The sequence below is a fragment of the Setaria viridis genome, chromosome 1 (assembly GCF_005286985.2).
Source record: "Setaria viridis chromosome 1, Setaria_viridis_v4.0, whole genome shotgun sequence".
NCBI classification, from domain to species: Eukaryota; Viridiplantae; Streptophyta; class Magnoliopsida; order Poales; family Poaceae; genus Setaria; species Setaria viridis.
The window spans coordinates 27,378,018-27,504,143 of NC_048263.2; the positions used below are offsets into that span (position 1 = coordinate 27,378,018).

General features: G+C 46.3%; 11 protein-coding genes, 1 non-coding gene and 2 pseudogenes across 22 annotated transcripts; 8 read left to right on the plus strand and 6 right to left on the minus strand.

The window, feature by feature from the left end:
• Positions 1 to 11,205: 11,205 nt before the first annotated feature.
• On the plus strand, positions 11,206 to 15,061 carry LOC117863747 (MLO-like protein 1). Of its 2 annotated transcripts, XM_034747610.2 has the most exons (14): positions 11,206 to 11,462; positions 11,562 to 11,619; positions 11,758 to 11,990; positions 12,332 to 12,448; positions 12,531 to 12,585; positions 12,695 to 12,786; positions 12,887 to 12,961; positions 13,057 to 13,145; positions 13,243 to 13,292; positions 13,475 to 13,515; positions 13,705 to 13,914; positions 14,149 to 14,216; positions 14,299 to 14,359; positions 14,633 to 15,061. In XM_034747610.2, the coding sequence occupies exons 1-14, from the start codon at positions 11,316 to 11,318 to the stop codon at positions 14,828 to 14,830; spliced, it is 1,494 nt and encodes a 497-aa protein (XP_034603501.1). In that variant the 5' UTR covers positions 11,206 to 11,315; the 3' UTR covers positions 14,831 to 15,061. The 2 variants fall into 2 exon arrangements, with proteins under 2 accessions (XP_034603501.1, XP_072149610.1); XM_072293509.1 differs by lacking the exon at positions 11,206 to 11,462 and having other exon boundaries at positions 11,585 to 11,631.
• A 26,037-nt stretch (positions 15,062 to 41,098) lies between these two features.
• LOC117857918 (ankyrin repeat protein SKIP35) lies at positions 41,099 to 45,717 on the plus strand. Of its 2 annotated transcripts, none has more exons than XM_034740835.2 (4): positions 41,099 to 41,254; positions 41,517 to 42,180; positions 42,274 to 42,709; positions 44,268 to 45,717. In XM_034740835.2, exons 2-4 carry the CDS (start codon positions 41,663 to 41,665, stop codon positions 45,060 to 45,062), a joined length of 1,749 nt encoding a protein of 582 aa, XP_034596726.1. In that variant the 5' UTR covers positions 41,099 to 41,254; positions 41,517 to 41,662; the 3' UTR covers positions 45,063 to 45,717. The 2 variants fall into 2 exon arrangements, with proteins under 2 accessions (XP_034596726.1, XP_034596737.1); XM_034740846.2 differs by lacking the exon at positions 41,099 to 41,254 and adding an exon at positions 41,261 to 41,437.
• A 580-nt stretch (positions 45,718 to 46,297) lies between these two features.
• Positions 46,298 to 53,020, minus strand: LOC140222687 (uncharacterized). Of its 5 annotated transcripts, none has more exons than XM_072293518.1 (2): positions 50,120 to 53,020; positions 46,298 to 46,914 (listed from the first exon to the last, which is right to left on the minus strand). In XM_072293518.1, the coding sequence occupies exon 2, from the start codon at positions 46,830 to 46,832 to the stop codon at positions 46,521 to 46,523; it is 312 nt and encodes a 103-aa protein (XP_072149619.1). In that variant the 5' UTR covers positions 46,833 to 46,914; positions 50,120 to 53,020; the 3' UTR covers positions 46,298 to 46,520. The 5 variants fall into 5 exon arrangements, with proteins under 5 accessions (XP_072149619.1, XP_072149617.1, XP_072149618.1 ...); XM_072293516.1 differs by having other exon boundaries at positions 46,298 to 46,925; XM_072293517.1 differs by having other exon boundaries at positions 50,115 to 53,020.
• LOC117855360 (putative pentatricopeptide repeat-containing protein At3g25060, mitochondrial) lies at positions 52,980 to 54,860 on the plus strand (annotated as a pseudogene).
• A 4,006-nt stretch (positions 54,861 to 58,866) lies between these two features.
• On the minus strand, positions 58,867 to 65,472 carry LOC117857900 (calmodulin-binding protein 60 D). 3 transcript variants are annotated; one of them, XM_034740822.2, is made up of 9 exons: positions 65,272 to 65,472; positions 65,000 to 65,182; positions 63,852 to 63,927; positions 63,698 to 63,756; positions 63,067 to 63,560; positions 62,794 to 62,954; positions 62,512 to 62,715; positions 61,902 to 62,136; positions 58,867 to 59,765 (listed from the first exon to the last, which is right to left on the minus strand). In XM_034740822.2, exons 2-9 carry the CDS (start codon positions 65,113 to 65,115, stop codon positions 59,164 to 59,166), a joined length of 1,947 nt encoding a protein of 648 aa, XP_034596713.1. In that variant the 5' UTR covers positions 65,116 to 65,182; positions 65,272 to 65,472; the 3' UTR covers positions 58,867 to 59,163. The 3 variants fall into 3 exon arrangements, with proteins under 3 accessions (XP_034596713.1, XP_034596697.1, XP_034596706.1); XM_034740806.2 differs by having other exon boundaries at positions 58,867 to 59,768; XM_034740815.2 differs by having other exon boundaries at positions 58,867 to 59,768; positions 65,307 to 65,469.
• Positions 65,473 to 68,459: 2,987 nt separating this feature from the next.
• Positions 68,460 to 72,215, minus strand: LOC117857930 (DNA repair protein XRCC3 homolog). The gene is made up of 3 exons (XM_034740858.2): positions 71,255 to 72,215; positions 68,919 to 70,446; positions 68,460 to 68,825 (listed from the first exon to the last, which is right to left on the minus strand). The coding sequence occupies exons 1-2, from the start codon at positions 72,121 to 72,123 to the stop codon at positions 70,422 to 70,424; spliced, it is 894 nt and encodes a 297-aa protein (XP_034596749.2). The 5' UTR covers positions 72,124 to 72,215; the 3' UTR covers positions 68,460 to 68,825; positions 68,919 to 70,421.
• Positions 72,216 to 80,630: 8,415 nt separating this feature from the next.
• Positions 80,631 to 81,418, minus strand: LOC140221656 (uncharacterized; annotated as a pseudogene).
• Positions 81,419 to 83,678, minus strand: LOC117834506 (F-box/LRR-repeat protein At5g02910). Its single transcript, XR_011897221.1, has 3 exons — positions 83,424 to 83,678; positions 82,847 to 82,953; positions 81,419 to 82,298 (listed from the first exon to the last, which is right to left on the minus strand). It is a non-coding gene; the product is annotated as an F-box/LRR-repeat protein At5g02910 (transcript).
• A 2,800-nt stretch (positions 83,679 to 86,478) lies between these two features.
• LOC117863689 (E3 ubiquitin-protein ligase EL5) lies at positions 86,479 to 88,056 on the plus strand. The gene has a single exon (XM_034747502.2). It carries the CDS (start codon positions 86,879 to 86,881, stop codon positions 87,815 to 87,817), a length of 939 nt encoding a protein of 312 aa, XP_034603393.1. The 5' UTR covers positions 86,479 to 86,878; the 3' UTR covers positions 87,818 to 88,056.
• Positions 88,057 to 89,081: 1,025 nt separating this feature from the next.
• On the plus strand, positions 89,082 to 90,526 carry LOC117862663 (E3 ubiquitin-protein ligase EL5). Its single transcript, XM_034746166.2, has one exon. It carries the CDS (start codon positions 89,360 to 89,362, stop codon positions 90,356 to 90,358), a length of 999 nt encoding a protein of 332 aa, XP_034602057.1. The 5' UTR covers positions 89,082 to 89,359; the 3' UTR covers positions 90,359 to 90,526.
• A 2,803-nt stretch (positions 90,527 to 93,329) lies between these two features.
• Positions 93,330 to 94,669, plus strand: LOC140221443 (E3 ubiquitin-protein ligase EL5-like). The gene has a single exon (XM_072291066.1). It carries the CDS (start codon positions 93,373 to 93,375, stop codon positions 93,952 to 93,954), a length of 582 nt encoding a protein of 193 aa, XP_072147167.1. The 5' UTR covers positions 93,330 to 93,372; the 3' UTR covers positions 93,955 to 94,669.
• A 4,564-nt stretch (positions 94,670 to 99,233) lies between these two features.
• On the plus strand, positions 99,234 to 101,339 carry LOC117861614 (monooxygenase 1). The gene is made up of 5 exons (XM_034745190.2): positions 99,234 to 99,424; positions 99,566 to 99,712; positions 99,812 to 99,868; positions 100,137 to 100,302; positions 100,450 to 101,339. Exons 1-5 carry the CDS (start codon positions 99,306 to 99,308, stop codon positions 101,233 to 101,235), a joined length of 1,275 nt encoding a protein of 424 aa, XP_034601081.1. The 5' UTR covers positions 99,234 to 99,305; the 3' UTR covers positions 101,236 to 101,339.
• A 642-nt stretch (positions 101,340 to 101,981) lies between these two features.
• LOC117858009 (CDT1-like protein a, chloroplastic) lies at positions 101,982 to 104,751 on the plus strand. Its single transcript, XM_034740963.2, has 7 exons — positions 101,982 to 102,460; positions 102,622 to 102,741; positions 102,832 to 103,066; positions 103,165 to 103,788; positions 103,877 to 104,078; positions 104,169 to 104,259; positions 104,433 to 104,751. The coding sequence occupies exons 1-7, from the start codon at positions 102,063 to 102,065 to the stop codon at positions 104,488 to 104,490; spliced, it is 1,728 nt and encodes a 575-aa protein (XP_034596854.1). The 5' UTR covers positions 101,982 to 102,062; the 3' UTR covers positions 104,491 to 104,751.
• Positions 104,752 to 105,868: 1,117 nt separating this feature from the next.
• On the minus strand, positions 105,869 to 113,628 carry LOC117858015 (uncharacterized). 3 transcript variants are annotated; one of them, XM_034740992.2, is made up of 9 exons: positions 113,450 to 113,628; positions 112,870 to 113,314; positions 112,579 to 112,651; positions 112,366 to 112,441; positions 111,938 to 112,021; positions 108,793 to 108,914; positions 107,691 to 107,934; positions 107,114 to 107,177; positions 105,869 to 106,751 (listed from the first exon to the last, which is right to left on the minus strand). In XM_034740992.2, the coding sequence occupies exons 2-9, from the start codon at positions 113,264 to 113,266 to the stop codon at positions 106,201 to 106,203; spliced, it is 1,611 nt and encodes a 536-aa protein (XP_034596883.1). In that variant the 5' UTR covers positions 113,267 to 113,314; positions 113,450 to 113,628; the 3' UTR covers positions 105,869 to 106,200. The 3 variants fall into 3 exon arrangements, with proteins under 3 accessions (XP_034596883.1, XP_034596868.1, XP_034596876.1); XM_034740977.2 differs by having other exon boundaries at positions 112,579 to 112,654; XM_034740985.2 differs by having other exon boundaries at positions 112,579 to 112,654; positions 112,870 to 113,329.
• Positions 113,629 to 126,126: the final 12,498 nt, after the last annotated feature.

Below are 126,126 nucleotides of genomic sequence, written 5' to 3' on the forward strand. Positions count from 1 at the left end.
TCCCGTCTGCGAAGTGCTGCGGTATAAGATCAGATGAGATGATCCTGGTGATGTCAAGGGGCAGTCTCCCAAGAAGAGATTTCCCGCGAAGGTGATGTGGTATTTCCCTATAATACCACGCTTGAAGCGCTTATTCAGGAATAAGATGAATGCTAAGTTGATGCGATGGCACAAAGAAGAATGTATGGAAGATGAGATGCTGAGACACCCCGCAGATGGGGCCTAGTGGAGATCAATTGATAGAGTATTCCCGGACTTTGAAAGTGAAGCAAGGAACATAAGGTTTGGTTTAAGTACTGATGGATTCAATCCATTCGGTGAGTTGAGTAGTGGCCATAGTACTTGGCCTGTGACCCTGTGTATGTTCAACCTTCCTCCTTGGCTGTGCATGAAACGGAAGTTCATTATGATGCCGGTGCTTATCCAAGGCCCAAAACAACTCGGCAATGACATTGACGTGTACCTAAGACCGTTGGTTGATGACCTTTTACAGCTCTAGAAGGAAGAAGGTGTACGTGTGTGGGATGAGGATAGACAAGAGATCTTTAATCTATGAGCATTGTTGTTCATAATCGTCAATGATTGGCATGCACTGAGTAACCTTTCGGGACAGACAAATAAGGGATATCGGGCATGCACCCACTGTTTAGACGACACAGACAGCATGTATTTGAAGCACTGTAAGAAGGTCGTCTATATGGGTCATCGTCGATTTCTCCCTGCTCACCACCAGCTGAGAAAGAGCAGGATGCATTTCAAAGGGGCGCCAGACCATCATAAAAACCTGCACACCGTAATGGAAAGCGTGTCTTCGAGATGATGAAGGATGTAAATGTAGTCTTTGGAAAGGGTCTTGGTTGTCAACCTGTTCCGAACGACGATAACGGACATGCACCCATGTGGAATAAAAGGTCAATATTTTGGGAGCTACCTTATTGGGAAATCCTAGAGGTTCGCAACGCAATAGACGTGATGCACCTGACGAAGAATCTTTGCGTGAACGTGCTAGGCTTCATAAGTGTTTATGGGACCTCGAAAGATACATTGGAAGCACGACAGGACCTGAAAGTCATGGGGCAACGAGATAACCTACATCCGGAAAAGAGAGATAATGGACAACACTACTTACGTCCTGCCAGTTACACTCTCAGCAAGGAAGAGAAGGATAGCATGTTTGAATGCTTGAATAGTATGAAGCTCCCGTCTGGGTACTCCTCGAATCTAAAGGTAATAATAAATATGAAACAAAAGAAGTTTACAAATCTCAAGGCCCATGACTACCACATGTTGATGACCTAGTTGCTTCCGGTTGCACTGAGGGGAGTTCTACCAGAAAATGTCCGGTTGTCGCTTGTAAAGCTATGCGCATTTCTCAATGCGATTTCGCAGAAGGCAATCGATCCATCCAAACTATCAAAGCTACAGAACGATGTGGTGTAATATCTTATCAGTTTTGAGTTATTATTTCCACCATCCTTCTTCAATATTATGACCCACTTACTGGTTCACCTAGTAAAAGAGATTGATATTCTCGGATCTGTATACCTGCACAATATGTGGCCTTTCGAGAGGTTCATGGCATTCCTAAAAAACTATGTTCTTAATCGTGCCCATCTAGAAGGAAGCATCGCCAAAGGATACGGAACAGAGGAGGTGATCGAGTTTTGTGTTGATTTTATTGATTCAATTGACTCGATTGGGGTTCCAACTTCACGCCACGAGGGGAGGCTCTGGGGAATGGGCACCCTTGTGTTGATTTGTTCGATAAGGCACACTACACTGTTCTACAACAGTCATCCTTTGTGTCTCCGTATATCGAACAGCACAGGCAGATGGTAGTTTCCAAAAACCCGACCAAATCCGATGCTTGGCTTACCCATCATCACATGAAAACTTTTCCCTCCTAGTTGCGCCAACAACTTATGGGTAACTCTGAGATTCACCCACAGCTTGCTTGGTTAGTCAGGGGACCTACTAGCACAATCGTGAAATTCCAAGGCTATGAGATAAATGGTTATACATTTTACTCGAGAGTCCAGAACCAGAAAAGTACGAACTAGAATAGTGGTGTCCACATAGATGCCATAGATAGAAATAATAGCAAGGAGTCGTATTATGGTTTTAAACAGAAGATATGGGAACTCGAATACGGACCGTTATACATCCCTCTATTTCTTTGCAATTGGGTGAACCTAACTATCGTAACCAAAGATCAGTACGGAATGACAATAGTAGATCTGAGCAAGACTGGATACAGTGATGACCCATTCGTACTTGCCAATGATGTGCATCAGGTGTTCTATGTGAAGGATATGTGTAGCAAACCCAAGAGAAATCCAGAAGAGACATGGGAGCCAAAGTGCCACATCATTCTTCCAAGTAAAAGAAAAATCGTGGGAATCAAGGATAAAACAGACCAATCAGATGATTATGATCAGTTTGATGGCATGCCTCCATTCGCAGTTGAAGTTGATCCAAGCATCCTGCTATCCAAAGAAGAGGCTCTGTACTTACGCCGCGATCATGATCAAGGAACTTTCGTGAAGAAGAAATTTTACAACGTTGTATTGTAGTACGCTAAATTTACATGACCTTTGTGTAGTACTTGATACAATTTTTAATTTACCCTATGTATGATTTCATGTGTTCTTAAATTTGTTAGGTGAAGATTTATTAGATAAACATGAACAATGTTAACCACATACATACATGGATTTTTTTGCACGTTGAAATTATTTAATGGAATAATTTCTTGATCACAGCGATGCAGTAAAATAAATATTTTAGAGGTTAAATGATCTGGTATAGAATTAATGACTAAATCACACTTATTGTCAATATACTTGCTAATTAAATATATTTTTGCATGTACAAAATATGTGAATTTTTTTGTTTTTGCATCCTGAAATGCAGTGAAAACATAAATAAAATCCTTTTCCAAAAAATAGGCGGGAGATGAAAGTGTGGGAAAATGACCTTTTATCCCGGGTGCCAATTGAAACCGGGACAAAAGGCCTCCCTTTTATCCCGGTTGACAACTGCAACCGGGATAAAAGGGTAGTTTTCGATTCCTGCCGGAGACATACCCTTTTATCCTGGTTACAGTTAGCACCCGGGATAAAAGGGTAGGTTTCCACTCCCGCCAGGTGGACGTACCCTTTTGTCCCGGATCCCATCACCAACCGGGTTACCAACCGGGTTTATCCCGGTTGGTGATGGGACCCGGGACAAAAGGGCCTTTAGTCCCGGGTGCCATTATGAACCGAGATAAAAGGGGGGGATAAAAGGCACTGTAGCCTCTTCTACCCCCCACGCCAGTTACACTTAGCCAAAATTTTGCCAAGATCCCGCGCTCCTGCTCCGTCGCCGCCCGTCCGCCTCCCTCGCCGGCCGCCGTCGTCGTCGTCCCCCATTGCCCCGGCCATCGTCGTTCCGCCGCCCGACCGCCTCGCCCGCGCCCGGACCGCCTCCTCCTCCATTACCCCAGCCCGCCTCGATTCTACTCTGTCGCGCCCCCTTACCTCGTCGCCGCCAGCCGCCTCCATCGCGGGGCCTCATCGCCGCCTCCGTCCTCGTCGCCGCCTCTGTCGCGCGCGCCGCCTCGTCGCCCCTCGTCGCCGGCTGCCTCCGCCCGGCGTTTGCTTTGCTCTGTCCTTGCCTCCGCCGTCCCGCCGCCCCGGCCACCTCATCGCCCCGGCCACCTCGTCGACCGCGCGAGGTCCGCCGGCACTGGCGCCGGGAACGTACCGCTCTTGCTGATGCAAGCCCACCGGCTTGCGTCAGCAAGGGCCTTTTTGATTTTTTAGTTAGAAAATAAATAGAAATGAGTAGTAATTAGTTAGAAAATCAATAGATATTTGTATATGAGTTAGAAAATCAAATTAGTGGAAATTAATAGTAATTAGTAGTAATTAATTAGTCCCGGGTTACGAAGGGCTCCGCCTAGGTTAGAAATTAATCGTTGCCACGGCCACCTCGCTCCGTTCCTGCCTCCGCCGTCCCACCGCCCCGGCCGCCACCGTCCCGCCGCCCCGGCCACCTCGTCGCCCAACCTAGGCACTGTCGACCGCGCAAGGTCCGCCGGCACTGGCGCCGGGAACAAATTAGTTATAAAATCAATAGATATTTGTATATTAGTTAGAAAATCAAATTAGTAGGAATTAGTAGTAATTAGTAGTAATTTGCTTGAAATTCCAATAAATATGTATAAATTAGTAGAAATTTGGTAGAAATTCGTACAAAGTACTACTAATTTGTTGAAATTTGTATAAACATTCCGGACTTTGTGGGATTCATGTTATTGCAAAATTAGTAGGAATTATTACTAATTTGCTAGAAATTCCAATAAATATGTATAAATTAGTTGAAATTTGGTAGAAATTCGTACAAAGTACTACTAATTTGTTGAAATTTGTATAAACATTCCGGACTTTGTGGGATTCATGTTATTTTATGATTTCATGTATATACCCTTATGTATATATAACTAAGGCGATTTCTATGACTGTCATGTATGATTCCATGTATGTTTCAATCAATAGTTGAAATGGCAGACGACGAGACCGCAAGGTATCTCATGGAGCAGATAATCGCTGGTGATGGTAGTGGCGACAACCTTCCACTATCGTACACCGATGGGAATGAAGAGCATGAGCCCCAGCAACACTTTGCCGTGGCGGAAGGTTCCGGCGAGGTATATATATAAATTGTATTGTTTCATGCCACCGTTACTACTATGTACTAATTAACGAATCTTGAACTGTTAGCCCTCTGGATCGACGCAAGGGCAGAAGACCCGAGGTCGTACAAAGGTGATGGAAGGGAGGTTTGTCATCACGGAAGTGACAAAAGAGGGCAGGCCGGTTGCTCCCGAGAAAGTAGCAAAGAAGTACGTGAGTCCGATCGGGGCAATCGTCCGGGACAACATGCCTATCAGCATCGGAGAATGGAAGGGCAGAAGCACTAATCCGTATGCCCTCCCGGAGACAGAAAAGAATATGTTGTGGGAAGATGTCAAGAGACATTTCACATTCCCCGAAGGATATATTGAAAAGTATGTGAAAGCGTGGACGCTGAAGAAGATGGCTACACAATTCCAAACATTCAAGAAGATGCTGGATGCCAACTACATTAAGAAGGGCCGAACTCCAGACTTCAATGCGTGGCCAAAGTTGAGGGACCACTTGGAGACATTTGTTGAATATAAGAGGAGTGAAGACGGTGTGAAAAAGATCCTGACCAACACTACAAATGCTGGTCATAAGGGCTACCATCATCATCTAGGGACAGGTGGTTATGGCACAGCAATTTCCAAATGGAGGAAGATGGAATAAGATCTGATCGAATGGGGAATCGTACCTACAACTATTGAATGGTCTGAACGATCAAAAAATTGGTATTACGCTCATGGAGGCTCCCTGAGCCAAGAGGATGGGACGTTGATTTTCATTGACACAATACGTGAGAAGGCCGAATGTCTTATGAAGAACATTGAAGATTCTAAGGCTGGGAGGTTGAAGGTGGACCGAGAGAATGATGAGCTCACATTGGCCCTCGGTAATCCCGAGCACCCAGGATGTTGCTGAGGGTTCGGGGTCATTCCGTGGAAGTTTGCTTTCTGAGGCGACAGCGCATCGTACAGAAGCCGCAAGCGAAGAAAGGAACAGATCGAGGAGAGCTAGCGGCAGATGCTAGAATCCAAAGTGCAGGCACAAGAAGAAAGAATGTTGGAGGAAATCAATCGTCGAGTGACCCACGTAGTTGCAGAGTTGGCCCAATCTGGAGCATTGTCGAATTCAAACTACGCCAGCCCTTCTCAACGCCTCTTGAGCAGTTGTGCTTCTACAGGGATCCCCGATGCGCAGACGCCCAGGTTACCCGTGGAGGAGCAACGGTTCCCCGTGGATGCCATCATGCAACGCACCACATGTGAGCTGCATGCACCGGTCGGCAACCTCACTATTAAGGTGTACTTATACATAATATTTATGCAATCTTGTCAATTGATCCACGCCTCATGATCGGAGTTTAATAACTTGTTTACCTCTGCTATATGTACATGTAGTGTACAGGAGTGCATTAGCAACCCTGGCGGGGTAGAGCAGTCATGACATGGCGATTCCACCTGGCTACGCCAGTGTCCGCGTAGAGCAAATTATTGATAGCCAATATGAAGGCCTAGAGCTCGACCTCCCGGGAGGCGACGGGGAAAGAACACTGGCATATGCGCTTCATGGGATCATTCTATGGTGAAAACGCTACATTATCATTCCCGGCACGGAGCCATCTCCTCAGAGCTCAAGACCGCTCCCCGTAGATCCCCAGCAGTGACCTTCTCTTGACAGCTCAAGACCGTCATCTCCTGCACAACCTGCTCCAGGACCGTCGCTTCCTGCTATATCAAGGTCTCCATCTCCACCACATCCTGGTGGTGAGAGCGACAACGACAATAACAACACCCCTCCCCGATCACCATCGCCGGGACCAAGAGCAGACCCCATGAAGGAACCTGCAGCACCACTAAAGAAGTCACGAGCACCGCCTCCCAAGCAAAGACAGAGAAAGAAGAAAACAAAGGAGCCTGAATTAACTCGTAAGGAACGCTGGGAGGCAATGACTCATGCGGAACAGTAGGCAGAAATCCAACGAGAGGCCAGTGAGTGGTTCAAGAAACAAGCCGAAGAAAAAAAAGCAAGGGAGATGGAGCCACCACCAGTAAATCGAAGAGATTTAAACTTTTTTATCAGGATGGAAGAAGGAGCCAAGAAAAGGATACCACTCTTATCAAACTATGAACGAACTTTAGTAAAGGCTGATGAAAAGGACAAAAGGAAAGGAAAGTCATCTTCCAGTAGTGTTGTCCCCGACCTCGGGCATTTATCAAAAAAATACGCTCAAAGGGTAGGAGCAATGCCCTTGGATCAACAAGCAGAAGTATTGAAATTCATGCAAGAAACAAGTCTGGGACTTGATGAATGTTTAGGGCAAGTTGAGACGCCAACTGCACCACCCCCTGAGCCGAGATGGCCTTATGAGCTAGGCAAACCTCTTGTAAGGCCTTCGTTGGTACGGAAGCTATCAACAAAGATGTACGAATTCCATCAATGGTACATGATAGCATCCGCCGACTCGAGGGAGATGTTCGATCTTAAGGTAAAACCAATAGATTTTTACGGCGAAGGTGAGAAAGTGCTGTGGCTAGACTTCAAGGATATATACAAAGTGTACCATCATGATACCCTGGACGTCTCTCTGATCAGCGCTTGGGTTCTGTAAGTGTCCGTTTATCTCTACATGTAAATTTTGGCGTGCGTCACCGTACTAACTTCATCTTCCATTTTATGTAGGATGCTAATTCAGATGTGCCAACGAGAGGCGTACCTACATATAGGCTTCATGGATCCATCTGTAGTTAACCAAAAACAGATACAATTATCGTCGGAAAAAACCTTGGTGGAAGTATACAATTTCCTAGACAAACAAACATTCAAGGATTTCATACTACTTCCATACAACTTCAAGTAAGTGTGTGTATACCATCTACTTTCGTTATCTTTTTCCTTACCTGATTAATGTTAGTTAGCTCTAATATGCATGAACATTTTACGTACGTAGCTTCCACTGGATCCTTATTATAATTGAGCCTGAAAGAAGCAACGTCACTGTCTTCGATTCGTTGAGGAAAGATCCGATGGAGTATCAAGACATGCAAGACATGCTAGGCTTGTAATAATTCTGGACCTTTATCTCTATGCAAAAGTTTGTTTCCTAAATTTTATCCCTATTACACTATATCATTCATTATTCTAATCCGCAGCGCATGGAAACAATTCATAAGGACACACAAAGGTCCATTCAAAGAAAAACTTACATGGAACACAGACTTCCCGGTACATATGAAGTCTGCACATTTATTACATTGTATAACACGAATATTTCATAACTTATTTTTTTCCGCACTGAAGTACTTAAGACAGGAACCCAAGGGAGCACTACATCTGTGAGCACATGCACAGTTTTATGAGACCCAAGGGACTAAAGATGACGCCGCACAACTTTAAAGTACGTAAAATAAAACTATTACTAGTTAATTATTTTCTAGCTCCTTATATTTATTTGTTCGTGTAACATTCACAAATTTCCAAATTATAGATGTTAAATATTCAACAAGGACTCTTGAAGGAAGAAAGAGTAGCGGCAATATGTGAAGGTCTCATTGGATTTCTAATGGACGAGGTGGTAAATCCAAAAGGAGAATTTTATTACGATGGACGACAATTAGACGCTCCGAGCAGCAACACCTCGAGGGGAAGATTGTAGATATATAGTTTGATTTATTTGTATATATAATACGCGCTAATTATGATCGATTTGTACTAGTTGAATTGTGTATATATATATAGTAATTGTATAATTACAAATTTCATTCGTTTAAATACTAGTTGATTTCATTCTAAAAAAATCTCAACTACTAAAGGTTAACAAAAGGGCCGCGGTACTACATACATGATGCATGAAAATTTCAGGCGCCACGCAGGGTGCCATGCACAAAACATTTAATCCCGGTTGGGAAATCTAACCGGGACTAAAGGGTAAGCCTTTACTCCCGGTTGCTTTTACCAACCAGGACTAAAGGGACACCCTTTACTCCCGGTTGCTTTTACCAACCGGAAGTAAAGGGCATGTCCCGCGCCTGGCGTGGCAGGCCCTTTAGTCCCGTTTGGTGACACCAATCGGGACTAAAGGGTGACCTTTACTCCCGGTTGAAAGGTCCAGAACTAAAGACCCCTCTTTTTATCCCTGATGGATTTTCGGGAGATATGCACCCTACCAACCGGGACTAAAGGCCAATTCTCTACTAGTGAAATTATACCCACCCAGGGATAGAGTTTCTGCGGCAGTGCTCATCACACGACAAAAGAGGAAGTTACGAAGACAGAGCCTGGACCTGGAGCCATATGCTGCAACCCGCCAAACTTAAGAAGGTAAAGAGCAGTACGTACGTGAGCAGCAGTGCAACACGGCACGACGACGCGGCTGCTCGTTCCAATTCCAACAACGGAGTCGGTCTCTGTTCGATCACTCCCGCGCCCGCAGTCCGCACGCGTGGAAACGAACGTGGAATGGACGAGATGAACCACCAGTCCACAGCAGGCACTGCACCACCACCCACCCACCCACCAAGGTACGTGCAGAACGTGTATTTGGAGGACGCTGCTGCCCACTTGACTGCTTGGAGGCATCGAGATCTCTCTGACCAGTAGCAGCCGTTCACTTCATCATACACATGCATGGCTATCGTCACCAAAAGTCCAAAGTAGGGGCCGGGTATCCCATCTTCTCTCATCCAATCCGCTCTCGTCACGGCCGCCGCGCCTCGCCAAGTCACTGGCCACCACCAACTCCGCGCCCTTGCCATGATCGTCGTTGTACCTCTCTTTAATTCAAAAAAAAAGAAGCTTTTTCCGATGTAAGTTTAGGACGTCCATTCCAAAAACCGACTACATCCACCAGACTACCCGTCATCTTAGTTGCATAGCTAGAATTGTAACTTTTTTTGTTAGACGAATGGATTATATATCTATTAAAAACCGGACAAAGTATTAGTGGCTCCGGTTCCGCCGTAGCGTTCAAATTAACTGGCCACTAGCTGTTTTAATTATTTCACATTATGCAACCACCTATTGTACGTGCAGTCAAGTCAAATCCACTCTTCACATTCTTAAACTAACCTCCAGTAGCTGGTCAATAATGTTTGCTATGCTACTTGCGCGGGAAGGAACAACCCCGCCCTCAGCTCGTCACGGGCCGGGTGACCACTCCCTCCATCATCTGTGTAATAATCTGTCTCCATCTGCAAAACCAACACATGCTTGCAGTGGTTGATGGCCAGCTCGCGATCGATCGGTGGATCTACGGTCTTAGTTTTTCCCATGCATGTTCGGGTAACGGCGCACAAGGCCCAGTTGCCAATTTGCCATGATGCCTGCCCTGTAGTCGTCGTCCTTTTTTTTCTTTTCTATTTTTGCGAAAGTCCTTTCTGCGTGTTGAGAGCTGAAGGCGACCGGATCGTAGTTTATCATCAGCCACGTCTACGGTTTGCGTTAGTCAGTCCACATAAGTTACTTCATCAGATAGACCTGAAGGCACCTTGCATACCTGTTGCCCCTCCATCTATGCCATCGCATTGACCTGGAAGATGTAACTGAAACAATAACTCATTTCTTTTTTTATTACTTGCATTGACCTGCTAATTAGTGAAATAAGCTAGCAAGGCATGCATACGTAAACATGTACTACCTTCGTTCCAAAATGTAGATCCTTTTAATTTTTCTAGGTACATAGATATCTAGATGCATAATAATATCTATACACTAAAAAAATCAAAACGACGTATAATATAGAACGGAGGTTGTATTACCAAAATGATTCGTTCGTTCAGGCAGTTAAGCTCTGAGCATGCGGTTCGGACTTCTGACAGGGACGGCGCTATCCCGATCCATGACGGGCCGGGGACGTCGTTGCTTGGTTTCCTTGGCACGCGTACGCAGGTCAGGCTCCTAGTCTCCGTCCATGCCTCCAACGGATTGATCCGACGCATCCCATCTGATCCCACTGCGAAACAAACGGAAGCCTCCAACGACCGGAAGCCTGATCGATATGGTTCTTCTTCCCTGACACCCGCAGCGCTGGCTTGACTCAGTCGGTCAGTCCATGTCCATTTTCGCGGCGTCCTTTTCGTCCAGGTTACCTGCATCCAAAAGGAAACACCTCACATCGGTTTCATGGGGCTTCTTCTGCGGAGAAAAAAGAAGTGCAGAAAATCTCACGGATGAACTGGCGAGGAGTCCAGTTCTAAGGTCACCGGCCACAGCACACGGTTACAGGATAATGCAGTCTGCAGAGCATAGACACCAATCATACATGGATAGGTCATAGGTGGAGTAGGTGTGGCCGTGGCCGTTGTGCACACACCGTTTACTGGCGACCGATCTTGTCAAAACAAAAGAACAAACCGCACGTTCCCATCGGGAAGGCCTCGAGGATACTTCATGCTATTTTGTTTTTTTTTTCTCACAACCTGACCGTGTCTTTCTTTCCAACTAAAAAAATCCCAAGTCAACATGGAAGACTTAGCTACTTTCTCGATGAACGAAAAACATGGAATTGAAGACGTAATTAACCCTGCTGCTAATGGTATCGTGGTTGCCACTTCTATATAAGGATGGCGCCAACTTTTTGACATACGACGAGAGGTTAGGGACAACAGGGACGGAGCGGGTTCGAGTTGAAGAAGAAGCTAGCTGTTGCCGGCCATGGCCGGAGGAGGAGGAGCCAAAGGCGCCGCCGGCGGGTCGGAGATCACGCTGGAGCACACGCCCACATGGATCGTCGCGTCCGTCTGCTCCGTCATCGTCGTCATCTCCCTGCTCTTCGAGCGCCTGCTCCACCGCCTCGGCAAGGTATATTTCTACCGTCCGATTAACAAGCACTCCTACAGTAGTGTATATATTCTCCATGAACAACAGTTCTAATGTGTATCCTCTGAATTGCAAGAACAGAGGCTGTCGAAAAGCCATCGGAAGCCGATGTACGAGGCCCTCCTCAAGGTCAAAGATGGTTAGTTGGCAGGCAAAATTCTTCTCTCCATCTCTGCGGCACCTCCAAAAAAAAAAAAACTTTTCCTCCGTTGCCTCAAGAACGTGCGTCCACTTCTAGCGGCCGGTTTCCTGCTGACTGATCGTTGTGGTGGTGCAGAGCTGATGCTGCTGGGGTTCATATCCCTGATGCTCAACGTGGTCCAGGGCCCCATGCAGAAGATATGCGTCCGGAGGAGCGTCATGCACCACCTCCTGCCCTGCCCGCTGCCGCCGTCGAAGCTCGCCAAGACCACCGCGCACTACGGCGCCACCGTGTTCACCGGTGTCCTGGGCAGCACCAGGAGGCTCCTCGCAGGTGGCGGCAAGAACAGTGACTACTGCCTGAACAAGGTACGTGCGTGTCCGCTTTGCTTCGCCGGACGGGATTCCCGTGACAACTGACAACAACCGACGTTTAACGGAACAGCGATTTAGAACGCCTTGACCAGCTTCGGTTTCGCCACGTGTGATACTCCTCGGTCCCTTCAGAAAAATAAAAGTCATCTTCTGCAATTAAATATTGAGTATTTTGATTCTGTTTTATCTGAGTACACGACGTTTCCAAGTAATGTTTTTTTTTTTCTTGCGGCTATTGTTTTGTTAAGGAGAACATGTTGCCATGTTCCTATCACTACTGCCTTTCATCTTTCGTGGACAGCTCACTCACTCCTCTGTTGTCATATATTCTACAGGGCAAAGTTCCAATCCTCTCTACTGAAGCCATTCATCAGCTACATATATTTATCTTTGTCCTAGCAGTCACGCACGTGGTTCTCAGTGCTGTTACAGTTATTCTTGGAGCCGCCCAGGTATTTAAACGTGCAACTTTGTGTTCAGCATGAGTTATCACACTCTTTTTTTTTTCTAAATAACTTGTTCATTACCGTCTAGACAAGAAAATGGAAATACTGGGAGGAGAAGATCCAAGAAAATGGCGATGATAGTGGTATGATACACGTACCTCCTAGTCTAGCAAGTAATTAACTACGCAGTTTCGTTGTTGAAGCAGTGATAAACCGCATGCTCATTATGTGTCATTGGGTCAAAATTTGTAGGTCCTCAAATGATCAAACATGTGCAGGAATTCAAATTTATCCAATCTCACTTCAAAGGTCATGGAAAAAGATGGGGGATTTTCGGTTGGCTGGTATGTTACTTCCCATGTGTTATTTTTTAATGTTAGCGCATAATGTATGATGTTAACACACCCACTGAATACAACCAATACTAATTACCCTTTACTTCAGCGCTCGTTCTTCAAACAATTCTATGGGTCAATCACTGAGGAGGACTACACAACCCTGCGACTTGGTTTCGTCATGGTAGTCACAAATACACTCTCTGCTGCTTTTTTTTGTCATAATATGCCATATTATATAGAAAAGATGTTTATATTTACATGCTTGCTTTTTTCTAGAAACATTGTAGGGGGCATCCAAAATTCAATTTTTACAATTATATGCATAGAGCACTGGATGGTGATTTCAAGAAAGTTGTTGGCATAAGGTAAGCTACCCGGCCAACATGTATATTAGCTTTCATATAGTCTATTAACACTAAATATGATGAATGCTGAGCTAATGCACATATTCTTTTGTTGCAGTTGGTACCTTTGGGCTTTGCTTATGATATTCTTGCTATTGAATGTTCATGGTAAAACTTATATGCATAAATGAGTATTACTTCTTATTCTTTATAGCTAAATAAGATACAGCACTTTGCAATGCTGTTTTCATACTTATTATTTTATCACATACAATTATTGAACCTATATTAAAAAAATTTATGCCTTATGTGAAAAAACTAACGCTACTCTTTTGTTGTTGTGGTCATAGGATGGTATGTCTACATATGGTTATCGGTAGTCCCTTTCCTTGTAAGTAAACAACTATATTGTAATTGTAAATATATATATATTCAAATACATTAATATATGCAAATTCTAATTGTTGGACCTAATAATAGTCTAGAAGCACTAATCATGCACCTTATGCTTGTTCATAGTAAAATGATTGCTTCATAGTAAGATAGATCTAACATGTTTGATGCATCTTCTTCGTTACAGGCACTACTTGTGGTTGGAAGTAAGTTGGAGCATATTATCACTGAATTGGCTCTCGAGGTTGCCCAAAAGCATACGGCAATAGAAGGGGACCTAGTTGTATCTCCCTCAGATGAATTATTTTGGTTTCATCGGCCTAAACTAGTCCTTCTGTTGATCCATATCATCTTGTTCCAAAATGCATTTGAGATTGCATTTTTCTTTTGGTTGTTGGTAAGATCAATAAACTCATACCCTTGATATATATATATCCTACCAAGCATCAAGTATTGGTTATAGGATAAAATTGCAATCACATGATGGATCATTCTTTTATAGAATTTAACATTGAAATTATCATGAATAGCTGATGCAATATTTGAACATATATAGAGAGCATCATACCAAACATGATTGTCTTGATTTATGTGAAATCGGAACTATTTTAACACTCAACAAACTTTGCAGGTAATATACGGGTTTAAATCATGCATTATGGGAAAACCAGCGTATGTTATTACTCGACTTGTGATAAGGTATCTTATAAAAACATGTCTATTAACAACTTTTTAACTTGTAGCAAAACATGAACTCATATTACTTTTATTGTTATTTCAGTGTCATCAGCCAACTCCTATGTGGTTATAGCACTCTACCGCTCTATGCTATCATCTCGCAGGTACGTTGACTAAATTTATTTGGGTGTTTAAAATGTTCTCATATTATTTGCGATGCACTTGTTGTTCCTTTGTTTTTGTTTTAGTGAATTGACCACTTTGGATAACACTTACTTTTGTTAAATAAAACATTAACATGGTTATAAAGTGATATTATATCCTCTTATCAATGCCATACATGCATATTTGACTACTGGTACAATATTGGATTGTTAATGTTCTCTAACTAATCCTATCTAGTATTGATGATGATTTTCTATTTTTTATTGATGAAGATGGGAAGTTCATTCAAGAAAGCCATGTTCGATGAAAATATATCTGAAGGCCTCACTAATTGGGCTCAAAATGCTAGGCAACGGAAAAGAATGCCAGCAACAAATGTAGGTGATAGTTCACCAGATGGTGAGGGAATTCAAATGGTGAATGCACGAAGAGTTTCAGCAATGGAGGAAGGGACTGCTAGGCTGGTCTAAGTGAATGGATGATTGCACTTGCTAATGTATATTTCATAGATAATTGGAATCATATTTTTAGATTTGTTGATAAGTTTATTGCGAATCACTTGGAAATTTTGATTTTTTTAGTAATATAGCTAAAGTGCTACCATGTTATAATTCCATTTGGGTGTTTTTCCACCCGACCCATGAGGTGGGAGTCTATTGTAGAAAGGAAAAGGAATGAAAATGCATGAAATTGAAATGCTATATTGTCTCCTTTCCTATTCAATTTGCACCTCCAACCAACTAGAGTAAGGATAGACTTACCTACCATAATCAATATTTACGGCTTCTCCTATGGTGTTGGATCTCATGATGTAGTACCCTCATTTTCTCTCATGTCAAATTATAAACAACATGATTTTCATCGCCCTAGTCTCTATTATAAGCTCTATGCTGCTTGTAGGTGATGTTAGTATTGGAGGGTAAGATCATTTTCTTACAGAAATTGCTGATAGGCAAGGCTCCAAAATTCTAGTAGTATATTTGAAATTTTTATGCATGTATAAAGTGTGTCATGGTAGAGAAGTCCATAAAAAGACAAGGAAGGAGTGTAGAGGTGGGTTACAAGACTTTGAATCAACATAGACATGAGGTATGTTGAATGAAAAATAATAAAGAGTGTTTGATGACACAATAAAGTCAAGCGGGCCAGGATGATGGAGCTCTTTGAATGGATGTGTTAATAAAGATTCATTTTGATGATACATCCTGTTGACGCTTGTTATGGACACACTTTTAGTTCTATTTAACTAGTGTTTTCATGCTTAATCTTATACTAACCCGTCATTGGCACATGAAATAACCCCATTATTGCATGTGTTGTATTTTGGAGTATATTGCATTATGACATGAAATATGACATAATCAAGGGGGTTTGCATAAAGAGCTTAATGGATATTTGGATATGGGTCGTCGAGGGAAGCCAGCACGAGGAAGGAGAGGACTAGAGGGGCCAGGAAGGGCCCAGGCCAATGGCCAATTCCAGGGCCCGGTCGACCTCCCGTTTCTTCAGCGTGAAGTCTACGATGATGTCTAGGGTTTTTTCACCGACATTGACCCAGAGCCGCCGCCTATGGGAGACTATATAAATACCCCCTCATGAACTTCAAGGAAAAGAGAAGGGGGGAGAGAGGAGAAAGAACCATGTAAACACCATCCACCGCTGCCACAAGGAGGAAAAACGGAGAGAAGATTGGATCTATAAGAATCCACACGAAGCAAAGCACCAGAGGAGGAAGGAACCTCCCAAGCCGATCGGCTTGGAGAAAGCACCACGTAAACACCATCCACCGCTGCCACAAGGAGGAAAAATGGAGAGAAGATGGATCTATAAGAATCCACGTGAAGCAAAGCACCAGAGGAGGAAGGAACCTCCCAAGCCGATCGGCTTGAAGGTGCCCAGACCGATCGGCTTGGGGCTTTTCTGCCCCCGTTCGTCGTTGTCTTCGGTCCAGTTGATCTATAGGGCGATCTTTACCTAGAATTCTATCAACATGTGTAAGATCATGGGGTAAAATCTCTGTTTGTCCTTGGGGTTGTATGGAGATCTTGATTTGTAATCGCTAAACCTCTTATTTAAGATCTGTTTGTTATTTATCATATCTTGATGATGCTCCTTGATGTAATGGTTGGCCAGTGCTATTTTGGGTTACTTATTTGCTTACATAGAATGATCATCAAGTTGTGCTCTTATCGTTCAATATTTGAGTACCCTCGTGTAGTGAGAACGTGCGAGAGGGAAAGTATTGCGTATAGTTCACATCCACTCACAATAACATTTAGATCCAGTACTTTCATGCATGGTGATTACATCTACAAGTGATCTTAGATCCCTAGGATTAGCATTTTATCAATCTTATTTGCATTCATACTCTCTATCTGCTTTAATCTAAGTCACTAGTTCTTTTGTTAGATCAATCTTAGCATATACAAAGAACCTTTAGTTACATAGATTAGTGCTTAGTTAAGCGAGCAAATTCACTTGTTCCACAAATTGATAAACCTTGGGGGATTACTCTAAGGGAAGAGCTACAACTGATCCGTACGCTTGCGGTTCATAAATTGACGTATTAACTACTGTCAACAAGCTTTTATGGCACCGTTGCCGTGGAACAAGTCTGTTTTGCTACGTTTAACTTTGTATTAATTTTTTGTTAACCTCTAACATCCAATTTTTTCTCTAGAAAAGAAAACCTTGGTTTTTTTTTGTGTCTCGATGGCTCTATTCAATCACTACAAGGAGGAAGGAGAAAAGTCTCTAAGGGACTATGCAATTCCATTAACCGATCAATTCAACATGCAGAAATCCGACTCAGTGCTTGCAGCCAAGGAGTACATCTTGGATAAAGGAATAATTGACATGGCTGGAAGTATCCCTTTCCAAGTAGTGGAGACTGATAATCCATATAGACACATTGAGTGATTCACGATGCTATGCAACATGCTACAACAAGAAGGAATTCTGTCAGCTTGGTTCAGGTGGAATCTATTCCCGTTTTCACTTGCATGTGAAGCGAGACGATGGTATGCAGAAGCTTCTTTCGACGTGAAGGGGAATTGGAAGACACTAATGATAAAGTTTTGTGGGAGATTTTTCTTTATCATCAAACTTCAGAACCTTCAGAAGGAAGTGATCATGTTTGTGCAAGGAGAAGATGAAGGAATAGATCAAGCTTGGGACAGATTCAACAGACTACTCGAACAAGGACCTAAGCTTGGACTTTCAGGTGATGTGTTGTTGCATATATTTTATTTTTCACTAATCCAAAAATGTCGGGAGTTTGTTCAAATGTGTGCAGAGGAGACCTTATGGAAAAGACACTCAGGGAAGCTGCTCAACTTCTACAGAAAATTAGCAGAGGAGCAGCCGTAAACAAAGAATGTGATAACTATCAATCTAGGGCACGAGAGCAAGGAAATTAAGGACATATACTTGCTGGAATTTTTAGAAAAGAACTCCAGAAGAATGAGAAGGAAGAACATGTGGTGCAAAAAGAAAAAGACCAGCACACATAAAGGAGGAACCTACCTGGTGCATCAAAGATGACAAACCAGAAACATCAGAAGCTCGAAGCTTGGCGAATGCAAAACCCCTGCGGGAGTTTGAACAAATGGATTGGATTCCTATCGATTTCAGCGAGATATTTGATAAACATAGGTTATATCCAAATCAAAAGGGGTCAACCAGCGCCATAGAGATGGATTTTCCACCAGAGACACACACTAGGTATGTGCTTGACAAGGAAACAGCTGGAGAAGTCATTCAAAAACTTTTCAGCGAAGAAGAAGTAGACCCAGAATACATTGTTGAAGTAAAGAGAGTCATGGGAGTAAAACCTGAAGCATCACCTTTCACCAACCCAGCGCAGATATACGCAATTGGGATCAATCAAGATGAGGGAGCACATTTGCCTACACCACATATCGACTGCATGATCAATGGGAATATTATCGACAAAGCACTCTGTGATATTGGAGCACATGTAAGCGTCATGTCTTCGAAACTTTATGATAAACTTTTCAGTAAGACTTTGCAACTTGCTCCAACACCAATTAAATTGATCATGGGAGATAGTAGAATAACCAAACCTTTGGGTGTGCTTAGAGATCTAAAAGTTGATATCTCAAATAAATCTATACCAACTAATTTCTTTGTTATTGATGCTTGCTATGATAAACATGATGATATAATCCTTGGTAGACCTTTTCTTAAATTGGTACATGCTGTGCTTGATGCAGGAGAAGGCAAAGTAACAATTAATCTTGATGGTGCCAAATATACTTATGATTTTCTGCCTGCATCTCAGAAAAATTTGCATCTATCTCCTGATAACGAGGAGGTAGAAAGTGTATGCTTTGCTGAAATTTTAGGGATCCTTTATTAAGAGCAATGGAAAATAATGAGGATGGCCAAGATAACGAATTGAGACAAGCAACTGAAGCATTGTCACCTCAATATGGAACTCTGGAGGAGGGAAATTTGAAGATATTGGAGAATTGATGCAACAAGAACCGGAAGCACCAGATGTTGAGCAGAAGCCGTTGACGGGGATAGATCCCCAGTACCCACAAGGAAAAAGTCGGACTCTTACTAGGATTCCCCTATAATCTGACTAGGACTCCTACCGAGTACTCCTACTAGGACTCCTCCTTGTAATCCGACTAGTTCTCCTGCCCCCTGGAGTATATAAAGGAGGGCAGGGGTACCTAGATCGGCAACTCACCTAAGCTCACAAACAAGTGCAACTCGACACAAGTTCAATACAATCAACACACAGGATGTAGGGTATTACGCGATCTAGCGGCTCGAACCTGTCTAAATCGTGTTCCTTGCATCACCATCGACTCCTTGATTCTCAACGACACCCACCGCACAAAAGACCACCTTGGGTACTCCATAGGCGGGTTGCCGGTCTAAAACACCGATAGCTGGCGTGCCAGGTAGGGGAAGTCGCCGAGTTTCTCCACGTGAGATCAATGGCACCAGTCATTATCAAGCCAGCGTTCGCTTTTCAAAGTAGGCCAACCTTCATCTTCGGCTCCTGGCTTTGTATTGCTGACAGTGTTGGATCCTTTCAACGCTGCATCATCAACAACCAGGAGAAGAAGCATCTCGACGAAAACTCCCTTCGACAAGAAGTAGAAGATCTCGTCAAGAAAATCAACAATTTCGATCTGATCAAACACCTGTGGCGGATCCACTTCGGATTAGCTTGATTAAACATGATTAAGCCGCCTAATACGCGACCCTCATGCTTTAGCCAAGTTAACACGAAGCGCCGTCGGATTTCATCCGATTTAACCACTTGAACGGGACCGAGTTAGCAAACTCACACAAAGGTGAGCGGTTCCAGAGAATACAACAAGTCCACTGATTTAACAATTTGACCATTTGGTTTGACCAATAAAACAAACATCAGAGTTTTTACAAGGTTCAAAAGAAAAACAACAGAAGGCAAAACAGCAAGCGGAAGCTACTTCGTCGGGGTCGGACATCCCTGGTGAGGCCAGCCGGGACATCAGTGATCCCTCTCCTCGTCGTCCGAGGAGGGATCCCACTCAACCGTCCAACCCGGAGGGAGTTAGGGCGGCCAAGTGCCAACAGAGGAGGACTCAGGAGCGGCAACTTCACCTGAAAAAAAAAAGAAGAGCCACAACAAGGCTAAGCTACTAAGCTTAACAAGACTTAACCGACAGGGAGTACGCTACTCCACCACTTCTAGACATGCAAGGCCCTTTGGCTGAGGGGTTTGTTTGCCAAAAGCACTAGGTGTATCCCTACTTTCAAGTTTTAGCTCAGGTTCTAAGTTCGTTAATCCGGTCTAAGTTAGCAACTCATTCTAAGCAAACATGGAATCAAACAGAAGGTATATAAATATCATCAAAACCATGTCATCATCAGATTCCTTTCTTACTCAGGGTAGCATAGCGATCAAGCAGTCTCAAACTGTGAGAGGCAGACGAATCGATTCGAGTTCTTTAACCATGCATGGCGAACCTAATCTCACGACATCCGCGCACCACAAGGGTCGCTTCCTGTGTCGGCCGTCCCCATCAATTCCCAGGCACGTGTCAGGTCCAAACTTCCCTTGGCATGCAATGCTCCACAGTCCTGGCCTCTACCGTACTGTGACCGCACTTGCACCCACATGATGCACCATGGGAACCTCGTTCCAGGGACAGCATGGGTATAAGCCACGCCCTAGTTCAATCAGGTACTAGGCTTCCCATACTAGGTATGAGATTAGTACTTTCAAACACTTGATCACGAACACCACCACTGTCGGGCCTTAGCAAGTTCACAGACAGACGGGGCGATCAGCCAACCACCAAAGAGTTACCCAAAACCCTGCCCCGTCCATCGTCCTTATAGTTGCAACAGAAGAGGAACAACCAACTCCTACAACTCGCGAGTGACAGGAAATCACTCGGCTTTTACCGTTTCCTATTTAAGCAAAGCATCTACTCGGTCCAACAGCTAGTGTTCAGATCAAGGGATCTAAGTCATGCATCTACGGTTCCAAACAACTCATATACGTAAATGCACAAGCATGATAAAGAAGGCATGCGCAAGTTTGGGAAAACACAGGGGGATTCATGCATCCGTGGCTTGCCTTTGAACGAGGGGAAAGGGAAGGGGTCTTCCGCTGGGGCGGCTTCGGCTTCTGGAGACAGGAGCTCTTCTGCAGCTTCGTCTTCTAGCGCCGGGTACAACTCGTAGAAGCCGTCGGCGAGACGCAGCTCTACACGAATGCAATGCATGGGTTAGCATTTAGACAGTTAATTCAGCAGCAACATTTGCAAGTTTGAGCCCAGAAACTTGCGGCAAGTTACGGAAAGGTGGGGAGGTTCGCTTGAGTTGGTGGAGATCAAGATATGAGGGTCGGACGGGAAGGAACTTATGATCAGACCCTTCATCTAGAGGAATAGATGTGCTGGGGGTCCTTAGACTTAATGCAGAGAAGTCCCCAAGTCTTTACACCTATACCCTCGGGTCTAGGAAAAGGACACAGCCGAGCCCTCGGGCGAGGCGGAGAAAGGGTCGGCGAAACAGATAGGGTCGGGCGAGACTGAACAGGGGTCGGGCGAATAGGAGGGGTCGGACAAGGCGGACCAAGGGTCGGCAGCTTACCTTCGTCTTACAGGTGAAGCTCGGGGTCGTGAAGAAGCATACTTGGGCGGAAGGACTAAGGCTTTGGACAGCGGCGAGGTTCGGCGGGGTTCCGGCGGCGGCGGTGCTTCTTGTGGAACACAAGCAAGCTCTTGCGCGGCACGGAGGAGCAAGCGGCTAGGTGGATTGGGGATGGTGGTGTGGAGCGGAGAGGAGGGTTCCTCCGGGACTTAGGCTATAGCGCTTAAGCACGAACAGAGAGCAAGGCGGGAGGGCAGCGATGGCGAGGGGAACTCCGGCGGAGTTCTGACATTCCCTTTTATAGCTGCGCGGAAGAGAGAAGGTGGGAGCGGCATGAAGGCCGGGAAGAACGATGGAGTGCTCTGCCGGGGCGGCGATTGAGCAACGAGGGCGGTGGAGCAGGACTTCGGGGATGACACCGGCGGTCATTGGGCACCAGAGACGGGGCGGCGCAGGCGCGGTTTTGCCGGTGGTTGAGATTTGGCGGAGGCGGGCGTCGTCGTGCGGTGGATCTGATGGAAGTGACCGGGGAAACGGCGCTAGAAACGAGGGCGCACAGGTGAGAAGACAGGCGGCTGCGGTCGCGCGGGTGAGCGCGGAGCAACAGATTGTCGGGGGTGGAGCTCTGACAGGGCGGAAAAGGAGCTGTCGCGGCCGTGGTCTGGGTTGGCGGAGGAGGAATCGTCGCATAGCGCGAACCGGGGCGGCACGACTGTGGAGGAGCGACGGAAAAGATGGGCGGCATCGGGCTCTGCAGCCAGGGTCTGGCGAGGTGATGATGGGCGCGGGCAGCAAGGTGCTGCAGAAAGGGTAGCAGTGGAGCTTCCGCTGCGATTGGGGAAGGGGGCGCGAGAATCCATCCGGTCGCGGACGGCGACGGGGCGGAGCGGCGGGTGTCGGAGGAAACGAGCCACGCGGCGGAGAAACTCTGAAGCGGGCATGCAACTCGAGTGCGTCTGTCGCGGGAGATCTGGGGAAAGATCTTTGTGGGTCCACCGGTCAGTTTCGGTTGGTCCACAGCTCAGATTGAGAGAGGGACTGCTAGGAGGACTTAGAAGGATCCGGTGGGTGAGTTGGGGTCGGCGGGGTCGGGATCGGACTGGAGGTTGAGCACTTAGACTTGGCAAAGCTGAGACAGGGGATTAGGGACTCAGATTAAGATTAACTCATGCGATTTGGGGTCGGTCGTCACAACACCGAGTTCGATTACAACTCGGACTCGACCACGGCTCGGATTAGTCTGCGTGAGCTGGCAATCAGCGCAAACCGACTACAACTCCAAGTCATGTTCCATTCGGACTCCGCAATGCAACTGCGGTCTATCAAGCAATCCTTACTCGAGTCCAATTCAGACTAGAGTCAGTTGACAACTCGGAGACAACTATTCGGCGACAACTTCGACTAATCGTCTCGACTAGTTACTAGTCGAAGACGACTACGACTACGTCGCGACGCTCGCCGACGACTACTTCGACAGGCGACTCGCCGGCGACTACTTCGACTACTCGTCTCGACTAGAAAACTAGTCGGGGCAGACTTTGCACCGTCGACAATTAGTCGGAATTAACTCCAACTAGCCAGCTTCACCAGCAACTATCGCGGCTTGGTCAACAACAACTTCGACTCCCTATGTCAACTAGAAAACTAGTCGAGGGCGGGTCTCGCACCCTCGACAACTAGTTGGAATCAGCTCCAGCTAGTTGGCTTCATCGACAATCGACACGGCTTCATCGACAATCATCCACAAATCAATCTAAGTCACTTTTCTAATTATTTTATGGCTTATTTTCCGCATGCGCGCAACACGTGCTACTCACCGGAAACTCTCGCGCACAACACGCGCTCTACTCGCCGGAGGTCAGCAAACTCTTGCGCAATCGCGCAATCTCTTTCTTGTCGTAGCAGCGACTACTCTCACTTTTGTCTTCTCTTAAGGTCACTACTCTTCTTGAGCAGAACACGCCTTAACTCGTGAAAGCCTCAGGCGCATCTGTCACGCATAAGCCCATACGCGTATACGAGACAAAGGTCTCACACACGTAGTGGCAACGGCTACCCAGAGACTGAGAGCCTAAGCATAACAGGCTAACTACTCAGGAAGAGTATGACCGAAATAAGAACTTGACTTGAAACTTTCATATTGATCACTGAACAAATTTCAATAGCTTCAATATTCTGCAAATATGCTACATAATGTATGCATCTTTTCTTTCAGATCAAACTTCGGCGACGACGCTCCAGTATGCTCAATGTACCTCCAAAGGCACAGCTAGTTCCCGAACTCAGGGGCTAAGCGCCAATCACTACTCAGAATATCTCCAATGGCTCAGCTAGTGTGGCGTCCCGCCCCCCGGGGCCGGGTCCGCTTACACCTAGGAGCTCTCTAGGATATCAAGAATTCCCTCACAGACCAACACAAGTCTTTTCTGCGCACTTTGTCCTCACTCGTGCGCACCTGGGAAGAACTTCCCGATCGGTCACCCATCCTGAAATTGCTCTGGGCCAAGCACGCTTAACCCCAGAGATTCTGCAAATATGCTACATAATGTATGCATCTTTTCTTTCAGATCAAACTTCGGCGACGACGCTCCAGTATGCTCAATGTACCTCCAAAGGCACAGCTAGTTTCCGAACTCGGGGGCTAAGCGCCAATCACTACTCAGAATATCTCCAATGGCTCAGCTAGTGTGGCGTCCCGACCCCCGGGGCCGGGCCCGCTTACACCTAGCAGCTCTCTAGGATATCAAGAATTTCCTCACAGACTAACACAAGTCTTTTCTGCGCACTTTGTCCTCACTCGTGCGCACCTGGGAAGAACTTCCCGATCGGTCACCCATCCCGAAATTGCTCTGGGCCAAGCACGCTTAACCCCGGAGTTCTTTGAGGATGAGCTTCCAGAAAAGAAGTTGCAACTTGTTGGTATGAGTATTCTATCAATCCTATTAAGCCTTGGGCCAGGATGTCACAGCTAGCTTCCAGGCTCGGGGACTAAGTGCCAACAAGTACTCAATGTGGTTCCTACGGCTCACCTGGTGCATATGCTTGGGGGCTGGACGCCGTGACACTACTCAGATGATGACCTGAGTGAAGATTCAAGATCCTTGAGTTGATTACTCAATCAATTCAAGGCTCGGGGGCTGATAAGCTACACCCAAGATTTCTTTCAAGCTGAAAGAAGAAGATTCAAGATTTTGACCCTTAGCCTGATTCTTCGATATATGAAGACTACAATATCAAGATGATCAAAGGCTTTGAGCACACCATAGCCTCATGGCAGCTTTGAGAAACTTTGAAGATTCAGACGAAGTACTCGAAGAGCACCAAGACTACTCGCCGAATATCTTAAGACTACTCGAAGACTGCTGCATTCGACTATGAAGCGCTCGGGGCCTTGACGGGGATAGAACCTTAGTACCCGTAAGGAAGGAACAAGTCGGACTTCTACTAGGATTCCCCTATAATCCGACTAGGAATCATACCGAGTACTCCTACTATGACTCCTCTTTGTAATCCGATTAGTTCTTCTGCCTCCTGGAGTATATAAAGGAGGGCAGGGGTACCTAGATCGGCAGCTCACCTAAGCTCACAAACAAGTGCAACTCGACACAAGTTCAATACAATCAACACACAGGACGTAGGGTATTACCCGATCTAGTAGCCCGAACCTATCTAAATCGTGTTCCTTGCATCACCATCGACTCCTTGATTTCGACGACACCCATCGTACAAAAGACCATCTTGGGTACTCCCTAGGCGGGTTGCCGATCTAAAACACCGACAGCCGTTACCCAAGGGATTAAAATATGAATATTTGGAGAATAACAAGACGTATCTAGTCATTGTTAGCGATGAGTTAACCAAAGAAGAAACTGAGAAGTTGCTGAATTTATTGAGAAGACATCAAAAGGTGATTGGGTATATGATCAAAGACTTAAAAGGAATTAGTCCAACCTTCTACACTCATCGGATACAGTTAGAAGATCAATATAAGCCAGTTTTGGAGGGCTAGAGAAGACTAAGCCATGCTATGCGCGATGTAGTAAAGAACAAGGTGATTAAATTGCTTAATACTGGGATCATTTATCCAGTAACACATAGTGAATGGATGAGCCCAGTGCATTGCGTACCAAAGAAAGGAGGACTTACTGTCATGACAAATGAGAAAAATGAGCTGATCCCTTATAAGACTGTCGGATTTATAAGCCCAGCAGTCCACTAGGGGGTTACCCAAGTGGTTGATTTGTAGGTGAGGGTGATTGTGAAATCAAGAACTCGAAGGTGATCGTGAGAACACAAAGAGACATAAGAGTTTTAGATAGGGTCGGGCCTCCAGAGAGTAATACCCTATGTCCTGTATGCTGGTTTGTATTGCTTTGCGCTGGCGCGTGAAGAAGTTTTTGAATACCCTCGAGGGGTGTCCTTGGCTGCCTTATATAGGCTAATGACCTAAGGTTACAAGTCAGTTTGAATCTAATCTACTCGGTAGTTACATGGAAAGTTATCCGAGTCGGATTACAATATGTGTTCCGCAATATCCGAGTAGATTTGGTTTGTCTTGTTGCCTTGATGTGTACTTCAAGTAACTTCATGTCCTTGTCCCGCACACCCTGGTTGGGTGGGCCCACTTGTCAGGTCCGGCTAGTATCCTGGTCGGTAGGGACCCATGGGGTACCCATATTCCTTAAGCCCCCCAAGCGATGTGTAGGCGAACAAGAACTTTGAGGTCATCATAGCAAAGCTTGAGATGAAGTCAGCTGAAGCTGCGATGGCGTCATGGTGATGAAGAGGTTGCGCAGTGCTCAAAAAAGAATAAAATCCGAGCGAACGCAGAGCCATACGCGCAGAGTGAAGTTGAGTGCTAAGTTGATGGATTGTTGGGAATCCAGCAGGTCGAAGTGAAGAATATGGAGGGCGTCGCAAGACGCACTCCATAGGAGTAGCCCCCGAGCATTGAAACGATTAGTATAATCGGTCCAATGGTCAAACAAGAAAAAATTGATCCCAGAAGCATGTTCTAGTGCCTGAGCACAAGGATAGGCGAAGCCACGGAGCCATGCCGACCCAAAATACGTGGCCAGCCCCCGAGTACGAGGACTGGCAGAGCCACAGAGGCACGCCAACCTGAAATAGGCGCCCAGCCCCCGAGTACGAGGACTGGCGGAGCCACGGAGGCACGCCGAGTCGCATCCCGCCCTGAGCTAGAGAGGTCGGCCGGGCGACGAGAGGCAGGTCGAGTCATCTGCGGCACCCAACCCCCAAGTTTGGGAGCCGGATGAGTCGCTGAAGCACATTCAGTTGCCTCCCGCCTCGAGCTAGAGAGGTCGGTCGTGCGACGGGAGGCACGCTGAGTCGTCTGTGGCACCCAGCCCCTAAGCCTGGGAGCCAGACAAGTCGCGGAACCATGTCAAGTCACCTCCCGCCTCGAGCCAAAGAGGTCGGCCGGGTGACGGGAGGCACGCCGAGTCGTCTGGGGCGCCCAGCCCCCGAGCCTGTCAGCCGGACGAGTCGTGGAAGCACGTCGAGGCACCTCCCACCCCGAGCTAGAGAGCACGGCCAGGCGACGGGAGGCATGTCGAGTTATATCCAGCGTCCAGCCCCCGAGCCTGGGAGCTGGACGAGTCGTGAAAACACATCGATTTGCCTCCCGCCCCGAGCCAAAGAGGTCAACCGCGTGACGGGAGGCACACCGAGTCATCTGCAGCACCCAGCCCCCAAGCCTGGGAGCCGGATGACTCTTGAACGCACATCGAGTTGCATCCCGCCTCAAGCCAAAGAGGTCGACTAGGCGAGGGGAGGCACGCCGAGTCATCTACGGCACCCAGCCCTCGAGCCTGGGAGCCGGACGAGTCATAGAAGTACGCCGAGTCACCTCCCGCCCCGAGCCAAAGAGGTTGGTCGGGCAACGGGAGGCATGCCGAGTCGTCTGGGTGCCCAACCTCTGAGCCTGGGAGCCGGACGAGTCGTAGAAGTACTCTGAGTCACCTCCGGCCTCGAGCCAAAGAGGTCGGCCGTGCGGCAAGAGGCACACTGAGTAATTTTTAAGCTATAAAAGGATAATACAGACATCATGTAGCATAGTGTAGATCATTTAATAATTGAACAACTCAGAAGTTTAATTCGTTGTAGAAGTAAATTCTTGCACATCCTGCTCTTGTAGGTCGTGTAATTTTTCCAGGTAGTTAGCCTGTTACGTTTAAGCACCTAGCCCTGCTGACCACTACTCATGAAGAGTACGGCTTATCTCAAGCTATAGCGCTGGGGCTAACCCAATGCTTGCATATAGGAGACGCATAGGATGAGTCAAGGTTTCACGGATTAAGGCGTGTGCTACCCGAGTACTTTAGCAACCGTTAAGAGAAGACATACAAGACATGAAGGAGATCTCAATGCAGTCGGAACTGTGCGAAAAAGCGCCAGCATGAGCTGGGCACCCGTGGGGTGTAACCCCCGACCGCCTGTTTAGTGGACAAACCAAGCTGTATAAGCAGTTGAGGTGCGACCAAGGTGGTTGGGGAAAGTCACAGAGACACAGAGGAGCCGAGGCGGTTGGCGAAAGTCACGGAGACATGGAGGAGCCGAGGCGTATGTAGGTATACTAAAGCCATAAAATATTTAATTGTAAATAAGGCTTAGTTTGATGTGTGGTCGAGTCAGAGTGGCCATCATAATTTTCATTGATTGCGGGCTTGAACGTGGTCGGCCAGTCAACAGCCCTGAGGTCAGTTGTTGATCCGCTTCTCGATTTGGGTGTTGGCGACATGGAGTCGCACTTGGATCCGTCGGATTTGGATTGAATCTAGGAGATTTTCCAGGTCGGCGAAGGCAGCTCCCAGGTTGGCCTGGGGTGTAGCGAAGACGTTATGGCCGGCCTGCTCGAGGTCGACTAGTAGATTACGGGCGCGTACAGGGCGCCTGCGTCTGTCCCGAGTGCTGCCTTGGTCGGCATTGTCGCGGTTGTTGTGTGGTTGTTGGCGCTCGTCACCAACTGCATCTGCGTTAGCAACATGTTGCTGCTGGGTGTTGGCTTACTCCTATTGGCGCCGTGCTGCGCGGTTCTGATTCCTGGCATTACGGCCTTCTTTTTGAGATTCCGTTTCGCCATCATGGGGTGGCTCATCAACGGAGACCATGAAAGCTTCATGATCGGGCATTTAGGAGTTGCTCTCAACATCGCTTCCATATGGATTTGGCATCAGGACGATACGGGGCACCTGAAATTCACCGCAGTCCGGAAACTGGGCGGGTTCGGGTGGGTCTCCAGATTGGATCTGGAAAACCTAGTTGAGCTTGGCAGAGTACTCGGCGACCGAGTTCCGTAAACTGAAGAAGACGCGAGATGGACCCTACGCCGACCTTGATGAATGTAGTGCCACCTCAGACAGATCTATGCACTCAGCAATAGTGCTGTTGATGCGATCTAGCCCCATGATCAGGTCGGAAGGCATGGGTGGATGGGCGACGGCAATAAGATCTCGAACCCTCTCGGAGGGAGAGAGTTCGCCGACTTGCTGAGCGAGCAGCATGATGATCCTTGAGTGGAGAACTTGTCCTACCGGGGCAGATCCGACGGAAGCTGAGCTAGTGGTGGACGCCGAGTCCATGGAAGATGTTGAGTCAATGAAAGAAGCGGTTAGATCGGAATTCGCCAGCATGGTCCCGAAGCGAATCTGGATCGGGTTGGCGAGGAGGTCCTTCATACTCTCAGGAAAAATAACGTCAGGACGGGATGCCATCAAGGTCGCCTGGGAGGATCTCACAATCACCCCTACCTGACGAGCCAGCTGTCAGATTTATAAGCTTGGCAGTCCACCAGGGGGTTACCCAAGTGGTTGATTTGTAGGTGAGGGCAATTGTGAAACCAAGATCTCAAAGGTGATCGTGAGAACACGAAGGGACACGAGAGTTTTAGACAGGTTTGGGCCTCTGGAGAGTAATACCCTACATCCTGTATGTTGGTTTGTATTGCTTTGCGCTAGTGCATGAAGAAGTTTTTGGATACTCTCGAGGGGTGCCCTTGGCCGCCTTATATAAGCTGACGACCTAGGGTTACAAGTCGGTTTGAATCTAATCTACTCAATAGTTACATGGAAAGTAATCTGAGCCGATCTACAATATGCGTTCCACAATATCCGAGCAGATTTGGTCTGTCTTGTTGCCTTGACATGTACTCAAAGTAACTTCATGTCCTTAGCCCGCACAACCTAGTCGGGCGTGCCCACCTGTTAGGTCCGACCAGTAACCTAGTTGGTAGGGACCCATGGGGTACCCATATCCCTCAAGGACGATGATCGGGTGGAGGATGTGTGTCGACTACCGGAAGTTAAATAAGGCAACTAGAAGGATCACTTCCCTTTGCCTTTTATTGATGAAATGCTCGAAAGGTTAGCAAAGCATTGTCACTTTTTCTATCTTGATGGATATTCCGGGTTCTTTCAAGTTCCTATACACCCAGATGATTAGCATCAGACCACGTTCACTTGTCCATATGGAACTTTCGCTTATAGAAGGGTGCCTTTCGGATTGTGCAACGCACCTGCATGTTTTCAACGTTGCATGATGGATATATTTTTGGATTTCATTGAAGATATTATGGAGGTATTTATGATGATTTTTCAGTTCACGGTACAAGTTTCGACAACTATCTGGAAAATCTTATTAAAGTTCTTAAGCGATGTGGAGAAGTTGATCTAGTCCTAAACTGGGAGAAGTGCCACTTGATGGTGAAACAAGGAATAGTACTTGAGCATGTCACATCAGAAAGAGGAATAGAAGTTGATAAATCAAACATCAAAACTGTGGAAAAGTTGCCTCCGCCGACAGATATTAAGTCATTGAGAAGCTTTCCCGGATACGCTGGATTTTACAGGAGATTCATTAAGGATTTTTCAAAGATCACCAAACCATTGACACAGCTCCTGCAAAAAGATGTGAATTTCAAGTTTGATGAAGACTGCCTCCAAGCTTTCAGAACTTTAAAATAATCGCTCATCAGTGCACCCACTATTCAACCTCCAGATTGGAATCTACCTTTCGAAATAATGTGCGATGCAAGTGATTATGCTATTGGGGAAATCCTTGCAAAGAAAATAAGGGAAGGTACATGCAATTTACTATGCTAACAAGACTTTAAATGAGGCTCAAATAAATTATGCAACTATGGAGAACGAATTGCTTGCGGTAGTATTTGCTTTTGAAAAATTCAGATCTTATATTGTGAACTTCAAGGTGATTGTGTACACCGACCACGCTGCAATTCAATATCTTTGGTCCAAGAAAGATGCTAAACCACGTCTGATTCGCTGAATATTGCTGCTGCAAGAATTTGATGTGGAGATCAGAGATAAAAAGGGATCAGAAAATATGGTGGCTGACCATTTGTCGAGAATGTATCAATAAGATGATGGAAAAGAGCCTATTGAAGATCGAATGAGGGATGATCATCTATATAGAATCCTTGACAAAGATACTTGGATAATGACATTATTAGAGCAATAAAAGGAGCTCCCTTCAATCACTTACATAGGAATCAAACGAGAAAAGTGGTTGCTAAAAGTAAGAAATACTATTGGTCTGCACCTTACCTATATAGATATGGAGCAGATGGAATATTAAGAAGATGCATCCCAAGGGAAGAAAGGGAATCGATACTTCGAAAATGTCATTCATCAGAATATGTAGGACATTATGGACACTTCAGAACTCAAGCAAAAGTCTAGGCAAGCGGATTTTATTGGCCAGAGATGCATGAAGATGCAAAGAGATTCGTTGCTACTTACTCGGAATGCCACAGAATAGGAATTATTTCAGCTAGAAATTCTATGTCGTTGAACTACAACTTGCAGGTGGAATTATTTGACGTTTGGGGTATGGATTTCATGGGACCATTCTTAAACTCACATGGATTTGAGCACATCTTGGTCATGGTTGATTACGTATCTAAATGGGTAGAAGCTATTCCATGTCGGAAGGTGTCAACAGAAGAATCAATTCACATGATCAAGACTACAATATTTCCCAGATATGGAGTGCGAAGAATTTTGATCAGCGATAGAGGATTACATTTAACAGGAAAAGATTTTAGCAAATGTCTATCAAAATTGGGGATTGAACATAGAGTATATACAGCCTATCATCCTCAAACGAATGGACAAGCAGAAACTTCTAATAAACAGCTGAAGGATATCCTGAAGAAGACGATGATCAAAGGATGGAAGGATTGGTCAAAGAAGTTAGATGAAGCATTATGGGCATACAGGATAGCTCACAAAACACCTATACGTATGACCCCGTATCAATTCATCTATGGAAAAACATGCCACCTTCTTGTCAAACTCGAACAAAAGCTTATTAGGCTATAAAGGAGATGAATCTTGATGTTGATGCTGCAAGGGTAAAAAGAAGAATTTCATATCAGTGAATTAGAAGAGATGAGGCTTAAAGATTACCACAGTGCAAGCATTTATAAGGAAAGGATAAAGAGGTGGTTCGATAAAAGGCTTCACAAGAAAAAATTCAAAGAAGGAGACAAAGTGCTACTGTTCAACTCTAGGTTCAAACTCTTCGGTAAAGAAAAATTGATCAGCAAGTGGGACGGACCATACGTGGTTCATTCTGTATCATCGACCAGAGTAGTAACGATTATGGACATCAAAGGAGATCAATATGTTGTGAATGGACAGCGACTAAAGGTATTCTTGGAACCTGACATCATGCCTATCACTTATATTGATGTTTACACCATAGAGGAAGAACGGCCACGTCAAACCTGAAGACACTAAAATAGGTACCTTGTACATACTCTATCTTACATTCTATTATTTTCTTTTGAATTTTTATATGGGACTCGAAAAATTAGATATATTTTTAGACGTACGCGCTGCCACGAAAAAGCGGAGGGCAGAGGAGCCAAAAACCCCCTGGGCCAATCGGCCTGGGAGGTTTTGCCTCCGATTCGGTTTCCCCTTTCCCATCGTTGGTAATGACAGAATATGGAAGTAAATTTTTGTGGGAAAGAGTGAGGAAGTTTTTTGGAAATGTGTGGATACTTGGCCAAGACTTCAAGAGTATATAATGAGGACAATTGGAGCTCAAGTTTCGCATCTATACAAGCAATTAAGATCTACCCAAACCAGAAAAAAGTGTAATGACGACATCCAGGAGCTCAGGAGACAAGAGGGGGTAGCAATTGGTGAAGGAGGAGGCCAAGCCGATCGGCCTGACCTCCCCAGGCCGATCGGCGCCACCCCCTCCCTTGGCCGCCGCCTTCGCCCTTCACATGAAAGCTAAGAGGTGCGAGTTGGGTCCCAAAACTCCGTCAAGGACTACTCATAACACTCGCATTAGCATTGGAGGCAAGACGCCGTCTAGAAAGCTCGCGGATCACAAGTTCATCGTCCTCTCGAGTGATGACGAGGTGACGATGAAGAAGAAGGAGGCTATCATCGCTCCCATAACGCGTTCAGTAAGGCTCCTCGGGATCAAGCGCAAGAGCTATGTGGAGAAGACACACGAGTACTCGCTGGCTGACTATAGAGCTGATAGCGACTGGGAGGACGATAGGAGCCCCGGATCGTGGGGTGTTGCAGGCCATGACGACGAAGAAGATGCCAACACGTACTGGGATTGGGCTGATGAGATGAAGAAAAGGAAGGAGGAAGAGGAACGCCGTCAAGACAAGGGCAAAGAGAAGGATCTAGAAGACGACGGGCTAGAATCGGAGGAGCATGATCGTACGTGTTGTACCGCTTGTAGGAACAAAATCTACTACCTCGTCGATGCTGTTGATGACATCATGGAGGCCTTGCAAGCTCTGGATCAGAAGGTTGAAGACAGTGATTGCTGTCAAGAGGATGACTTCAAGTTCATGTAGAGAAATGTGAGGAAACTCTTCAGGATGTGCAACAATATGAGAAAGAACAAAGCTAATGGCGAAGGAAGCAGCAACCATCCCATGTGCAAGCAGTGTGGGCAGTGTTACTAGTGCGTTTACGAGCATCTCTCCCTTTGTACTTCATTCGGTTACGACGAGGACGTCGTAGATTTTAAGCGTTTGGGGGGGGGAAGGGGGGAGATCGCCGCTCATAAGGAGTTTTTGGATCTAGTTTGGTTGAGTCGAGTCGTGTGAGAATCTAAATTAGTGTTTTTTTATTTCAATCAAAAGTAGAAAAAGTAGTAGTCTTCTTAAGCTTCTGGGAAGACTTAGACCTATATCGATACTTTAGCATCTTTGTGAGAAGAAGCGTGAATGAAATCGAGGGTCATGCGAGTGTTTTTAGTGTCTACCTTTGCTTGCTTATCTTTTATTTTATCTTTACAACTTTGGATCATGAGCATTGTCTTGAATTCTTAATTTTAGTTGTGGTGTTTAGTAATTGATTTGTTTATGCAATACCCATGCTTTATGATGATCAAGTGCTTCAGTTTTGATTATGCTTTATGAGTAAGGCTTAATTAGAGGTGATCTAAAATTTTATTGCTTATCTAAAACCTCTGCAAAAACAAGATTGATTAAGTTCTTTAACCAGGTTGAGAGTTATTATTTATCCTAGCCAATGCCCAAAAAGATTTATTCATACCACCATAAGCAGATTTGACGCTTTGAATTGAGTTACGATCGCTCTCTCTTGGTTTGCTTTAATTTTGAGCATTGATCATATCTTTTTACCATTTCTAATTTCTAGCCTCCTCAATATTCAGTAATGAGAGTTTTTTACTATAACAATCATATTTTCTACTGAATTCCTAAACCCGAACCAAATATTTCTTGATTTTATTACCTATTCCTTGAACACAACCCAATATTTGAAATTCTGTTCTGTTTCTGGTCGAGCTTTATGAAAAGTAAGGAAAGGTACAAGAAAAGGAAGTTTCACTAGAAAGTTGAGCCAGAGTGGAGGAAAAGAGAGGCCAGGCCGATTGGCCTGGTCCCCTCTGGGTCGATCAGCCTGGGGTCTCCTTGCCTCGGTTTGCGCGCAGCAAATTCCTGGAAGGCCTCTGGAAGGATCTAAAACTAATTTTTATGGTGTGGTGTTTAGAGGAGGTTCGGAGAAGAGATTAAGAATAAAAAACGAAAGAAAGAAAAGTATTGAGAAAGAGAAAAGGAAATAATAGAAGAAAAAGAAAAAATAAATAAAGGAGGAGTTTTTACTGTCATGAAGATCAACAGAGGTGCAAAGAAAATATGAACTTGTTTATGGAACAGATTTTCATTTCAACCATGTGCAATCCGACGACGAGGATATTGCTTGTGCCTCAGAGTCACTATTTTATTTACCTTTGCACATGTCCACCATTCTATATCTTCTCATCCTTAAAAACCTCACATTATGTAGATATTCTTATGATCAATGGCTCGGAAGCTAGGCAGCCGCTAGAGAGTTTTCTTAATTCGATGATATAAGTGTTGATTCTAGCTAGCCTTACCCAAGCTCCACCATATAATTGAGTGATTTTTGAGAGATGAGAGCTTGCAAATAGGATAGCCACCATTCATTTGAGCGACATGTAAGCACCTGGAAAAGAATTCTTATTTCAATTTTGTTGCAGAGAGATTGTTTTATGATGAAAGAAAAACCCTCCGACGAAAGCCAGAAAGTAAGTGTAGTTGATTCTTGAAGTTACTTGGTCTTAATAATAGTCGTGGGGAATCTTTGCTTAGGTAAAGCTTTGAACACCCATAATTTAATTATCTTTGTTGCTCCTATGATCTTTTGTTTGAAGGCTAGGTACTTGACTCGCTTGCTCAGGTTTAGTTCAAGATCTTTGTTCAACCCTGCTAGAGAAGTTTATAGTCACCTAACTTGCTCGAGGACGAGCAAGAGCTAAGAGTGGGGGGATTGTTGACGCTTGTTATTGATACACTTTTAGTGCTTTTAACTAGTGTTTTTATGCTTAATCTTATACTAACCCGCCACTTGGCACCTGAAATAACCCCATTATTGCATATGTGTTGTATTTTGGAGTATATTGCATTATGACAGGAAATACGACATAATCAAGGGGGTTTGCATAAAGAACTTAATGGATATTTGGACATGGGTCGTCGAGGGAAGCTAGCACGAGGAAGAAGAGGATCAGAAGGGCCAGGAAGGGCTCAGGACGATCGGCCTGGGACCCTTTGGGCCGATCAGCCTGGCCCATTCCAAGGCTCGACCGACCTCCCATTTCTTCAGCGTGAAGTCTACGATAATGTCTAGGGTTTTTTCACCGATATTGACCCGAAGCCGCCCCCTATGGGAGACTATAAATACCCCCTCATGAACTTTAAGGAAGAGAGAAGGGGAGAGAGAGAGGAGAAAGCACCACGTAAGCACTATCCACCACCGCCACAAGGAGGAAAAACGGAGAGAAGATTGGATCTACGAGAAGCCACGCGAAGTGGAGCACCAAAGGGGGAAGGAACCTCCCAAGCCGAGCCCAGCTCGATCGGCCTAGGGCTTTTGTACCCCCATTTGTTGTCGTCTTCGGTCCAATTGATCTACAGGGCGATCTTTACCTAGAATTCTATCAACACGTGTGTGGCGGAACACCTCGGATTAACTTAGCTAAAGCACAGTTAAGTCACCTAACACGCGAATCTCATGCTTTAATCAAGTTAACTCGACGATCCGTCGGATTTCATCCGATAAAACCACTTAAACAGGACCAAGTTAGCATAGCTCACACGAAGGTGAGTGGTTCCAGAGAATACAACAGATCAAATAATTAGTCCAACGATTCATTACACACTAGTTCGAAATCAGAGTTTTACAAGGTTCAAAAGCAACGCAAAGATAAAATAGCGGAAGCTAGCGGCGGGGTCGGATGTCCCTGATGAGGCCGATCAGGACATCAATGATCCCGCTCCTCGCCGTCTGAGGAGGGATCTCACTCGACCGTCCACCCAGGTTGAAACTGGGGCGGCCAAGTGCCAGCAGCAACAAACCCAGAAGCTTCAACTTCATCTGAAAAAGATGCCACAAGCAAGGCTGAGCTACTAAGCTCAACAAGACTTAACCGACTAGTGGGGAAAACTACTCCACCAACATCTAGACATGCAAGGCTCTTTGGATGAGGGGTTTGTTCTGCCAAAAGCGACTACAGTAGGTCCTTACTTCCAATGTTTTAGCTCAGATTCTAAGTTCATTAACCAGTCTACATTGGCAACTTATGCTAAACAAACATAGTTTCCAACAACAATGTGTAGAACAAGCATCGAGTTCATATCATCATCATGTTCCATCTTTACTCAGTGTAGCATAGCGATCAAGCAGTCTCAAACTGTGAGAGGTAGACGAATCGATTCGAGTCCTTAACCATGCATGGAGAACCTAACCTCACGACATCCACGCACCACCGAGGGTCGCTTCCTGTGTCGGCCGTCCCCATCAATTCCCTGACCCGTGTCAGGCCCACCTCTCTTGGTGCAAGGTTCCACAGACCCGGTCTCTGCCGTTCCGTGACCACACTTGCCACCACATGCGGACGCAGGGGAAACTCTGTTCCAGAGACAGTGGATCGAACCGCTCATGTCCAGGTTCAATCAGGTACTAGGCTTCCCCATCCCATAATGGGTATGAGATTAGTACTTTCAAACACTTGATCATGAACACCACCACTGTCGGACCTAAACAGATTCAAATAAACAGACGGGACGATCCACCGACCACCAACGAGTTTACCAGGCCTTGCCCCGTCCACCGTCCTTATAGTTGTAACCAGAAGGAGAACAACCAACTCCTATAACTCGCGAGTGACAGGAAATCACTCGACTTCTACCGAGCCTTATTAAGCATTGCAACTACTCGGACTCAACAGACTAGTGTTCAGATCCAGGGAACTAAGTCATGCATCTATGGTTTCAAACAACTCCTATAACGTAAATGCACATACATACAAAGGAAGGCATGTGCAAGTTTAGAAAGTTGGTTCATGCTCTGGGGCTTGCCTTCGAGCGGGGTGGAGGCAAACTGGTCCTCTGCGGGTTCTGCTTCAGCTCCTGCGGTCGGCGGCTCAATTACTGCTCCGTCTTCTGGCGCCGGATGCAGTTCGTATGTGCTGTCGGCGAGATTTAGCTCTACACGGAATGCAATGCAGGGTTAGACATTTAGACGGTTATTTCAACAACACTTGCATGTTCTAGCTCAGACAATGGTAGCCAAGCTACAGGAAAGGTGGGGGAGTCCAACTTCAGTTGGTGGAGAACAGGACAAAAGGGTCGGATTGGGAGAAACTTATGATCTGACCCTTAGGCCTAAGGAATAACTGTACCGGGGTCCTCAGACTTAACACAGAGAAGTCCCCAAAATTTTACGCAGATACCCTCAGGTCAAAGAAAAAGATATAGCTGAGTCCTCGGGCGAGGTGGACAAGGGTCGGCGAAACAGACAAGGTCGGGCGAGACGGAAAAAGAGGTCGGGTGAACCGGGAAGGGGTTAGCAGGTTACCTTTAGGCCTACTGGTGAAGTCTTGGGGTCGGGAAGGAACAGACTTAGGCGGAAGGGCTAAGGCGCTAAGGCTTGGGCGGCGGCGAGGTTCGACGGTGTTCCAGCGGCGGCGGTGCTTCTTGTGGACAACAAGCAAGCTCTAGCACCGTGCGGAGGAAACAGGCGGCTGGCGAGTTGGGAGAAGCGGGTTTGAGCGGAAAGGGAAACTTTCTCAAGAGCTCAAGTGGCAATTCTCAAGTGCAAGCAGAGTATGGTGCGGCGAAACAGCAATGTCAAAGGAAACTCCGGTAGGGGCTCTGGTACTCCCTTTTATAGCTGCGCGGAAGAGAGAGAGTTTGAGCGACGTGAAGATCGGGTTGAAAAGGATGGAGTGCTCTGCCTTGGCGGCGATTGGGCGGCGCCTCCATTGGCTGGCGAAGCAGAGCTTTGGGGATAGAGCCTTTGGTCATTGGGTACTGGGGACAAAGCCGGCGCGGTTTTACCAGGATTAAGAGTTGGCGAGGGCGAGCAGGGTCTGATCGCGTCAAGCGGCGGATTGTGGGCGGCGACTTGACTGGCGTGTGACAGGAAGGAAGGCACTGCAAGCGAGGTCGCAGCAGGCGAGGTGACAGGGCGAGCGGCGGCACGAGCGAGCGCAGAACAGCGGCTTGCCGGGGCGCGTTACTAGCGAGGCGGAAAAAGGAGCTATCTCTCCCGGAGCCGTGGTTGGCGAGGGCGGTATCGTCGTGGAGCGCGCGCGTGGGCGGCGCGACTGTGGAGGAGACGGAAAAGCCGGAAGGCATCGGGACACGCGGCCGGGGATCCAAGCGAGGTGATGGGTGCGGGATGCGAGGCGGTCTGGCACGGCAGCGGCAAAACCTCTTTCACGGTGGCGACAGGGCGCCTTGGCACGGCCGGCGAGGGTGCGAGCGAGACGAGGCGAGGCAGAAAGGGCTGCAGGGCTTCCGCGCGTGATTGGGAAGGGGCGCACTGATCTTTCTTGTCGCGGCCGGCGACTGGGTGAGGCGGCGCTCGTTAGGGAGGTCGAGCCACGCGGCGGAGAGGCTCTGAAGCGGGGCGCACGCTGGCTCTGGCGTGTTTGACTCTAGAGATCCGTGGGATCCGGTTTTGGGTCCACCACTCAGTCTCTGGTTCTCCCATAGCTCTAAGATTTTGGAGGGACACAGCTCTTTGGGACTTAGAGAGAACCGGCGGTTTGTTGGGTCAGTGCGATTTTGTTGGGTTTTTAGGGGTCAGACCGATGGAAACTGCAGATTTGAGATTAGTCTTGAGATTAACTCGGCTGATTAACCAAGGTCGTTACAAAGTGTAAGATCATAGGGTAAAGTCTCTATTTGTCCTCGAGGTTGTATGAAGATCTTGATTTGTAATCACTGAACCTCTTGTTTAAGATCTGTTTGTTATTTATCATATCTTGATGATGCTCGTTCATGTAATGGCTAGTCAGCGTTACTTTGGGTTGCTTATTTGCTTACCTAGAATGATCATCAAGCCGTGTTCTTATCGTTCAATATTTGAATACCCTCATGCAATGACAATGTGTGAGAGGGAAAGTGTTGGGTATGGTTCACATCCACTCACAATAACGCTTAGATCCAGTACTTTCATGCATGGTGATTACATCTACAAGTGATCCTAGATCCCTAGGACAAGCGTTTTATCTATCTTGTTTACATTCATACTCTCTATCTGCTTTAATCTAAGTCACTAGTTCTTTTGTTAGATCAATCTTATCATATACAAAGAATCTTCGGTTACATAGATTAGTGCTTAAACCTTGGGGGATTACTCTAAGGAAAGAGCTACAACTGATCCGTACGCTTGTGATTCATAAATTCACGTGTTAACTGCCGTCAACGCATCCACACCAGACATCTGAAAGTTACAAAGATTATGTGGGGACTTTTGGCAACCTTCTTATGTATTGATACATATCAGACAAAGTCCAAAACTGAGAAATAAGTGGGGAAATAGCTTCGGTGCAGGCACCCCCACTGTCATGTGCTTCGGAATGTAGTTTATTTTTTTATTATATGTTAGTCTTAGTTTATCAATGTTGTCATCTATTGTAGAAGAGTACATGTTCTTTCCACTTTTGCATGGTTAATCTTACCTCTATGACTTTTGATCTTAGATAATTATTAAAAGATTGCTTCGGTGTAATCCCTCCAACATTTTTAATGTATGTTGATGTAGTTTAGGATTGGGGAATACTAAAACATACCTGAGCATGTCTAAGCCTCCTTGCTCTTAGTTTTTCTCTTCTTATTATTAATCAAGACAATTCTTGTATCCGCCTCCAGTAAGGTTTCCGGTGAGATTAGAGTAGGCGTAAGAGGTTCGGGCTTTGGATTTAGAGGGTTTAGGCTCATGTGATCTCTCCATTGCTGGGTTTAGAGGGAAGGTCGTTAGCGATAGGCAAGCCTGGCAGTGGTGGCGATTGTGGGAACGAGGAGGCAAGGCGGCGGTGGCACCGCCAGCTGGGGCAGTGGAAGATGGTGGTTGGGCAGGGCTCAAGCGAGGGCTCAGATGGGAGCCAAGGTGGTGGTGGAGAGGGGGTGATGGGTGATGGCGGAGGGAGGTGAGCTCGAGGAAGATGAAGTTGTCAGGAGGAGGAAGAGAAAGTGTAGTCTCTGCGATCGGAATTTGAGCACATAAAAATTCGGGTGCTAGAGCTTGTAAGAACGCTCGGATGCCGTACAGGCAGCCCCTTTGTCTACATGTTGACAAATGACAAATACTTAACTTTTCAAATTAAATAAAACTAATTGTACACAACCAACTTATAGGAGCATATATATGCAAAACGGAACATATAAACATATTAAATGACATGCTTGCAAACTTTAGTGAATTTTAGAACGATTTGCTATTTCTTAGGAAGGTTAAACGAGGGCAGTCAGCACGAAACTTCCAAAGCTGTGCATGTTAACCATTTTCAAAAAGTAAATAACACAAATTAGATAACACCAACGGTTGATGCGGGTTTGGTGATTTGTAATATTACAAATTTAATTCGACAAGGACATATGAATAACCTCTATGCTAATGAGGAAAAAGAATTAACACCCACGTGAACTAGACAAATTATTTTTAGTGCACGTTTACAGTTTAATGCACACGCCGGACTTTGTTTATTTAACATGAAATTCGTGGCCTCCAACATGAACCTGAACGTTTGTCTCTTTCTCCCATCAAAATCACAGCGGAAAAAGAAAACAAATACTAAAAGGGTACTGTCCCCGTCTCCTTCCGCCTTTTGCTTTCACATGTTTGATTCCCCTTCTCCTTCATATTTCCTCGCTATACTCTCGCATGGTCTTCGATCTTGCCAAGTTCCAGGTTCGATCCCGCTGCCCCCAGAAGTTTCGTAGTAATCAGTTCTTGCATCCGTACTTAGACAGCTTGAACTTCTTGACCTCTTGGCTGAAAATTCCCCAACTTATTTCTTCGAATTTTTCTGTGTGGATTTCTTGCCTCAACTTGATCTTAGTAGTTTGTAGGGTTCTCTTATGCCTAAGAATCGTATGTTCTGGATCTTTCTATTCCTCTCAAATCCTTGCTTGCGATTAAGGGTTGGCTAATTTCTAATCGTCGTTTGCAGATCGGCGCGGTTTTGGTTGCGGAGGCGTGATCTTTCTTGTTGATTAGGGTTGCCTGTATTTCTATGGTCAGGGGGTCGCCGAATTTAGGAGGGAATAGAATGGCGTGAGTCGGTGATTGGATTAGTCTGTATCCTTCTTGCATCAAATGGTAGAGCAAGGCAAACCACGAGGCACTCCGGCGAAGGCGAAGAAATCGCCTCTCGTGGAGGCTGACGAGATTGGCCAGGCGAGCGAGGTGGTGCTTGCAAGAGAATCACCACTGGCGCCCAAGAACGACCAAGGATGCGGCGTCAGCCATAGTGATGGGGACGATGAAACGCAGGAATCAGATGGGTGCGTGCAAAATGGATGGGTCGACTTTGGGCATTCGCTGCAGCTGCTGCTGTTCTCGCGGCAGTGGGATCTCGCTGAGAGTCTTGTTGCTCTAGCAGATCAGCAGTCACTGCTGGATTATGGCCTGTCAGTTGCCCTTGATGCCATATGGTTCTTGCGGACGAAGCGGGACCTTGAGGGGATCAATGGTCTGATAGCGAAGATTGTGGCCTCGGGAGCAAAGGATTTTGCAAGAGCAATCCTCAGGACGTCACTGCTTGCATCTTGTGTTGCAGCTTGCCAAAGCAAGGCTATCTCTGTGGGTGATAGCAAGGAGATCGTCGCCGATAGGTGATTCTCACCTTATACATATAAATGTTTCTTTCAGAAAGGTCTGCTTAATACATTATTGGTGATGCTATTTCTTTTGGTTTCGAAATTTAGATTGCATGACCGTCTGCGGGATTGTCCTGGTGCCGACCATCTGAAAATTGAGGCAGGTGTCAAAGTTCAGAAGTTTATGGAATGGGCTTTGCAGTGTATTCATATGCATCATTGTTCTGAAGAGACACAAAGGTACAGATGGAACAGCAACACTCTCCAAGAGGTACAGCTCCATTTGTCAGCATTTAGAGCCTTCTTGGACATAGCTGGTGACAATCTCAGTGGCAAGATTTTCACCGAGGCATTTGATGCGGCCTGCTTCCCCCTTACACTCTTCTCAAGTTTATTCGAACCTGGATGGTCTTCTGGGAGTTCAGCAGTCTCGATTAAGGGCCTTTTATCATTGCTGGTTGAAGGGGGCGCGGACAATGTAAATCAGTGTTTCCTGGAAGCAGCACGTTTTGGAAGTACTGAGCTTGTACGCATTCTGCTGGAGGTAATTTTGGTTCTCATTAATCTTGATATAGGAGTTAATCAATGTGTTTAGCAAAACACTAAATGAGCATTTCAGTACTGTTTTGTTTTGCTTTTTTCTAGAAGAGATCTATTGTGTAAGTCATTAGCAAGATATTAAATCCAGAGCTCTAGATTATTTTCCTGGTTTTACTTATGTTCCCAGTACTAGAGAGGCAAGTTTTGTGATGGCATCTAGGAAAATCCAATGCTTTGAATGGGCAAACAGTTATGGATGTATTTACCTTTTATTTTTGAGCCGTAAAATATTGGAACCAGTTCCAGTTGCAGTTCAAGATGGTATTCCAGCTTATAGTCTTATTCGATAATTAGAGCACTCTATTGTAACTCGTCCTACATCCGGGTCTGCCAAAATTTAGACTGGCTGGTCAACATTGTGTATATTTGGCTTGTGTCCTTAATTTGGGTGTGCAACTAAAACTTAGTCAATGGTAGTCCATTCTTGGTAGTCCATTCTCCTTCTGAAATTATAGCCAAGTTAGAGCAAACAAATTTATGGTTAAATTCTGTATGTCCTCTGGTTTGTTTTTGTCGGGCAAGTAAGATCACAAACTAAACACGCAATTTTCAAATTAGAGCGTCCTGTTCTGGCAAGACCTTCAGTTTATTCCCACTCAAGAAATTAAATAGTTTGGTTTACTGTTCTATACTCTTAAGAAGCAATCATTGTAATATTATAGTTATGTAACTACCATTTTCTTCCTGTTGAAGCTTTTGAGCTTTTAACTATTTATCTTCATTCGAGAGCATGTCCTTAGAGTACTTCAACTAGCTGAGGCATTTTGTGCTTTTCAATGGAACATGATTGGGCCTATGTCTATGTGTATTTTGAATAAAATGTAGATTGCTCCTGAAGTATACTTTGATCTTGCGATTTTGTAGCTGTGAATTAATTCTACAATTTGGCCAGAAAAAGTTTAGCGGTAATGTGAGGCCCTTCCTGTTTAGGTTCTGTTTCCTTATGCTGTCGAATGGAATGAAAACCAGTTTTTCTTTTGAAACAGTCTTGTCACATTATCCTAAAAATGCTGAGCAATGGTATTGGCTTCTAAACTATCATTTTCCTTTTAACTAAAGATATAATATTGTAGTAACTACCATTTTCTTTATGTCGAAGATTTTGGGCTTCTAACTACTTTCTACACTAGAGCATGTTCTCAATGCTCTTCAACTACATGAAGTGTTTTGTCCTTTTCCATGGAATGGGATTGGACCTTTGTTCATAAATATTGATTTACTGAAGAAGTATAGTTTTGCCTTGAAATTTTGTAGCATTTGCATCATTATAGAGGATTTAGCCTGAAAAAGGTTTACGGTGATGTGAGGTCCTTCCTGTTAGATTTTATATTTCCTTGTATATACAGGATGGGATGGAAACCGCTTTTTCTTTATGTGAAAAAAAAAACTGTTGTATTATCCTAGAATTGTCAAACAACTGTACCCTTAAACATCTTTGTAAAGTACATCTGAGTTAGTACACCATGACAATTGACAACCGTAACATGTGTCCCTTTATGCAGATTGGGTATCAGAATAGCTTGGCTGTGGACATTGATATGGCTCTAGTTTATGCTTCTCATTACTGCAAGTTGGACACAATGGCATGCTTGGTTGACGAAGGGAACGCATCCTCTTTCCTTGGTCCTATGATAAAAGCTGCTGAGCGTGGGTGCTTGCAGGTCGTCCACTGGTTTGTCAGTCGAGGTGTTTCTGAGATTGAGACGTGCCTTGCCCTCACAACCGCTGCCTCCAGCGGCCATTTCGTGGTGGCCTCCTACCTACTTGAACAGATCCCCCAGCAGGTCCTCGAAGCTCTCAGCACACAGATCCTGAAAGCTGCTCGTGGCCAGGGCAGCAGGTCACTTGACGGTGTCGCCTTCCTCCTGAGATCCAACTTCCTAAAAGATGCCGCCGCGACATACGAGGCGGCAGACCTCATCGCGAGGGGGGCCACCAATGGCGAGCCCCCAGACCTGGTCGCCTTCCTGAAAGAGCACTGGTCCCAGGCTGCCTTCGCCGAAGGGGTGAGCGCCGGCGAGGCGCATTTCGTGAATGTCATGAGGGTTCTCAGGAGAGGCGCATCCCCCATCTGCCTTGACAACCTCCCATCACAGATGGTACTCGGCATCGCCTACCTGCCGCTGTACCAGGCGTGTGTGAGCGAGTCAGGTGGGCAGCTGCTGCCTCAGAGACTGAGGGGTGAGCTGGTGGAGGCGATGAGCCGGCTCGGAGAGCCGATTGGTGCTGAGAGCCAGGGGAAGGATCTGGTAATGGCTCTGGAACGCCACATGCCGTCTTTCTTGGTTGGATCTTGAGAGGTTTCCCAAGTGTAAATAAGCTATTATAAGCATTGCATGGTTCCTAGGTGGTGTAAGAGTGTGCGAAGCAGTGTGTAGCTGCCAAACTCCCAGTCTTCCAGTGGACTGGAGGTAGCAATAGTTTTGGTGCGTCACAGGCCTGATGATCGTGTACAGAATTTTGTTGTCTTCTGTTTCAGAAAGAAGAGAAGCTGCCTCTTGATTGCTGTTGAAAAACTCCGATTCTGTTGTCGTTCTTGTTGCCATCATAACATAAGCTCTCAGTGGACTCTTCAGTAAGGCTGCGAAATTTGGTGGGTGGAACAGGTGATCGTGCCAGGTGGTGGCTGTGAGGTGATCCGCCGTGGGACACATCAAATGGCGGGGCATTTGGTCTGACGTATTAGCAAATGTGGAGAGCCTGAAGTTTCTTGCAAAAGTTTACAGGGAAATTTTCTACAACTCAACTTTGCAGCGCAGTTCTGTAAGATGCAATGCAACACGCAGAAGGGCAGCAACCGGCGAGGCATTCCGTACACGGTTGATGCCTTGATGGCAAGTATGAGATGATGTACAAAAGTAAGCCAGAGTTACTATTTTGAGTATTTTCTCCCAGAAAAATGTGTTATTAAATTTACAAGGAGCTCTCATAATGCAAAATCAATATTTTTTACACAGGTGATTCTCTACTTATGTACGTCTTTGTTTTTAATACTCTTTATCTTATGGTGATTTTGCCAATTACTTTCTGTAATTTTATATTACATTCTGCGGGAGCATATTGTAGCAACCATAAGCACTGTACCTACACCAATTTTCCTACAATAATTCAAGTAGTAGTGTAATTATAAGAATGAGAAACATTTAGATTGATCCACCAACTAAAGTTTGTTTGGCTAGCTAAATTTAGCCAATATGGATCCAAACAGAGCAGCTAAAGCACTCCTAGCTAATGGGAAATCAACTATTCATTTAGTTTGAATCACCGGCTAAACTTGTTTAAAGACGGAATTACCCCTCCACCTTTCTATAAAATCCCCTAGCTACAATTAATGAAGAGTAGAATGATCAATTGTTTTCAACCACCAGGACTGAGCTAGAGGAAAACACTCCCAGCTAAATTCTAGTTTTTTAATCTTTAGCTAGCTAATAAAAATCTTTACTAATTAGGTAGCTAAACTTTAGTTGGGTGGAATCCAAACCGAACCTTATAATTGAATCTAGTATTTAGTTAAAATATATCTCCGCAGTACTAATAATTATAACAATAATCACATTCGAAAAGCAAGGTGTCAAGTAAAAAAATAAAACAAAATGCCAGACAACACAGAGGGAAGCTATATACAATTATACAATACAAACATAAAGAAGAGAAAACAAAAGAACATCCCTCTATATGCGCTTGAAATTGATCCAGCACTCGAATCAAAACCTCTGTCCCCTCAAAACTTTGTAATTCACATCAATCCACAAAGATTACAAGTAAGACGCCGGGTCAGCAACTTCGTTCCGGCCGCCGGCCGCCGGCGTGAGCGCCATGGCAAGCAGCACCGCCATCAGCGCCACCGGCACGAGCAGCACCACCAGCGGCGGCGGCGGGAGCGGCGGCAGGACGAGCGGGAGCACCAGCAGCAGCACGGTGATGAGCGCGAGCAGGAGGCACGACTCCACGGAGAAGTACTTGGCGCAGAAGCCCCTCGGCGTGCTTGGGTCATGGTACTTGCGCCGGCCGTCGACGTCGAGGTGAGCCGTCCTCCCGCCTCCCGGTGATGTCAGCGACGATGGCATTCACGTGCGCCGCGCCGCTCGCGAGGAGCGATGATGGCGGTGGTTTGCCCCCCTCGGACCTGTCGGTTCGTCCTCCGGAACACTGCTTTTAAGCTCATGATCATAACGACGAAAAAGAGGTAGTAGGTTAATTTCTTGTCTTACCTTAGTTGGCAAAGATGTTTATACTTAGTTGGCGTTTTTCCTGTATTGAGCACGTTGTGCTATATGGCCTTTGTTTGGACATATATACTCATCTCTCCTAAATATTGGAGTGCAAAACAAACTGATTTTCCCCTTAATCTCTCCCAATATGTATGGATTGGAGGGGATTACTTATGTTTCTAAACAAAGTCTAAAAGTTAGGTTCCTTACTTCCTTATTACCTTATGTTTCTTTGCAAAAGTATTGGAGCCGGCATGGACCGCCAGTTGACTCATGTTGCCTACAAATTTCTACATAAAAAATTAAATAAAAAAATTGACTAGAAAGTTGTAGCTCTTGTCAAAACCTACAAATTTTATGTAAAGTTTGTCTACATTCAAAGTCCCTATCAAAAAAATACAAATTTTTGAAGATGAAATTCAAATTACGAACATGTAAAAGTATCGGTGCTCATATATAGGAGCCGACACGTATACACGTACCTATGGATAACACTTGGTAGACTTAACGATGCTTCTATTATGAGCCAGGAAGGATGACTAGCTGTGCTGGCTCCAATTTTGCTGAGCCGACATAGATAAGAGTTTCTGCAGTATTACGTGTATTAACTTCGTCAGTCTTAAGATTTTCTCGGAGGAGTAGTTCCTTTTATTAATCTTGACATACTCCTTCCGTTCCAAATTGTAAGTCGTTTTAGTATTTTTAGGTTCATAGATATTATTATGCATCTGGATATAGTGTATGTTTAGGTGCATAATAATATGTATAAATCTAGAAAAATCAAAACGACCTATAATTTGAAACGGAGGGAGTACTAAAGAGTAGGGTGTGTGTACATGTTATAGGGATAAGAATACATGTGTTTACGTGTCTTGGCATTGTTAAAACACCAAGCTAAGTATGAGCAAAATGGCCCGTAAGCCATTATCTGTGATTCTTGTGATTGAAAGATAATAATGCTATTAGGACTAATGTATTTCTCAAAAATAAATATTTATAGGGCTTCGTAGGTTCCAAAGATACAACACAAAAGACCCACAAAATCATAATGAAGAGAGAAATGAACTGGATTTGTTGTCCCATACTATTTATATTTTGGTTTGATCAAATGGGATTGATTTATGGATAATCTTGTAGTGTGTTTCACAATATTTCTGTATATTCTTAGGATCAACAAAATCGGAGGCAAGAGTAGAAAGTTATGCCAAAATACAAAAAGTGGCCATCTCTCGGAAGATTTGATGGAACAGTCAAGAAGTTTCAAAGAAACTTCCAAGCATCAAAAAATGCATATATTTTGGTCTGATCAAATGGTATGGATTTTTGGACAATCTTGAGAGCATTTCACAAGCTTCCTTTAGAGTCTAAGATTATTAAAACTATATCATGGAGTAAAAAGTTATGTTCAAATTAGAAAAGTGGCTATTAGAATATCCATCCGAAAGTAGCATAGGAAGATCTGATGTGTTTACTAAATTCCACTGGTAGGAAGATCCTAGAGGAGCGTCAAAAGATCCGACGACTCAAAAAATATACTCGTTGGAGTTTTGACCGTACAACACGAATGACCAGAGACAAGTTGAAGTGTAAAAGAAAAGAGCAAGGTCCTATGCTCACTGCATTTCCTAGCCCTTGGAGCAATTGTTCTTTTGGGCCTCTACTCGTCCATTTAGAGTTGGTGGAGTCTAAAGAAAATCCACACACATTGAGAATCTTGAAAAGTTAGCTTGGTACTGATTCAAGGTTCTTTATATGAGTAAGCATACACAGTTAACAGTTTATTCATCTAACACATATTAAAAGCTAGTTTATGAGTTTATGTTAACGTAGTTCATAATGATAATCTAAGCTACTCCCTGCATTTATGCACAGTCAATATATTTTAGTTTTGACCGTTAGTGTCTATTTGTGTATTTTAAATTAACAAGAATGGTGTGATTAGTTTCGTCTCAAATAGTAGTTTGACAATAGTAATTGTCTTTGCTATATTTTGAATGCGTTCGATATTATTAATTTATGGTTAATTAAAGTATTGTCCCGGTGACTATTTGAAGACCGGAGGGAAGCAACTTTGAGCTTTCGTACTACTATGGAGACCCATTAGTGTTGAAATTCCTGATGTACACAAGCACATATATTAATATATTCATGAGGGTACTAACTTTCAGCGATTTAAGCTCTAGGCGTGTGATGGGGTATATACTGAAAAGAAATATTTGAAGTGTTGAAATCATGATGCACACATGTATATTAATATATTCATGAGAGTACTGACTTTCAGCGATTTAATTGTAGGCGTGTGATGGGATATACTCCTTTCGTCCCAAATTACTATTCATTTTGAGTTTTGAGTTTTCTAGATACATATCTGCATCTAAAATTCTATATGTATGCTATGTCTTATGCATCTAGAAAAACCAAAACGAATAGTAATTTGGGACGGAGAGAATATTAAAAAAGAAATATTCAAGCGCACCTGAAGTGGTATGCCTGCAGTGTAATCGTAAAAACAGTAGCCATCCTTAGTTGACGGCGACCAAACAGGAGAATTTTAAAAGCATTCTAACTAGCTGCTCCCTCCGTTTTAAATTGTAAGTCATTCCAACTTTATTGAAGAGTCAAACCATTTTATGTTTGATCAAAATTATAGAGAGGATCACAAAGATTTATGACACCGAATAGATATACTATGAAAAAATATTTAATGAAGAAACTAAAGTTACTTATTTGGTATCATGAATGTCAGTATTTTATTATATTTTATTATATAAATTTACTCAGACTTGATATGCTTTGATTTTCAAAAAAATTAGAATAAATTACAATTTGAAACGGAGGGAGTGGTAATTATTAACCCGTGATCGAATGGATAAAAAAGCGTAGCTTCTTCGTTCTTCTCCGTACATGCGTCTACAGAGCGAGATCAGCAAACAGACTAACAGTAGACAGAGGCGCGCGGTGCCCCAACGCACACGATCCTTATGGGTCGTCGACCGATTCATCAGTTCGTTTCACTTCACATGCATGCATCTCATCTCAGCATCTGCATGTCGTCCGTGCAATGAAGGAAGAGGACGAAAGAAGAAACTCGTATGAATGGAGCACGACGACCATGTGCAAAAAGCTAAGCATGCGTACCTCACCTGCAGCTGCCGGTGAGACAGACCGACGCGCATCTTTTCAGGTCACACATGCAGCCGCCGCCGACGTTATCAACCAGCGATCATCATCCTGTCGGTTGGTCGGCCGGCCGGGCCAGGTCAGTGTTCTTCGGATTCGGAGTGAGAGAGAGAGAGAGAGAGATGTGAGGAGGGAGGAACAGATAGAGCTTGCTTGCTCGCAGGTGCAGGGCTTGGCTGGCTATATGCCTATATAGTCGAGAGTGAGTGATGAGCTGGAGAGACCGGCCGGCCGGCAGTAGAGAGAGGATCAGAGGAAGTGGCCAGGCAGCAGCCAGGTTGTGGGAAGAATCTGGGTACACTGCATCCAGCCCAGCAAATACACTACCCAGGTTATCGTAGTCTCCCACGCAAAGGCTGAGGTGACGGCGATGAGCGAGTTTTATATTGTGAGACAGCATCTTTTGGGGGAAAAATGGGGCGGAGAGTGCATGCGCATGCACTCGGCCGGTTCCTCTCCCCTGGCCACCCCCTTCGTATCGTATTATTACCTCTACGCTGGACTTAAAAGGCCTTTTGTTTAAGCTTTATAGTAGCCTCAGGTTATAAAAACTCAGAAACTCAAACAAACAGCAATCTCTTACCATTTTCGAGAAGTTAGAAAGTCAGAAAAGCTGAGTTTATATGAAAAACTCAATCTTATGAGCTTTTTAGTTATAAAGCTAACTAAAAAACTAAACACATCTTCTAAAAAGCTAGTGTTGCATTATTTTTTCAAAACTAAAAAGTAAGCAGCAGCTTTTCAGAAAAGTTTAAATATTGCAGCTCAAACAAACAAACAAACAGGTCCCTTTCGGTCCTTGTTGTTAATCCGATGCACTTTTTCCATTTTATATTCATGATGAAAATGAAAATGTAATCTCTCCCTGCCAGCTCCGCGCCTCAAGGAAGTCTTGTGATTTGACCCTTTCTAGGAATATTTTCTTTAAAATAGACCCTTTGAAAACCATTCATTATTCATGAAAGATTTGTTTCTTTTTTTCATAGTTGTACTACGTTCCTTCAATTTATCCTAAATGTCATATGGTGTATTTAAGAATAAAGGGAGTACAATCTCACATTCCCTTAACACAACAGACGGCAGCGTACACTGTTTGTTTTCCTAGGGTTCAGTTCGTAAAACAGTATTTTAGAAAGGGCCCAAACCTAGATTTCACCTATTCACTGTCACTAACACACGTACAGCCAGCGCTGGCTCGGCCACCCATTTGTTTATCCCGCCTTCTTTGTCTCATTGTGTCCCAGTTCATGCATGTCGCACCGGAAATGTTGGGCCTCTTGATGCTGTCCTTGTAGATGCTAATTAAGATTATAGTGCTCGCGTGTCCGGGCCTACCGTGGGAGAATTTGCAAGTGCATGCTTGATTCCGACCTTGTCTTGTCTTGACCAGGACCAACGGGACCGCCATTGCCGCTGCCAGCCACTCGCAGCTCTGTCGCTGCGGTCGCGCCTCCACCCGCGCCTCCACGAGCACGGAGAGAGAAGGGATAGAGGAGAGGAAGAAACGGTTTTACCCATTAGCACTTCTCCTTAAAATTGTGAGAGTGGATCCACGTGGGGTGAGGGCCTGCTCGTGGCGGTGGCCAATCGGGGAGCGAGGAGGTGGCGGCCTTGCGCTTGATTCAAGCGGTGGGAGGGTGATGTTCTGCAGTGGAGCGAAGGCGTGGAGAGGATGTGCCTACGAAGCTCTCGGTTGCGCCGTGGTGGCGTGGCCGCCGGCGGCCTGCACTGCTGCTACCAGCGACACTTGGTGGCGTAGCTGCTTGTGGCTGCACGGGTGCGCGTCAGCGACATCGTGGGTGTGGTTGACTGCGATGCCCCCCTCTCTTCTCCGGGCTGCTTCATTGCGGGGTCGGGTTAGTGTGGCAGTGGGCGAAAGCCTTGCGACGGTGACGCCTTTGGGCGCCACGCCCCTCCTCGAAGGCGTCAGCATGATGCCTACTCTCCCCCTGGTGGGATGTCCTCGTGGCGAAAGCTATGCTCCAGTCGTAGCAGAGATGACGACGTCTAAGGATGTCGTTTCTCTCGTTGGAGACATCGCTTCGGAGGATCCCTTAGCGGCGGCGACTGATGTCTGCTTTTTTGGAGTGGCCATTGGTTAGTTGGCGGTGGTGTGGGCGGCCTTGCGGCGGTCAATGGTGGCTATTCGTGAGTTGGCTTCGGGGCTTGCAACGGGCTACGACGGCTAATCTTGCTTGGCAAGGTTAGGCCGGTGCAGAACAACGTCTTGAGATGGTGCAAGCAGCTACGATGGTGCAATGGCTACACGATTTGCAGTGGTTCGTGGCGACCAACCCTGCATGGGAGCAGTTGGCTCGGTGCAAAACGTCATCAATTACGATGGCGCAAGTGGTGACCTTGCGGGTCCTTAGCTTCGTAAGGTGGTCAGCGCTGCTCCTTTGGGGGTGTTGGTGGGCCGGGGGTGGTGGTAGGGCCGTTGCCATGGTGGCCAGTGTTGAGGAGATGCCACGTAGTGAGAGCAGTTATGCGGCTCGTGTCGATATCCCAATCCTATCAGGTAGAGTGTATTTGAGATGAGTTGAGCTCAGCACATGTTGATGTCACAATCCAACCGACCGATGTGTTGTTGAGTTGAGTTGAGATTCATAGAGTGGTGCGGCATGCGTTGATGACCCAATCCAACCTGCTGGTGTCTGTGTTATTTTTTCCCATCTATTGTTTCACTCAAGCTTCATCTTCTTTTTAATATAATCGGCAGCTCTCCTACGGTTGTTTAAAAAAAAAAGATTCCCCTGTAGACGCGTAAAGGGGAAAGTCTTCTTTTTTTCCGCAGTCACGAGGATGCCAGCAATAAGAGTTTTATCTAGGAATGTTGTTGCAAAGACCAATAAGTTTGCGATGCTTAAGCTGGGCAGGAGGCTATCTGGATTTATTGCTGGTGCGAATTCTGGATATGGTAGGCCATGCAATGTTGATAAGTTCGCTGTGTTGTTCCAAAACTGCGCAGATGTGAGGTCTCTCAAGAAGCTCCATGCTCGCGTTCTGACGCTAGGACTTGGCAGGGATGTTATTCTTGGCCCTGAAATTCTGATTTGCTACGCCAGTCTAGGTGTCCTGCCCAAGACAGGGCTTTGCTTCCAAGGCTTTCTAAATGATGATCTTGCCCAGTCGAATTCGGCCATGGTTGACATTTTTAGAGCTGGTAATCCAGAGGAGGCTATTCTTTTGTACAGGGGATTGAAGTTGCACCAGATTGGCTTGGATGAGAAAACTGTTACTTCTGGCTTGAAGAGATGCACTGAGCTCCGAAATTTGTTATTGGGCAAAGGAATGCATGCCGACTCACTGAAGCTTGGCCTCAGTAGGTATAATTTTGTTGGTTCTTCTCTTGGCAGGCTATACTCTAAGTTTGCCAGGATGGATGATCCGGAGAAGGCGTTTGAAGAGATTCTGGAAGGATATTGTTTCTTACACCTCAATGATCACTGGTTATTCTGAAAATATGGATTCTACTTCGTGGAATGCATTTGGAATTGCCAGAGACATGCTGCGGAGCAACCTGGAAGTAAACCGTGTGACTCTGGTTAGCTTACTGCAAGTTGCTGGTAATTTTGGAGCAATTAGAGAAGGCAAATCGGTACATTGCTATTCCACAAGGAGAGGAATTGGTGTCTCAGATGAAGTTCTAGAGACCAGCCTTGTTCACATGTACAGTCGATGTGGAGCTTACCAATTAGCATCTGCTGTCTTGAAGAATTCGATGCAATCTGTGGCTTCCTGGAATGCAATGCTTGCCGGTCTTGCTAGAACTGGACAGAGTGGAAGTGCAATCCACCATTTCTCTGTCATGCTACACGAGCATAAGGTAATTCCAGATTCTGTAACCTATGCAAATGTAATTTCTGCTTGTGCTAAGCTACACGATTCTGGCTGTGCTGCTAGTGTTCATGCCTACCTAATTAGAAGATCTATCCCTCTAGATGTAGTTTTGGCCACAGCTCTTATCGAGGTGTACTTCAAATGCACTAGAATTATGAGATCCAGGCGTCTCTTTGATCAAATGATGGCTAAAGATGTCATCTCCTATAACGCTATGATCTATGGTTATCTCCAAAGTGGCATGGCCAATGAAGCCATTGCATTACTCAAAGAGATGATGACCAAATTAGACCGGAGCACTGCCGCTAATGGAGTAGAAAGTGCGCCGGCGGGGAAGGGGAGGAGGCAGCTCGCAGCAAGGCGGAGGAAACCCTACCTGCACGTTGTTGTCCTTCCAGAAGGCGGGGTCCTCCTGGAGCTCGAACCGCGCGGGGGAGGGGGCGACTCTCCCGCCGCCGAGCTCGTCGTCGACGCCGTCCGACGGCATCGCGGGTGCAGCGGAGGCAGAGGAGGACTTCCGCGGCTGGGTGGGGCGGAAGCAGAGGCGGAGGCGGTGGCAGATCGGAGATGCGGTGGTGGAGGGGGGCTCTTGGTTTGAAATGGGAGCGGAGACGTTGGCCAATTTTGAATTTGGGGTCGCGTCCAGCGTCCAAACAGCAGCGCGAGGGGCGATGAGGCCGTCAGCTGTGGGCTGTGGCGGACTGGCGGCCTTGAAGTCCAAAGCAATACAATTGCTGCAGCCTGTCCAGATCGGTAGACTTTGAATGGAATACGTAAATGAATTTATTTTAAAAAATCGAAATATGGAGCACGTGTTCATCTTCTTGAAATATTTTGCCGGTGTGTTCATGAAAGATTCATTAATAATACTACCAAACAAACGTGCCCCACTGCTACCATTTAAGATTCATCACTCGCCTCGGCACTTTGAAGCAAATGGAGTTCAAACAAAGTTTTGAATCTCTAAAATTAAATCAAATAAGAAAAAGCAACTCCTAATCTCTATCCTTGCCCAGAGCCGAATCTCTCAGGCCTCAGCCCACCTCCTCTGTACGAGGGAGGCCCAGCGCATCGCGGCTCGGCGGCTCGCTGCCTGCTGGGCGCCTGGGCGTTCGTCTCTCTCTTTCCCCCGTTCCCCTCTCTCTTCTCACTTGGTCTTCTCTTCCTTTTCCTGGCGGCGACGACTGGGCGAGCAGCGGCGCCCCCTCGCGACGTCTTCACCGGGCCCTTTGCCGGTGACGAGCACCACCAGGTATGCCCATCCCTTCTCTTCCCTTCCTTCTGCGCGAAACGGAGCACCCCCAACCCTAAATTATGCTATTCGTAGTGTCTAAATGGAAAAGGGAGCTTTATATACATATATGCTAAAGTATTTACATACTTTATGCTAAAGTATGCTAAAGTATTTACATACATAGAACAACTTTATATATGTTGATAGTAACAGAATCATGGAAATATTCCATATAATAGATTACTCAATGCAAACACATCTGCTAGATGTTTGATATTAACAGAATCATGGAAATATTCCATATAATAGATTACTCAATGCAAACAAATCTGGCAGATGCCACATACCCTTCTTCAGCACACCAATCACCATTTCAACATCTGGCAGATGTGTTTGCATTGAGTAATTCTATTAGATGGAATATTTCCATGATTCTGTTACTATCAACACATATAAAGTTGTTTTATGTATGTAAAATACTTTTTTGCTGTACAAATTAGCAGTGTTAATTTGCCATCAACATGCAATGTACTCCTATATGTAAACCCAAACTCTGTTAATTTTCAGATAATGCTATAGATTATACTGAACTGTCCAGAGAAACAAAACAAACTGAAAAAGAAGAATCTTATGACACAGTTATGACCTAAGTGTGGAGTACTGGATTAAACGAAGATCAAACTAAGCTAAGGCACACTGGATATCTTTAGGCACGAGCTGCGAGAAGGGTGTCTTTCAAATTGGGAAGACCATGGGTCATCAAAACACGAAAATGCCCAGTCTCAGGATTCTGTGCTGTCACAGCTAAAAGTATGAACCAGGTACTTAGCTGCAGATCCTTGACTGCTTGCTCCAGTGATGACACTTTATGCCGCCTAGAACATTTTAGCACACCAATGCAGAATATCCCATACATATTCAAAGCTTTCTAGTCAAAAGAGATTTGGGATAATGCAATAAAAGAAAGCAATGTTGTTTCCTTGCACAACATAAACAAAGCTGGAGCAATTGGAGAATGCGGCCACCAATCACCACCTTCGCAGGTTTGTCAATTTGGGTGATTATCAACAAATTGTGGATCGAGATGCATCTATCTTGGAGGAAAAAAGACGTGAGCCATTGCAGACAGCACCACGAGGAACCCGCTATATTGTTATGGATTACCGATGCTTACTGATGCTTACTTTCATCCATCAAATGACAGAAATTGGCTCCAACAGTACACAAATCTATTGCATCCATTAAGGCATTTACAACGTAAGAAATTGGGGTATACACGGACTGACCTTGTAGGCATTTCCTCGAGCAGCTACTGAGCGTCGCCCATGCCGACGGCCGCTGCAGCTGCTGGGGTGGTAACCAGCACGCTATGCTGCATGGGAACCTGCACAGGGGCGCAGCACCGGCGCCAGTAGCTCCTCCACGAGCAGCTAGCTGGGCTAGGATGCTGTAAGACGGTCACTTCGGTGCCCGCAGGGACAGCAGCAGCGCTTCCACGAGCTGTGAGAAGTGGTGCTCGAGGTCGAGGAGCAGAGGGCGCTGGATGAAGGGGTGCCGTCCTTGGCGGCGTTAGAGAGGAGCCTAGGAAGCAGGATAAGAGAGCAGCAGCTTCTGGAGGACGCGTTGCCGTCCCCGTTCGACGGCGGCGGGAGCGCGGGGGCATCGGCGGCGGCGCGTGTTCGCTCTCTGCTCGTGGGAAGCTGAGGTGGCGGCGTGCGATGTCAGGCACCGTTGCTCCGCCACGGCCGCTACCTCCACCCTAGCGGCTAAGGGTTTGGGGAGGGGCAGCAGATGGTACGTAGAGTGGTGACAGCAAGATTACGGCGACACCAGGAGGAGAGGAAGGAGGACGGGAGATGTAGAGGGGGAGAGAGCGCCCGCGCTCGGGCGGCGGCGGCATTACCGCCGGCAGGGTGTAGGGGAGGAGAGAAAGAGAGAGAAGAAGGAGGGGGGGGGAATGGGCGGTGCTGGCGCTCGGAGCCCAGGAGCATGCCGCCCCCTAGAGGGAGGCAGTAATGGCGGCAGCTGGAGGCGGCGGGGAGGAGGGGAAGATAGAGAGGGAGAAAGAGGAATGGGAGGGGGCGGCGGCTCGGGGCCGGCCGCGCGTCGCGAGCATTGAGCGGCAGGGGGTTTTTCATAAATGTAGCGGCGGGCGGTTTTCTGCAAAATTGACACGATTTCCGAATTTTCTTTCTTCGAGTTGAAATATTTTGGACATCAGAGGGTGTTCCATAAAAATTGAACGCGGATACTGTAGGAGGGCCTCTGGACTTGAAGCCGATAAACGAAACATTGGAGGGCTTTTCTGCAAAATTCCAGGCTCGCGAAACTCGAGTGCCGTGGCCCAGTCCGGGGGCGCGGTAGGACCCCCGGAACAAGGGGATCTTGATAGACGAAGACGACCCTGAGCCGGAAATTCACGCTATAGCTTTGCCGAGCAAACTGACATCACTACATTAGGCGAGGACTTCTCTAGCTCATCCGCCTTCACAGGTCACAGCCAAGGTTTTGTCCTTGCTGCCTTGCGTATTAAGGTTAGGCATGGCAAAAAGGTATTGCCCGTAATTACCTTGTAAAGTTATTAATTTTTGTTTGACCAAGCGAGGACGAAGAGATCCATTTGGTTGGAAAGACTATGAATCCTTTCTCTAAAGAGAAAGCCCATGAATCCCAATAATGACAAAAGATATGTATTAAACGTCAATAATAACCCTCAAGTCAAAGTCCCAAAGACCAAGCGGAGGTTCCCTAATTCTTGAAGACTATAAAAATATTTTCAACTTCAGCAATATCCATCATGGATAGGACCATAGGAATAGAGAGAGGGTGGAGGAAGGAATTTAGAGGCATGCAGGGAGCTTAATAGAGGACCGGCTAGAGTGCATTTTTTGACTTGGGTCCTCTCAACTTAGGTAGAGAGGGTCTATTGAAGTTGCTCTTATATGTCTTTTTTCGAAATACACTGAAAGATTAGAGCCGTTTAAATTTTAAAATAAATCCGTGAGCACTTGCACTGAGTCGAAATTTCAAACTCACTCGGCTTGGATGGAAAGAACATTGACATAAAGAACATTTACGTAGTATGTCTTACCAATAACGTACACCGTTATAGTATTGCCTAATCAAAATATGTAGTTTTGCATTGTTTTTCCTTTTATTCTTGGCAAAAATTTGTTTTTTCAATTAGTAATACTGCTAAAATATAAATATGTATGCTAAAAAGCACACAAAATTTAATTAATATGGTAAAGAAAATATATATAGAAAAGCAAAGGATTGTAAATAGCCATAGCGTTAATTATGTTGCGCAAGATATCCACAAGAAATAAAGAAAAGAAAAGGAGAAGATAATAACGCGAAAGGTAAACGGATGGTTACGGAGGAATCTCATCCAGACTACGTGGTTCCGGAGCCAGGTGCTGGTCAGTTTGACTTTAAGCTGGGTACGGTGTATTTTAGACATTCGTTGGCATCAAAATGGAAGACCTCTACTCTAGACAAAAACAACCTGAAGCGCTGCTGCTACCAACCCTCCTTTTAAACCACATATTATCCGCGCACCGGAGTGCATAGCCCCGGCGCCCCGCAAATAGCGTTGGATTTTGCGTGGCCTGTGTTTAACCGAGGAACAAAGGATGCCCAAGTGCCAATGTTTAATGCCTGTTTGAATTCTGTAACAAATAAATGTACAGAGTTCAGGTTAAGGTTCATAACAGGGCTAGCATCACACTAAACAAACAAGGCATACAAAATGGTAGGAAGAGCTATACAAAAGGAAAATGGAAAAAAGAGTTATGTCCGTAATTAAGCTCAGGTCCAGAACTGTCCTCCTAAGGGGCATAGCTGAGCCCATCCGGATCCACAAACGTCGTCGACGAAACCTTGGTACAAGAATAGCTGGAGAGCGCATGCTTCGAGCTGACAATGCTTTCTCTAGTCTTCTAGCTCAACAAGCTGAGCTCTTCTCTCAGCCGCCTTCTTCCTGACGAAGATGCCCCACCGCATGGCAGCCTTGATCTTGAGCCACCCAACGACAGCTTTCCCAGGCGTGCGGGTGCGGTCATCCTCGAAGTTCAAGTTCGGGGAAGGTGCAGGCATGTAAGAAGGGAAGTTGAAGCCATCTTCAGTCAGGTTGGTTCCTGCACCACCCATGCTCAGAATCCGCAACATTTGCTGCATCTCTTCATTTTCTAGTATCTCATGGCTCCTCATCCTGATCTCCTCCATCAAGTAGTCATCAACCCCGCCACGATTCTCCTGCGGTTGCGACCATTCATCAAAAGGATTCATCCCTGTCGGCTGCATGGACTGCCCGAGTGCTGGGAATTCAAAACTTTGTTCCTGTTGCTGCGGAGGTCCCAATGCTAGCATATTGGACCCTCTTGAAGCTTGAGCCTGAAGGGATGAACCGTTAAACTGGCTTTCAGGCGACAGTGCACTCCTGTCAAATTGCATGGTGATGTTTGCGGGAATGTTCTGAGTGTTGGATGCGTATCTTGCTGACTGGTTTCCATTGTATGCACTTCTAGTCCCATCTGCTGAACAGGAAAAGTAATTCAGTGATGTCAAGCGCACACATGATAAATTGATTGAATTCACATAACTATCATGCAGACTGCACATCCATATGACCATATTCCATGGTCATAAGCAGTATCATGTTTTTTTACGCAACCAGCAATTGTTGGCTTAGTATTGTAAATTTTGATATAAAGCAATAGCTACAGTATGGTGCATCATTAGTGCAATTCCTTAGTAATGCCCTGAATCCCTGATTCTAGCATCAAGCATAACTGAACAAACCTACTTTACAGGTTATTGTTATGATCTGGCATATACAGAAGCAAATCCTTATTATGCTATCTGGACAGATGACAGTGACAAAAAAATGAAGAGAAGCAAACCAATGGTTATGTGTGATGCAATGAAATAAGACATCAGAAAACTTCATCATCATGTTTGGAAGAAGTACACATTACCCCCCTGATCTCTACCCAATGTCTAAAATTCAACCAAACTTATGAAACCGTCTAAATGACACCCTCAAACTTCTCAAACAGGACATCGGACCCCCTCGACCATATACCAGTCTGGTTTTGCCCCATGCTGTCATCCACATGGGCTAGCTCCATCCTAGTCAGAGAGCGGCCGTGCCCCCATCTCTCTTTGTCGGTGTTCTTTCTCTCCCCCTCCCTCTCATCAAATCGAGTCGGAAGCCACAGCGGGCGCGTCCTCTTGGCTAGGCTTTGCGGAAGGAGATAGCAAGCGCGAGGAGCAGAAGCTCATCCCAATCAAGCTCGTCGTCGACCCGTGCCACAGAGATGAGGGGATCTGTCCCCTGTTCCCTACAGGGAGGGGCCCGTCCATCTTCTGCAAGTGCAGGCAAAAGGCACCGAGATGAATTTCTTGGAGCGATTTGAACGCTGGGAGGAGGTATTACACATGCATGAGACGGCAGGATAGTTTTTGATCCATCTTGGTGTTGATTTGTTTGATTTGTCACCAGATGGGCAGGCTGATTTGGTCAGATTGTGCAGATTTGTCACCAGGTGGTTTGACGACACCCATCACACCTTTTCTGAGGCAATGATCGATCGATTTGAGGGAAGGTCTGGAGTCTGAATCGATTAATTAACTGAATCGCATGCACTAGGTCAAACAACATGGGAGCCATCATGAACACCACCGCCTCCGACTCCGAGGTCGCCGCAACGTGCAGCCCGTACTCACTGTCCATCAGGAACGAGCTGATCTCCTTCAGGCGCGACGTGCAGGCGGCGTTCCTCGGCGTCTGGGACCAGAGGACCGCGGCGGCGGCGGTAACACCACCATCGAGAGAATCCTTGCCAGCTGAGTCACCACCTGCTCCATCTCGCCGCCCAGGCCAGGAAGCTGCTGTCACCCAGGTACTGCAACGGCCTGAGCTGCTGCCAGGGACCCATCACCATCGACAACACGCCGACGCAGCCAACGACAGAGACAGAGATAAAATGAGGGGGCTGACTGAAGGGGCCATGCCGACGTGGATGGAAGCTGCTGTTGCCCAGGTACTGCAACAGCCTGAGCTGCTGCCAGGGACCCATCACCATCGACAACACGCCGACGCAGCCAGCGACAGAGACAGAGATAAAATGAGGGGGCTGACTGAAGGGGCCATGCCGACGTGGATGGAGTGTCGGCTGACGTGGATGCCAACGTGGATCAAAACCGGCCTGGAGTGGGCTCGGGGGGTTTGCATACCTGGTTTGCACAGTTTGGGGGCGTCGGTTAGACGGATTCGTAGTTCGGGGTTGAATTCTAGACTCATGGAAGAGATAAGGGGGGTAATATGGACTTCCATCATGTTTTCACATTAATGTGGGGTCGGCAAGGATGAGTAAATGGGCATAGACTGAAATCACTAAGCATGTCATGAGAAATGATAATAGAAGGGCATAGGGCAATACTGTATAGTTCAATCGCAAAGATCAACAAGTTGGGAAATTCCATCCAATGTGTTACTAGCATGTGGCCACCAGCATAACATGTCATCCTCGTACTGCATATTATTTCAATTTATGCCCTTCACACTAGTTCCATGCTAGTTTTACTTAAAAATTTGTGTCCACTAAAGCACAGCTAAAACAAAAATGGTAAACAGGAAGGCTCAATAGGAGATCAGCATATGTCACCTTCATTTGTAGTACCCGCCGAGGAAGGTTGTCCAGATTTTGTTGGCAGGGGCAATTGTTTCTGTGAACTGGCCAAACCATATGAAGCAGGATTGCTTGTTGAAGCAGCTGCAGTGTCACTTCTTGTTGTGATAGATTTCTTTTTCTGCTTGAAGCTCAAGAGTGCCTTGCCATCATATTCTACAGCATGCATCCAGTCCTCATATGCTTTCTTTACCAATGCGTCAGCATAGACCTGCAGTTTAAGATGAGCAAGGTCATAATTTGTTATGTAGACCACACCTTGGATAGAGGATTTGAATCCAAATCCTTAGGGTTAGCTAATAAATCGTAAAAACTCTCAAAGTCAGCCCTCTCATCAAACACCCACTTAATGTTCATGACTTCCAGGTCTTGACTTTGCATGATACATTCAGTTTAGTGTAGTGATGATTTGTTAAATGTGTAGCAACTTCCAAAGTTACTCTTCAGACAAAAATTTGATTCTTTGCCCACTGGCATCCTCTGCTGGTTTAGCAAAACACCAAACTGATGAAACTAATACGTGATGGTTTTCCACTGAAGGCCTTGTAGCTGGCAGGGTCAAAGAGATAGAGAAAAGAACACTAACCTTCTGGTTGTCTGTCAGATTTTCAGCTGAAATGAACTGATCATCAGCAATCAAACCAGTAAACTCATAGATATTATTGAATATTGCACCAACGCTTCTTGTGTCACTAGCATAATATACATAATGCTTTCCACTTAAGACACAAGTCTTTGCATGCTCAACAAGGCTCTCCCACATCTTATTTGACATGCCACTGCCCAGAATCTACAAAGAACAAGGGATGTTAAATTATTAGCAAACACCATAAATCTAGTAAGTAGTAACAGGAATCATAGAACTTACACTACGTAATCTCTGCTGATCCCTAACAAGAAGCCGGAGAAAATCTTCAACTGTATAGATCCCACTAGCGTTTAACTTCTTGTGGAATGCACCATCCTTGCCAATCTTTTCCAATCTCCAAACATCATCCTTCAGCGCAGGTGGGTAGTGCTTTTTGTACACTAATAAATACAAAATCAGCATGCTTGGCAACTGATGCTAATTCTAAAAAAAACACATAATGCATATATCATCTAATGCTACGAGTAAATCAAGAATGTGCGCCACACGTACATTCTCCTCTGTGATCCTTAACAGGGAAAGCTTCTGTCTTGGCCTCTCGGACACGAATACCTTCACAAAAGCCAGGAGCAATCCTCAGCCCAAGTCTGAATTTCCTGCTTCGTATCCAGCTGGAGTTATCAGTGAAGGTAAGCTCCCCTATGGTTCCAACACCTTCTTTAAGAGTCACTTGCAGGTCACCTGTCAAAAGAGGCCTCTTCCCTTCACGCTCCTTGACAATATTACTTTCAAACTCTTCTTCTGTCCAATCCTCATCTTCCTCTTTATTAAAGTCCCCCTCAAGCACAATGATATCCAGTTTTGCAAACGACTCAGGTCCTGAAGTAACAACACATCCAGTGTTTGCATCCAGCAGCACAACATGTATAGCTGCTCCCTGCTCACCTTCAACTTTTCCACCAGTAAAGATTGGAAGAGACAACTGACTTCTGAACTGAAGCTGAAGATTTCTTCCATCAGGGCCTTCAATTCTTTTGGGGGAGGATCTGTTTTAATTGGTATTAATGTCACATCTCAAAAAGCTTTTTATGTGGCCAAATCACATTTGCAACAATAAATCTCAAATTCAAGCATCCCCCAAGCGTCATCGGTGAAGACTGACGAGTAAATTGATTTTTTTTACCTTCCATGAATTCTAGCAGGGGCCAATTTGGCTAAAGCACGCTCTACTTCTTCGCTCACCTGGTACCAGAAAAGTATGGATCAGATGTATAAATATAAGAATTTACATAATTACATATAGAGTAAAGAGTAAGTCCAGCAGCAATTTAACTCACAACTCTTCGGAGAATGGGCTCGAGCGACGAACAAAGCTTCTGCAGACTGTCCATCTTGAGAGCTTCCACAATGACACTGAAAAACAAATCATTAGTTGAGCAACAAATCTATTTGTAATTTGAAGGCAATAGAGGAAAACAGCTGCAACTTATATACTAAATTCAATCAAAATTACTTGTGAATTACCAGCATCTCATTTTACTATAAGATCATTGCATCTAATATATTAGCAAACCCTAATTGTGCACCCACCTTTCCCACCATAAACAGGATAGTACACTAATATATTACTGACAACAACAACAAATCTTTTTATTCCCAAGAAAGTTGGGGTAGGCTAGAAATGAAACCCAGCACTAGGCATCAAAACAAACAAAGAAACAAATAAAAGGGTGAAAAAAAAGGAGAGGAAAAAGGAATTAGTAACGGTAATTAAAGTAGTAGCCGTTATAATAAGAGTGGACTGAGCCTAGGTGATAGTTCGGGCATGTTGATTGCTAATTATAACTCAACCTGTATTCACTACTGAATCAGGAGAAAATGTTTCAAGAACAGCATGGCAGAAATACAAGCTAATATTGAACTTCAGTTTCTGTATCCACTGGATCAAACACTTTCTACAGCGTAACACTTTGCTATCTTTGCTATCGGCAAGTTGGTACTCTGAGGTGGCCTGGCAGCCAAAAGAGCAAACGCTGGGAACTGCCAGAAAAAAAAAACATCACGTTTACATGGACCACAGTGCATTTAAGGTTCATAATTATCCACTCAAGCCACTTCCTTATTTTGCAATAGTTTTTACCTTATCTCTGAACAAAAGATAGTTCCCACATGTAACCGAACCATCCACCAGTTCAAGCTCAGTTTGACAGTTAACCAAATCGACAAAAAAAACTAATTAGGGGAACTTCCTGCACTCATTTGTACTGATTCTAAGCTTAACAGCAACAGCAACAGCAACAGCAACACTAGTAACATCCACTAGACCACTACTACTTCCCCACCGATCATCTCAATCGAATCAAACTAAGCTAAGGTTTCAAATTTCACCCAACCACAAAGCGGCCGACAACCTAGCCACGCAACCGAAACCCTAACCAATCACAAACCCACGGAGCAGAATCAAAAACATTTTACGCGCGCTCACCTCGCGAGGGCGGGGACGCGGGGCCGCTTGGGCGCATGGTCGTCGTCGTCGCCGCCGCCGGTGGGGTCGAGCCCGCGCTTGGACCCCGAGCGCTGCAGCCGTCCCGGCCGCTGCATCGCGGCGGGACCCTAACCCTAGCCTCCCCCCGTGCCCTCCACAGCCGCCGCCGGGCGCCCGTCAGATCTGCGCCCATCACAAACCCAGGTTAAGAAGAAAAAAAAAAAAAATCCCCAAAATAGCTACGGAAGCCGGACTGAAGCGGCCGCGGGTACCGAATCGAAGCCGCCGGCGAACCAGGACAGCAAACCTGCGGCCGAATCGCGAGAGCTGGTCCGCGGCGGGGAGATCTGCGCCGCGCGCGCGTGCTCTCTGATGAGTGTGGCGGAGCGGTAGGGTGGGAGCGCCGGTGTGCGTGCGTGGCGTGGGTGCTGTGCTTGTGCTCGCTCGCTCTCTCTCTCTCTCTCTCTCTCTCTCTCGCTAGCCTCCGCCTTTCTTTACGGCTCAAATGTGTTTGTTTACTTGCCGTGCTTCGCCTACCTGGCCGCAAGCCGCTCCGGCACGGCTCTCACTCGCTGACTCCCCGGGCCCACGGGATCGGACGTCCAGCCCCCCGGGACAATGACAAGCGGGTCCCGGGAGTTGTGCGTCCATCGGTCAGTGGGTGAGTAGGGTAGTGGGGGTTGACGAGGTGGTGGGGTGAGTGGCGACGGTGGCGGCTACGGGAAAAGATGGCCGGACCAGATGATAGGATATTTCTTGCCCAATTGGGCGTTGTGCACTGCCGCTCATTATTGTACAGTCCACTGACTGCTGGGCCACAGTTTGCCCGGGCCGACCTGTCGGTGAGGATTTGCCAGGGGTGAGGCAGCGTGAATGACAGGTGGGCCTCGGAAACGGCGTCCCACCAATCAGTGGACTGGGTTCTCCTGGTTCAAGAGAGTTCGTGGTTGGTGAAGAAACACACACGCAGGTGGGGACGCCCCGACACTGTACCTAGTCAAGGATGCGGGGATCTTCTGTGGCGATGGGATCCCGATCTTATCACCCTGTGGCCACTCCGGCCTGCCGTCAAAGGCACAGGGTGAAGTGGGAAGAGAGTGCGCTACTGTGCTTGGACGGATCAATTGTACCCGGCAAAAAGTTACGTACTCCATCCGTATAGGACAGCTCTACGCCAAATCCATCGAAGCAGCCTGTTGATGTCTACTCCCCCCGTCCTATAAGTGTTCGTTTAGAAACTTCTAGACACACTAGTAGTTGTGACAAAGTGATCATACTACGTCTAATTACTCATATTAGTTGTGGTTGAAAGTTGTACAGTCTGTTTGGTTTTATGGATCTTGAATAAATGCACATGCATTGGAACCAAAGAAAAAGCATCAATTGATTATTTCATTGGCTCTATGCCTTCTCAATACATTTTCTTTATTGGTGTGAGTGTTGATTTAATTAGATGAGTCTCACTAGGAGGTAAATGAATACTCTTTATGGGACAAAATTTGAAGGCTAAACGAACATTCTTTGTGGGATGGAGGGAGTAAGGATTAGTGCATGATTTCAACCGCCATCTCCTCCGGCTCCGGTGGTGAAAAGGTTTGAGGAGTGATATGATTTTTTGTTGTGGAGGGTTTGAATGGAAGACACCATATGAGCATGTCTCTCCTGATTGGGAGATGGTGGTGGCAGATTTGTCATCGGTAAACCGCCAAAGAGCATATTGGAGTGGAAGTGAAGCGGTGGCAGAGGAGGAGGTAAGTGGTTGTGTCGCCAGCATCAGTGTAGGTAATCGTGAGGGAGGTGCGCGAGAGATTTAACGAAAATGGGGTGGTGGGGAATGGGACGACAGCTAGGTTAGAGATGAGAGATTAGGGCCAGGATGGCTATGCGTTTATATACATGAGTAGGGAGAGGATGATCATCGGATGAAGATTTCAAGGGGAGAGAACAAAGTAGGGTTTGAGACAGTAACGGACAAGATTGAAGAGAAGTTCAGCCATTGGATGAAGATTCAATGAGAAGGGAGGGTGGCTAAAAATAAAAAGAAAAGGCTTTTAGACCTTTTTATTAGTTTAATGCTTAAAGCAATGTTTAAGACATCAACAGTTTATTATTCGTGTTAATGTTGTTTGTAATTTTTTAAAGAAGAAATGCATATCGTAAAGCTATGTTTACAAACCATATTGCAAATGCCAACATCTTGAACCCGTAAATTTTGCAATAACTTGAGCAACAACCTAATAATTTCTAGAAAAAAAATGATGGTTATGCTACGCACTTCCTAAATTTTAAGCCAATAAAATTTTGTCAAGAGATTGGCAAAAGTGGGATTAGGGATTAAGATTCAGAAGGTTGGTAGGATTTATAGGGTGCTCTTGGAAAGGTAGATCGAGGTAACTCATATAGGAAGCGTCTAGACGAGGGTGACAACATCCTATGTTTCCGTGGCAGTAGCCACCAACCCACCATCAACAGGTCTAGCGCCATGAGCATGTTGAAGAAGTGATGAGGTTGACGGAGAGGGGGCATGGGTGAGATCATCGCTGCTTCATACGATTAGAGAGAAAGACAACACGTCAAAGGAATAAAATGTTAACCATGTGCGGAAAAAAAGAAAACAATAGCGCAAAATTCTAGAAGCCTCGACTTTATAAACAATTAAATTGTTAAATGTGGTTACTGATGCATTCCATGAAAAGAATACACCAAAGGAGCATTGTTTCTCTGATAGGTAATAAACAGGAGAATGGATACGTGATGAACCCATGTACCTTAACAACCACAACCTTATGCTCTACTTCTAGGCTACAATGTGTCCTTGAGATGAACCATTAGACTTTGCATGCCACAGATAGCAGCACAAGTCGTTCCAGTGCAATGGGAAAGTGAAGCATGCAGAAATTATAGAGATGAACTTTATAAACAGCTTTACTATAAATGGGAAAATCTGCTAACTTGTGTAGCTAAGAATACACGAATAACCTTCATTGACCCTATAATCCATTATAAGAGTATTCAAATAGCTTCATAAACTGATAGCTGACGATAAAAGGACATGATTTGTTTGTGTTTTAGGTGCAGATCGCATCGCAACTATGACAACCTATAATTTTGTTCAAAGGGTATCCAAAGCATGGACAGTGTTTGATCGTATTCGTTGAACCTGCTATCACCAGAAGCAGGCTGCAAACTTGGTGATCTTGTCCACTTCAATTTGTGTGAAATGTTGGATCCACCACAAGGCATCATGGATCATAACCACTGCAGGCATTGTTAAATACTCCCTCCGTTTCATAATGTAAGTCGTTTTGACTTTTCTAGGTACATAGATTTTGCTATGTATTTAGACATAACTCTATATATAGATGCATAGTAAAAACTATGTATCTAGAAAAACCAAAACGACCTACATTTTGGAACGGAGGGAGTAGATGTGAAGCCTGCAAAGATTCAGACCATGATAGGAAGGAAACGGCATACAGATTAGAAAGGGGATAGCATGTTGTAACTTCAAAGACAAGTCGATTATCCAATTTGTTAATGTCCATTGCAAGCATACTTCCTGTTGAAGAACTCTGTGGATCATTGTGCTAGATAATGTTGAATCACCTAATCCTTGCAGTACTTGGCCTCTCGATTCCTCTTCCCAAAGTGATGCTGGAGCTTATGTGTATTCTGGTGGCCACCTAAGGCCTGAGCACTCTGGAACTTCTGAGGACAGCAGCTGCAAGAAAATATTGTTGGAAGCCTTGGAGGATATGACTGATGGAGCGTCAAGTTTAAATTGAGTCCATCCTTATCCATCTGCATATCCATGGACTCGGTGCGCCTAGAAATGATATGAAAAAATGATCAGAAAGTGGTTGCTCCCCCTAGACTTAAAAGGCTATATGCAGAAGTGCTGGCTTGAACGGAACATTACTTAACATATTTGCAGATTCATGGCTAGAGATGCATGAGATGATTTGCTGGTGCTCTTTGTAGGCACTTTTGTCTGTGCTCAGCACCTCTGTTCCTTGATTTGCTCTGCTTGCCATATATGGAGACCAGGCCAAGTTAAACACAATGCACTAACCTGAAATTTATTGCAAGTCCTTGAAGGCTTAACATGGCTGTCTTATAAGACAGCTATGGAAGCTTACAAATTGCATGGTCCTATCCATTAGTTATCTTGTTATGATCAACCAACTAAAGCAGGTTTGAAGTAGAAAGCTGCATAACTTAAATCATGCAACAGTGATGGTTGCCGGTAGACCATCCACTTCTGTGAATTAGTTGCTTGGCTCCATCCACTTAGTGCTGAAGAGTTTGATCGAACAAGGGAATTTTGCAAACTGGTTGCTTGGCTATTCAACAATACAATAAACTTACAGTAACCAAGAACCTTGAGCACAAGACTGAAATTTACCTTTTCCAGCCTGATTAACCCAGCATGCTAAGCTAAAGGAGTCACTTTATTGGTTTTGTTACACCAACCTCAAGTGGCGAACTGCCGAGCCACATTTTATTGAACCGAAGTACCAAATATTACTAGTCAGTAGTCACCACGGACCAGCTGTTGAGTAAAAGTAAAAAAGGGACATACTAAGAAAGTTAACTACCAACATTACTACCAACAGGTATCTTCCTAGTCACCACGGCCCCAGCCTTAGACTGCCTACCTAGACAGCCTTGAGCAAAGGACATTTGGTTAAAAAATTTTGCTGTGCGCAATAGCAGTGGAGCTCTATTGTGATGAAGTTAAGATAACAGAAGGTAGCAATCCACTGAATTGCCTTCAGAACTGTATGAGACATCTCACCTGTCCAAGTCAATGGACTGATTGCAGATATTTCCGCTGATCTGATTTAGGAAGGAAACATGAACATTTTTACATTTCAGCGTTGTGCTGGAAGCTCCAACAGTGGAGTTTATGACAGTTTAGTTACTCCTGTTTTCCGAAACAGGATACCTTCCATGACAGAATTATACTTCCAAGTGTGTTAAAGCATGTTTCGTGAGAAGGTCTTCTCTTACCAAAATGCCCGGGGGACTGTCTTACCCCTCGCAGGTCGAGGGTTTTTTTTTTGGTTAAAGCATGTTTCAGTTACAAAATAATGTCAGAAAGATCAATTGTATACAAATTAAAGTAAAATGTACAGAACATTTGAACTGTAACCTTTTTTTGAGATGTTGAACTGAAATGTTAGGTACAACCAGTGATGATCAGCTATTCATTTTTTTTTACTTTTCAGTTCTCCCTTAACTAGTTAACTGTGCATTAACATTAATCGGATTTGTTATTAAATTTTTCTCAAAGCAGTAATAGGGAAATTTTAATTTATATGGACAAGCTGTGGATCATTACGCAAACCTCAATTGTACTTCAGGATGTCTGTCATGTACCACCAACAAAAACATATGTTGATCGTGGATCTGATAAACTCTACCATTGCTGCAGCAAAATGCCTCTGTGTAGAAATGTAGAATCATTACTGTTTTTAGAAGTGTGCTTCACCTTATCGGACTAAGTGATATTCAATAACCAAACCTGGTGCTACTTTCTAAAGACCAGCGTCAATTATTCTATTTGGTGCATTCTTTGGATCTTCACATGGTGTCTCATTATTTTGGTGAGCATGTAAATTTTGATGAGCCTTTATCACCGTAATGCGTGAATTCAAGCATACCATCATCTTTCCAGGTACAGTCATTTAAATTTGATAAATGCAAGCCACAAATGCTTCAACTGAAGATAGTCCACATGTTCTGATGGTATAATACTGTTGGTAGCATCATAAGCACCCCATTCACTATTGAAGTCTAACACTAGTAATTGATTTGATAGTACTACAGTGTACTGTATCAGCAACAGATCAGCAATAGGCTCCACACACATTACATGCCAAATGGATCATTAATAAAATTTGGAAATTGTCACTAAAGACAATAAATTACATCAGTACATACATGATACATATATTGCTAGCTCGCTTCAGTCTAGAAGCATTCAAGAAGACAAGAACCTAGTTGGTCCTGATTCCAGACTTCAAAACTAGCAATGATGTTTTTTTAGGACACTGGTTGTTGAATTCCAGAGAGTTCAACAAGCTGCACTTTGTGTTGCCACAAAATTAAAATTTACATGGTTTTCTGTCTATTGCATAATTCAAGTAAAATCGCTAGATCTTTTACACCGTGTGCAAATCCAACCACCCATAGGCACATTTCATCGAACAAGTAATGGCCACACAATTATCCGAGAAGAGGAGCGCCTACCTCTCCGCCTGCTCGACGCCAAACACGCCGTCCCTCCGTATCACAAACTCGCACGCCCGCTCCGGCAGGTGCGGCGCGAACGCCACCTTCATCCGCCTCATCGCGATCCCGCTGGCGCCGTCCACTTCCCGCGTCAGGAACAGTCGCGTGTTGACGCAGTTGGCCCACGCAATCCCGAGCGCGGGGCTCACCCGGCGCCCCGACGACCACGCCACGGTGTTCCCCGCGTCGCCCTCCACCACGTCCACCACCTGGTTGGTCACCACCACCACGCACTGGTGCCTGTAGGCCAGCTCCTTGAGCGTCGCGGATATCTGGAAGAAGAGCGCGGACCGGCGCTTGAGGTCGGCGGGGGAGGCGTCGAAGTCGGCGCGGAAGAGGGAGGCGATGGAATCGAGGAGGATGAGGCGGATGGGGAGCCGGTGCGGGGAGCGGCCGGGGTGGGCGAGCAGGCGCTTGGCGCGGGAGAGGAGGGAGAGGAGGTCGGTGGGGGAGTGCGCGGCGGCGACGAGTACGTGGTCGAGGATATCGGGGCGGGATTTGGGGGCGAGGCGGCGGAGGCGGTGAAGGGGGAAGGGGAGGTCGGAGTGGAGGAAGAGGGCGGAGGCGGAGAGCGGAGACTGCGGGGCGAGGAGGGCGAGCTGGAGGCACAGCTGGGTCTTGCCTGAGGCGGACTCTCCGGCTATCTCGGTGACGGAGGCGGCCGGGAGGCCGCCGGAGAGGAGGCGGTCGAGGATGGGGCAGCCGAGGGAGAGCTTGGCGGCTCGGCAGGAAGGGAGGAGGAGAAGCGGATTCTCCGGGCGGGGCTCGCGCTGGCTGTAGGAGGAAGAGGAGGCGGCAGCAGGGGGCTTCGGCGCCGGCGGCCGCATCGCCGCCGAGCTCGCCGCCAAGGGAAATCTGGTTTTGAACGGTCGCGGATAGTTTCCCGCTGGGAGGGGAGAAACTTTTGGGGACTTCTTGGGCTGATATTTGTGCGGTGGAATTGCGAGGTTGGGCCTAGCCGGTTAGCCCAGTTGTCTTGGTTCAAAAAATCTCCTCTTTCTACTTTTTTTTTTGTCAACTCTGTTTTCTCTTGGGAAAATCTATACTGTGCAAAATTGTTGAAATTCCGTTTCTATATTTAATGTTTCAAAACATTTTCCCAAAATCTATTGATTTTTGGAAATTTTCAAGTCCATTTTAAAAACTACACTACAATGTGCTTTGTGTTCTATCGATGAGTGGAAAAAAAGTTTACAATAATAGTTCACTACTAAAAATTTATAATCAGGAATGAAAAAACATAGCGTTCAGTTGAAAAAACATAGCTTACACTATCAACAAATGCGTTCAGTTGAAATTACAACACGACCTCCGTACTAATACGGCTTGGTCGTATACTCGTATTGGAGATGCAGGCTAATTTCGTCGCAGTTAGAAAGCAGGGTGAAGATTTGAGTAAACAAAAAAAATGCGGGTGGAGCTTTCCCTATTGTTGTTTTTCCATGGTCAAAGCTGCTTATGATGAGGAGAAAACACGTCTACAGGTTGGGGAGGATTGTTGCACTAGCTAAAGTTATTCACAAGTTATTTAAAAAAAGTTATTCACAAAGAAAAAAAAAGCGTATATGATCAACGATTTAATGTTGCAAATTAAGCAAAAAAAATGCCAGTCACGAAGAAACCGAATTGGAGATGGCATCAATTTTCCGTGTTCCTTTGTGGTTCGGATTGGAGGCTCCGACTGTCCGACGGCGCTGGCGTTGGCTCTGGCGAAAGTCCGGCGCGATGCGCACGCCTATAGACAGTCTCCTAACTGGACCTCTGTTTCACAGCTGTAACCAAATCGTAATTTATCTGATCAAGTCTATTCACATTTGCTATATTAGAACATACACAAGATTGATTCTACTAGATTTATCATGAAAAACAATTTGATAGCATATAACTCTTTTTATTTGAGATAATAATGCATTCATAGATACTGGTTGTCTAGGTATCATACAGAAAAATTTAAGCCACTCAGGGTGAAATTCCCTAGATGCATCTGGGGCTAGAAACTCCAAATGTTGAGGCTACCTGCGCCGTTGCACAGGTAACTTTGGTATAACAAATTTGCAAGGCTCCACTGCCTTGAATTCAACCATGTCGTGATGTCGATAACTTTTGGCGTGATGTATGTTTCTGCAGCCTCGAGTACTCTGGAAAAACCGAGTGGTGTACACTGTGAGACGCTTGAGTGATGTTGCAGACTCAAGGATGTGACATGCTAGCTCAACCAGAGTCCTTTCAGATGTGAAATTGATGATGTTGACTTGCTTAACTTTGTCGTAAGGGCGCTCTCGTATCTTTCTCAAACCTGAGGGATCTACGAAAATCGACTTAATGATTTCACCGCAGTTACTAAATTTTTCTGTTGGGAGAATAGCTACTTACAACTAGGATGAAAACCTCCAAGGATGGAGAAGCATCAAGAAAGGAAACTAGAGAAAAATAGTCAAGGTCACGTCCCAAGACCAATACCCAAAAACTTAAGGTGGAGGAATTTATGTCGAGAGATCGAAGATTTGGCATGCTGGACGGAAGTTCGGTACGACCATAGAAGGAGCTGTTCTACCCGCAAAAAGAAAAGAAAAAAGAAAAAAGGAGCTGTACGGGCAGGAGCAGTCTATTCGCAATGTTTCTCCAAGTGAGACTTGCACATGGAGTGACCCTCACGCAAAAACTGGAGAGATTTGGAGCTTTACACTCTCTATCATTTGCAGCCTGGTGCAGGCTGACAAGTGACAACTTCAGGAATCTGAGAAGCTCCAAACATGGCATCTTCAGGCAAACTAAACCACAACACCACAGAGAAGGAAGCACAAGCGATCTAGTAAGTCACTTCATAAGAGGATCGATACTGGGCGATCTAAGACACATGACAGGGAGTTACCTGCAGGTGGGTTAAATCTTCAGCAGTTGGAAGTTGGAACAACACAGATCTACTAATCCAGTATGACTGCCAGATGCTGCATAATTTCTGCGGTCAAAAAAAAAATCCAATACAGTTCATAGGCTCAAAAAATGGGGGGGAAAAAACAGTTCATAGAACTCTTGGTTAGCTAGGGTAGGCCCACTGATACGTGCGGTTCAAGAAGGCTGTATTTGCAAGTGGCAGCACGAGCCTTGCATCATCAAAATTTTATGCCATACCTCCGGAAGGTCCAACTGAGCGTTGATATTTTGTGCAAGGATAGCTTTTTTTTTTAACGAATCCGTATTAGTGGAACGAAAAGTAGCTGGGTTGCAGGCATAACGTACTTTCAAACTGAAAAGTGGAACGATCTTGGCATCTTGCCATTGCTATCCACCAAAATAAAGAACAGTCGGACTCCGAAGTCTGCAAGTCGAAGCCGGCCAGAGGAAACGTCGTAACTCCGACTCTGATAATTAATCCCTACGAATTAGCCTCAACTAATTAAAACTAGCACGGGATCGGAAACAGACTCTGTTAATCCATGTCTAATTGCACAAATAAGTACACCACGCCTCCACCGTGCAATCATTGCCGTCGACGCACCTAGCCAACCCAACAACACGCACGGCAAACTCCCTCGTCCAGGATGACGATCACCGAGCACCCGGAGAAACGCCGCCGGGCCGCACCACCCCCGGCCGCCATTCCACAAGACCTGCTACTCTCCGAGGTCCTGCCGCGTCTGCCCGCGAAACACCTCGCGCGCTTCAAGTGCGTCTGCCGCTCCTGGCGCGCCGCCGTCGAGAGCGACCCCGCGTTCGTCCGCCGCCACCTCGAGCTGTCCCGCGCGGCGCCGCCGTACATCCTCGTCATCCCGCGCGAAGAATTCTACAACGACGATGGCGACGACGACGACGACGACGACGGAGCCATGTCCGGGGAGATCAGCTTCCACCGTCTCATTCTGGGCGAGGCACCTGGCACCGCCGACGTCGAGCTCGTGTTCGACAAGGCGTGGCCAGAGGGCATCGCGCACGGCGTCCTCCCCACCCACTGCGACGGCCTCGTCGCGGTCGCCACGGCCGCGGACCAGATATTCGTCTGCAACCCGGCGACCAGGGAGTTCGTGGCCCTGCCGCCGGGCAGCCGCGACGTCCTCGACATCAAGGCGCCGGCGGCGGCGCTCGGCTACGACCCGCTGCGCAACAGGTACGTGGTCGCCCGCTACTTCTACCGGAAATACGACCTGTCCAAGGACGTGGCGTCCGGCGCGCTCTCGCTGGACTACGAGATCGGCCACGAGACCTTCACGCTCGGCAGCGGCGGCGGCGACGGCTGCTGGGAGCCCACGGCTGACCCGCCGCACGCCATTGGGCCGGCGAGGCCGGTGTGCACGCGGGAGGCCTTCTACTGGTGCACGGCCGTGCGCCGGCCGAGCGCGCTGCTGCGGTTCAGCCTGCGCGACAGGGCGTTCGACGTGGTGCCGTGCCCGCCGGGCGCCGACTACGTCCACGGCGTCGACCACCTGACCGAGCTCGCCGGCAAGCCGTGCTACGTCCAGCCCGCCACGGAGACGGCCTTCGACTTCTGGGTGGCGGACGACGACGGTGGGCCACGGCCCGAGTGGACGCTCCGGTGCCGCGTCGACTTCGCGGACTACGGCCCCAGCGTCGGCTCCGACGCCTTGTCGGTGGTCGCCGCCGTCGGGGACGAGATGATGATAGCCGCCGATCACCGGAACCTTTACAGCTGCGACGGCCGCCGGCGGAAAGGTGCGCGGCTGTTGGTGGACATGGAGGAAGAGCTGGCGTACGAGCGACCGGACGGGAGCACGTACGATGGCGAGCTGTTGCACCACGTCGTCCCGTACGTGGAGAGTCTGGTGTCGATTGGGAAGTGCAACTACTGACAACGATCAAGACAACTAAGGATTTTGGGACTGCTCTACTTCAAGTTTTGCAGCTCCGCTCCAGATTCATCTTACCAAACATCTCCAGCTCCAACTATACCAACTCCAAAAAAAAGATGGATCTGAGGATAACTTCAAGGTTTTTTTGAGCTCCTCAAAGTGTGCTCCAAAAACTAATTTCATATCATTGGATGGAAATTACCCACCAATACCTCTGTTTACCCATACCGCTTTGAGAGGAAAAAAAGGAACGCCTCGCGACGCGTCTCCTGTTCTGCCGCCACTCCCTCACGACCCGTCTCTCTCCCTCGCGATGCCTCTTCCTCTGCTGCCGCTGCCATCTCCCCTTCCTCCGGCCGTTCCACCCGCCGGCGCCCTGACCGACGGCATGCACCCCTGGCCGCCGCTGATTTGGGCCTGGAGGACGCCCTGGCCGGCGGCCTGGCTGGGGGCCGCCGTGGCCTGGCCGGGGGCGGCTGATCAGTGTACTTGTGTGACTGCTCTCTGTGTTGTGCAGGCTCATCCTGGGCTGAGCGAAGAAGAGAAGGAGAAGGTGAGCAGCGTGGTGGACGGGCGCAAAAGCTGACGCTGGAGGCGTGCACGAACGCCGCGCAGAACGAGCGGCTGCCGTTGCGGACGGTCGTGCAGGTGCTCTTCTTCGAGCAGCTCCAGCTACGCCGGGCCATCGCGCGGACGATCATGGCAAACGAAGGCGGGGCGGCGGGGTCCGGGGAGGAAGGCGGCGGAGACAGCGAGGCTGGACATGGACAGCATGCGGAGCCGCGTGCAGGAGCTCGAGCGCGAGTGCACGAGCATGAGAAAAGCCATCGAGAAGATGGACAGCCGAGGCGCGCGGCGGACGGGAGGTGGGGCTCGATGGTGACGAAGCGGTTCGGGTGCAAGTTCCCGGCGCAGGTCTGCCAGTCGCCGCAGCGGACGGTGGTGGCACGGCCTCTCCGGCCACGCATCGAGCAGAGCCCATGAGCTCTCGCCGCCGCACATCGTAGAGCTTCGAGATTTCCTTTCTTCTGTTCTCTTGATTCTTTACTTCGATTTGTGAAAAAATTCAGAGTTTCTCCTTGGCTACCGTTGTCCTTTTCCATGTTCTACTCTACCATTGAATTGCGTATTAGCAGCTAGCTGCACAAACTGTACTCGAGAGTCTTCTTGCTGGCCAACGCATGAAACCACAAATTGGCCAAACAAATTGTTTCATCGAATTCTCGTCACTGAAAAGTGCTAGAATTTACAAACTTGGTCAAGAGTTTCTGCTACGGCAACGGAGGAATGCGTGTGATCAATTGCAGGTTTGGAGAAGGCTCCTCACCAGTAGTCTCCGCAGGAGCAGACGTCGTCCCTAAAATGGTGGGACCGCTTGTTATCCCTCACGACGATCTCTCGGTCGGTGACCTTGGTGATGAGCAAAGGTATGGAAGGGATCACAGAGTACTGTAGCGACAGGATACTGTAGCAGCGCTAGTTCCTCTAGCGGCGCGGGAAAAAACACCTAAGATCAAGAGTAACTATTCCCACTAGTTTATACAGTTCCTGGAGCTGAATTTGCATTTGGTAGCCAAACAGTTACATAACTCCCTATTTTCCTGGAGTTGGTGGAGTGGAGCTAAAAAAGGTGGATTTGGTGGAGTGGAGGTGTTTTTTTTTGGAGCGGAGGAGTCCCAAACAGGCCCTAACATGATGAGTACGCTGAGAAATTTTTCTCCACCGCTAGGGAAAGCGCCTCTAGTACAAGATCCTAATACTGGTTGTGCAACCGGTATTGCTACCTCGATACTAAAGAGGGGGTTTAGTACCGGATCGGTACTGAAGGGGGGCATTTAGTACCAACCGGTACTAAATTGGCTGCCACATCGCACATGGTTGAGGCCAATTTAGTCTGGTTGGTATAAACAGTACTATTAGGGAAAATGCCTTTAATACTGGTTGGGGACCCCCATTTAGTACCGATTTCGTAACTGGTACTGTTAGTTCGGGGACCTTTAGTACCGGTTGAAAGAACCGGTATTAAAGGATATTAAAAAATTAAAAAAAACAAATCCTCCCACTCCCCCCTCCCGCCGCCCGCCCCGCCCCGCACCGCCGCCACTCCCGCCGCCCGTCGTCGCCCATCGTCGCCCTCCGCCCGATGGCTGCCGTCGCGCCTTGCCCCGCCGTCGCTCCTCGCCTCAGGCACGAGGTGAGGGGTGAGCGGGGTGGGAGGAGAGGGGAGGCCAGGGAGGAAGGGAGGGGACCAGCGTGGAGCTGGCCAGAGGGAGAGGGAGTGGACGGAGCTGAGAGGGTGAGGAAGGCGGAGGGAGGAAGAGGATAAGGGAGCAGGGGGCCCGGTGAAAATTAAAAAGGCGACGCGTGGACGGAGGGACCTTTAGTACCGGGTGGAGCCTCCACCCGGTACTAAAGGTCCTTAGGCACATTAGTACTAGGTGGAGGCTCCACTTGGTACTAAAGGGTCGCTTTTAGTACTGGGTGGAGCCCCCATCCGGTACTAAAGGGGGTCATAGGGTCCTCCTCAGGACTATCCATAGGCCCAGTACTAATACTCACATTAGTACCGGACCAAAATGACCGGTACTGAGCCTCAGAACAAATGCTTATTTTTCTAGTAGTGAAACAACCGGTACTAAAGGTCATCTTTTTTCCTTTCTGTTCCTTTTCTCATTTTCTTTTCTGTTTCTTTATTCTATATTAAAACGTATACTAGTTCTAATATGTTAATATATATTAAGTTGTATTTAATCTATAATATTACATTTGAGATAATATTATATATATATAGACATCTTCTGCATACACATTTATGAATAATATTACATTGCATCAACATTTGAAGTTCAATATTTGGATCAACTATTCTGAACTCGAGTCCTGATGGTAATGCAGATTTGATCTATCATTATGAAACTCCCTCGCTGGATTTACTACCTTGTTAAGAAGAAATCCACCGAGTTATTCTTGAATTGCCCTAATTTTTTCCGTCTCGAAGAGTGCTTCCTCGGCAAAGGTTATTATATAGTAGATCAATCGATCTGCATAATTAGAACTAATTTATTGATAAGAAATTTGTATACATACTTTGAATTCGTGATCGGTTATATGCTTGGGACCTGCAAAGCCATGGATGAACTCACATACGTAGTATCCGTATAAATTATTCCCTAGATTCTATCTCAAAAACTGTATATGGTAAAAGAAGTTATGAAATATTTGTTGTGTTCAAGGAAGTGTCACGAGATGTGGAAATTCAACACATACTGGGAATTCTGGCTTGAAATCAAGTTCCTTCTTGAATTCACCTGCGTGATGTCGATGGAAGCGAGCACATATTTTGCTAAGAATGTCTATGAGGTTTTTGTATTGATATCTTGATTTACTCAAAGAGTCCATGATATAGATCGCGATCAACCACCAGTATCCAGTGAAAGTTGTATATATATCATAGCCAAAGCTAGTTATTCCCCGGATTCTATCTCAAACACTATTATTTTTTTTATATGCTTGATCTTGATAATGAATGATAACAACTGGTCTTGTCATACTTATTAGTTTGTATCACTATAATGTATTTTTAAGTTTTCACAATCAAAAATAGTTACAATATTTTTTAACACGTGCGTGCATTTTACTAGTTGATGGTAAAGATATAAAAGTTTCGCTGACAAGAATTTCAAAAAAAAAACTTACATTGTGCGTTGAAGGGAGTAGTTTATTACAATTCTAAACCATGATAGTGTAACAAATTTTTGGGTGTTAGATGCCCTAATAACATATTTTTTGTTAGTAAACTTTTTTGATATCATCCAAGCGGCAGATTTCAAATTTAATGGCTGAAAAATCAGGTGGCCGGGAGCCTTAAAACACAAAAGTGTTATATAGACGACGCGCTCTGTTATCAATGGTCATAATTAAAAAATGGTTGCAGGTAGCCCAAAATGTACACTCACCTTTAGACAAAATTTTTAATTTATACTTGCCCATTTATCAAAATTGCCCCAGAACGAGCAATGTCTAGTTTCTTTAGACAACTTCTAAGCTAGAGACCACCTTATAAAGGAATGAGGTAGCGACATAGGATGCGATTGGCCGGGTGTCGCCCAGCATCGGCTCCGGCTCCTTGCTAGGTGAAGTTGTGCCAAAGAGACCCATATTCCCTCCGTTTCAATTCAAATTGTAAGTCATTAATACATAGTAAATACTGTGTATCTAGAAAAATCAAAATAATTTATAATTTGGGATGAAGGAGATACTATTTTATCTAAAATTTGATACCTCTGTGAAGTAGTACTTGCTCAGTTTTTCAGCTGTGACTAAACATTACCTAGTAATATCCTACTGTAATGTTATTCTTTGAAAACTTCGAAGCCTCTCAACCCGGATACATTTGATCCTCCGAGTCTAGAGATTCCAGAGAGATTGCAAACACTAAGAAGTTTGATACAAACTCACCTGGAATAAGAACTCACACGAATGCACGCGAGGAACTTGAATGGCAATAACAAGCTGCACACGCACAAGCATACTACAAAGCGAAGTAAATAAAGTATTTAAAATGTGCATCAGATTATTTTGCTAACATAGAGATTCCAAATGATAAGGAGATATTACAAATGCTAAGGAGGCTGCAACTTAGGTATGACAATTTTTGACTCTTAAGGCTCAACAGCATGGCAGCTGCTGCAAGGCTCCAATATATTGTATTCAACTGTGGAGGGAACTTTTGGCTTGATGTAAGTTTGGGCAGCCAATAGTGCTCTTGGGCTTCCACAAGCCTCTCCCTGCGCATCCCCAAGCATTTGGCAGATTTGTTGTCAGAGCATCTACGGCTACCAAAGGTGGTGTCCAATGTAAGGTGCTCCAGTGAAGTAGTAGACTCGAGAATGTGGCATGCTAACTCAACCATGCTCTTGGCAGAAGAGAAGTTGATGATTGTCACACGCCTGAGTTTGACATGGCACTGCTCTGGCATCGTCCTTAGAACTGAGGGATCTTCGAAAACCGAGAGACACTCCACACGTAGTGGGAGTACCTAGAGAAAAAAAAAAGTCAAATCTCAATTAACTGTTCCACCACAGTTACAAACATCTTTACCGGAAGATCAAGTGGTTACTCTCAAGACAAAAGTCTCCAACGAAGGAGAAGCTTCTAAAAAGGAAATCAGAGAGAAATAATCAAAGGTTCCTCCGTCAAGAACAATGGTCAAGAACTTCAGGTGGAGGAATTTGCTAGGCAGCATTGGTGTATCAACTGCCTGCAAAAGGATGTCACGTCTTGTTATATTCCAAATGAATGCTTGCAGAAATATCATTTATATGCACTTCGCTACTCTAGTCACAAGAAGTTTAAGAGTATATACCTCATGTATAGAACAGGTAAGAGTTTCAAGATTTCGCATGCTGGATAATAGCTCAGTACGAGCATAAAATGCAACTTTGGAACAGAACATGTATAATTTCTTGATTCGTGATGTTTCTCCAAGAGAGAGTTGCATGTGGAGGTCAACTTTAAAGCTAAGACTGGAGAGATTTGTAGCTTTACTCTCTATCACTTGCAGACTAGCGCAACTTAACACCTCGAGGTGGTGGAGCTGCTGCAAGCAAGGTATCTTCAGGCAAATTATTTTACTACAACGATAGAGTTCTAACTGCTCCAAAGCAAAAGAATTGGAAAGAAGGCACCCTAGCTCTCCATCCGTAATGTGCACCTTATGGAGCCATAGTCTTGTTAAGCTTCTCAAGCAACCAAGTTCAATTCCAGGGTGAAAGTTACAAGAGGCAAGGAAAAGGTACCGAAGCGATTCTCCAGATAAAAGTGAGCATGGGAAGTTGTACTTTGCACTCATTGAACGCAGATCTAGGACGAGTACTTCAATCTGTGGTGTAACAGCAATCCGCAGCCAACTGTCTAAATTATCACGAGGTGCATACTTCATGTCATAAATCTGAAGCTTGAATGTCTTCAAGCCAATGCCTGAGTGATTTTTCAGAATGCCATCAACTCTGGTGATGAAATCTCGTGTTCTCTCATCCTCTGGTCGTGCATTTCGCTTTGAACCAAATACCTCATCAAAATTGCTGAAGGCAAGGCTTGGATGGGATCTCCAGGAACGCAGAAATGTCCGAGACACGCTGGCAACTCGAGCAGCATATTCGCATTGGCATTAGAGAATGTATATGACACAAGATGTCCTGCATGCACAAGCGTGGAAGAAAATTCAACGTTGAAACTGTAAAGGTAAAGGATTACTTTATTTGCACAAGAAAGAGAAAGGAAACATAGACTCAACGTTCTACCGAGTTGCTCCGTGCATGATTGCACAGTGCACAGAATTACAAAGATGGGGCTGTGCACCGGAACGTGATCGTGGCAGGTAGATTGAACACTAACATAATTGTTTTTACCCATATTTTATAAAGGAAGATTTTGTATTGTGCCTTCATTAAAAAGGGTTTACTGATTTTTACGAATCGATGAAGCATGCACTCAACAAACATGTGCTTTTGTGCCAGACAACATGCAGGGAACTATGTTCCATTTAACAATAGCATGCTAGATTTCTTGTAGCAAATAATCAGGAATAACTACATGTACAACTTCTGGATACATAACAAAATAACATTCTGAATATGTAAACAGACGAAAGGATGTAGTCAGATATATACAAAAGCCTTTGATGGGTTAGATCAAACAGACCAAACAAATGAATGGTGTCCTACAAGGTCAAGTGATGCTGTACCTCAGGAAGGTATATTCCTGAATATCCCTGGATTTGAGCATCCTGGGAACTATCATCTCCCTGGCAGAGTGCTTCCCTTCTTCCAGCCTGTGGAGCAGCCGATCCATCTGCAACAATTCCTGCACGGTTATGAATGATATCCAGTGCGAGAAACAAGAACTCAGAGCTCACGCACAAGAATGCAAACATAAACCAAATCGATTTCTCTGATCAAAATTCCAGTTTCAATTTAATCGAAAATTAGGTTCAACTGGTTATGTATATTATTTTTTTCATGAGATATTGCAACACGCCCAAGCGGGACCCCATCTGCCTTTGCTCTCGTTCCTGATCGGCTCGTCGCTCATTGGTTCAGCCGTTCAGGCATTGGCGCTTGCTTGCTGCCTTTGCAAAGGGGCAAAGAAGGCCCTCTTTTTCAACAAATCTGCATTGAATCGGAAGGAAAAGTTGCACCGAACAATCTAAAACAGCAACAACTCCCTGTTGCGTTCGGTGGAGTGGAGGATCATGCTGAGCAAGCTACGGATGCAAGAAAATAGCAACGTATAGATGTGCAGGAGAGGACGAGGCGGCTTACTGTGCTCCTCCATCTCCCGCTGCATGGAGATTGGAGATGATCTGCTTCAGCTCGGGATGACTCGGTATCTCTCTCGTTCTGGCCCTCTGTACTTTAATCGAGGAGAGTCAGCAACGGGCCGGGGGTAGGAAACCGGATCGGCGCCGCGGGCGGGGCTTTTACCATTGCCACCGGAGGGATCGGGATCGGGTGGGACGACTTCTTGGTGCTGGAAACTGGGAAGTAGGCTGACAAAAACGCAGCAGGAAAGGAAACGGACGCCAGTCGATAGAGAAAAGGCCCAGCCCAACTTCCTGATGGCACCCCTTTCGTATCCTCGCCGGCTTTTGGTGAAGCACTACTAAAATGATAATTTCAAACGGATCCATCATCGAATCTGGGGAGAAGTCGCAGAACAATTTACACTAGAGAGGAGGAGCTAAAAAAAGTAGCTTTACCGACTTCTCTCTCCCAACATTAAGTGATCATAAAATTACTCATGTTGCCATGAGAAGCCGTTTTAACAAATATTTTGCAAAACGGCTTTAGCTCCACTAGAGAAGCCACTCTACGAGCTGGAGTTGAAGCCGTTTTGGGAGGAGCTGGAGCTCTACCAAACAGGACCTTAAGCGGGCAAATTATATGTCATATTAATAAGCATGTTTCCTACCCCCTCTATCCTAAATTACTATTCATTTTGACTTTTCCAGGTGTATAGCTTTTGATATACACCTATATATATACACACTATGTCTAGATACATAGAAAAAAGTTATGTATCTAAAAAAGCTAAAACGAATTGTAATTTGGCACGGAGGGAGTACTTACTAAAAGAATAATATCATTTTGTTAAAATAAAATTTAAAAAATATGAACCCATATGTCGAGTCTAGCAAACATGTTTCTACCGTAAGGAACTAAGTTATACTGAATCCGTGTGGTGAGTGAGGTTCATTGGGAAATGAAAAAAAGAACTAATGAATTATAACATATTGTGTTTAAATTTTTTTCACAGAAAGGTCCAAAACAAAAGTAAAAGATAGATAAATCTTGCTTGCCTTCCTTTTCAAAAATCTCAACACCAATAGAAAGAATTCTCCACGATCACTTATGGACCAACCACATAAAAAAGAGGAGCATTGACGGTTGCTTTCGTCGTTGGACCAGCATCACACATCCCATAGGGTTACAACTTACAAGAATAAGACTGTCTGCAACAATTAGAGTCAATCTTAGATTTATCGTCTACGCGGCACCTCGATATTAACAATAGATGATAAAAGATAATTCTTTCAATAGTCTAACTTTTATCAGATAACCCAGAGTATAAATGGCATCATGTATTGGTCTCACATGATCTGTAACTATGTGCATGAGTTGATGAGAGTGTGTCTTAGTCTTTCTCTCTCTCTTCCTTTTTTCTCTCTCTTCCAGCTAGACAAAAATATGAGGCGGTGGCAAACCGCTAACGGGGAAACACCTTATTGTTGGTTTGTTCGTTCCAAAGATAAACAAAGTTTGTATGGGTAGCGTTGTGTGCGTGTATTCATAGGGATGCGTATATGTAGGAGCGGATCCAAAATGAGATGATAGGGGTGCTAACCCTCTTGTAGTTAAACTATCTTTCATGTTTTATAGGTGAATTTGAGAGCAGGAAGACATAATTTACATGGACAAACAAGGCTGAGGGGGTGCTACAGCACCACCAGCAACCCTGCAGATCCTTCCCTACGTATATGTGACTTGTGAGCATCTGCATTTGTACTATATTTTACACAAAATAAAAAAAGATAAACAAAGTCCTTTCCACAATAGGAGACGAAACATGTGCCCCTGCAAAACCTTGATCACACCTACCCTTTCTACAACTCCTCTCTGGGCAAGTTGTTGCTGGAACTCTACCAATGTATCAAAAACCGCATTAAAAAAAGACTAGAATTCTCATAAATATCGCTTCGAGAAGAGAGCAGGAGGGGCTGACTTACACCATCACCTCCATAATGCTACTATCTACAGAGAAATTAAGAGAAAGCCAAAATATAAACAAACTAGTTAGGATCTGACTTACATTACAAAATATAAACAACAACACCACATCCGCCCACATGACAAAAGCAACTATAATGCAACCACTATAACAAAATCTGATGTATCCTAACAAAACCTACATGGAGACGTCTTCAACTGATTATCGCTACCGAACCCCTGGTTGTCGTGACTTTGCAGCTAGAAACCAAATCTCCTTATAATCATTTGTTAATTTTCCATCGAAGTATCACGTGACGACGGCTGAAATTGGCCTACGGAGTCAGCCGCAGGCGAATGTGACCGATCGATCGATGAGTTTTCCCAGCAAAAAATGTACTTCCTCCGTTCCAAATTGTAGGTTTTGATTTTTTAGTACGTAGTTTTTTAGTGCATAGTTCCAAATTGTATGTCTAGATGCATAATAATATTTATCAACCTAGAAAAGCTAAAACGACCTACAGTTTGGAACGAGGGAGTAGAAGACTATTTCTTTTAAGCAAAGACTTACGAAAGAGCCCGTCCGGCCGCTAGCGTGACGATTAATCCAATCGGAAGATCCTCTGATGCTGCTTGCTCGTTATTGATGCAATGATGCATGAATCTCCTCTCTCTCTCTCTCTACGTCCGTGTCAGGCGTCAAGAAGCAGCGGGCGGTCAGGTTGGAGGTTTTTGGAAGTCGGTCAAGACGAGATGCGACACTTGTTGACTACGACTAGTTCCAAGACCAACTTTAATCGCGTTTTGTATCCAAAACTAACTCGCCGACTTCATGCAGTATTTGAATCGCTAACTGAGTAGATATAAATTCATCTTTTTTTTTTCAAAAAGAAAAAAAATCAGATGCTGCTAGCAAAAGGCGGCCAAATATTCGGTGCAAGTAAATGGGCCGCTGCTTGAGCATCACGACTATTCACGGACGACGACAACCTCACTCACTCACGTGGCCGGCCTAAACCACCGCTCCACCTCCACCACCGCGCATGCACGTTTCGTCAATCAAGAGGAAAAACGAAAGAAAGTGAGTGCGCCCGCCGATGCTGACATCGAGTCCAGGCGCACGCGGACAAACAGACCGTTTGCCGTTGCCGTTGCCGTTTGCCGCCGCCTCCGCGGGGTCTCACCGCCGCCATTGACCGCCCAGCCGGTCTCGCCTGGCCAGGTGCGCCACCACCGGCAAGCGCCTTGGCCGCCAAGCCAGCCCACGCAGCCGCAGGTGCAAGCGCGCCACAACTTCGCCGCGCCTTCTCCTCCCCCTCCCCCGTCGCGCTCTCCCCGTCGTCACGGCATCACTGGAACACTTCCGATTCCCTCCCTCCCTCCCTGTCCGGGATGGATATATATAAAGGTGCGAGCTCGCCAAGCTCGAGACTGCTCGCTCCATCGACAGTTCGACACACACACCAACGCTTGCTTGCCAGCCGGGGGTTCAATTCGATCGAGCAACGCACATGACGCAAGACTCCGACCAAGGTGCCGCCCGCGCCGCGTACTCGTCGTGGCCGAGCGGCGACGCCGCCGACACGCCCGCGGCACCCGTGGCGGCGGCCATGACGCTCGGCAGCATCCTCACCGTGGCGGGCATCCTCCTGCTCTTCGTCGTTTTCGCCTTCGGCCTCGTCTCGCTCCAGTACTGCTTCAGCTACTGGGATAGGGAGCGGCGCCAGCAGCAGCAGGGAGCTGCCCCGACGAGCGGGCGCCGGCGGGAGCGGCGCCGCGGCGGTAGCGGGATGGCGACCCGGAGGGCCAGCAGGGGCGGCGTCGACCCGGAGCTGCTGCGCTCGCTGCCCGTCACGGCGTACCGCGCGGCGGCGGCGCAGGGCTCGAAGGAGGAGGGCGCCGCGGCGGAGTGCGCCGTGTGCCTCGCGGAGCTCCAGGACGGCGAGGCGGCGCGGTTCCTGCCCCGCTGCGGCCACGGCTTCCACGCCGAGTGCGTCGACATGTGGCTGGCGTCACACACCACCTGCCCGCTCTGCCGCCTCACCGTCGCCAAGCCCGACGCGCCGCCGTGCCCGGCGGCCATGATCCATCCGGTCCCGCCGGAGCCCGCGAACTACGCCGCGACCCTGCCCGCCAGCGTGCTCCTCGGGGTGTCCGACCAGACCGCGGTCACCGCCGCGACCGTGACCACCGATGGAGACACGGGCGTCCTGGTGATCGATATCCCGGCGCCGACGCCGACCCCGCGTGACGCCGCCAAGTCGCCGGGCTCGGCGAGGTTGAGATCGTCGTTCAGAAGGCTGTGGAGCTTCGGAAGGCAAGGAGGGGCGGGGGCGAGCTCCTCCTGCTCCTGTGCCGGTGATGGCGAAGGAGCCGACTTGGAGCAGGGTGTCAGCGTTAGCACCGACCGGCGGGAGAGCAACACCAAATTTCCGAGCTCTCTGCAATAGTGCAGATGCATATTCAATGTTACAAAATTGACCGGAGTAACATTTTATTTTAGTTTTAGAATATGTACATTCTTTCTATTCGTTCATAGATTTTAGCACTTCCATTTGATGTATTGTTCATCGTTCTCCGTTGAACAATCAAGGCAACGGAAAGGTCAAAGAAATGCCTATCTTTTTTCTTCTTTTGTAGAAAAAAAATCATTCAGCCGTTATGAAAATCAATAAGATGCATTCTGCTATATCCATGTGTTCTAATTATTTGCCATTCCTTTCAACAAATCAGTAGAAATTGTCTAATTGAGAATCACGTGGGTTTTTTTAAAAAAAAACTCAACTTAGAAAGAACTTAGGGGGTGTTTGTTTCTTTAGTCCCTCCTAAAATTTCTGTCACATCGAATGTTTAGATACTAATTAGAATTATTAAATATAGACTAATTACAAAACCAATTGCACAGATGGAGACTAATTTACGAGACGAATCTATTAAGCCTAATTAGTTCATGATTTGACAATGTGATGCTACAGTAAACATGCACTAATGATAGATTAATTAGGCTTAATAGATTCGTCTCGTGAATTAGCCTCCATCTGTGTAATTAGTTTTATAATTAGCTCATATTTAGTCCTCCTAATTAGCCTCCGAATATTTGATGTGACATAAATTTTAGGAGGTCCTAAAGATCCAAACATCCCATTAGCTATGCAACTCAATCGCTCAACTCCTTCAAAACCACCGAATCTTTGACCCGATGGTCTACTTGAAACCTTGACCATGAACTGAGTCCATGATTGCAATCGGAATGGTACCCAATTTGAGTTGCCCTAAAGGTTGGGGTGGATTCTTCTTTAGAAAAAAAAATATATTACCCAGCGTCAATTTATTTTTTTCCACGTCGTTTTATAGCTGATGCATGTTCATCTTCCTCGGTCCGTCCATGTCAGCACAAGCAGCCAGATTGGAAGTCAAGCCGTGACTCGGCTGAATGCATTGCACGCGTCTCATGATTCTCGTGTACGTTAAGCTTTTTAGTTGCACAAGTCGCTGTCTGTGTTAAAGTTTAAACCGGCCGATAAAGGCACAAATCACAGTTCAACTTGTCATGTTAGCTTTCAACCGGTCAAATGAAAACGACCATTTACTACTCTGGCGAAAGGAGAAAAACATTCAGATTTTTTAAAAAAAACATTCAAATAAAAAACCAGTCATTGCAACTGCTAGACGCCATCAGCTGTCACTCACGCGCGCGACAACGCCAGTAAACCGCTCGCGTTCGTGGAATCTCACGGTCTCTCGTGGCCGCCGCTGACCGGTCGGGCGGCCTAGCCTGGCCAGGCGCGCAAAACCTCAGCAGGAACTCGCCTTCCAAGTTCCAAGCTTAGCCGCAGCCGCACCTTCAAGGCGCCTTCTTCCTCCTCCGCGCATGCGGCCCGTCGCCTCAATGCTCGGACACTTCGTGCGTCCCGGAAATGTGTATATCTGTGCGACCTCTCCAGTGCTCGGGGCACACTTGCGCTTCGCCGCGCCGCTGAAGGGGTCCAAGCATGACGCACCAAGGCGCCAGCGACGACATGGACTCGTCATGGCCGAGCGGCGGCGGCACCGCCGTCGCCGGCCCTCCCACGGCGCCCGTGGCGGCGGCCGCTGGGGGTGTCTTGACGGTCGGCAGCATCACCACAGTGGCCGGCACTCTCCTCATCTTCGTGGTCATCGCTGCCGGGCTCGTCTCCCTGCAGTACTTCTTCGACGCGCGGGACGACGACGACGACAGGGGAAGCAGCCACGGCGGCCAGGCGCCGCGGCGACGTGGCGGTGGCGGTGGGATCCGGGCCGCCAGGGGCGTCGACCGGGATGTGCTCCGCTCCTTGCCGATCACCGTGTACCGCGCGGCGGCGCCGGGTTCGGGGAAGGAGGAGGACGCGGTGGAGTGCGCGGTGTGCCTCGCCGAGCTCGAGGACGGCGAGGCGGCGCGGTTCCTGCCCCGATGTGGCCACGGCTTCCACGCCGAGTGCATCGATACGTGGCTGGCGTTCCACACCACCTGCCCGCTCTGCCGGCTCACCGTCGCCAAGCCCGACGCGTCTCCGGCGCCTGCCCTGGCCGTCCTTCCGGTGCCGCCAGAGCCGGCGAACTACGCGGACCATGCCGCGACCGTGAACCTGCCGGCGAGCGTGCTCCTCGGGGTGTCCGGCCATGGCGCGGTCACCGCGGTGACCATGGCATCCGACGGGGACACGAGCGCTTCCACGGGCAGCACGCCCGTGCTGGTTATCGAGATCCCGGAGTTGGCCGTGCAGACGCCGACCCCGCGCGGCGCGGCCAAGTCGCCGGGCTCGGCGAGGCTGAGATCGTCGTTCAGGAGGCTGTGGAGCTTCGGAAAGCAGGGGGCGGGGCCGAGCTGCTCCTGCTCCTGCGGCGGCGCCGGCGAAGGAGCCGACGTGGAGCAGGGCGTCAGCGTTACTGTTGCCATAGCCGTCGCGGAAGCGCAACTGCCGCCATCGGAGGGTGCGGCCTGCCCAACCCACCAGGGATCAGCCGTATAGACGGAACAGGACATGTGGCGAGCCGACGGACCAGAGAGCAATTCCAATTTTCCAATCTCTATGCATATACGCCCTCAAAAACAAAAAATTGTGCATTGTAGCGCTGAATTGTATATACTGATTTTCGCTTATTTTTTGGCACATATACATTCTTTTACATGAGGTTTACACATTTGTTTCCAGGATGCCGCAACTTGCTCCAGCCATCAGAGTTGTCGCTTATGCCACCTCCTGAGTCCTGACACGCTCACACTAACCTCTTTGCTCCTCTCTTTCAATGTACCCTCTCCGTTCAGAAATGTACGTCATATTTTGAATGAAGAAAAATCTTCCAAAGGAAATTTTGACCCTCGATTTCTCTTACAGTACGATGTCCATTGCTAGAAATTCAAATTGATCTCAAAACCACTTTGAATACAAATATACTGATGCAAATTTTATGCACTAAATATACATATAATATGTTTGTCAAGATTTGTCAAGTTTGACTTTTCAATAATCAAATATGTCTTACATTTCTGAATGGAGGGAGTATTCTTCATCAAGTCTGGCCGAGCGAGCTCGCCATCATCGCCTCTTGCTCGGTTTCCATGCTAAGCCAGAGACTCAACTTAGTCAATTATATTTCATCAAAAGAAACTTGACCGATCGAGATACGCTTAATCTAAGATTGTTATATATAATATAAAGCTAACAAACATAATATTTCAAATGAACCCAAAATCCGATATATTTTAAATATTTCTAAAATGTGATAGATGTTACTAGAAAGTTACTTTTAATACATTTATTTATTATCATTAGAAATATAATAATTTCATAGAAATTAAATTACTATTCAAACGTCAATGCAACCAACGGCATTGTCATCGCCGAGGCAACTGCCGGCCGCCATCAGAGGTTGCGCCAAGTGGCCAGTGCAACCCATGAAGCCACGGTATAGCGCCGGCACTGGAGATGCTATCCGACTTTACAAGAATTGTGCATATATAATTCTTTGTAGCACTTTATTAGAATTGCCATTGAATTTTATAGAAACATTGAGACCAACATGCACAAGAAACCGAAAAGCTATTTCACACCGGTACAGTGCAGACTATATAAATGCCTATGGAAGAGGGGTAGAAGGTGGTTCCCCAGCATTAAACAACACAAGAAAATATATCATTCTTTATGTTGAAAAAGTGACGGGCACACATAGCACGTCACCCATAACAACAACACAAGCGATGCCATAAGACCTTAAGGTTCCTGACCAAGGTCCGTTACTAATAAGAGGTGACCGGCTAAAACAAAGCATGTCACCTTTAGCTAGATAAAAAGTGACGTGCTTTGCTTATAGCCTGTCTTTTACGTTTTCTCTAGTATATATATGGCACATTTATTTTGAAATTATCCAAGTCCATAATATTATCCACCTGCCCCACCCCGTGCCCCAACATTGCCTGTTTGCTGTCTCTGCTCGGACTCCTCCACTTGCATGAGTCTCGACGAATCCACAACTCGACCTCCACATCCTCTGTGGCGACCATGGCGCTAACCTCCTCCTCCCCAAGCTTGCACCAAGAGCCTCTGCCTCCACCTCCTTCGTTGTTGCCACGTTGGCCTCTACATCCTTCATCGTCACTGTGGCACTGGGCTCCTCCCTCAAGGTCGTGGCGCTGGCCGCCTCTTCTCCCATGACTGTGAACCACCACCTCTTCCTCCTTCCTTGATGAGTTCTTCCATCCCTAGAATTTTGGTATAGCTTGGATCTCCTGAAATTCACTAAATGTTGTGGAAAAAAAATGGGGATGAAAGAACTCACCATTTTTGTACGCAATTTTCTAGAAATTTGATCAAAGTTTGGTTTTCTTTAAGTTAATAAAAATGGATCGTATTAAATTGAATCGTGGGTATTTAAAATGTTCGGGTGTGGATTATGAATATCTTTTAATCCTACAAAGTTTCTTTGTTATTCATGTAATGTACATGATGCATAAGTCTTATAATATATATGAATCTAGAATTCTTGTTTATTAGAATTCTTGTTTATTAGATCTTTGAAAACACGTGTGCCACATGTGCATATTCACTGCATGATTAAATTATTGAATTTGTGCAATCGTGTATCCTAAACATATTGCTTAGGATATAAATATAAATGGTGTCATAAAGCTGCAAATTTTTTATAACATTCGCCGGTAGTAACGTACTAGCATATTTCCTGTTCTTTTAATCACGTGATTTTCTTTTAAACATATCCGCGCACGCGTGCACTCTTCTAGTACTGAGTAAAAAGGCTCAAAAGTCAATGCAGCGAGCACTTCACTCACGTCACAGGGCAAGTTCATGTCCTCAGGATGAGGTACTTGCGTGATTGCTTCATCGACCTGTCGGTGTACCAATTCCAGGAACCAATCAAAACAGTAGCCAAATCCCTAGGGCGCACACAAAAAATATCCCACATACCGATCCAGGTTCCAAGCATGAAGCATTGCAGCACGACAAGTCGTTCGTTGGACTTCAGTTCAGGTCGAGACAGAATTAATTAGGGTGCCCTATTAAAGTTTAGCACCTGTCATGTTGGATATTTGACGCTAATTAGGAGTATTAAATATAGGCTAATTATAAAACTAATTGCACAGATGGAGTTTAATTCGCGAGACGAATCTATTAAACCTAATTAGTCCATGATTTGATAATGTGGTGCTACAATAATTATTTGCTAATGATGGATTACTTAGGTTTAATAGATTCATCTCGCGAATTAGCAGAAGGGTTCTGCAATTAGTTTTATAATTAGTTCATATTTAGTTCTCCTAATTAGCATCCAAATATTTGATGTGACACCGCTAAAGTTCGCACGCCAGAATCAATCGATCAATTAAAACCGGTGGCCATTGACCAGGGACATGGAACACTTCCTACATACAGTGTATATATGCGCGAACGCACGAGTGCTCTCGCTCCGCCAACAGACGTGCACGGCTGCACGCCTGCCTCGCGCGCGGCCTCTCCATACAGAACCAAGCATGACGCAAGATTCCGACCAGGGCGCCGCCATGCCGGTAGGCGGCATCCTCGTCGTGGCCGGTATCCTCATGCTCTTGATGACCTTCGCATTCGGGGTCGTCTCCCTGCAGTGCTGCTTCGGCGCGTGCCACCGCCGCCGCGCCGCCTTGGCGTCGTCGTCGCAGAGCGCGCGGTGGCGGCGTGGCGGCGTCGATCCGGAGGCGGCTCCGCGCTCGCCGCCGGCCACGGTGCACCGCGCGGCGGCGCGGTCGAAGGAGGAGGAGTGCGCGGTGTGCCTCGCGGGGCTCGAGGACGGCGAGGAGGCCCGGTTCATGCCGTGTTGCGGCCACGGGTTCCACGCCCAGTGCGTCGCCACGTGGCTGGCAATGGCGTCCCGCCCAACCTGCCCGCTCTGCCGCCGGATCAACGTCGCCAGGCCGCCGCCGGGCATGGCGCCGGCGCCCGTGTCGGCTCTGCCTCGGGTCCCGCCGGAACCCGCGAGCTACGCCGCCAACCTACCTGCCCGCGACCGCGAGAGTGTACGAACAGGGCGTCGCGACCGAGATCACTGGCAGATCGAGCCATCGATACATGAGTCATGATGATCCCATCCCAGCCCGCAGCATGGTGATCCTGGATTCCAGATCCCGGAATTGAGCGTGCCAACAGCGATACCACGCGATGCGGTCAAAGCACCGGGGCGGGCTCGGCGACTCCGAGGTCGATTGGGATTTGGGAGGCTGTGGGGCTTCGGGACGGCAGGGGCCGACTGCCTCTGCTGACCTGCTCATGCAGTGCCGTTGCCGTAGCCGCTGAAGGAGCCGACGTGGAGCAGGGGTACCAGTGTTACCAACGCCATTGCCACCAGAGGGTACGCCCAGTGGCCAGTGCAAACAGCAGGAAGCCACCGTATTGCGCAGGCACTAGAGATGCAGATGCTATCCAACTGTCAAAGAATTGTGCATGTATAATTCTCCGTACACTTTATTCAAATTACCATTAGTTTCTTTCTAGAAGCATGACGCAAGTACACCACCACCGCGCACATATACTCCGTCGGTCCCCAAGTCATTTTACGATTCAAAATATACTCAAAAAAGTCACTATACCCGGAGGAGGCCGGCAGGGGAGAAAAAAGAGAAAGAAAATAATTAAGTTACTGACGCATGGGTCCTACCTATCATAAGAAAAGTAGGGCTAAGATGTAGGAGCAGTTGCTCGAGTTGAGCGTAAAAAATCCAGCTCAGAAAGTTCGGGTAGTCTCTACTCAATAAAGTAGGATCTTAAAGTAAGAGTTATTGTTGGAGTTGCTCTGAACTTGACGAGTCATTTTCGGAGCATTACATTTTCCCTTCGTGTTGTAGCTTTCAAAAAAATTAATAAAGCTATTGTCATATCATGAATCAAACACATACGTAAAAAATTACGGCGCACTTAAGAATTGACGTGACAAACTTCTCTTTTTGACAGAAAATATCTTATACATAATTTTTATTATGTAAATTAACACCCAATATAGAAAAGAACATATAAAAAAGGACAATTATACTTTGACAAAGTCTTTTTTTCCCCATCGCAACTATTACAATCATAACAGTTACCGTGGAGAGAAAAAAATTGTCAAATTTATTTGTAATTTCCCTTAAAACTTTTGCAATCATAACCACACTATGTGTTCATCCTCTCAGGACCAACGTTGCGTTGCTGGAAAAAAGAATACAGAGAACCAAGATCCTGGACTAAACTTTAGTCCGCTAAAAATTTACCCCTCATGATCCAAACAAGGGGCTAAAGGTAGGCTAAAAATTAGCTAACCCCCAACTAAAGTTTAGCTAATAAGGACTGAGGGCTTGTTTGGTTTGGGGTTGCTAAACTTTAAAGTTTAATCCCTTTTAGTTCATAAACTGCCAAATATGATAATTAGGGGTAGATATATTTTTTCAACCATTTTAATAACCTTTAGTCACTGGAACCAACCAGGGCCAGTAAACAAGAGCGGACTAAAGTTTACTAGAGGAACCAGGGCCTAATTTTCAATCAGAAACGGCAAAAGATGATGATACCCCTCCACAAAACTCTTATCCTATTTATTTCTCCCGTACCCAGGGCTGCAGTCCCGTCGTTTTCTTTCCGCCGCCGTCATCTCACTCGTCCTCCTCCCAAACTTCTCCACCACGGTGTAGCTAGCGATGGAGCCACCTCGCGAGCACAACGACGACGGCCTCACTGACCTCTTCTCGACGCCCAACTCACAGCACCGGAATCAAGCCGGCATGGAGTTCTTCTCCCAGCCTATAGGGATTGATCTCAATTCGGAGGCGCCGGAATTCCCCAACCGATCATCGTATCAAAGCATACTCCAGTCGTCGGCCTTTGGTGCCGAGACTCCTGCTGGCCGCAGAGGCAGTGGCGTCCGTCGGTGCGGCAACTAAGCCACCAATACCCCCAATCGAGCCGCCGGAGATGCAAATGGGAATGCAGCTGAGCCATTCCGTGCTCCTCGATCAGTAACAGCGCGGAACAGAGTGGGCCGTGGAGGTTACGTGTCCGCCGGTGCCGCAGGTCGGAGTGGTGCCCAACCACGAGGAGCCGCCGGTGGTACTGGGAGTGCAGGAACTCCTGGATTCAGTTCCTCAGAGGCGGCTGCTGGAGGGGATGGTATGGAAGACGATGAAGAACCTTTTGGCCATGATCCATCGATGAGAAGCAGATATATTCTTTTGCCTGCCTATGTGATGTTATTGTCTTTTATTCGATGATAATAGGTCTTTGCAATGTACGTCATTTAGCTGAATGGTAACGGAACATTTGATTTTAACTGAACGATTTCATGGTTGTTTGTTTTTGCATGTTCCATTGCAGTAATTTCCATGTCCAGAGTAATCTAAGTTTAAAATAAATATTTAATTATAAAAATAGATGATGAACATTCTTATCTGATGTCCATGTTAACCATCGCTGTTCTGATCGTTCATTTGTAGTTGGGATATGGTTGCCTGTCGATTTTAAGTATATGTTGTTCCATTGCAGTAATTTTCATGTCCAGAGTAATCTAAGTTTAACACAAATATTTAATTCCTGTTGGTGAGAGCTTTTCCGTGTAAGCATGGATGCAAATCAGTCTGTGCACCCTGTAAACATGATCATGTATGCTTATGTGATAGAATAGTGGGCTAACATACAGTTGACTGAAATGATCTAGTATTGCTGTGTGTGTTAGAATATGGACAAAGCAAATTGGAGTCCAGAAAATACGTATGTGTTCTGTGATATTTGCTGTGAAGAAATAAGGGCAGGGAATACCAACAATGGATTCATCACCACCAGAGGGTACAAAAACGTAGCTCTGAGGTATCACAGTAGAGTCGGTCTGCGACACTCTAGGAAACAGTTGAGAAACAGATGGGATCAATTTGCGTCGGCGGAACCCAGTTATCTATTTGCGTCATGGGAACTTAGTTATCTATTTGTGTTGAGAGAACCTAGCTATTTGTGTCGTGAGAACCTAGTTAGCCATCTATTTTGTGTCCTTGAACCTCTATATCTATTTGGTGTGAACTTATTACCTGTTTGTGTCTCCAATATGAACTGAACCGGCCATTGCCAACTTGTTCTGTGTAGATCAATTTTTCTTCAAGTCATGAGGAGGATTCGACACTTGAGATTGTTATGGATCATCAAAAGAGGAAATGACGATATGGTACCATTGCATGTATGATTGGTACGTACTATTATGAATCTTTCATGAGCAAAGCAAAGAGGAGGGAACATGAAGAGACTGGAATTGAGTGGGTTATTAGAACCCTTAACAATCCAACATGTTTAGGATGAGTAGACAATTATTTGAGAGGCTACATAACTTGCTAGTATCATCTTATGGGTTGAAGACGTCCAAAAAAATGTCCTCTCTTTAGACATGTTTCTTTGGATGATTGGTCCCCCTCAATCCTTTAGACAAGCTGAGGATCGGTTAGTAAGGTCAACTGAGACGATTAGTCGGAAGTTTGGTGAAGTATTGCATAGTGTATTTAGAATTTAGGACAGTGCACCCTATAGATTACAAGCTCCAAGGTTTTCACCATATTTTGATAATTGCATTGGAGCAATTGATGGGACGCATGTGCATGTCATGGTGCCAGCTTCAAAGGTTGTGCAGTATGTGGGTCGTCATGAATACTCCACTCAGAATGTGTTGGCTATATGCGACTTTGACGTGAGGTTTACCTTTGTTGTCATGGGATGGCTAGGATTGGTACATAACATGAGAGTGTTTAATGATGCTATCAACAAATATGGCGACAAGTTTCCACACCCACCTCCACGTAAATATCCTTGTTGCCACCTTGTCTCACTTGTTCGCAGAGTATTTGTTGACATGCCTATGCCGTTCCATATAAAATAATATTTTACTTTTTAGGTAAATTTTATCTTATCGACTCGGGCTACCATAACCGTGCGGGTTATCTTGCACCGTACAAGGATACAAAGTATCATTTACCAGAGTTTCGACAAGATCCAATACCAAAAGGTAAAAAGGAGTTATTCAATTTTGCACATTCAGCTCTTCAAAGTATCATCGAGTGTTCCTTTGGAGTTTTGAAGATGAAGTGGAGGATTTTGCTGGACTTACCTAGTTACCCAATGTCAAAGCAAAGCAAAATAATACTCACATGTATGGCTATTCATAACTTCATCCGAGAGAGTGCAATGGCGGATGCCGACTTTGCCATGTGTGACGGCGATGAAAACTACATGCCATTTGTAGATGGGTCTTCATCTCAACCAAGTGGTGCAAATAACAATTTAGAAGACAAAGATCAAAACATGAATGTCTTCCGTGATAATATCGCCAACGCGTTGTTTGCAAGGAGAGAGTGATCGTAGAAGGCTACTTGTTTGATAAATACATGTTCTATGGACAATTAATATTGTACTATTTTTTATTCAAGAGATTTCCATGCATGAGTTTAGGAAATCAGTATTTTGCTAGCATTCAATGACCAACGAGCTGCATTGCGGTACATGTGTCGAACCGAGCAAACAGCAAAGCAGCAGGAAGCAGAGGCAGCGACCAGCCAGCAGCACGCGCTAGAAAAAAAAAAACTAGCGCGGGAAAAAAATCAGCAAGCGCGCGCAGGAAAAGAGTGTAGCAGCGCGCCGAAAGAGAAGCGGCGCACAGGATGCGTTTCGCAGGCCCCACCATGGGTATAATGATCTTCCATTAACAAATGGACTAAAAATTAGTTCCGGATCCAATTATAGATCGTTTTGACTTTATTTCATAAATTTTGTTATGCACTTAGATATACACTATGTCTAGATGCATAATAATATCTATGTATCTAGAAAAGTCAAAACGACCTGTAATTTAGAACGGAGGGAGTAGTAATTTTTAGCCAACTAAAACTTAAACGTCTAAATTTTAGCTACAGCATCAATGATTCCACGAGCATCGTCAATTCCACGAGCATCGTCAATTCCGGAATCAAACTCTGTTCCAGTTTGTCCGGAGTGAAGCCTGTGCGGTTGGGGAGCTCGCTGATGCACCGACCGATCAGATAGTCAAATCCTCCCGTCATCCTTTGACTGCTTTCGATCGGCGTGGCCGCGTCGGGGCCGCGCGGTGGTCGTCCGTCGCGTACCTTGACTAGCTTTCTTCTTCCGCACGGCCTGCCTGTGGCTGGCGTCACTGCTGCCGTCGATGGCTGCCAGCCACCTGTGCGCCCACGCGGAACCGGAGATGAATCGGCCACCGGCGGCCGAGCGCCGACGCCACCCGACACCGCCGTTGGAGACGAGGCGCGTGTGCCTCCGTGGCAGAACACGTGGCGGCAGGTGGTGACCTGGCTCACGGCACGTGTGCCAACCTGGCCAGCTCCGATTGAATCAATACGATGACGCACGTGGGCTCGGGACGGTTGTAGAGCACGAGTCCTTCTATAATTACAGGCGCATGGCCACAGGAGGAGAGCCAACAAGAAAGGGGATCGACATGGCGGAGGCGGAGTCTCACGGCATCGTCATCGTCGGCGGCGGCATCTGCGGCCTCGCCACCGCTCTTGGTCTCCACCGGTGAGCTCCCCAGCCCACGTGCCGGCTGGTCTTTTCTTGGTCTTGGCCTTCGCCTAAGCGATCGAGCTAGTGCCGGGAGTGAGTTGCTTTGCTGTTCCACTTCAGAAAGATTAACCTGCTGCTGGCTTTTGCATCATCTAGGAAAGGGATTGCGAGCCTTGTGCTGGAGAAGTCTGAAGTCTTGCGGGCAGAGGGCGCGGGCATCGGTGTCCAGGCCAACGGGTGGCGAGCTCTGGAGCAGCTTGGGGTTGCCGCAGAGCTCAGGAAGACTGCCGGTCTCATCACTGCGTATGTTCCTAGCCTCACTACTAATTAATTTGTACTGCCTGATCTACTAGTAGTATAAGAAAACAAGCAGTATAACACGCAGGTAGAAAATCGTTTCAGGTATCAGGACGTGTGGCTGCAGGGAGATAAGAGTACCCGGGACCGGTATCCAGTCAGGTCAGTACGGACTCCATGCGTTTCAAAATGCAGGCTCTTTCAGTTTTGTTGGGTCGAATTTTTCGTAGAAAATTAACATCTACAGTACCAAATAATGTATACATTATGATATATTTAATGAAACCAGTTTGATTTGCATTTTTTTTCAATTTTCAATAAACTAGATCAAAATTAAAGAATGCCTGACATCTTGGAACATTGAGATGTACTGACTACAAATTCACAAACATATCATAAAACCAAGCAATGATCTTATTGATTCGGCTAGGACGGAGCTCCGGTGCTTGAACAGAAAGGATCTGATCGAGGCACTGGCCAAGGACCTACCTGCCGGGGCGATCCGATTCGGCTGCCGCATCGCTGCCGTCCACGCGGATCCCGGCGGCCACGGCGCCGTTCTTACGATGGCGGACGGCGCTACCATGAAGGCCAAGGTAATGCGGCAACTCTCAGATCTTGTACCGAATTCAAAGCTCCGATTCGTCTTCGTTCGCGAGTTGTAAACCTGTAATCACGCATCCAGCAGCATCAGTGACTCCGTCCGTCCTCACTCTGTCTGAAACTCTCTGTCAAAAATGCAGGTCCTGATCGGGTGCGACGGCGGCACGAACTCGGTGGTGGCCAAGTATCTCGGGCTGCCGCCGGTGAGGACGATCCCTCGCCCGGTGCTCCGGGGGTTCACGGGCTACCCGCACGGGCATCCGTTCGAGAACGAGTTCCTGCGCCTGAGGGTCGGAGATTTCTTCATCGGGCGGCTGCCGATCACCGACAACCTCGTCCATTTCTTCGTCACCATGGCCAAACCTGCGGCAGATGAAGGGCTCACCGGCGGGGACTTGAGGGGTGTGAGGGACCTCGTGCTGCGGGACCTGGAGGAGCTCCAGTGCCCCACGGAGATCACCGAGGTGGTCCGGCGGTCGGACCCGGAGTCGCTCAACCTGGTGACCAACTTCTGGTACCGGCCGCCGTGGGAGGTGGCGCTCCGGGGATTCCGGAGGGGCGCTGTGACGGTGGCCGGCGACGCCATGCACGCCATGGGCCCGTTCATCGGTCAGGGCGGCTCCGCGGGGCTGGAGGACGCCGTCGTGCTCGCCCGGTCGCTGGCGCGGGCCGTGGGCGCCGCCGCCACCGCTGGTGATGACAGCAAGCCCCCGCGGGAGGAGGATGCGGTGGTCGGCGAGGCGCTCGGGGCGTACGTCAGGGAGAGGCGGCTGCGGCTGACGCTGCTGTCGCTGGAGTCCTTCATCATGGGGGTGCTGCTGGTGCGCTCGCCGTCACCGGCCGTGAAGCTCGCCTGCGTGGCCGTGCTGGTCCTCCTGGGCAGCAAGTCGCTCAGGCATGCCAACTTTGACTGCGGTCGCCTCTAGACTACTCAAGCTGCCGCTCTCATGTGAATGATCTGGATTTGTATTTGCTTCCGAAAGATAGTGGATTTCAATAAATCTCAGCTTTTGGGTTTCCTCTCTGTAAATGATTTAATTGCAAAACCATGAGATTTGCAACTTTGTTCAGAAACCATGAGATTTTTGCAATTTTGTTCGGAAACCATGATTTAAGCGCGCGCATGGATGTAGCATTTTCTTGAGAAACCATGAGATTTTGTTCAGAACTCCAAGTAATCCAGATCTGCTTATATAAGGAAAAAATTTAAGATACTTTGACTCTCCAAGATTCTTAGAATGACTTGTAATTTGAAATGGAGGGAGTAATCCAGATCGAAATCCACTTACCAAAGGCGTGTTAGGCCCGCATCATTCCGACTCAATCATCTATGTGAACGCAAGCTAAAAAGTATAGGCTGCCTACGCGGGCCTGCTTTTCCCCTATTCCCTGGTTAATCTTGGGCTCCAGGCCTGCTAGTTTACTGCTCACATACATTGGGCCAAGTTGGGCTTTGGCTACCCCATGCTCAGTGTGCTCCTGTGCGCGCGCGCTTGTGCTGCGGGCGGGGAGAGTGGCGCGAACGGCGCCTCCATCTTGGCGCGAACTAACGTCCCCGCGCTCCCACCCCACCCCACGTGGCCCTCGCACATGCCTTGGCGCCATCTCCTGTTCCCGCCAAATTCTGGCGCCATCACCCGGTAACCCGCGCCATATATAGCATCTCTCCCAAACCCGTTTCACCGCAGGTAATCCTCCCACTCAAACCCTTTACCCTTCCACACCGGCGCCGCAATCCTCCCCCCTCCCCGAGATGGAGACGGACTCCGCCTCGCCATCCAAGAAGGCCAAGACATCGGCGGCGGCCGCTGGCGCCACGCCGCAGAAGCCGTGGAAGGCCGCTCCGGCCGACCAGATCCTGACGCCAGAGAAGCTGGCGCAGAGGGTTACGGCTGCTGCTGCGGCGGCGGCCGAGCAGATCTGGACGCCGGAGAAGCCGGAGGAGAGGCCGAGGGCACGCGGCCGCAGCGTGGCGCTCTCCGTAAAGGAGGTCCGCCGGGCGGCGCTCGCGCTGCGCCGGCCGGAGAAGGGAACGCCGGCGGCGGCCGAGGAGGCGGACGAGCTCGAGTCCATCGAGCGGGAGCTCGGTGTTGGCGCCGGGGCCAGCCAGAGCCCCGTCAAGCGCAAGGCTGAAGTCAAGCTGCCGGAAAGGTAAAGATCTGCAGTTTTTTTATATATAATTCCAGATCCAGTTTCATCCTTCAATACCCCCAAAATCGAAACTTCGAGGATAGCTCTAGAATTCCGAGCGAAATTTTCCCTGTGGTGGTACAAATCTCATTTTTATGTTATTGGGTTCCTGCTTCGACCAGTTATGAGATGCTTTGCGAGTTCTTCAACTGTCTGGAGAGCTCCACTCGGCTGCTCCGTATGAAGGGATCCAAGACGTCTTTCCCCAACATCTGCGCTAGCATCCAGCATCTGTCTGAACGGTAAAAATCTCGTTTCACTAGTAGTCATTGAATTGCTGCCGCGTTGGATTGTGGCAATTCAATATCTTATTCTCGTAATGCTGTCTGCAGGAGGTTTACCTACAGCCATCTTGCGCAGCTCAAGTACATGATGCCCGAGGCAATTGTCATCAATAAGATTCTTTTGCGCGATGACACAACATGCTGTATGAAGCCGGATCTTCAGGTGAACCTCGTGGTTGGTGCTGTTGAGAGCGTCAAGAAGCAAAAGGGGGAAACTGCATACTCAGCATTGAGAAGGATCTTCCGGCAGAGGCTAGTTGATTTCTTCAGGGACCATCCTGAGGTATGGAAATCTTGTTTATTTCACACTAGAATACTAGATTACTGCTTATCAGGAAATCCTGAGGAAGGATAGAGTCATGGTTCCTCTGTTAATTTCAGGGAGATGACATTCCAGAGCATGAGTTGCCACACCCATTTAATCAAACAAGATTGAGCGTACCCCAGGCTGCCCCAAGAATTGTTCCTGAACCGTCATCTCCAATCGAGTGTTCTGATCTCAATGGACAACAGGCTGCTACGATGTCACACATGTCACAGTCATTCAAGAGAAGGTTTTCGCAGAGATCTCCAGTCAGTTCTGCAACAGCTAGCACAACCAGTCCACTGGCGAAGGTTGAGTCCACTGTTCTGTCACCATTGAGCAAGAATTCCCTCTCCAGTAGCTATATTTCTGGTTCTAAAGAAGCTCAGCTAGAGGAGGATGGCAAGGTTGTTGTATCCTCGACTAAAGTTTCAGAGGGCACCCCTGCTAAATATGCATCTACACCAGTGAGGTTAATGGCATCCACACCAGACCTTAAGACACCAAAGAGACCAATCTCTGCTGCAGGTTATGGCTCACCACCTCTGAAAATGGCAAAGAGATCAGCTCGTGCTAAGTTATTTACCACTCCGACAAAGGGTGCAAGTAGCATGGACAGAGAGAACCAAAATGCAGCTATTTCTTCTGCTGATAGTGACGATGAATTACTCAGTTTTCTTCCACAATCCCTCCTCCAGTCGGTAAGTCCTTGCCAATAACAGCATCAATTAGCTCAGTTGACAATTTACTCAATTGCAAACAAACAATTAACATATTTGTTTCTTCCAGGTAAAGCAGAAGGAACAGAGGGCTATGGAGGAGAAGGAAACTGGTTTTGCTGATCAGGTTAAAAGGCAGAAGTTGATTGCTTCCCTGCCAAGTATCTTTGATATTATATTTCTTATCTACCAGTCAAGACAGCGGTCTGTGATGACAAAGCAGGAGCTGATTCATAAGATAGTTGCAAGCAGTCCAAAGATTGTGGACAGAAGTATGTGTGAACTAATAATCTCTATCTCCTTGATGTTGCTTAACTGGTGTCTGCAATGTGGATTTTGACATTGAGTGGTTACATCTACAGGTGAAGTCGAGCAGCAGCTAACACTGTTGAAAGAGCTTGTTCCAGAGTGGATCTCTGAGAAGACTGCACGAAGTGGAGATGTTCTATGCTGGTAAACACTCATCCTTTTCTTTTTACAACTGTGGAACTCATGTTTGATATTTCATTATTCTTATTGTACATTTTGCCTTATATCTGCGATGCCAGATACCATAATACCCGTATCAGTCTAATACCCGTATCAGTCTTGAACTAATCCTAATTCTCCGCATTGCTGATTTTCAGTGTTGATGCAACTTTGAGCCAAGCGGATCTTCGCCAAAGACTGTATGCTGCTGAGTAGGATGGATATACTAAATTCTACAATCACCTTGTTTGGGAACATCAAACGCAAATCAGAGGATTCACTCGGCCATGTGTTTGCCTGAGATGTGGTGCATGTACTCTTGGTGTCTGTTGTATTCTGATAGGTACCTTGACTATGAAATGAATGACATGTATAGCAATACCATTCTAGCAACTGATTGTCACCATTCCTTTTTTTTCCCTCGTGTAAATTCCATTGTCTGAAATACCTCTGAAGTTAAAAATGTCCCGTTCTATATTCTACCGCCTTACAAGTTTTGGGTACATGTAAATTGCCAAAGAAACAATAACAAAGATGTGCGACCTCCCTAAGCTCGGGTTTTCATGGTATTGAAGTATTCTCATAGAGACTGATTTAGATTAGGCTCTGTTGCATTTCTTAACTCATGGTGAAAGAGGGATTATGTTGATCATATGCAGTTGCCACTGAAACTGCAACCATTCAAGAATCATCCAACCTGCCGAGGCTGCCCTTTTTGGCCCTAGGACCTGCTAGGGGGAGCTGACACCGTGGAGCTGTGCATTATCCACTGCTCTTTGGAGCTGTTGTGCTAAATGATGTCGAAAATATGCCCATGAATTCACTAGGACCTTGCAAAAGATTTGGACAGAATTACTTAGCTTTGCGAGATTTCTTTGACGATAGGGACATGTGAGAAGGGAAGTCATTGCTCAAGCCTGGCATGGAAACTAGGTAAGACACCGCAACCTGGAGACCTCCAACGTTTAGCTACAGTATCCTGACATTCCTATTCATGGAGGCATGGAATAGAATGGCGGGGCACGGGAACAGGGGTGGACCACGAGCCAAGTGGGTGAACCTGGCTGGATAGAGGAGTACAAAGGGATGAAGCGTTGAGGTAAGTGCACGCTAGGCGTCCTTGAGAAATAACTCACTTTCACGAAATGGATTACAAGGATGTTTTAAATAGTTTTCAGTGCAAGAATATTGTGGATGAAGTTAAGAGTCAGAAACAAGTAAAAGTTTATAGAAGTATATACAAAATCTTTTATAGACACACTCCAGGCCAAACCTAAAGTTGCTATCATTCAGCGTTGCTATGTAGGGGTGAAAAAAACAAGCTCAAATAAGCATATCGCATACAGTATCTTTTACGAGCAGTGGAGCTAGAAATCACCGCTGCCCCAGGATGAGCTCTTCACCTCCGCCTAGACCATAGCAGAAGCTAGCAATCTGCAATCCTTTAGAGCCCGATTTGATTCCCAAAACCATTCAAGATCTCAAAGCTACCAGGATTGAAGACGCAGCAAGCATATTAGAGCATCAAATTGTGCCACAAAATTTCATCCAGACAGAATTTTAAGCTCACAGGCGGGAAAAACATTGGGGAGTCTAGCTTAACGGTGCTTTTCTTCTAAAACCTTTCATCCAAACAGAACAGGCCCTAAGATTTGTATTCTACAGAATATGACGTAACTTTCAAGAAAATGAGCAGAGTTACAGATAAGAGAAAGGCAGTCATACAACACAGGAATAGAGCTCACTCAGATGAGAAAAAGCGACTGGCCACTAATCATTTGGAAGCAGCGCTGCAAAATATATGCAAGGAAAGGAAAATATGAAACCTCAGCAACTGTAACAGAACTGCTGCTATGTCAGATCCAAGTCGTCGGGTATAGAATTCCTCAACAAAAGGATATGGTACAAATGAACTGCATGCTTGACTCATCTGCGGTGGTGGTGGTGCCTGCTCTCATGCCTGTCTCTGTCTCTGTCTCTGTCTCTGTCTCTGTCTCTTTCTCTGGAATGGCGCGACGACATCTCGGAGCTCGAGCTGTAATGGCCCGAGTACTGCCTGCTAGGGTATGAGTGTGGGGTCCAAGCACTGTCATCTGCTGGCAGATTCTCATAACGAGGTGGGCTTCTCCACCCCCTGTCTGAGTGCGACCTCCCTAAGCTCGGGCTCAACTGCCCATAGTCATGGGAAAGGTATCTCGATGAATAATGATCGGTACCAGGAGGACCTCTATCCCGGTAATCCCTTGAATCCGATGAGTGATGGCGGCCAGATGACTGGGGTGGGGCGCTGCCCCACAGCCAGCGGTCTCCATTCTCTGGGATGGGGGCATTTATTCCAGGGAATTCCACTGTCATCCTTTTCCGAGGCGGGGATAGTTCGCCTTGCTCTGGAAGCTCTCCCTCCTCGTAGTCTAGTTTCACCTCGCTGTCTCCAAATATGGTGATACCAGAAGGTTTGTCTTCATCATCGACCACATCTAAAAATCACAATCAGTAGATCAAGATCCTGATAGAAACATCTGTTATAGAACTTAAGTAATGCCTAATGTAAACAAATATACAAAAAAAAGTCCACATGCAATCCTGATGGTGATGTCCACTGTCCAACTTCCATAGAGTGAAGCAAAGTCAGATTGCATGTGTAAGATGAAAGGATGTATGTAGAATTGTAGATCAGAGTCAAACCAGCCTACTCAAGAATATGGTTTAAAGAACTAACCCAATGAACTTTTTGATTTTTTTTTAACTTAAGTCCACCGAGAAAACTATGAATACAGAAATAAATGTTTGCGTACTTTGCATGGAAATATTCAAATGCATACTGAAGTTCTCAGCTTACCTAGGTAGCCTGGAGGATAACCTAACTCACGCATTCTATGCAGCCAAGGAGGGGGATCATTTTCCTGCAAAACATCATTATACTCAGAAACTGACTACAGGAAAAGCTTATTCAAATCTTGTGCCAGCAACACATCAAATGCATTTATTGGAGTAAACATGATTTAATCTTATATAAGTATGGCCACGGAAATCTATTAATCATGGATGATAACAAATGAGACAAGGGTATTGCACTCGAGACAAAATTACTTAACCTTAAACAACAACAGGAATATCATGTGCTCGTGCACACAATAAACACGATACTTGAATAGACAAAAGTTGCTATTTCGACATGTAGCTACTTGATTAAGATAAGAACAAACATTACTAGGGTAATAAACTAATGCTTCTTGTTTCATGAATGCAAGTGTGAGGAGTAGTATTTCAGTAAGCTAATAGGAGGTACAGATAAATGTCATTTTATCTCACTGCAAGCACATCAGAAGAAGATTGATCTATGATGGTAAACATAAACATTTTGTCAATAAAATCAGGATGGTTCAAGCTTTGACTGCAATTAATATAGTCATTACCCCAATCCCCAAGCACTCTCTAGTTTCAGGTCCCAGTACTCCAGCTTTCAGATCATCAAATTTGCCAGGTGTTTTCTGGTAATATCGATTCTGTACACGGTGAGCATTAGATTGGTTTCTTTTCAAATTATGCTGCTTCCGGGCATTGCTAATTGCAACATTGTCCCGAGGCTTTGGGCAATCCTTCAGAGCATGGCTATAAGAACCGCAATTGAAGCAGCGAGAATCATCCTTATCTGCCCGGCTGTCAGAGAAACAAGGTACCTCAGTTGTTGGTCCATGTGAAAAATATAATTACAATATTAACAATGAGAACAAACATCAAAAGCCAAACATTAGTCTGTCTTTGGAAACAGAATAACAGAATGCCACAATAAATTTTATCAGACAGTTGAAGGTCTTAAAATTTGATCAAAGATAAGCACATGAGCTTTTCCTATCTAAAAAAGGTACAGGAGTTTTTAGAATTATAATCAGACAATGGGAGTAACATAATGCCACATTATCAGCTATTGAAGCATCATTTCAGACATAACTTTGTAATTTATATAGTAATGAGATATGTTGAGTATCAAAATGTCACACAAAAAGAAAAATTATCCATTCACACTCAGAACTACCACAAGATAAGAACATGAGGGATAGAAATTATCCATTAGCCAAATGAGTCTTGAGTGCATATACATTAATGCCCCAAGATTTCTAAATAACTGTAGGATAAATTTTGGCACTACATTAGCATAAGCAGATAGATTAAGGTGCAATCATATTAACACGTCAGATGGTGAAGTATACTGACTACTGAGACACTACATATCTAAAAAAGTGACAACCACTGAAGCCCCCAATGGAATGCAGTAAGTTCCCAGATTCCTGCACAAGTTGAACAGTTTCACGAACTTGCAGAATCCTGTCAAATTCAATGTTCCAAACAGGTCCTAAGTGATCAAGAAAAATAGTGATTTATTCATAGCTAGTGACACTAAATGAACATAAGGAAGCTGACGGGCTCCAAAGTTTTCTTTACACATCAGTCAATGCTAGCAACATGACTAAGGACAGCAAAGATATACACTAAGCAGTTAATGATAATAACTTCTACCTTTCAGTGTTTGATGAATCGCCCAGAGGAGTTGAGCCCAAGGTAAACTCTCGATCATACAGTGGAACAGAATCATCATCCATGGTAGTATTCTCCCTTGCTTGGTTATCCACCCAAAATGACTTGTCAGGGTAAAAAACAGCAGGGTGAATTATTATATTTCAGTTAAGTATGCTTTGGAAAGTACAGACAAACCATAATATTAGATGCATATTATCAGTAATACAGTAATGAAGGACACGGAACCCATGCCCACAGTACAAAGTGTACGACCAAAATGAGATACTTCAAAGGAAAAGAATAAAAATGTATAGTTGCAAGTGGGAACTAACACTGCATTCCACAATTTACTTATGTTGAATAGGGACACTGTTGGTAGCATATTTGCCACTCTGAGAAGTGATAAGATTGATTTTATTTCCAGCATGTCCTTAAAGGCATAAAGCGAATCTAAAGGAAGAGGTCAATGTCACCAAACAAATGGAAAGACAGAGCAAGGAGCAAAGACATTACGGGAGTCCCTAATGCAAACACATTAACACAACCAGATTGCACTACTGGGTGCCAGTAAGAAACATGCTCATGTTAGCAGGCAGCTAAAGCAAGTTTGATAGTGTAACATTGTGTATAATGCGTGGGATGTATTGCTTGAGCCCCTTGGGCTGATTATATAGGAGTACATGGCTTGGAGGGCAAGTAGCCTCTCCTAGAGATAAGGAAGGTTATCCCGGGATTACAATCAATCCTAAACTAACCATATCCGTAGTTGCCTAATATACTCTAACATCCCCCCGCAGTCACAGCGGGAGCGCGCAAACGATGAGACTGGAGAATAAGCCGAAGAGCTGACATCCCCCCGCAGTCACAACCGTCGATGCGCCGCAGATGCTGTGGCTGGAATAGGAGCTGACGAGGCTTGTCAAGCAGATGATAGCCCCTTAGTGCCGAAGTAGCCTAGGTCGAGGTGGACGTGATCGAAGCCATGGAGGAGGGTGCAAGTCCGAAGCGTCAGCGAAGGCGCCCGATACACAAAATCAGCAACTTCTTGCCGACAGGTTCAGTAGGACGATGAGCCGACTGCGATAGTAGATGGTGCAGCTAAAGAGCGCAAATGCATCTTCCTTCAGCAACATCGGCAGTGGTGTCCGCGAGCATGCGGCAATAGGCGTGGACTTAGACCGAGAGCCAGCTTGATGAGGACCAGCAGCATGGGTGGCGCCACCGCCTGAAAAGGCGGTGACACCGGCGATGATGGCTTGATCACAAACGTTGCCGCTGCAGCCTAGGAGGACGCAACGACAACCTCGTCCTCGGGAGTGTTGACGAGGGAGCGGCGATGAATGGCTGCATGATGCAAACGAGATCGGGAAAAAAAACAGCAGCAGCAAGAAGAGGCCCGCGGGTACAATCTCGGGTGCACCTAGCAGTTTCCCTTCCTCTCTTATCTCTTCCCCACCGTGGTCAACCACGGGCAAAGGAAAAAAGAAAGGAGGAGAGAAGCAGAGGCCCGCCCAACGAGCGAGGTCGACGGTGCAGGGTGCACCCCGAGTGGCTCCTCCGCTCCAGCAGCACGGCAGGCCGGTAGCCCCATGAGCCGCCCCTGCAGCCTCGTCCTCGCACTCAAGGCAGCAGCAGAGGCGGTGCTGGGGGAGGAAGGGGACGACGCGGGGGAGAGGACCGGCGAGGGAGGGCAGGAGGGGCGGAGCCCCACGGCGTTGCGGCCCGACGGTGAGGTCAACCGACGGTGCAGTGGCCCAACAGCCCCAACGGCACGGTGGCCTAGCGTCCCCACGGGCGTCTTCCGCAGCCACGTACTCACACTCAAAGGCAGCGGTGTGGCGGTGCAGGTAGGAAGGGGGGGCGCCTGGGCTGGTGCGCAGAGGGAGCGGCGAATCCAGATGCAAAGCCGGAGGAAACGACGACGCGGAGGCATGGCAGGCTCGACGGCGGCCCCATGGCGGCATGGCCATGGATCCGAGCAGCCATGGGTACAGGTAGGCCCCTCTGCTGCTGGTTGACCACGACGGCACGGTGGATCAGATGGATCGGCCGCGCATCCTACGAGGGCGCTACCCCCAGCAGAGATCGATCTCCCCGGGGACGGCGCGAGGGTAGCGGAAGCCGGAGGCCTAGGGTTTGAACCAAGACTCGTGATACCATGTAAGATTGTGTATAATGCATGGGATGTATTGCTTGAGCCCCTTGGGCTGGTTATATAGGAGTACATGGCTTGGAGGGCAAGTAGCCTCTCCTAGAGATAAGGAAAGTTATCCTGGGATTACAATCAATCCTAAACTCACCATATCCGAAGTTGCCTAATATACTCTAACAGATAGCAAGAAGCAAAATACCTCAGCAATGAAAGGAATAAATCTAAATAGAAAAAAGCAAATGAGAAAATGAAACTAGAAGGCAAGAATACATTACTTCACACATGATCAATCAATTAGGGCTTTTTTAGTAAATTTAAAACCTATGACACATAATGCAAGAAACTACAACTTCCGGATCCCACTGTTAGAAACCTATAACTATTTTGACATTTGATGCCAAAAAATCTACAACTCTTTCACCAGATTCATTGAAACCATGGGACTTCCTATTATGTGCTATAGAGGCCAATGTGCGGGTCCATGGTAAGAAAGTTACAGTTTCTTTGCAACAAAGTGTCAAAACAGCTGTAGGTTTCTGCAATGGGCACCAGAGGTTGTAATTTTCTGCACCACATGTTAAAATAGTTGCATATTTTTTGAAATTCACTCTATTTTGAAAGGACAATAAATTTATAGAATTTGAGATTGCTCATCATTTCAGGAAAACAAAATAGATCCTAAAATGCACGCAGTCTTTAATAGTCTGACCTATGTACATTTAATTTCTTAGATTACAAGTAACTAAGATTAGCAGATGTTCAACATAAACTAGTTACACTACAATTTTTTAACTTTAACAAGACAGCAGTAAAATTAAGGACAAAATATTAAAGATGCATGTTGAAGGTCGTGCCAATGTCCAAATTTTGATACTAAAGCATAAAAAAGGAGGAAGCCAGCACAAAATAAATCACCAATGAAATATTTAAAGTATCCATATACTATTGGTCCTGAAAATTGCCAAGTCAATTTCAATATAATGACATACATACCACAGCACAAGACTTCTCAGAACCAACATGTAATGCTGGATAATAAGTCTCTTCGCCACTTTCTAAGATCTCTTCCGCAGCTTCCTGTTATTTCCAGAAGGAAAATAAACATCACAAAAAGAAACTTCAATTATATCATTTTTACACATAATTCTTTCTGAATACATTGTCTTCTTGTACTGATAGGTTATAAGGACGATACTGAATCGCTGCCAAGCCATAACGGATTCACTATTAAGTATCGAGGGAAGATGAAAGTTTCAGAATGATACGAACTGGAATGAGTTCTGTAGTGTTACTTTTTCTCCATATCCCCAGAGTTGAAACAGCTAGCACTCATTTATTGCACTGTCTAAGACTGATGACATACAAATAAAAATGAATGAGGCACATACATCAGAAACATGCATAATTGTGTGGAACAGTACCTTCGATTTGTGCTGCCTTCTGGCCTGCCACTGAGACCACTGTTGCATCAGTTCCATAAGCTTTCTTTTGCTTTCCCTGAGATATTAAATACACAATACCATTAGAAATAACCAAATGGTTTTAAAAACTTTTCTGGAGCATGAAAGTGTCTACCACAAAACACCATGTGCTACAATGGATATTAGTGAGAATGGAAAACATCTTTAATTAACCTTGTCAAGTCACTGAAGATGACACGAACTGAAGGCTCCTTTGATTCCACACGAGCTCTTTTAACTCCTCTTGCTGCTAAAAATGTGATATCAAGGAACAACAGCTAGAAACTGCCCAAATTGCAATACATGTTTGGGGTCCCAGGAGGACAAGTAACAGTCAGCACTTCTTATGCGAGCACAGTTCCCAGGATTCAATTGAAACAGATGAATCTTCAGAAAACATAGACAGGCTTGCAGTTGCAGAAGTATGTTAGCAGAAATATATAAATATTCCATTTGAGAGGATACGGCTTTCTTCAAGAGAGATGTTGTTTGACTCAAAAACTGATGCATTTTCAGCCCCACCACCCTTGTCCAGCTTGACCTCAAAACCAATTACAGTCTGTACAGCTGCAACACTGACCTCGGGCTGAATGGAAGCATCTAATAGCTCATCCTTTACAACCACATCATCATCTGCGAGGTCCATATCTTCCACTTGCCCCTCTTCAAGATCTATGTTCCCATCAGACGGCTTGGGACTACTAGTACTACCCACAGCACAAGCTTCCACTTCTGGTTGGAGTTCAGATGCCAGAGGCTCCGCCCCGTTCACACCAGGAGCTTCAACCTGAGGGTCTCCCCCTTCACCCTTCGCATCAGCCTCGCAAGGTGCCTCAAGGCTGATGAACTCGTCTGATGCCATCTTTTCGCAGGGAAATTACACTATTTATATTCACATTACGAGTCGAATCTGCAGCAAACACCACTATGTAATTGGGTCAGAATCAGATCCGAATACAAATAGCTTGCGTTAGGGTTTGGGTGCTCGGTTTCGCACAGCAGGAACCAGGAAGGGAAGGGAAGGGAAGAGAAGGGGTGAGCGTACCTCGTGGGTGCTCGTTGCCGGCGAAGGGCAAGACGAAGACGGCGGCGGCGGCGCTCGCCAGTCGTCGCCGCCGGGAAAGGAAGGCAGAGAGGGGGTGAACCGTGAACGGGAGGAGAAGAGCAGAAGGCAAGATCGCAAGAGAGAGGGTGAACGCAATGGCCGACGGTCTGAATTCTGAAACTGCAAATGGGCTGAACCAAGCAGTCTTGTCATCGTTTTTATGGGCCGGCCGACCGGAGGCACATTTCATCAGCAAACCCATTTCATCGAATTCACCGTCGGATGACCGGCCCACCGTTTCAGGAAAAAAGGGCGACCGGCCCACCGCAGAACTTCCAGGCCCGGGGGAACGCACGCCAAGTCGCCAAGTGCTCGACGTCGGGTCCCGTCTGTGGGGCCCCCGTCCCGACGTCCGGGAACTTCCTCGCCGCGGCTCCTGTTTCGCCCACCATTTGGATTTGGGCACCAATCCCATCCACGGCGCCCTTCCCATCACGTTGAAGGTGCAGCCGGCGGCCCCCATCCGCACAACCGACCTCGATCACCACGATCGCGTGGTGTTCGAGGTCGACAATGTGATCCGGCCACAGGGCTGGCGTTGCGACGCCTAGCACTCCTGCCACCGCCCCCAAGATCGTCCACGATCAGCTCCAGGCCTTATAGCACCGGGGACACTTTAACGCCACGCCTCCACTCCGCCAAAGCGGCTGCGTGTGCACAGGGTGTTCGAGGAAATGCCTCTGGGCCATGATGTTTGCTCAAGGATGATCCAGCCGTTGAGGGCGCACATGAATAAATGGCGACCATTGCTGTAGTCATGTGGGCGTCGAGGCTGATCCAGCCGTGTTCCGCCTAGCTTGAACATCAGAGGTTCCGCTTTGTGTGCTCCCATCTACGGTCCCTTGTTGGCATCCTAGCCAGTCTGCCTCTTTGGCACGTCCAAGGTGCTGGGCAGTCTGCCTCTATGCTATCGTGTCAGTTGTGTGGTCGAGGCAGCAATGCAAAGCAAGCAACATCCAGTCTGCTCCATGGATATTGTGTGCTGAGCGCACATTCAACATTGGGTGCTTGGTCACTCCAGAACCATTGTTCAAGAAATCGCTAACATGGTTATTCTTCTGTTGTCGTGGCGATTCCCGCAGGCCAATACATACCATTCTGGTGGAGGCTTCTACGCATGACTTGGTTCGATGGAGGTTCAGGGAAGATCATGTCATGGTATTTATTTTCTTGCTGCTCACCTGTCAAGCACTCAGGCCTGTGGAGTAGGAAATCCTTTGAACCTGATATAGTGGGGGTTGCGTCAACCTGCTAACCATCTTTAATTTCTAGATGCACCGACTCCATGGTGTGTTGCCCATGCCCGTCATTATCGTGTTGTTCTTATTATTATCATAATGGGCGAGGGACAAATCCAAATGCACCAACTGCAACCTAGGAAGAGAGGTGTATGGAGCTGTGGACACGAAAGGCCGGCGGGCAGCGGCCACCGGAAAACTCAGCTTCAATCTGGGAGCAGAGGGGGGGGGGGGGGGGGGGGGGGGGGGGGGGTTGCGGCGGGCCGGACGGGGGGAAGAAAGCAAGTAGAGAAGGAAAAATACCTTGTCTTTGGATTACCGTTAGTGCAAGCAGAGAAGTTGCTTGGTGGTTTGAGTTCTGGAGTGGTCAGTTTTTTTTCCCCCCGAAACCTGAGTGCTACAGTGACTTGGCCCCTATATAGAGTATGCATGTGGTCTTACTTTTATCTCACGATGCTGTTCAATTGTTGTGTTGGCAAATTTCTGTTCATATATGTTGAAATGTATCAAAATTTTGCTAGCAAATTTCTATTTATTTATGCTGAAATGTTGTCTAAATATATCTAGTCAAACCGGGGTAAAATCACAAAAATCTCTAGAAAGTAGGGGCATATTCACAAGAGCAAACTTGTCTTCTTTAAGCTCATTTGACACCGTTATACGGTGATCACGGAGTAGGGGCAAACTCACAAAGTGGATGAACACAAAGGTAAAATCACATGAAGTTCGTTTTCAAAAAGTAGAGGTAAAATCACAAAGTGGATGAACACAAAGGTAAAATCATAATTGGAGTTCAAAATAGGGAAAAAACGCAATAGCCCCAAAACTATTTTGTTAGTGTGGTGGTGGATTCACGGGTTTATGAATCCAGGTCTCCGATCATCAGGTACAAATCATATTGTATCCTTTCGGTTATATATATATATATATATATATATATAATATGTGTGTGTAATTGATGGTCATATATGCATAGGCAGTTGGTGTAGAGTTCATAAGTTTACTTTTTAGAATTCACCGAGATTCGGCTTCAGGCATCTCAGCTAGTTGATGCAGTGATTTCCTCCATCCTAAATTACTATTTATTTTATTTTTTTTAATTTTTAATACATAGTACTTAGATATATATTATGTCTAGATGCGTAGCAAAAGTTATGTACCTAAAAAAGTAAAAGAAAAAATTAGTAATTAAGATTTACTCCTCTTCAATCAACTTATTTCTTACTTATCTATCAATCACTCAAAAGTGTACTAGAAATTGAATTGGCAATGGAGCTTTGTGGTTAGAGTTTGGGGTCGGAGCCTACCTGTGGCCTGCAGGCCTAGAAGGATCTTGGGGGCGGCTCGTTGGCCGGCAGTGGAGGTGAAAGAGACGGCGGCGGAGCAGAGGTAGCAAGGGCGCCTTCGGAGCCGGACGGTGGGAGATCCCCAATGGGTAGTGGAGGCAGCGGGGGCATCAGACCCCAACAGGTTAGCGTCGGCGGTGGCGGAGTGCGGCTATGGAGGCGGCAGAGGCCGCCGAAGTAGGAAGGAGGCGGGGGATGGTGGGAGCGTTGCGTCGAGGATCTTGCGTGGCTCGGGCTATCGGGAGGAACTAAGGAAGATGAAGATCGGAGGAAGAGAAGGATAACAGAGAAGAGGGTGTGATTTTGATAGTTGAATCTACATCCAATGGACTGATGGAAAATGGAGGCGTGGGAGCCCCGATGGATTTATTCTGGATACGCTGCCGCCTGCCGGAACGTCCTGCAGAGATCAGCGAGATGTCCGGAGCTCCGATCCGGGGTCCCTGAAGGCCTGAACGTCGTGGCCAGCGTCTGGTACTGGCCGCCGTGTCAGGCGATGTCCGGCGGTTCCCAGAGGAGCAGTACTAGTATGACATGCAGAATCTTCTCTCAATTGGCTTTCTTTGATTCTCATAACATCCATGATCCATTCATAGGAATGGAAAGTGAAAGTTCAGTGAAATTAAAGAAAATGCTCTTGAGGAAGAATTTCCTAATAATCAAATACCATCAGAAATCAGCAGCGTTTACTTAAATCGCGCCTGTCATTTCAGGTGTCACGACGTGTGGCAGCAGGAGCAAGGAAACAAGAGCGTCGTGGTACCTGTCAGGTACCAACTGTCACGAAACAATCTCGTAAAACCCGAGCCCTTGCAATTATGTGAAAAATTAAGGCACCAAGAGCAACTCTAAAAACTTCCTTAAAATTACCTCAAAATCTTGTTTAGGGAAAACAAAAAAACTTACCTCCAACAGCTCCCCGATACTTCCCGTAAAAATACGCGACTCTAAATAACCTCGTCCTCGGAATTTCCAGCGCAGGGGAGGAGCCACCACCGTCCCGTCTACCCATGCTGCCCGATCGCCACCCCTGTCTCGTCCAACGCCGCAACCCGCTCAGCCACCGTGTGGCCTCCGTCGACCCCGCGCACAGTAACTTCCCAGGCAGCGAGCCGCTGCGGCCAAGCACGAGCTCGCCTCGCTTGTGACCCGCCCTGCTCCTTCTTCCTTGCGATGGCCAAGTACGTACCTCGAGCTCCGGCCATGGCCGCTCCGTCCTACCCCCTCTCCTTCCTCCCCGCCCAGACTCCAATCGAACCTGCGCCCGACCTCGCGCTGCCTATACTTGGCCAACGCTCCGCCGCTGCGCGGCCCCATGCGAAGCCTCTGCAACTTTCCACAACCAACCCACCTCTCTCTCTATGTGCAATGAACCGATGATAGCTGTTGGGGAGAAATATTGACGACCTCCTAATGCCCCTTAAAGTAACAATCATGAAGGCCCAAGCCCACCTGCAGTAATAACGATTACCGCCGACCCAGCCGAGGAGAGAACATCCTACTCCGTCTCGCCCGACCCAGGGCTCCGGGGTCGGACACTCCCAACCCCTCGATGGAAGAACTCCACCTCGCCCGACCCGTGGTCCCCGGGTCGGGAGCGCCCGACCCCTCGCCGCAAGACTCCGCCTCGCCCGACCCCGGGCGTGGGGGGTCGGACTCATCTGGGCCCACAGGATAAGTATCCGCCTCGGGCGCAGACCGCCAGACGAGGGCGCGGATCTCGTGGGCCCCTCACCGATCTTGCCATAAATGCGTCGCGGCTCTGGCGCGCAGAAAGGCGCCCGCGCCCCTCGACGTGACCGCCACAAGTACCCGGGCGGAACACTGTAGCCACGACCGCTCAGGCTACCGTGGCCACGGCTCCCTCTGATTTGTCGTAAGGCACTCATGGCATGCGCCGCCTGGCACAGGAGGAAGCTCCGCCCGTTCTCGCGTCCCGCGTATCCGGTGACAGGGACGCGACGCCCGTGTCCCACGAGCCATGAGCAGGACAACAGGATCATCCGTCCCCCCAACATGCACAGTTGCCACGGTCGAACACCATCATCATGCATGGCGGCAGTGGTCGCCAGGGAGATCGTCGACATGATCCAAAGACAGCCGCCCTCCTCCGGTGGGTGCGCTGATAGGAGCGGAAGGCCGGAGCAGGAGGCGGCGACCTGAGGACTCGGAAGCCAACAGAACTCACACACACTCTCCTCTAGAGCTTTAGTGCACACCCAAGAGACTTGGGACCGGCTCCCTCTCTCGCCTGCCTATAACCCCTACTACAGACCCCGCGTGGGCAACACGAGCAGCTCCTCATACTGGACGTAGGGCTTTCCTTGCCCGAACCAGTCTAACCCCGTGTCCTCCCACGCCACCATCCGAAGCCTTACGCGCATAAAAGAAATTTACTAGCCATAGTCTTGATCCGCAAATCTTGACAACGACAATAGCTTATCTGGAGGCTAAAACAAACACTCGTCAACAAGCTCAGCTTGTATATAAAAGCAGCTGTTGCACCTGCACGGACGAACCAAAGATAAAAGAAGCTCTTGGCCTCGTCGTACCGCCCGGCGAGCAAGCAGCATGGCCCCCGACGCTTGTCGCGGTCGTGGGCGGCCTGGCGGTGCTCATTGTCGCCGCCTCCGTGGCGCCAGCGATGAATCGAACAGAGGCAGCCAGGATACGGTGGATTTGACCGGTGGCAAGCTCTGCTCGAAGAAGTGATGGAGCTCTGTTCTGAGGTAGAGGGGCTTCGTTATGCAAGTAGGCCCAATTATGATGACGTAGCAAATATGATGTGGTCTGATATGTTTTTGGGGGAAATTTTTTTTAGCATAACCTCCGATACCTTGCTTTGGGGAAGAATTTTTTAGGAAACTCTTGGAGTTGCTCTAAAACAGAGCAATCTTCTCTCCATCATTTGGCCGGGGGAGCTCCGATTGTTGAAAAGGAAGGATCCGATCAAGACAATGGCCAAGAACATATCTTCGCGAGCAATCCACTTCAGCTGTCACATTGCTGCGATACATCTAGTAAATCCCAGGAATCATGGAGGGAGTTCCATGAAGAGTTTCATGAGTATTAAATTCCATGCTAAATCAGCAATTTTGCTGACTTGGCAAGATCTTTATGAGGAGAGAGATAGATGATTTTATCATATGTGAGAGGAGTTTCATCCCCATGATACTCAACTAGCACAGTTACCTAATTTCTAGTCTTGGTAATAGTGCAATGAAATTGTGCGCTGAGACTGGCCTTAGGCCAATCCCAATTGCAAGTTCCATTTTGATGTTTCCAATGTTGCCATGTCAGCAAATGACAATTAATTGATGGATGAAACACCCCTCTCCAGTGCACAGTTTCAGTTTTGATGTTTTATATGTGCTTATTGCATTCAATTGTAAGACATATTGTGACTTGGAAACAGTGCACATAGGGTTTATCTAGATGAAACTCTTTCCTTCTCTCTCTTCTTAAAAGTTTTGCCACATCATCCAAATTACTTATGTGGCACCATATTAAATGAGAATTAAACCCTTATAAAACCCCACTGGGATTAGTCTTACAGCACTGGATGGCAGTATCATCAAAGCCATGGTAACGCGGCCTGCCAACAGCATCGATAAGGTGCTGTTTCAACTCTATTTAGTCCAAATTACCCCCTCATTCTTGAGTTCTTTCAAATGAAGGTAGGTAAGGCCTAGTCCCCGACCCCACCCCACCCCCCCAAATGTTTCGAAAAAGAAAAATACTCCATTCAGCCAAATTTGTCATGACCCCTCAAACTTTTTTCCCAGTTTTACCTACACAGCTATATGTTCATTGATCTGATTAACCCCATTATAAGGTTTATTTTTTTCTTCAAGCATAAGTGGAGTTTTAAACTAAAATTTTGTAGGAGGATAGTGGACATCATAAATTATATTAGGAAAATATATTATGATTTTTTTCATCAATCTCTGCAATTATTTATCCCAAGGACCAATTTATTATTAAATACCCTAACCAGATAAAAAATCATAATGTGTTTTAAACTTACTAATGATATATGTAATCACCTTGAAAATTTTGAACTTAAAACTCCACTGAAGGGAAAAAAAGAAGACAAATATGAGTAAATTGGTAAATTGACATGGTTGTGTGGTATTTTTTTTAAAAAAAATAGTTTAATAAGTTATTTGAAATTTGGGAATAAAATGAACTTTTTTAGAGTTTTTTTACTGCCCAGGTACAAAATGCTACCATGTTGATCATGTTATCTCCTTTTTAGGAAGGTAGCTCATATATCTTTCCCTCGAAATATAGTACATACATGCTCAAATACATGCACACAATTCTACCTATATAAGCACCTTCGAGAGACTAAGCTGGTAGATTTTAAAATTGATGAAGTCACCATAGGAGCCTCACAGGCACGTCGGCTACCACTATAAGAATAGCGCCGGTTGATTACTAATTATTAAAATAAATTCAGAAAAATACGAGCTCATGAACCGAGTCGAGGAAGCTTTTCAATCGAGCTACGCTCTCAGGCGTTTGGTTCCCCTGACTTATTTTTAGCACCCGTCACATCGAATGTTTAGATAATAATTAGGATTATTAAACGTAGACTATTTACAAAACCCATTATATAAGTGGAGGCTAAACGGCGAGACGAATCTATTAAGCCTAATTAGTCCATGATTTGACAATGTGTTGCTACAGTAAACATTTGCTAATGATGGATTAATTAGGCTTAATAGATTTGGCTCGCCGTTTAGCCTCCACTTATGTAATGGGTTTTGTAAATAGTCTACGTTTAATACTTCTAATTAGTATCTAAACATTCGATGTGACACGTGCTAAAAATAAGCAAAGGGAACAAACACCCTTATTTTACTCTGATATATGTTGATCCAGTCCTCTTACAAAACTTTCGTTCCCATTGCGCAGGCCTTGATCGGATGCGATGGCTCAAACTCAGTGGTAGCCAGGTACTTAGGCATGTCGCGGCCGAAACCGGCCCCTCACATGTTACTTCGTGGATTCACGAGATATCCACATGGGCATCCGTTGGGAACCCGTTTCCTACGGTTAAAATACAAAGATTTGTTTCTCGGGCGCCCACCCATGACTAAAAATCTAGTCAATTTCTTCATTGCCATTTGGCATCTTGGTGCAGATGCCACCAAAGACGCGCGAGGCATGAAGGATTTGGTGCTCGTCGCTGATCCTCCTGACCAAGATCTGGTTGTCGGTGTTTTATACCTGGCAACTTATCCCTAGGTAGTAGATTGGTTGGTGGAGGATCATCGGACTTGGAACTTGAAGGTAAAAGCGAGGATACAAGACACAGATTTATACAGGTTTGAATCGCTAGAGTAGCATAATACCCTACGTCTTGTTTGGGGTGTTGTATATTGCGCCCTGCGCTTGGAAGTTGTTTGGTATTGAGAATTTGATCCTCTATTGTAGTTCTACGAGGTCTTAGCCTACCGATCCAGGGACCCCTGACCTCCTTTATATACTCTAGGGGGCAGGTTCCTAGTCGGTTATAAGCAGAAGTCCTAGTAGTAGTACCGGATATGAGTCCTAGTATGATTACAGGGAAATCCTAGTAGAAGTCTGTCTTCTTCCTTCCTTGCGGGTACTGGGGATCTATCCCCGACACTGGTACCGGCCTCCATGGCAGGTCGTGTTCAACAGCTTCCGGAAGGGCGCGGCGACGGTCACCGGCGACGCGATGCACGTCATGGGGTTGTACATTGGCCAGGGGGCTCGGCGTTGATGGAGGATGGTCTCGTGCTCGCCCGGTCGCTGTCGCAAGCCACCGCCAGGTTAGGTGGGGGTGAGCTGTGCGAGAAGAAGATCGGCGCGGCGATTGGGGAGTACGATTAGGGAGAGGAGGCTGAGGGTGGCGAGGCTCTCGCTGGAATCCTTCGTACTGGAGACGATGATGGCAACCAAGTCAGTGCTCACAAAGCTCGCCTGCTTCGCCCTCGTGTCCTTGTTGGGCACCAACTCAAATGAGCACAGTAACTAAGACTGTGGTCGCCTCTAGCGGTTGTTGCTCTGGTCCTCTGGACCGACTGTGGCCCTGGCCCTGGGCGACTGTGGTCGCCTCTAAGCTTTGATTTTTAAAAGTTGATGAGGAATATATTTGTTTTCAATGAAAAACTGTTTTTATTAGTGTGGGGTCATGGGTTTATGACTACAAGTCTCCAACCAAGGTACAAATCCTGTTGTGTATGTGTTTAGATATGCGTGAAATTAAATGGTCATATATGCGTAGAGGGTCGGTGTAGAGACCGAAAGTTATACTTCGTTTATCTAAAATTCACCAAAATTCGAGTTCAGGCAACTCTAGTTGATGCAGAGACAGGAAGTTCTACTTTTTTCGTCTAAAAATTCACCAAATTTTAGTTCAGGTGGGCGCGTGCTAGGCAGCACATGCACCAACCAAGTAAACGCCACATTCCAAAGCATCTACATCTATAGGTAGTCACATGTCAAATATTTGTATGTGTTTGCAATGTTAAGAGGTTTGCCATGTGCTTTTATAATTTGGTGAAATTGAAAGAAAATAAAGAGAAGTGCAGATGACTAATGTGAAACGATTCTACGAGGGGAAGTGATTATGTGGCTGAAGTTGGTTTCTTTTTCTAGCTCTAAGCATCGTAGTCCATTTTAAAGAAATATTTTACAGAAGGAAAAAGTCCAACTTACTCCTCTCAAATACAGCTAAAGTCCAGATAAACTCTTAAATTATTTTTTGATTCAATTTACCCTCTAAACTATATAATTTGGTTCAATTTGCATAGCTTAGAGGTAAAATGAACCATGAAATAGTTTAGAGGACTAGCCGGATTTTGACTATACTTAATTTGGACTTTCTCCTTCCGCTCTTGGATTGATTCTATGCAATTTGCCGTTAGGCAAAACTGCCGAGTATCTCTAGCAGTTTTCCAATAAATCTTTCTCAATAACTAACTAATTGAGATGTTCCAATATCTCTTCTATGATTATTGGCGGAGTTATTTTGCAGTTCCAAAAAAATCTCATCCCAATCCAACTATTGTATTGAGAACTCTCCCTCTATTTGGGTTGCATTGGAATGTATTATTGCTTTATCCCAATAATTATTGGAAAAATAAAAATCTAAAGATGGTATGATGGAGTAATATTTTTTCACCGACTCTTCAATATAGTAGTTGGATTGGAAAACGTGAATCTGCTGAAGATGCTTTAAGAGTAAATACTCAACGATCTGCTCTAGAAGCTGTGCTTATTCGCATGCCTTTAATTAAGCCTGTCCAAAAATGAGCCAAACTGCTCTGGAGACACAGATGTTGGTATCTGTTGCGTGATTTCATGGCAAATTGGCAACAGGTTCCCATTAACTATAAGATATTTTATGCTCTTCACGCAATGTATGGCATGCTGCAGACGCTGGTCAAAGTGCTCGCAATTGGATTCAAACGTACTGATCTCCATGCTTGGCAAGTTTGACTTTTACTATTCATACTTTGATCGCTAATTTGTATTTAGAGAGAATCTTAACTAGAACACTATAAAAGCTAAGAATGATTATAATTTATGTCAAGTATACGTTAAGCACGTATCAGGTTTGAAAGCATTCAAGGTCAAACTTTAAACAGTAAAAATGGAAGCTGTCAATTATTTGCCGTGTTTTAAATTGCGGGCTAAGAGTTTAGCGGCAAGACACTAAAAACAGGTAATAACAGAGTTAAATGAGGCTATAGCGACTAAATTGTACAAAAGAATAAATAGCGATGTCCTATCTCAAATAGGCATAGCGGACTATAGCGTAAGCTGTAGGGCTTGATTATTTGTGAACTGAAGTTATTACATCCCACCAGCAGTGCAAATTCAGATTAAATTATTATCTTTTTTCTGATCACCATCACTCACCATCCACATGATGTCGCTGTTCAATCAGACCAGTCACGAGACCATAAATCAAAATGCCACGGGCAGAGAGAACCAGTGGCTGGCTCTACGCCGTCGTGCACACCCGGCCCGGGCCCTGTCACGAGCCGGCCGGCCGGCCCCGGTCCACCTGCTGACGACCGCCAGCGCCACGCTGCCGCCGCCTCCGGGGAGGTCCAGTCCAGGGCGCCGCCTCCGGTCAAGGAGTCCAGGGCGCCACCTCCCTCCGTCGAACACGTCGTGTCAACAACGCTGGCTCTGTTCGTGCAGTCCAACCTCCAGTGCGCCGCCGGCTCCAACGACGGCTGCGTCTCCCTTCCCTTCCTTTGACTTTTTTTACTTAAAACGGCAGAGCACTGCCATATCGTTTCAGACTTTTTTTTACTTAAAACGGCAGAGCACTACCATATTATTTCAGAGAAGAAGAATTTTCAGAGTTACATGGGGATATTACATTGTTATGCTTAAGCTCAACTCTCTAGTAAACAACAGTGCCATCGTTAAATTAACTAACAACCGGTGCTCCACATGCTCTCTGACACATGCTAATTTCATCCTTGATCACACCGAAAATTCTTTGAGGCGTGGCCTGAATTCCTTCAAAGATGCGCCGGTTTCTTTCCTTCCACAGGTTCCAACTCGTGTAAATTAGGACAGCAGCAAGTGCTCTCCTTTTTTCCTTGCTCATCATTTGCAGTGATAGTTGCCACCACTCCTGAAGACCAACATCCATCGATGGTAGTGGAACCAAGCTGTTCGACTACGAATGGATGAGCTGCCAGACCTGCATTGCATATGGGCATTGGATGCAGAGGTGTTCAGCCAATTCAGGTGCCCCTTGGCAGAGAGCACACAATGGGTTACATGGCCAATTTCTTGCTATCAGTATGTCAGCAGTAAGAATCTTGTTTTGTAGTAGGAGCCAAGCAAAAAATCTGTGTTTTCCTACCATCTGTGCCTTCCAAACTGCCTGAGCTTTAAAAGTACAGTAGGATCCTTTGAACTGGATAGCATAGGCTGACTTAGCACTGTATTCACCATTGGGTGTCCATCTCCACACGATGTCATCCGAAGTGTCGGTGAAATTGATGCCCCGAATGAGGTCCCAGAGAGTCACAAATTCAGACAATTCATTCACCTTGGTCATTCTCCATAAACCTCTTGTCCAATTGTGATAAGTAACTTCCTCATGAACTTTCCTGTGTTTTCTCCAAGTCAGCTTGTATAGATTTGGGGCAAGATCTCTTGGGGCCTTGCCATTCAGCCATGATGAGTTCCAGAACTCAGCCTTGAGACCATTTCCAATATTGACAATTGTGCTGGCTCTGAATAACTGAAGGTCCAAGTCATTGGCACGAGCTTCAGTGCCCACCCAGGGATGGTCAGGGTCTTTCCATTGGTATCACAACCACCTTAGCCTTAGTGCCCTTCTAAATCATTTCAGGTCAAGTGTACCCAATCCTCAAGTCATCTTAGGTCGGATTACATTGGCCCATTTGACCAGACAGTGTCCTCCATTAGCCTCAGTTGACCCCTTCCAGAGAAAGTTTCTTCTGATCTTGTCTAATTTCTTGATTGCCCACTTTTTCAGTGTAAACACAGATAGGAAATAGACTGGTATTGCTGATAGCACAGAGTTGAAAAGCATCAGCCTTCCTGCCTTGTTCATTAGATGACCTTTCCATGTTGGCAGCCTTGCTGCAACTTTGTCAATGAGGGGTTGAACATCTATCCTTCTCAGAGCTCTAGTATGCAGTGGCAATCCTAGATAAGTGCAAGGGAATGTTTTCACCGGACATTGGAAGCTTTCTATAATCTCTTCTAAATTGAGGTCATCACATTGGATTGGAAAAACTGCACTTCTGTCCCTATTAGTAACCAGACCAGATGCTATGCCACAATCCTCTAAGATGTCACTGACCACCTTAACCTCATCACTATTTGGATTCAAAAAAATGGCCATATCATCAGCATACATGCTCAATCTTACTCTGACTGCCCTATTCTGAATTTGTGATAGCATCCCTTCATTTGCAGCAATAGTGAGCATTTTCTGGAGTGGCTCCATGGCTAGTATGAACAAAAGTGGGCTTAGTGGATCTCCTTGATGCAGACC

Excerpts from the sequence above, each read along its gene's own strand:
- LOC117863747 (XM_034747610.2), top strand. The coding sequence starts at position 11,316 with ATGGCCGGAGGAGGAGGAGCCAAAGGCGCCGCCGGCGGGTCGGAGATC. Across the intron at positions 13,293-13,474 it reads CTTGCTATTGAATGTTCATG|GATGGTATGTCTACATATGG; the intron begins GTAAAACTTATA and ends TTGTGGTCATAG. Across the intron at positions 14,360-14,632 it reads TCTATGCTATCATCTCGCAG|ATGGGAAGTTCATTCAAGAA; the intron begins GTACGTTGACTA and ends TTATTGATGAAG.
- LOC117857918 (XM_034740835.2), top strand. The coding sequence starts at position 41,663 with ATGGTAGAGCAAGGCAAACCACGAGGCACTCCGGCGAAGGCGAAGAAA. Across the intron at positions 42,181-42,273 it reads AAGGAGATCGTCGCCGATAG|ATTGCATGACCGTCTGCGGG; the intron begins GTGATTCTCACC and ends TTCGAAATTTAG. Across the intron at positions 42,710-44,267 it reads TTGTACGCATTCTGCTGGAG|ATTGGGTATCAGAATAGCTT; the intron begins GTAATTTTGGTT and ends CCCTTTATGCAG.
- LOC140222687 (XM_072293518.1), bottom strand. The coding sequence starts at position 46,832 with ATGCCATCGTCGCTGACATCACCGGGAGGCGGGAGGACGGCTCACCTC.
- LOC117857900 (XM_034740806.2), bottom strand. The coding sequence starts at position 65,115 with ATGCAGCGGCCGGGACGGCTGCAGCGCTCGGGGTCCAAGCGCGGGCTC. Across the intron at positions 63,757-63,851 it reads AGCCCATTCTCCGAAGAGTT|GTGAGCGAAGAAGTAGAGCG; the intron begins GTGAGTTAAATT and ends TTCTGGTACCAG. Across the intron at positions 62,137-62,511 it reads ATCTGACAGACAACCAGAAG|GTCTATGCTGACGCATTGGT; the intron begins GTTAGTGTTCTT and ends CTTAAACTGCAG.
- LOC117857930 (XM_034740858.2), bottom strand. The coding sequence starts at position 72,123 with ATGCGGCCGCCGGCGCCGAAGCCCCCTGCTGCCGCCTCCTCTTCCTCC. Across the intron at positions 70,447-71,254 it reads GGCGTCGAGCAGGCGGAGAG|AGGCATTTTGCTGCAGCAAT; the intron begins GTAGGCGCTCCT and ends ATTTCTACACAG.
- LOC117863689 (XM_034747502.2), top strand. The coding sequence starts at position 86,879 with ATGACGCAAGACTCCGACCAAGGTGCCGCCCGCGCCGCGTACTCGTCG.
- LOC117862663 (XM_034746166.2), top strand. The coding sequence starts at position 89,360 with ATGACGCACCAAGGCGCCAGCGACGACATGGACTCGTCATGGCCGAGC.
- LOC140221443 (XM_072291066.1), top strand. The coding sequence starts at position 93,373 with ATGACGCAAGATTCCGACCAGGGCGCCGCCATGCCGGTAGGCGGCATC.
- LOC117861614 (XM_034745190.2), top strand. The coding sequence starts at position 99,306 with ATGGCCACAGGAGGAGAGCCAACAAGAAAGGGGATCGACATGGCGGAG. Across the intron at positions 99,713-99,811 it reads ACTGCCGGTCTCATCACTGC|GTATCAGGACGTGTGGCTGC; the intron begins GTATGTTCCTAG and ends AAATCGTTTCAG. Across the intron at positions 99,869-100,136 it reads CGGGACCGGTATCCAGTCAG|GACGGAGCTCCGGTGCTTGA; the intron begins GTCAGTACGGAC and ends TGATTCGGCTAG.
- LOC117858009 (XM_034740963.2), top strand. The coding sequence starts at position 102,063 with ATGGAGACGGACTCCGCCTCGCCATCCAAGAAGGCCAAGACATCGGCG. Across the intron at positions 102,461-102,621 it reads GAAGTCAAGCTGCCGGAAAG|TTATGAGATGCTTTGCGAGT; the intron begins GTAAAGATCTGC and ends TGCTTCGACCAG. Across the intron at positions 102,742-102,831 it reads ATCCAGCATCTGTCTGAACG|GAGGTTTACCTACAGCCATC; the intron begins GTAAAAATCTCG and ends TGCTGTCTGCAG.
- LOC117858015 (XM_034740977.2), bottom strand. The coding sequence starts at position 113,266 with ATGGCATCAGACGAGTTCATCAGCCTTGAGGCACCTTGCGAGGCTGAT. Across the intron at positions 112,655-112,869 it reads CATCTCTCTTGAAGAAAGCC|CAGCAAGAGGAGTTAAAAGA; the intron begins GTATCCTCTCAA and ends TCACATTTTTAG. Across the intron at positions 106,752-107,113 it reads TTATCCTCCAGGCTACCTAG|ATGTGGTCGATGATGAAGAC; the intron begins GTAAGCTGAGAA and ends TGTGATTTTTAG.